Source organism: Sebastes fasciatus, chromosome 8 (genome assembly GCF_043250625.1).
Source record: "Sebastes fasciatus isolate fSebFas1 chromosome 8, fSebFas1.pri, whole genome shotgun sequence".
NCBI lineage: Eukaryota > Metazoa > Chordata > Actinopteri > Perciformes > Sebastidae > Sebastes > Sebastes fasciatus.
The window spans coordinates 21,295,472-21,437,995 of NC_133802.1; the positions used below are offsets into that span (position 1 = coordinate 21,295,472).

General features: G+C 39.7%; 11 protein-coding genes and 1 long non-coding RNA gene across 23 annotated transcripts in view; 5 read left to right on the top strand and 7 right to left on the bottom strand.

The window, feature by feature from the left end:
- Positions 1-4,338: 4,338 nt before the first annotated feature.
- Positions 4,339-9,461, top strand: LOC141772821 (uncharacterized). Of its 2 annotated transcripts, XM_074644245.1 has the most exons (6): positions 4,339-6,641; positions 6,809-6,837; positions 7,603-7,810; positions 7,894-8,012; positions 8,148-8,295; positions 8,466-9,461. In XM_074644245.1, the coding sequence occupies exons 2-6, from the start codon at positions 6,817-6,819 to the stop codon at positions 8,771-8,773; spliced, it is 804 nt and encodes a 267-aa protein (XP_074500346.1). In that variant the 5' UTR covers positions 4,339-6,641; positions 6,809-6,816; the 3' UTR covers positions 8,774-9,461. The 2 variants fall into 2 exon arrangements, with proteins under 2 accessions (XP_074500346.1, XP_074500347.1); XM_074644246.1 differs by having other exon boundaries at positions 4,339-6,837.
- A 1,027-nt stretch (positions 9,462-10,488) lies between these two features.
- Positions 10,489-11,933, top strand: LOC141772820 (adenosine receptor A1). Its single transcript, XM_074644244.1, has 3 exons — positions 10,489-11,008; positions 11,115-11,587; positions 11,713-11,933. The coding sequence occupies exons 1-3, from the start codon at positions 10,671-10,673 to the stop codon at positions 11,922-11,924; spliced, it is 1,023 nt and encodes a 340-aa protein (XP_074500345.1). The 5' UTR covers positions 10,489-10,670; the 3' UTR covers positions 11,925-11,933.
- Positions 11,934-12,261: 328 nt separating this feature from the next.
- Positions 12,262-21,077, bottom strand: LOC141772822 (uncharacterized). Of its 6 annotated transcripts, none has more exons than XR_012594964.1 (4): positions 20,814-21,077; positions 18,790-18,986; positions 18,310-18,466; positions 12,262-12,854 (listed from the first exon to the last, which is right to left on the bottom strand). It is a non-coding gene; the product is annotated as an uncharacterized LOC141772822 (long non-coding RNA). The 6 variants fall into 6 exon arrangements; XR_012594963.1 differs by lacking the exon at positions 20,814-21,077 and adding an exon at positions 20,359-20,617; XR_012594965.1 differs by lacking the exon at positions 20,814-21,077 and adding an exon at positions 19,524-20,296.
- Positions 21,078-30,665: 9,588 nt separating this feature from the next.
- Positions 30,666-51,573, top strand: tead3a (TEA domain family member 3 a). 3 transcript variants are annotated; one of them, XM_074644247.1, is made up of 13 exons: positions 30,666-30,933; positions 37,700-37,948; positions 43,539-43,603; positions 43,826-43,888; positions 45,799-45,810; positions 46,231-46,341; positions 46,456-46,499; positions 47,583-47,644; positions 47,734-47,867; positions 47,969-48,139; positions 48,687-48,827; positions 48,935-49,087; positions 49,201-51,573. In XM_074644247.1, exons 2-13 carry the CDS (start codon positions 37,942-37,944, stop codon positions 49,312-49,314), a joined length of 1,077 nt encoding a protein of 358 aa, XP_074500348.1. In that variant the 5' UTR covers positions 30,666-30,933; positions 37,700-37,941; the 3' UTR covers positions 49,315-51,573. The 3 variants fall into 3 exon arrangements, with proteins under 3 accessions (XP_074500348.1, XP_074500350.1, XP_074500349.1); XM_074644248.1 differs by lacking the exon at positions 30,666-30,933 and adding an exon at positions 31,124-31,356; XM_074644249.1 differs by lacking the exon at positions 45,799-45,810 and having other exon boundaries at positions 30,667-30,933.
- Positions 51,574-57,391: 5,818 nt separating this feature from the next.
- On the top strand, positions 57,392-78,545 carry pkp1a (plakophilin 1a). Its single transcript, XM_074644251.1, has 15 exons — positions 57,392-57,726; positions 63,479-63,600; positions 67,203-67,385; positions 67,541-67,731; positions 68,833-68,974; positions 69,257-69,464; positions 70,089-70,257; positions 70,955-71,072; positions 74,214-74,381; positions 74,491-74,667; positions 75,059-75,212; positions 75,320-75,506; positions 77,189-77,273; positions 77,896-77,996; positions 78,135-78,545. Exons 1-14 carry the CDS (start codon positions 57,537-57,539, stop codon positions 77,968-77,970), a joined length of 2,169 nt encoding a protein of 722 aa, XP_074500352.1. The 5' UTR covers positions 57,392-57,536; the 3' UTR covers positions 77,971-77,996; positions 78,135-78,545.
- Positions 78,546-81,778: 3,233 nt separating this feature from the next.
- On the bottom strand, positions 81,779-93,438 carry tnnt2a (troponin T type 2a (cardiac)). 2 transcript variants are annotated; one of them, XR_012594966.1, is made up of 12 exons: positions 93,424-93,438; positions 90,532-90,588; positions 88,189-88,218; positions 87,863-87,887; positions 85,393-85,456; positions 85,172-85,288; positions 84,994-85,071; positions 84,769-84,879; positions 84,144-84,253; positions 83,922-84,012; positions 82,526-83,829; positions 81,779-82,455 (listed from the first exon to the last, which is right to left on the bottom strand). XR_012594966.1 is itself a non-coding variant. In XM_074644252.1 (12 exons), exons 5-12 carry the CDS (start codon positions 85,447-85,449, stop codon positions 82,023-82,025), a joined length of 639 nt encoding a protein of 212 aa, XP_074500353.1. In that variant the 5' UTR covers positions 85,450-85,456; positions 87,863-87,887; positions 88,189-88,218; positions 90,532-90,588; positions 91,740-91,835; the 3' UTR covers positions 81,779-82,022. The 2 variants fall into 2 exon arrangements, 1 of the variants encoding a protein (XP_074500353.1); XM_074644252.1 differs by lacking the exon at positions 93,424-93,438 and adding an exon at positions 91,740-91,835 and having other exon boundaries at positions 81,779-82,056; positions 83,789-83,829.
- Positions 93,439-95,202: 1,764 nt separating this feature from the next.
- lad1 (ladinin) lies at positions 95,203-104,601 on the bottom strand. Its single transcript, XM_074644253.1, has 14 exons — positions 104,447-104,601; positions 103,548-103,733; positions 102,786-103,077; positions 100,659-100,732; positions 99,844-100,015; positions 98,861-98,947; positions 98,507-98,550; positions 98,374-98,416; positions 98,134-98,171; positions 97,958-98,024; positions 97,713-97,847; positions 97,506-97,595; positions 95,869-95,997; positions 95,203-95,748 (listed from the first exon to the last, which is right to left on the bottom strand). Exons 1-13 carry the CDS (start codon positions 104,482-104,484, stop codon positions 95,905-95,907), a joined length of 1,359 nt encoding a protein of 452 aa, XP_074500354.1. The 5' UTR covers positions 104,485-104,601; the 3' UTR covers positions 95,203-95,748; positions 95,869-95,904.
- A 2,307-nt stretch (positions 104,602-106,908) lies between these two features.
- On the bottom strand, positions 106,909-109,987 carry tnni1a (troponin I type 1a (skeletal, slow)). The gene is made up of 5 exons (XM_074644254.1): positions 109,882-109,987; positions 109,502-109,633; positions 108,410-108,499; positions 108,106-108,282; positions 106,909-107,499 (listed from the first exon to the last, which is right to left on the bottom strand). The coding sequence occupies exons 1-5, from the start codon at positions 109,936-109,938 to the stop codon at positions 107,395-107,397; spliced, it is 561 nt and encodes a 186-aa protein (XP_074500355.1). The 5' UTR covers positions 109,939-109,987; the 3' UTR covers positions 106,909-107,394.
- A 7,109-nt stretch (positions 109,988-117,096) lies between these two features.
- On the bottom strand, positions 117,097-120,169 carry phlda3 (pleckstrin homology-like domain, family A, member 3). Of its 3 annotated transcripts, none has more exons than XM_074644257.1 (2): positions 119,509-120,169; positions 117,097-117,679 (listed from the first exon to the last, which is right to left on the bottom strand). In XM_074644257.1, exon 1 carries the CDS (start codon positions 119,948-119,950, stop codon positions 119,513-119,515), a length of 438 nt encoding a protein of 145 aa, XP_074500358.1. In that variant the 5' UTR covers positions 119,951-120,169; the 3' UTR covers positions 117,097-117,679; positions 119,509-119,512. The 3 variants fall into 3 exon arrangements, with proteins under 3 accessions (XP_074500358.1, XP_074500357.1, XP_074500356.1); XM_074644256.1 differs by having other exon boundaries at positions 117,097-117,670; positions 119,489-120,169; XM_074644255.1 differs by having other exon boundaries at positions 119,499-120,164.
- A 3,206-nt stretch (positions 120,170-123,375) lies between these two features.
- csrp1a (cysteine and glycine-rich protein 1a) lies at positions 123,376-133,240 on the bottom strand. Its single transcript, XM_074644266.1, has 6 exons — positions 132,902-133,240; positions 129,784-129,893; positions 128,444-128,612; positions 128,230-128,362; positions 128,018-128,114; positions 123,376-124,513 (listed from the first exon to the last, which is right to left on the bottom strand). Exons 2-6 carry the CDS (start codon positions 129,890-129,892, stop codon positions 124,437-124,439), a joined length of 585 nt encoding a protein of 194 aa, XP_074500367.1. The 5' UTR covers position 129,893; positions 132,902-133,240; the 3' UTR covers positions 123,376-124,436.
- The window catches only part of nav1a (neuron navigator 1a), a 125,820-nt gene continuing 107,707 nt past the window's right edge, over positions 124,412-142,524 (top strand). Inside the window, exons 1-3 of the mRNA XM_074644259.1 lie at positions 124,412-124,533; positions 125,985-126,058; positions 131,966-132,068. The gene's annotated coding sequence lies outside the window, so the exon portion shown is untranslated. The remainder of the gene's footprint in view (positions 124,534-125,984; positions 126,059-131,965; positions 132,069-142,524) is intronic.
- LOC141772085 (uncharacterized) lies at positions 135,435-141,250 on the bottom strand. Its single transcript, XM_074642744.1, has 9 exons — positions 141,067-141,250; positions 139,583-139,663; positions 139,258-139,455; positions 139,085-139,171; positions 137,997-138,250; positions 137,696-137,818; positions 136,161-136,301; positions 135,849-135,984; positions 135,435-135,756 (listed from the first exon to the last, which is right to left on the bottom strand). The coding sequence occupies exons 2-9, from the start codon at positions 139,638-139,640 to the stop codon at positions 135,539-135,541; spliced, it is 1,215 nt and encodes a 404-aa protein (XP_074498845.1). The 5' UTR covers positions 139,641-139,663; positions 141,067-141,250; the 3' UTR covers positions 135,435-135,538.

Here is a 142,524-nt window from a genome sequence, read left to right on the forward strand (position 1 = left end):
GTAAAAATTAGTTTATGGTCTTAATCGCTAGTTTCACGTCTTCTTCAATACAGCATGATGTTAATTTAGTAAACTATGGTCCCATTTAGAGTCAAATAGACCATAAAGCAGGGTGTGCTTTTTAATCTGAATGGGAAATGTAAAAAAAAAAAAAAAAAACACTTGACACACAAACTTGCACACACACACACACACACACACACAAACGTTCACGCCTTTTTGTCTAGGCGTGAGGGGAATTCCCAGTAACCTGCATGTGCACAGGTGATTTGCGTACGTTCACTAATCTAGGGGGTTTGGCTATAACTGTAAACCCACTACACCTGGACACACACACAAACACACGCACACACACATTGCCCCTTACTCATCAGCAACCGATGACCGTGTTGATAAGCCTTGTACAAACCTTAAATGCTTCACTAATGGTCAACAGTGTTTGTATGTGTTCATGTGTGTGGGTCTACATGTGCATTCACAAGTCAGTTTTCCAATTCACCTGCCATTCTGTGACCGTTAAACATCACAAGGGACTCAGACTCAAATAAACACACACACACACCTCACACACAGGCTCAGCAACATAAGAAATATGTCATTCAAATTGACAGTATTTGCCACAGAATGACAGTGGTCACTTCTTTATGGCCTGTAGACAATCGCAGTCCGATAATGCAATCTGATTTCTGTCAAGAGATGAATATACTGAAATAATGTAATATGTACTATGCAGTGGTTGTTATGTCACTCCAATGATAGTAGTAGTGCTTCATGTATGAAAGAAAGGAAGTGATCTTATGTCTTTTGTTTTGCCCATGGCTGCACATTTCTTGAAATCAAATTACTAAAGACTAAATTCCTTCAGAAGCCTGACTTTATTTTTAGATGCAAACTCTTATTTTTAGCCCGGAATTCCCCGCTCATTCTTAAAAGAAACATGATTGACAACACTTTTAATGCATTTCCAGAAACACAAATCAGATAAGGGCAGTACCCGCGAGTCCTAATAAAGCGACAGTTCTCAGGTTTCACCTGCCTCACGCTGTGTGTTTCTGACTGCAAGGGTCCAATGTCTCTCTGGTCTTATCACCTTGTCTAAGTCCTCCAGGTGCAAGCTGAGTTATAGGAATCCTAACCGTCGCCCTTTTCACTCAGCGCTCAGGGTTTTTCCGAACACGTTTATCAAGTCTTTATATAAAGCTCTTGAGAAGTGTCTTTATGATTTGACTGCAAATAATGTCAACTGCGGCTCCTTCAACTACTACTGTCACTATACTGCAACGTCTATTTCTACTACTAACACCACCACTCCTACAAAGTGTTACTGTAACTACTATTATAGTATACTGATACTGGGGATGAAACTTTGGGAAGTTGCCTATCTTTGTTTATTGGTAACTTCTGCCTCTGACTTCCACTACAACCACTGCTGCCACCGTATTATTACCTCTATGCATTGTTATGGATGCAAATGCGATGCCCTCCCACATTGCTATCATCACATCACACATGCTGTCGATCGAAAGCAAATAAGCATATTCTCCAAAATATCAAACGATTCCTTTAACCACACAAATCCTCACCTAATCTCACTTATTTGTAATCTTAATGTAAACATATGTGTTTTAGCTTCATACCTAAATTTAGCCATGGCAAGTCTTCAATCCAGAATTGTAGACAAAATGCCCGAGCATAACAGGCCTTGTATAGGTGAGTGTCATAGCTCACAAGTTAAAAAGCTGCTCTATACGATATTCAGAGCATTAATAAAGCAGCAGACAACTATTTGCTATGTAAAGATATAGTGGAGTAATGTCTACCTGAGCAGAGGATGAAGTTGCTCTCCCTCTGTGTATGTTTTAATCCGAGCTTCTCTGTGCTTTGTTGACATAGCCGAGCCGGCTGTGCATGCTTTTAGTGCATGTTTGTGCATGCGAGCGTGCCCCACTGGCTAGCTCACGGACGCTGCTTTGCACTGCCCTCACACGGCAGTTACAGCTGATAACGCCGTCTTGACCAGCGGTGTCATCACAGAAGTGTAGCGGTTGACGATGACGGTTTTGATATACTGGATTGGACTTGTATTGTTATAAGCACTGATATTATTTTGCTATAATATGGTCAAGACAAAGACATACAAATTTCAAAATAAAAGATGTTTTGACAAGCATAAAAGTTGCTAAAAATGTTGCCCAAGCTTCGCAGGCAAGTTATTGAATGACAAAAGTATTGGCTTGTATTTTGTGTACATACCTGCATGTCACAACAAGTTACACCTACAACATGTATTTGGCATGATATCAATTTCATACCAAAAAAATCTGTAATGAATGTTGTGTTTGCGTCACTGACAGTGAAGGGTAATAAAAGACAATTATGATGCGTATTGTGGGTGGAGGGTGGTTATATCTAGCTTGATGGGAATTATATTCATAACTTTTGCAGTCTATGCAAACATCAGATGTCTTACCACATCATAAAGATTATGGCCTACTCTGCAGTTTGATTTGTGACTTATGGATGTGCTTTCATCTGTTTTACATATACAGTTAGCATCCTGAGGGTTAAAAAGGGCGGATGACATCACGAGCTTCAGGTACGGGAAACACTCCCGATCTTTCGAGGAAGCTATTTCTCCAACTTGTTGAACAGGTTTCCCGACTGCCTCGACACTGTAAAATCTCATAGACAAACAACTACTGTAAAAGAATCAATACATGATCGGATTTATCAGTCACACCAGAATCAAAATATTTGTGTACAGTGGGTTCTAATTGTTTGTACCTGCACATGAGCAAACCTTGTAAACAAAGCTGTGCTATGTGCATACAAGAAGAACAGTAATATTTAACAGTGCATGGCAGTTTATGCATGAGTGTGTGTGAGAGAGAGAGAGAGAGAGAGAGAGAGAGAGAGAGAGAGAGGTTCATAAAGACTGCAATATTCCAGATGGTCAACCTGTCACTGGTGGGAAATCACTGGCACTATTGGCTCAGCTGCTGCCCTGTTTCAATCAATTTTCTGAGAGTTTTACAAAAAAGCATGTATGATTGATACATGCACATGTACATGTGTATGTGTACACAAGTTTTATAGGTACAGTCCAGAACCATAAAGAAAGAAGTTAGGGCTGTCAGTCGATTAAAATATTTAATCACGATTAATCGCATGATTGTCCATAGTTAATCACAATTAATTGCAAATTAATCGGCACATTTTTATCTGTTCAAAATGTACCTTAAAGGGAGATTTGTCAAGTGTTTAATACTCTTATCAACATGGGATTGGGCAAATATGCTTGCTTCATGTAAATGTATGTATATACTTCATTCATTCATTATCCGTAACCGTTTATCCTATTCAGGGTCGCGGGGGGGCTGGATGCACCACCGTGCAGCCCATATTGGAAATTAATTAACAACACAAAACAATGACAAATATTGTCCAGAAACCCTCACAGGTACTGCATTTAGCATTAAAAATATGCTCAAATCATAATGTAGCTAACTGCAGCCCAACAGGCAACAACAGCTGCCAGTGTGTCAGTGTGCTGACTTGACTATGACTTGCCCAAAACTGTATGTGATTATCATAAAGTGGGCATGTCTGTAAAGGGGAGACTCTTAGTTACCTATATAACCCATTTTCATTCACATATCTTGAGGTCAGATATCAAGGGACCCCTTTGAAAATGGCCATGACAGTTTTTCCTTGCCAAAATGTTATTTACCCTCCTTCGTGACAAGCTAGTATGACATGGTTGGTACCAATAGATTCCTTAAGTTTCCTAGTTTCATATGATGCCAATATACTAACTTTAAAACTGAGCCCACTACAACCTTAAAAATCACAAGTTGCATTAATGCGTTAAAGAAATTAGTGGCATTAAAACAAACGTGTTATTATCACGTTAACTTTGACAGCCCTAAAAGAAATGTAATATTTAAGTGGTTTTTTTGGGAAAATATAATTCCTAAAGTCTTCCTATCCTTTCCAGACGTCCCAAAGTCTGGAAACCAACCAAGTAAGTTCTGATAAACTTTGCCATATTGACCTTCCATGACCCGATGTCGTTTCTTTGTGTACTCTGATTGGTTTACAGTGTCCCCTTCCTGTGGTAATATTTCACTGTGATGAATTTCTCCACAAAACTTGACAAGTCATAAAGTTACTGAGCCGTTCCTGTAAGCACAGTTTGAGTTTTTATCATGTTGAGATGATAACCCAGGAATAAAACACAGGGTGTGAATACCCGCTGCCTCACCCATTACATACGTGTCATATATATATCATCAGTCCAAGGAGGTCGCAGGCTAGCGGCGCTGCATTTGGATTTATTATGACACGGCTTATCAGGCCATAAATACCTGTGTCAAATATATTTTTTTAACTTTTCATTGCTGTTTTGTTTTATTTCCTGAGATTAAATGTATATCGGTCAACATTTACATGCTTCAACCCAGCATGCATTGCAAAAGAAACACCTTAAACGCGACACGAGTCCATCAAAGGGTTAACACATTGATACAGAGAGCACCTGACATAACAATGAACAATTAGAGTTTGCAGTTGACATGATTTACATGTCTTTGGACCAGTGTACAGGAAACTGAAAGGTGTGGCGGTTCAATGGAAATAAATTCTGCCAAAGCTTCGCCTCTGGGCTTTGATTCCAATCCAGTCATATTTTTATGATTGCATCACCATCCTTACTTTGAGCACTGATGCACTGACTTGATGTCTCATTTAACTACAAAACCCCCAGCATATGTTGGTTGTTATACTGTACGTGAGGTTGTCCTCAGGTCCCTCTGTTTGTACAGCAGGCTCTTTGCGTCTATCGGGTGTGTTGTGTTATAGTTGGCGTATGTCTCAGACCCAGAATGTTTTAGGGAAATCCCTCTGCGACACAGACCCTGTGAAAAAAAGATGTTGCAGCGTCAGTAGTGTATACTGGAATCCACGTCTGAACGAATTAGACACGTAGCAAAAACAAAAAGGAACATGCTCGATGAACTATGAATGGCATTTTGTGTTCCTAACATGGGTGTGATGCAATTCCTGTGGCTGTTTGCTTCCCCTCAATGGTTCATTCAGGATAACGTCACTTTTCTGCACAAGCCTTAGCAAGTTCATTTTAAAAAATAGTACCGGTACATGTCAGAGTTGCAGTAATGTTCACAGAAATAAGTTACCGTATCTGACTTTTACTCAGTAACTAATCAGTTAGTTAAACCATTCTCCAAAGCAATATTCTAGATATATTATTTGGAGAATGGTTTTGGATGATCTATGAGTCAGATGAGTATTTGGCCATGGCATGCTGAGCAGAGTTGATGATGAATGAGCATGCCATTATAGCCAGAAAAATGTTACCACTTACTGATGCAGGAGGCTTAAGGGTAACACTTTAGTTTAACCCCCGTATTTAGCAATCATAATCAGCATATGAATGTTTCATAAATGGTTTATAACACACTGTAATGAAGCTGTAAGCAGATATCAGGTTGTGTTAACAATGTTGTTGTCATTAACTCCTTCTGCGAAGCATTCACAACTGGATGATGTTATATAAACAGATAATGAACTTTATTGTATTCGTCTGTACATGCAGGTACATACTGCACTTGAAATTTGACCTCTGCATTTAACCCCTCCTGAGCATTTAGGAGCAGTGGGCTGCTGTGAAGCGCCCGAGGAGCAACTTGCGGTTCACTGTCTCGCTCAAGGACACTTCGACTTGCAGACAGTAGGAGCTGGGGATCGAACCACCAACCTTGTGGTTAAAAGACGACCCGCTTTACCCACTATAAAGAAGTTCATATAGTGCTTATAGATTATAAATATGGGGGGTTAAAGTAAATTGTTACCACCTTGTTGCAAACTTGGTCCTCATTTGGCCTTTTGGACATTTATTTAATAGGGTTGAACCAACATAAATACATTTAGACACAGATATTTTACCATAAAATTGAAAAAAAGCTTGAGAGAACTGTCAACTGGCTACCCTCATAAACATTTCCCATGTGTGGTGTATGTATGGGTAAATACGTTGTACTTTACAATAGATTGTAATGCAAATATGTGAGGAAGTTTGTGGAGTTTTTCAGTATACATCACAGATGTTACATCCATCTTTCTTCAGAACATACGTACGTACATTTGTCCTATAATCTCATGGACTTCCCTCTCTGCTGATCATCCCCACCTCCCAGATTCAATTATCATGACATTGTTCAGCCTTTCTGCAAAGCCAAACATATATTATCTTTTTGTGGTACCTCTGTTGTGAATAGAATGATAAGAACAACCGCAGAATGACCACAGACGCACCACAAATTTTAATTCCATGAAGTAAAACTTCACAAGCTAAAACCACTCACTGAATATCTAGCATCGCCAAACAATCTGCAAGGGGAAAAAAAACTTTTATTTTGTAAACCACTCCCACTTTATCAACACTCAACACGCCAAAGGGGCTTGGCCAAAAGTGTGCAAAGAATATAAGAGAGATGACGTCCAGGTGGAGCATCACACAGGTGAAGCATTCGGATTCTCATGTCTCCACCCTCTACCGCCTGAGGATACTACTAACTTCGCCGTACCAGACGCAGGAGCACACACCTCTGTGCCTCAACAAGGTAAAGATAATCCTCATTGTTGTGCTCATTCATTCAGACTTGATCCATTTGTCTTTTGCTGTCATATGACTGTCTGGTCAGATATGTTAGAGAAGTATGTGTGACTGCTGCTTTCACTTCTCACTTCAATTTTGATTCTGTCTCACATGTGTGTTTTCTCTTTCCAGAGTAAAGTATGCTGGCAGGAATGGAAACGGTGAGTCTGATTTTATTTTATTTTAATTAGTATGTGTTCTGTTTTTTAAGTTAGCCCATGAATGACAAAGATAAATAATTTATATTATACATAAATGGATGTTTCTGTAATAGTGTGCTCTAAAATATCTTGTTAACTGATGTGTGTTGGTTGAGGGTAAAAGGTTATTTGTAAGAATAGCAGCTACTATAGGCCACACATCACTGTTACCTGTGCTGATGAAAGCACAAAAACTTGCATAAATTTGCCAGTCAAACTAAAATACACACGGTCACAGTGTTGTTGCCTGGCTCATTTCCAACACAACAAACACACAGCTCAGGTGAAATACACAATTCACTGCTGCATGTGAATGTCATTAGCGTGTGTCATTTTGTCATTTGTCATTTGTTTTGACAAATCTATGCTAGATGGAGAAAAAAAATATACAATAATACAAGAATGATCACTGAATGTCGAGTAGAAAATGGATGAGTCACATCTCATTTAAAATTGATGAATGAGTGCATCCCCGATCTTCAGATCTCAGAGTAAAATTATTCACTGTGTGATGCACAAAAGTGCATCACAACAATGGGCTTTCATGGAAACAAAAGAAAACAGCAGGTGTGATAATATAACAACACCTCAGGCTACGACTGATGTGAGATAAATGCCACCCGTCATGCAAAGTGTTTTCTCTCCGTCAGCATCACTCGACAAACTCTCTCACGTAAAAGTGTGTATTATTTCTGAACGCCTCTGTTCTGCTGTGTTTCCCATCAGATGGCTTATGTGGCTGAGATCAGGCTGAGCGGAGGTCGGGGGGCCTGGAGCAGAGTGGCTCCCTCCTCCTGCCCAGAGGTTGACCTGGAGGTCATCGAGGAGTACCTGCAGGAGCACTCGCTGGAGGTTCAGCCTGCACACATGCCCGCTTCACCTCCGACCATCATGGGGCAGCAAACACACTCCCACCAGGGCACCAGGATCATAGGTTAGTGTGATGATGACGTGATGATGGAGGTGTCTCTTGTGTATTTCTGTATCTTTTTATCTGACTGTATGTTTTCTCCGTAGAAAATAGCTGGTCAGGTCAGCATCCGTATCAGTGGCACCTCGGCTCTCACACTCCTAACGAGGAATATGAAGAGCAAGCCCTGCCTCCAGCCTGGTTTAGTCCCCATGACAACCAATGGGTGAGTTCAAGGACCTCAGCCTCTTAGTAAATTCAAGTTTTTTCATAGCTAAATGTGAGAAATGAGACTTTTTGATTGACTCTAGTCATGATATATGAGAATGGTTACATTTGTGAATTATTAATATGTTTTCAGGCGTACACCTACATGGCACCGGCATGCATTGACTCAGACTCGCTGTCCAGCAGCTCCCAGTACCAGGAATACCGAGATTCCCCGTCACCATCGTCTGACAGAGGGGACAGGGGGGACAGAGACCCCCTGCCTCTTGTCCCACTTTCAGGTATACACACAAACACATCCCCACATGAGCACTAAAACTCTCAAAACGTCAACATATCTACACACCAAACATTTAGCGTAAAGCCCTCTGTTGGGTTGCTTATTCACACGCATCATGTATGAGTCATTGTCACCTCATATTTGTATTTACATCCCCTTTCTCCTAAACAGGAAAGAGGAAGGAGCGCTTGTTCCAGTTCCTGTTCGAGATGCTCCAGACTCCATCGATGCGGAGCTGCATCTGGTGGGTCCAGTCATCCGCTGGCACGTTCCAGTTCTCCTCCCAAAACAAGGAGCGCCTGGCGCAGCTGTGGGGCCGTCGAAAAGGTAACCGCAAGACCATGACCTACCAGAAGATGGCGCGGGCGCTGAGGAACTACAGAAACACAGGCGAGATAAAGAAGGTGAAGCGGAAGCTCACCTACAGGTTCGATGAGAAGACGCTGAGAGGCCTACAAGGAAACTCTAATACAGTGTAGGAGGCATTATGGAGAGTGTATATAAGCATAGAAATAGACTAAGCACAATGGATATTCAGAGGGTTGTCCCATTAAAGAGTAACTCCAGCCACTGCTCTGATTGGAGGGCGTTAACATTATTTTTAAATAAAGATTTCATGACATAGATAAGTCCCAATTGGTCGACTCTATATCAGCATTGGCCTTGAAAGGTTCAGGGCTGATTTAAAACAATAGATGGCGTTTTTTCCAACCCATGAAATGCCAATTTTTCACAATTTGATAAGTAATGTCAATATTAACACCAGCATTGGTGTATTTCATCACAGTACAGTCATATTACAGCTCAAAAAAGCATTTTTTAAAGTGTGCGGCACCTCTTCAATGTCCTTTCTGTTCATTCTAATTCTATGGCATGTAGAAACAAATGAGTACTGAGTATTTGAGAAGCCAGAAGATGAACCACTGTAGGTGAGACTGGCATTAAAAATAACGTAAATCTAAAAGGTTATCACTTAATATCTACTTTATAAGTAGAACTTAAATCGTTCTTAAAATAAAAAAGTGTGTTTTTCTGTTTTTTTTCGTGATTCTGTATTGCAGATATTCAGCAGATATAAGATCACTTTATAGACTTGTTAGCAAAAATTGTGTAAACATGATCTGTTTGTGTCAAGATGAAATAAATTAAAATATTTTCAGAACACCTGATACATTTTGTCTATCTATCTATCTATCTATCTGAACAAAGACGTAGGCTACTACTGTGTGGTGCACATCAGCCAAGCAAACACAGATGCCCTTATAAAACACAAACACACACCCATAGCCAAAACTGTATGCAAAGTAAGCATGCGTTGAAAAAGCGGCTCTAATAACAGACCAGTTAATCAGTAACATCTACAAAGTCCCCTGACACACTGGCTTTTTTACATGTTCAGCTCTCAGCCCAACACTAGGCTAAGAGTTGACCCAGGGATAATTTAACCCCTTTTCACACACCCATTATTAACCCAGGGTTAACCTAAGCCCAGGGCTATACGATTCACACTGCACTTCTACTATCCCTGGGTCAAACGTCCGTTGGTCGGAACATGCTTTCTTAGCCCCAAGCTTACAGCTCAGTTAGCCTGGGGCGAAGTGCAGTAGCGTGAAAAGCCCTACAGAGTTGCAGGACACACAGACACACATTAGAGATGTCACTTTCTTTGAAGTTGCGATGACACGATGAGGATAAGCGGTTACAGATAATGGATGGATGGATAGTTATTTCTAAGGTTTTTATTCTTGTGTTTGTATTTGTATGGTATCTTAATATGTTTTTATGTGGTGTAGACCCCAGGAAGATTAGCAAATATAGAGTAATTCAGACTGATCAAACAGTTACATTAAAACGCAGTTTATAAATAATATAACACATATCAAAACATGACAATCTGAAACTGGAAACTTTAATATTTTAAGTACATTTTGCTTTACTTGTAGTTCAGTATTTCTATATTGTAGTATTACTACTTTGACGTACATGGTAAAAGATCCGAGTACACACTTGTTGTGTGAAAAATGTGACATGGTTCATTCAGAGGTCCTCTCCTTTTATGGCTACTGAAGCACATTTATCAGAGGATTTTCACTCACTGATGAAATACAGATGGCGTCTCCATGGAGTGCACGCCTCGCCTGTTGTTGTGTGCACACACGGAGGCGCATGCATGTTTGCGTATAAAAAGCATCTGCTCAATGTAATTCTGGTCATTTGAAGCCGAGAGCTGAAAGCAGGAAGGAACACGCTATCTGAACGACAACCACAGGATTATGTTGGACTTCACTTTCCTGTGGAATTCATCCCACCTGTCCACGGCCTTCAAGGACACTTAACAGCTTCTCTAACAGTCCTCCCTGGTCTCCATCTTCAGTGATGGCTGATTGGAGTTGGGTGGCCTACACAGTACTAGAAGTGCTTATCGCTGTGGCCTGTTGCCTTGGCAATGTGTTAGTGGTGTGTGCGGTGTGTATTGGTATCCGGGATTCCCTCCGAGAGCCCACCTTCTGCTTCCTCGTCTCCCTGGCTGTGGCTGACTTCCTGGTGGGCGTGGCAGCCGTTCCCCTGGCTGTACTGTTGGACGGCTGGGTGAGCGTGACCCCTGACCTCTGCCTACTTCTCAGCTGTGTCGTGCTCGTGCTGACCCAGGCTTCTGTGCTGTCACTGCTTGCTATCGCCGTGGACAGATACCTCCGGTTACACATACCACTCAGGTGAGATTATACGCACTCTGAAACACTGCTAGAAAAGCTATACGGATACTTGTTTGTTGATTTGAAGAAATAATCCCCCTCTTTTTGTTTTATCCCTCATTCTCAGATACAAAGCCCTGGCCACACAGAGGCGTACATGTATAGCCGTGTCTGTGTGTTGGACTCTTTCCTGCCTGCTGGGGTTCACCCCTCTGTTTGGCTGGCGCAACCACACCTCCTCCTCTCTATCATCCGATTCCACCAATACATCCTCCTCCTCTTCCTTCATCTCTCCGCCCTGCACCTTCCTCTCAGTTATCTCCCTCCCCTTCATGGTTTACTTCAACTTCCTGGGCTGTGTCATGGCACCCCTGCTGGTCATGACCCTCCTCTACACTCGAATCTTCTGGAGCCTGCAGGGCCGTCTGAAGGAGAGCTGTCCCCAGGCCCAGGCCTCTCTGCTCAGGGAGAAGAGGCTGGCCTGCTCCCTGGCTCTGGTTCTCATTTTGTTTGCCAGCTGCTGGATTCCTCTGCACCTGATGAACTGTCTGCTGCTGTTTCACGGTCCTCAAGCTGTCACGCGGGGGACGCTCTATACAGGCAGGTGACAGTCTTGTACTCGCAGTTTGCAAGATTCGTTTGAAAAGCTCCCCCAGAGGCTTTAAATATCACATATTTACAGATAACTACTTACCAGCAGTAATAAATCCATTTTTTTCCCCCAGGTATTCTGCTGTCTCATGCCAACTCGGCAGTCAACCCTGTGGTCTACGCTTGTCGCATCCCAAAGATCCAACAGGCCTACAGTCAAATATGGAGGCGCTTCATCGTGAGGCTGAACTGTTGCCATGGGGACAAGCAAGCTCGCCGATCGATAAAAGGCAGCCGAGCCAATCACACAGAGACGTGTGGATCAGGAGGGATGACCACGCCTTAACAGTCATTTTAAATCCAGCATGTGTCAGGAGGTTTTTCACTCACTCACACAAGAAAATCTGACAATTACTGCATCCAACAATCATTTATTACACATAACACCAACTGAGGAAATACAAGAATCCAGTGAGCGAATTTGTGTGCAGTGTTTCGTTTGAATGAAACCTTACTCCACCTATACCTTTATCTGCAAACTTTATTTAAGTCACAGCTATCTCCCGAGTCTCCACCGGAGGGTGCTGTCGACTAACAAACTCACTAGCTGCTGTTGTACACAAACCATGAAACCATCAGAGTTGCAGTACGTGACAAACAAACAATTTCAAGATCTCATTCACTGAGTTTTTGAGGCACATATGACTTTATTGAGATGTACATATTTTTTGTCATTTCAGTCAATTCATCCCTTTTCCTTTTGCAGCACATATCTACTCGCTCCTTTCTTTCTGAAATCTACAAATAAACGTGATACCATCATGAGAGTGTGTTGAGCATTGATGAGTGTTCAGTGAGCTCCTCAAGGAAGGCAATAGACTGTATAGTTATCACCTGAGCAGGGTGCAATCCCGTCCACCAAACTATACAACCTACTACCTCACCCTGACAGAACCCAAATCAGACACACCACACCTTCACGTCCTGGTAGACCTAATTAACCTGCTCTAGCAACAAACAAAAAAACAATGCTCGACATAGTGCATTGTGTTGATTGCTGCTTGCAAGCGTACGTTTTGATTGGACGGCATGTCTGCCCATCTGGAGGTGACAGTCGGCGAGTGGCTGACCTGGCTGTCTCCTTGGGAAAGACAGTAGATTGTATAGTTATCTCAAAAAGAGGTTACACAACCCCACAACTATTCAATCTACTACCTCAGCCCCAAGGACAGCATCCATGTTGCTTCCGCTTCAAAGATCCACAAAGGTAACTCTCCTGCAATGGTACAAAGAAAAAGACACAGAGAGGGTTATCTTAATTAACGATTTATGACTATTTCTCTGTTAAATACATGCAAAATAGGGTAGGACTGTCATTTTTTAAGTGTATATTCACGTTTACATTTTCGACTGATGTGTTCAAATCCCAGCACAAAGGAGTGTAATCGCATCTTCAGTTTTATCTTTTTGTTTTTGTTCATGGAAATGGTTCAAAAATCACGACTTGTGGCTGAAAAACTGCGTCATAACAACAAGCCTTAAAACGGACAACATTTGGAGAAACGTCTATCACTTCTTAACAAAAGAAGATTTTGCATATTGGCACATCCTCACCGATCAACACAGCTTCTTTCTTTTTTTTCGATGCGGAGCTGAATGTCTTTTAAGAAATACGCTCCATTAAAATAAATCAAAGACAAATAATTTAACGGTAAGCAGACATCGGAAAGTGAGAGCATTATGTGTGAAAGCCCAACAAACAACTCACTGGCTTCTCTGGCATGTGATCGAAAAGAGAGAGCGAGAGAGAGAGAGAGAGAGAGAGAGAAAAAAAAAAGGAGCTGCTCGACTCTGTGCCAGGAATTCGTTTCCGTTTTTGCCAAAAACTGAGCTCATTCCAGCGGGCTATCCCTGTGTAGGCTGGCTGCTGCTTCTCAGACGGAGGTACACACACAGATGCCTGCAAATATGGCTTCCACCAGCTGCCTCTGATTGAATACAAGGCTGGGATTCTGCCCCCCAAAACACAACGAGGAAGCACAAAATGGCGTCTCGCACATCGGCCATTTTAGGTCTGCTTAAAAACACTATAAGGTCTACCTTTCGGGGTTTTGTCTGCCTCGCGAGGAAGAAAGGGCGGCTGTTCTATCGACAGTGATGGAGAATCAATTTTGTGCCAAGCGCTGAGTTCGAAGCCAACAGACCCAACGACACACTCGCTGTCACGGGGTACAAAGTAAGAGAGCAGCTCGGACAATACTTATCGAGACAGCTGGAAAGTTCACATACGGCATGTTTCTGGTACCGTTAACAGTTCGGCTTCTGGTTCGATCAAAACATTTGGCAAAGAACAAGCAGATTTGATTTCCTAAACTTTGATTAATTTCACTAAAGAAGGACTTGGCTCATCCTCGGGCAGCTAAACTCTTATGGGAGAAAGGTTGGGATGTGCCAGCAGGTTAACATGGCAGCCACTGAAGGGTTAATGAGTGCCAGACTAAATGCCAGACCTGGGCCTCAGATAGACAGAGAAGGGGTTAGGAGGTACACTTCTTGCATAAATTAGCATACAGCCACAACCCCTGAGACTGGGTCCAGACCAGCCCATAGTTAGCATGCAGTAGACCCTGCTAGTCTGATTACAGAAGACCAGACAGACAGAAGGGGGGGGGTGTTGGCATGATGCCCAACTCTGCCACCGTGCCAGTGACAGATCTACGAGCTCTGTTTGGTCGCCGAGAAAACGTCCCCCTGACTGGAGCTGTGTTTGGAAGGCAGACTAATAGTGATATGACACAGTGTACTGGGGGGGGGGGGAACGGGTCAAGTTAATGAAGATTTAACAGGACATCTGAGCATGGACTCGAATTAAAAAAAAAAAAAAGATTTAAATGCTTGTGGGAAATTCTGTGCGTCTGGGTTAATTGCGAAAATTGGTGTCCCATTCCCCGCACAACTCCCGACTGTTTTGGAAACACAGAGGCCAAACCCGGTTAGTCATGTGAGCTCTATTGGGCGCTGTCGTCTGTGATCGTGGACTTTGTCTATGGCACATGAAAGGGGCACGCACGGCTCGGCTGGGGCAAATCATTTTCTCTGTCAACAGCTCCGAAATAAATGAGCCTCCAGCCGGGAGGGTCTTGAAGAAAAGGCGAGCATAGGAAGAAACGTGGCCTCCTGAGTTAATCTCATTTGCCTATCGGACAGTATGTCACAGCAGAATTACAGCTAAATGGTAGTAAATTCTTATTAGCAGTATTTTGTGTAAGCCAAGAAACACAGACTTTGTCCTCACTTGCCCTCTGACAAAGCTGCTCTGCTGTGATCAACCAGGAAATGTTTTTCTGGAAACAATTTCCTGCTTTACTATGTTAATCTTTCTTTGGGTGACAGTTACATGTTTCCTTTGGGTTTTCCAACCAAAAAAACAGTTGAAGCACTGTGAATTTTATCTTTTTCTATAACAAACAGATGTACAGCAACAGCATCTATAAAGCCCACATCTGGCTCTGTTTCAGACATGCAACATCCAATATTTGTTTTAAATGATTTCATTTTATAATCCTGCCACAGCTATAAGATAGGAAAATTAAAAAGAACAAAATCACAATGGCTGCTACACTGAATTACCAGTGTTTATTTTAAAGGTTTTACAAACTTCTATCATCAACCATTCTGTGCTATCAAAACACACGAAAAGCCACCACAACAGCACCATCTTTGACAAATCAAAAGCCAAAATTAAGACAAAATTATCGTCGAAGCAATATGCAGTAGCTTCCTCCCCGACACTGTGAAAGGATGCGGGTTTCGCCAGATTCATTCCTCACCGAGTACAAACAGCGTAAACACACACAAATTAATCAGCGAATCCCCAAACACACACGGCGCGCTCAGTTGCCAACAAAACTCCTCAGAATGGGAGCAGATTTTTCGCAGGAAGCAGAGGCAGGGAAATACCTATTGGATTGCCTGGTCCCTTGGTCCGCGAGATGGGATGAATGCTTGGCAGACACAACGGAGGGGGCACCAGACGATTGGTAGAGGTTCTTGTGTGTTTCTCTCTCTCTCTCTCTCCCTCTCTCTCTCTCTCTCGCTCTCTCTGAGCTTTGTGCCAAGAATGGGCAGTGTCTGTGTGCCAGGCAGAATTTCAATGAGGGAGGAAGGAGGTGGTGATGGTGGGCAAAAGGAGGAGGAGGAGCTGTGGGGAGGGGGGGCTGGAGTTGGCAGAGGAAGTATGCCACACAATAAATGGCAGGACGAAGAATTCCCACAGTTAAAAAGATGCAAGCGGATGTCTTGTCTTACTGGTGTCCAGAGAAAAATAGTGTCCATGCGTACCTGGCAGATACGAGAAAGAGGGCTGATCCTCAATAGGGCGCTATGGGGATTTTATCGTACCTGCTTTTCCATCTTCCCCACTCCCCCTAAGGAATGCCTGATTCCTACATTAAAGGACATAAAGACGGGAGCCTCTTCCGTGCCCGCTTGGCATGGTGCCCGCTCTATATATCCTCATTAACCAAGCGCAAACAACACAAGGCTCACGCTCACGTGTATGCATGTACACAGAAATACGCTGCCATATGCATATACACGCTGGTAGACACAGCACACAGTTGCTTGACCTGTGTACATGAAAGAAGCTCATCCTTATCTGATCCTGGATCGCTAAATGTTAATTAAATGAAAATGCTTCCAGTCCTATGCCATCAACTGGGCTCTGTTTTGCGAGATAGAGGGCTGCACACTCACAACTGTTAGGCTCACAGGCATAAGAGCTAGGTAAACATGTCAGGCATGTGTTTGATGAAAAGATAGTATGACCCAGATAAGGCAGGCAGTATAAGGGAGCCATTGTGTTGACTATCACAGTGTCCAACAACCATTTCAAGCATAGATACACACGCAGAAGTGGAGCTAAGTTGACTGATCAGTGTTTAAAAAGGTGGCGCACTCATTTCACTTTTCTCCTACTTTCAGATTCTCAGGTTAGTTTGTCACAACATTAGAAGTGCATTTTAATATTGGTTTCTTCAATAGAAAGAGTTATTAGCTGATAAATGAAAAATAGGACACTTTCTGAGTTACCGGTGTATTAAAGTATACCCTCCAATTACCCAGATGTGCCCGGATGTCTTTCTTAAACATCTGAACGAAGAAAATGTACATCAAACGTTTCTTTCCTCCTCTTCATATTCTCTCTCTCGATCCCCTCTCCTCTTTTTCCACTTGTCTATGCTCTTGCTAATGTCCTGATGAGATGTGCAGTTACCATGGTTTCAAATGTTTCTGATAGCTCTGCTGCCTGGCCTGGCATGTTGCTACACGCCCACATGTTATAGCATAATGCCACACAGAGCAGGCCACACACACACACACACACACACACACACACACAAACACGCATGCATGCATACATGCATATTTGTGCGCATGTATACAAAGAGAGTATATGCGTGCAAAGTGGTTGTCTGTCAGGACGAAAGCAGCTGCAGCTTCCTGCACGAGAAGAGAAACTTCCTGTTGCCTCGCTGCAAAAACCGTGGCTGGTCAGCCAAGATTATCAACCAATCAGCTATGTTGAGGCTGAATGCAGGAAGTTAGCCTGACTGCCTCTAGGAGGAAAAACTCAGAAACATTATGAGGCAACACGCTAAGTTCATCTGAGGATAAGAGAGGGGCGGGGACAGAGCTCTCCCACTCCTACCTCTCTCTTTCTGTCTCTGTAACCCTTGTTCTCTCTCTGCTTCTACAGCTTCTTCTTTCCTAGCATTTTCCTCTTGTCACTGTCACATGTCGACATACAGTACATAAAGAGAGGTTCTTTTTTTTGTAAATTCAGTTGCTGCTTAATGCCAAAGCTGATCGTTTTTATAAACGACAGAGGCTGACGCAGGGGAATTAGGAGTAGTATACCCACGAATTGTGAAGGGCATGTTGAAAGGGTCTGCTCATATTCACCGTTTCATAAACACGTGGCATGAAGGCGCCATCTTAACCTCAACCTGTATTTAGATCAAGATACATTACTAACAATAAGCAGTCCAAATTGTAAAAACAATAAGCAGATAATTCAATCTGTGTTACATTTCCCCTTCTGAAAGTAGGTTGATCAAATCGGTTGTTGATTAATTTACATATCCTGTTTCTAACTCGGAGAGTGCAACATTGATATTATGCTTTTGTTTCATGGCAGTCTGGCCTCTAATCAAAGTACGCAGTGTAATTTGAATAATATGCTGAGTAAGACACACATCAATCACACTAATGCTACTGTTTACGTTCTTTTTCAACAGGCAAATAAATCAACAGCTTTACTGATACACAATGCGAACCAACTACCAACATTAAAACACTTCTTTACCGCGTCGTCTGTTTGTTTGACCTAACTCGGTTTCATTTCTGCCTCGGTTTCCTCTGAAGTACAAAGTCTCATATACAGTAGCTTTATGACGCAGTGTGTCGAGGCAAAGGGTACAGTTGCCACCTTTTAACAAACTGTCACACCTCTAGACCTCAGAGATAAAAGTCGCGCACAAACATGGTATGTTCCTGTGAAACAACCGCCACATATCTGAATTCTAACAGTGGCAGAAAGTGCAAACAGCGCGTGAAGGGGGAAACAAAGTCAATACTGCCCTGGTACTAGTTATCATAACGGCTCTGGGTGATAAGAGGCCTGCCAAGTGCCTCACTTGCCCTGTGGGTGCAGCTAAACTTGTACTGACCTGAGCACAACAACGGCTCTCTGGCTCGGTCGACCCTTCTGAGGTCAGAAAGTAACCGAAGAGGCCTGTCCTTCCTCCTGCCAGTCTACAAAGAGACACCTGTTCGGTACGGAAAGCCACAGAAAGACTGTTTACCACCCTGTCAGAGCCTGCTGTCCTGGAGCAGAGAGGAGAGAGAGAGGAAGAGGGGGACAGGGACAGGGAGGAAAAAAAGGAGATAATGGAAGCAGGAGAAAGAGGATGGTCAGCAGGGAGTCGAGGAGTCCCCCTGAGCTCTAGAAAAGTTTCTCCTGCTATGTCCATTGAGCCAAAATGGCGGCGAGCGGAGTGCAGCGTGGCAACTGACGACGATAGACACATTTTACAGGAGGAAGACCAAGACGAAGGACAGAGAAGAGGGGCAAGAGGAACTGCAGGAGAAAGATTATAGGGCTGTGAAAGAGATGGGAAGAGGTGTCGCAGGATAAAAAAGAAAAATACCTGGAGCCTGTACGTGAGCGGCGGGCTGGGCCGGAGGACTGGAGGAGAAGAGGGCCGTGATGGCGGGAAGAAGGGAAAAGAGAGGAGTAGAGCACACCCTCTGAGAGCTACACCCCCTTCCCACAATCCCCTCCTACTGGCGTGAGTGCGTCTGTCCGTACACAGGGTGACAGAGGGACGTCTGCTCTCACACAGCCCTATAACACATACACAGAAATCGCACACACAAGCCACAGTATCAAACACACTGAGCACAACAAAAAAATAGACTCACAATAGACTCACGTTACTTGCAGTTGCGTGTGACCGAAAAACCGGAGGCAAACACACAGACGGAGGACACTTTAAAACACAAACACACACATAATCAATTCGCCAGCCTTTGGATCGCCCTCTGCTCTGCCCTGTGCTGTGTTTGCCTCGGTCCGCCTGCCCACTTTGGCACTGCTGCCAAGAGGGAAGGGGAGAAAAAGGAGGGGAGGATGAGGGGGGTGTAGAGACAGAAAGAGGAAGGGAGGGACATGCTGTAGCGAGAGAGAGAGAGAGAGAGAGAGAGAGAGAGAGAGCGAGAGAGGAGGAGTCAGAGAAAAAGAGTTAAGAAAGAGAGTGAGACACAGACAGACAATAAAAAAAAGAAAGAGAAGAAACTGTCGCGCGATGACACAAAACAGCGGGACAGCAGCTGGGAGTACTCCGAGAATTTGTATGTTAATCATCTAAAACACACCTCTCACCTTCGTACTGTACTTATTCTATCCTGCAGCAACAGACAGACGGCGAGAGAGACAAGCACTTCTGCCATACTGTTCCATCTCACCGTATTTCTACAATGAATACCGGGTTGCGATTCGAACTCTAAACCGATTTGTTGTCAAGTTCTCTCGCCTCAAAGAGGAGTATTTTTCGACATCTTTATTCTGCCCGCTTTTCCTCGCGTCCCCCCACCATCCTTGCGCAAATTCGTCCTCTCCTTCCATCGGGGATAATATCTGCCCTCCTCGGTGGGAGGGATTTGAGAGAGTTCAGCTAAATGAATCAATGAGCGAGGACGGTGGATAATTCAGAGAATGTCACTTTTTTTTTTTCTCTCCAGCCGTTGGCATCTTTCCCAGGTCTCCCTTCGCTTTCTCACACCAGCAAGACAGTTGAACACCAGTGCGGATCTTGGATCAGCGAGCTGTCGCCTCTAGATGACCCCAATCATTGGGAGAGAAAACATAAATCCATCTGTTCATAAATGGCCGACCTTCTCTATAGCATGCTTTTAAACCAATCGCCGGCGTTTGAGCGGGTATCCCGAGCCGAGCCAACCAATCGGAGCTCGCTCCTGAGCTGACGTCATTTTTGAAAATGCAGAGTGCAATTCTAAAAAAAAAACACGAGCACTTTTTAAACTACAAACAAACACTCTCTTCTTTTTAAAACTCACTCGAAGACAAAAAAAAAGCAAAGCTTTTGTACTCGAAACAGTTAATTCCGTCGTTGCAGCTGCTGTAATACCTGAGTTATTTAGTCCTCAAACTGACCAAACATTTTTTTGGAGGGCTCTCCCAGTCCTCAAACACTCACCACGGAGACAAAACAGACCACAATAGTCCAGCTTCTCTGCTTAAACTCCACATGAGTCTTTTCTCGAAGATAGGACAATGGACACACGCATGCACACATTCATACTGTACACAGGCGTACACACACACATGTGGTGCGAACAATCCGGTTCTTCCATGGAGGCTCAGATTCAGCCAGCAGGTTGGACAGCCCCTCAACCTGACGTCACGTCTCCTTTGTTGTTTATGCATTTATTTCTCTCCTCAGCTGAACTCTCTGAACCCAAAGTCCCGTCCCCCCCCCTCCCTCCTTCTCCTCCCCTCCCGTCCTGTCCTCCAGCCCTACACTTACCCCCCTGCCAATGGTACAGTATGGCTTTAACAAGGCATAAGAAGAAGAAAAGAGAGAGAGACAGACAGACATAGAGAGGAGAGAGACAGGGAAACGGAGAGAAAAGGAGCTCAGATGTCTCTCACTTTTTCTTTTTCCTCCTTTTCTTCTTCGATCGCTCCCCGCGTCTCTTCCTGCTTGGCTTGTAAAAGTTTCAGCTGCATGGCGGGCCGGCCTCTTTTGGCAAGCGTCCAGCTCTTGACTCTCCTGTCCCCTTGCAAGAGAGAGAAGGAGGGGAGGACAAATATAGTCACACACAGCTAGTACAGCTGTACTGTACAGTTGCAGCAGCAGCAGCAGATGTACTCTGAATGCACAGCCACCATTTTTTATTTCATACAGGAAGAGAGATGTTTGTGACATTCCTTCAGCATTTATATAATAAAAGCAACAGTGAAGCACTACACTGTAGATCTCATGTAAAATACATCAAGCAGAGTTTCCAACGGCCGTGCCACAGTCGTGATGTTAGTCTGCCTTTAACTGAGAATGACAGCTGAGTCTGATAACAGTGTGTGTGTCGGTGCTCACACCCAGTTCACACAGGGACACTCTCACTTTGTTATCTCCCCTGGTATCAGTAGCACAAGCTGCTCAGTTGCTTGTGTGTACAGACAGATTTACGCGAGAACATTTGAAACCCAAAATGTTTACATTATTTTGGAAGATAAAGCTAAGTGGACCCTCTGTTTCAACAGGCGCGCACACACACACACACACGAACATTGTTACTGATTTACTCACCTCAACTTGGTGCACAGCCGTTTTAATACTGTAAAGTTGAAGTAGTTAATCATAAAAAGCAGCCTAATCATTTAATCATTATTTTTCTCTAAACTAAACTGTATTTTTAATTGACTTATAATGCTCTCTTAATTAGACTGATTACGGGACTAATTAAAGCACTAACTTCTGAGTAAATCAATAATTAATTAGGTTTTATTTCACAGTTTCTCATTCTAATAATAATGTGCACAATGTTTCTATTGTTCTTCCAAAATGTACAACTTTTTTTTTCTTATCGTGTTTCCTTAAGATATTCTGACATACAGTAGTTGTTAGGCTATAGGCACCTAATATGCCTACATTTTAGCTCATCACCTAAAATACTGTAAAGGCATATGCATATGTATTTTCAGTGGTTCAATAACTACCGAAATCGGATTTATAATATCCAATAATGAAAATATAAGGCCCAGCCATAGATGTATATGTGCATTAAGATATTGATTAAAATAGTTAAAAAAGTGCACCTTAATAATAGTAATTATTTCTGGGGGAAATAAAGATTGGCACAGATGATCTTGTCTCGCCTGCAGTGAGGGTTTGTTTAGGTACAGTATTGTGTGAAGCATTTAATAAAGAAGAAATTATAATGAAAAAGGTGCTCTTATCTCTGTAGTAGCTGAAGTTATGTAAATACAGTAGATCATGAAGTGGGAGGTCACTGTGTGGGAGGACCAATGTTATTTGTTTTCTAGTGTGTCTCAGAACAAGAATAGCCTACTGATGATCATTTTTGATTAATGAATGCCAAAATGATCCAAAGGCTGGCAAATAAATGTCCCCTGAGGCAAATTTGTGGTTTGTGATATTTGACTATAACCTATATATCAAATGGACTTTAGTTAATTAAAGAGATACAGCTTGTTCATTAAATGATGTTATAGTCCTGAAACAGAATAATCAGACCCACAAAATATATTCTCATAAGGATGCATTCTAGTAGCTAGCTACCAGCTAACAGCTATTGGCTAACACCTACTAGCTGAAAGCTACCAGCTAAAAGCTACCAGCTAACAGCTATTGGCTAAAACCTACTAGCTAAAAGTTACCAGCTAACAGCTACCGGCTAGCAGCTACAAGCTACTGGCTAACAGTTAACAGCTACAAGCTACTGGCTAACAGTTAACAGCTACAAGCTACTGGCTAACAGTTAACAGCTACAAGCTACTGGCTAACAGTTAACAGCTACAAGCTACTGGCTAACAGTTAACAGTTACCAGCTAACAGCTATCAGCTAACAGCTACCGGCTAGCAGCTACAAGCTACTGGCTAACAGTTAACAGTTAACAGTTACCAGCTAACAGCTACCGGCTAACAGCTACAAGCTACCGGCTAACAGTTAACGGCTAACAGCTAACAGTTACCAGCTAACACCTACTAGCTAAAAGTTACCAGCTAAAAGCTACCAGCTAACAGCTATTGGCTAACAGCTACAAGCTACCGGCTAACAGTTAACGGCTAACAGCTACCAGCTAACACCTACTAGCTAAAAGTTACCAGCTTAAAGCTACTAGCTAACAGCTATTGGCTAACAGCTACAAGCTACCGACTAACAGCTACCGGCTAAAAGCTATCGACTAACATCTATAAGCTACCAGCTAACAGCTACCGGCTTAAAGGCTACCAGCTAACAGCTATCGGCTAACAGTTAACGGCTAACAATTAACAGCTACCACCTACTAGCTAAAAGTTACCAGCTGAAAGCTACTGACGTTAGCTTGCCCGATTTGAAGAATTTACTCATCAACTCTAAAATCAAAACTTTAAACAAACCAAGCAAAATAAACTTTTACATTTCCCACATTAGAGCTGAACTGCTACTCACCTGCTTTGCTCTCAGCGTGGAGGAATATCTACCTGATATACTTATATAGCGTTATATACAGTATCCTATTATTTGGATATGTGATATATCCAAATCGCATACTTTTTCTTTTTACTTCTAGTACGTACTGCAGCTGTACTAAAAAGTACATACTGTCGCATGCAGTTTGCAAACAACTGGGACACTACTTCCTCATTGCACCTTGAACTTCGACCCTCTTGCTCATGTATCCCCTGCACAGAGGATTGTGGGTTAGAATAGCCAGAAAAGCATGCTGCCTTGCATACTGCAAAATGCGACCGGATGTAGTAGGACATCCTGGTATTTTTGGCATACTGCATTTGACATATTGGGACATACTAAATCTTTTACTGGCATACTAAATAGTGTGTTAGTATGGGTACTGGAACGCACAGTACGTACTAAAGGCGCAATGTTATGCATACTGCATGCAACACTACGCAGCTGCAGTATGTACTACAAGTAAAAAGAAAAAGTATGCGATTTTGAATGCATCCCTGGTCTCAGTTGCTGTTAACAGGTGGATTGATGCAGTCTTTGCTCTGCTCTGATTGGCTCATGGACAGAAGACAGTAGCCAATAGTAATTGAGTGTGAAATCAAACGTGGCACTAGAGCAGCTGGGCCAACCTGGAAATGGATATTTGTAGCATGATTTAAAGCTTGGCAGGTATTAAACTGAGCACAATAAATGTGTCAACAGTGATATATTATTTTTTTTTATTTTATTTTTTTTGGCTTGATACATAAATGCAACGCCTTTTTCCACAAACAGAGGTTAGTAATAGTCAAATTAAAGTCTTAAAGTAAACATCTTAAGAATGTATCAGAACATCTGCTTATTAAAAAAATCCATGATAGATTATTCCACTGTTACTGGCTCTGGTTAAACTACCATTTTGAGCAGATTTCACTCTAGAAAGATAAAGCGCCCCATCTAATGGCAAACTTGTGTAAATGCATTTTTTTGAGCTGCAAAGAGGAATGCTTGAAGAATAATCCCACTTTCTTTTTTTTTGCACATGCATGTATTCCTCCTTATTTACTCTCACGTGTCTCAATGTCTCTAATATAAGATGTAAACTGTCTCAGCTCTGATTAATGGAACTATTTCACACTAACAAGGATAATTTACCGATAGGTGTGTAGCATTATTTGCCATTATTTCAAGATAGGCTAAATGAGGAAAAAGAAAGAAAAAAAAAGAATACCGGTAGTTCAATTGTATTTATTTTATTTTTTTTATTTTATTTTATTTTATTTTACTTTACTTTACTTTACTTTACTTTACTTTACTTTACTTTACTTTATTTTATTTTATTTTATTTTATTTTATTTTATTTTAAACATTACCCATTAAACAGAGATGATACAAGAAGAAAACAGTTTACCATGCAGAAGGTAGCCTGAATAAGACATAGGAGACATGCCAAGTAAAGATTAAGTGGAAAAAAGAAAGATAGAAGAAACATACAATACAAAACATACACTGCAAACAAGTGCAACTATATGTGTGAGTGAGTTTTTAGGGCTTCGGACTCATCATGATTCTGTTGTATTAGATCAATGTTATACTAAATGATTAAATTGTCAAATATCAATATATAGTCGGGCAAAGGTGATGACAACAACACAGAACAGAAGTGGGAAAGAAAAGGATGTATTAAAAGGGAGGGAGCAGTGCGATGACCATTAAATGTCTTCTTCTTTGTTTCCATTATGAAGAGCAGCCGAACCACTCTGGAGACTGAAATTAATAATCCTGAAGAGTCTGCCCTCCAGCCAGTCTGAGTGAGTGAGTGAGACAGAGGTGGAAAGTATTGAAGGATAAGAGAGATAGATTGAGCCTTACTTCCCATGTACTTATTTGAACAGCACAATAATAAATAAGGAATTAAAATGAATGCCAATGCCAAGATGCATTGTTGTCTGACAGGTTTCGAATTTTAAAATCCCTTTTTTTCTTCTCCTTCACTATTTCTATAAACTGGGAAAGAAAATAACCTGTTCTCCACCGATGCCGCAAACCTCACTGGGGAAGGGAGAAAACTGTGTAGGCAGGTTGAGATATAGACATGTTTGTACATGCATGTATGTCAAAAAGAAACCAAAGAAATCCAACTGATGTTAATCAGTCTGTCATCTACAGTATATTTCACTCGAAGACACCGTCATCATTATCAGCGAATGTATACAGTATACAGTATATTAAAGTTTTGGCTAGGTCACTGGTTCCCAACCTGGGGGGGTCGTAAGACCTTCTTGATTTTAAGGGGTGTAAAACAACTTATAAAAGAGATATACAGTTGGCCTATATCTTGGCATTTCCTTCATTTCTGTGAAGAAAACTAAATGAAATTGTTATTTTTAAAGTCTGGATTATTATTTAAGATGTAAACAGGATAAAGGCACGGTGAAGACAAGTTATATTCACTAAGCCTTCCCTCTCTATTTAACAGCCTCGTCTTGCATTAGAAAAGTATGCAGTTAAAACAACCAAAGAACTAATGAAGAAAACACTGAATTTGTGTCCAAAAAATTATGATTGTTTAAAAAAAAATTAAAAAAATAACAAAGACAGAGAATTGTATTAAGCGTTTCTAAAATTAACAGGAAAACTCATCTTTGATGAAATATTCACAGAAAATAATCTGCTCAAAATTCATCCTAATCACTTGTTTTATACAAATTTAAATCATTATTGCATTCAATATTTGTATTGTACAATTTGTCAGTTGTTCTTTTATGTTATTGTTATGCATTAAATATATAATATGAAATATCCATAAAATATGTTACTTAGTCAGGGGTCGTCAGTTTGCTCAATTATAGAAAAGGGGTCCCTTAAGGAAAAGGTTTGGGAACCACTGCACTAGGTCATTCATCTTAATCCAACCAAAAGATGAAATGGCCCTTTATGTTCGGAGCATCTCTTATAAACTCACAGCAGTGAACCAAAACAAAACACTTACAAAAAAGCTTGCTTAAGTTGTAAATGTCATCTACTTTTTTATCAATCAGTACTTTGTCAGCGAGGCCTAACTAGTCCCCTGAAATACCCATGACTATGGTAATACTGCCCTCCAGTGGCCAAATGCAGGGACATCATCAGTCCAAATAGGACATGTAAGGGGCGAAAAGGGTATTTTTAAGTAGGTGCAGATAGAGCAAGCAAGTCTTAATAATAATGGGGTGATAATGTTGAGAGTTCTGCATCAAACCTCACTGACGAGGACTGATCCGACTCCAACTGTTAATAGGTGTAACTCCTGCAGGATTCCTGCTCGGATGTCAGCCTTTAATCCGTACCATTAAAAAGGAGCTTAATGTCAGCAGTCGAGGGGCATGTTGAGAATAAGTGTGTTTAAGTCTCTTTGTCAGTCTCGTGACATTTCGTCCAGAGGCTATTACGTCACCTCTTTACAATAGAATCACTGTTACGTGCCGGCTGCATAAGCAGGGCCTTTTCCTCTAATTACTCTCACCTTGTCAGTATGGGAGAATAATACTGTAGGTGGTGTAAATCATTAACCAGGGCTGACCCAAGCCTATTTGGATATAACATAATGTGACATTATAAGAGGAGACTTACAACAGACGTTTCTTCTTGTGTGAACAATGTGAATGTATAATTAGTATTTTAATAAATACTTGAGTTATGAAAATTATGGTCCGACGGTGATGAAGTGTGTCAAAGTGTGAACAAAGTTTGTTGAAGATGTTCGGTCAGCCTCCTGCTGTCACCATATGATGTCTCCCTCTACAAAGAAAGCTTTTATATAATGTATATTAGTAAATAACATACAATTTTGAAAAATGTAAGAAAAATTTCAGCTGTGTAGGGTTCATGGACTGATATTGGTCTTATGAAGAGAGAAAGCATGAATGTCTTAATTAATTTACCTGGGCATGCGGATTTAAATCAAATCTTTGACTGCAATATAAATAGCTTTTTGGGATTTGTCATTTTACAGGGAATTATTTCCATAGGCAAGATGTGCTGCATATAGTAACTGGATTAAACACATTAATCTGGGAAAATGCAAAATATGAGCACAAAATTTAAATAATCCAGAATTTTAGATAGATTTTGAATAAAGCAAGACTGAGATCCTTATCGTATCAGGTGATAATGTGTTTGAGTGGTGCACATCATTTCCAAACATATTTTCAGTTAAATTAGCACAAAACTGTTGACACAGAGTTTCTGCGACATAAGATTTGCATATTTTTCATTGAATATAGTTCACAGTTGGTTATAGGTGCTTGATTCACTTGTCTCAATGGTTCTCTTCTTTGGCTTGTGACCCTTTAAAAAAAGTTGTACTATTAAGATAAGAAAGTCATGACTTTACAAGAAAAAAGTCGTAATATTACGAGAAAAGAAGTCTTAATATTAAGATAAGAAAGTCATAACTTTACGAGAAAAAAGTCATACTATTAAGATAAGAAAGTCATGACTTTACAAGAAAAAAGTCGTAATATTACGAGAAAAGAAGTCTTAATATTAAGATAAGAAAGTCATAACTTTACAAGAAAAAAGTCGTAATATTAAGATAGGAAGGTCATAACTTTACGAGAAAAAAAGTAATAATATTATGATAATAAATTCGTAACTTTACCAGAAAAAGTCTTGATATCAAGAGAATAAAGTCATAACTTTACGAAAAAAAAGTTGTAATATTAAGATAATAAAGTCATAACTTTACGAGAAAAAAGTCGTAATATTAAGAGAATAAAGTCATAACTTTACGAGAAAAAGTCGTGATATCAAGAGAATAAAGTCATAACTTTACGAAAAAATAGTTTTAATATTAAGATAATAAAGTCATAACTTTACCAGAAAAAAGTCATGATATTACGAGAATAAAGTCATAATATTACCAGAAAAAAAGTCTTAATATTACGAGAATAGAGTCATAACTTTACGAGGGCAAACAAAATAAAACGTAAAATTATTACTTTTTATTTACTATTTATTCTCATAATATTACGACTTTTTTCTTGTACACTAATAACTTTATTCTCATAATATAACGACTTTTTTCTCGTAAACCTATGACTTTATTCTCGAAATATTATATATTAATACTCTGTCGTACATTAGACCTACAACAATGATAAATAATAATGATTAATAATAATAATAAACTGGAGAGGAGCTAAAGAGGTTGCAGACCCCTGATCCTGATCTATCCTATATTTTGTGTGACAGAGAACAATAAAATCCCCCTGTTCCCTCCTCTCTCTCTCTCCCTCTCCTCCAGCAGGAGTGTCTGGTGTCATGTTGGAGGAGGAGGAGTTTGTTGGTTGGGACACCCAAATATTAAGAGAATAAAGTCATAATATTACGAGAAAAAGTCGTTATGTTACGAGAATATAGTCATAATATTACAAGAAAAAAAATCTTAATATTACGAGAATAAAGTCATAACTTTACAAGAAAAAAGTCGCAATATTAAGAGAATAAAGTCATAATATTACGAGAAAAAAGTCATGATATCAAGAGAATAAAGTCATAACTTTACGAGAAAAAATTTCGTAATATTACGAGAATAGTCATAACTTTACGAGAAAAAACAAAATAAAACGTAAAATTATTACTTTATAATATTATGACTTCATTCCTCATAATATTACGACTTTTTTCTTGTAAACTAATAACATTATCCTCATAATATTACGAAAATAAATCCACAGGGAGCCACTGGAGAAGGGCTAAAGAGCCGCAGGTTGCAGACCCCTGATCCACCCTATATTTAGTGTGAAAAAGAACAATAAAATCTCCATGATGTTCCACCTGTTCCCTTCTCCCTCTCCTCCAGCAGGAGTGTCTGGTGTCATGTTGGAGGAGGAGGAGTTTGTTGGTTGGGACACCCAAAAAACTTTTTGTTGCGTGTTCGCATGTTTTCGTCGCCACGCCTCTGTGTGCGTTTTCCTCCGGCGCGTTGATTTCATACTAAAAAGACAAAGAAAGTCGTAATATTAAGAGAATAAAGTCATAACTTTACGAGAAAAAAAGTTGGATTATTAAGATAATAAGGTCATAACTTTACAAGAAAAAAGTCGTAATATTACGAGAATAAAGTCATAATATTACGAGAAAAAAAGTCGTAATATTACGAGAAAAAAAGTTGTACTATTAAGATAAGAAAGTCATGACTTTACAAGAAAAAAGTCGTAATATTACGAGAATAAAGTCATAATATTAAGATAAGAAAGTCATAACTTTACGAGAAAAAAGTCGTACTATTAAGATAAGAAAGTCATGACTTTACCAGAAAAAGTCTTGATATCAAGAGAATAAAGTCATAACTTTACGAAAAAAAAGTTGTAATATTAAGATAATAAAGTCATAACTTTACGAGAAAAAGTCTTGATATCAAGAGAATAAAGTCATAACTTTACGAAAAAAAAGTTGTAATATTAAGATAATAAAGTCATAACTTTACGAGAAAAAAGTCGTAATATTAAGAGAATAAAGTCATAACTTTACGAGAAAAAGTCGTGATATCAAGAGAATAAAGTCATAACTTTACGAAAAAATAGTTTTAATATTAAGATAATAAAGTCATAACTTTACCAGAAAAAAGTCATGATATTACGAGAATAAAGTCATAATATTACCAGAAAAAAAGTCTTAATATTACGAGAATAGAGTCATAACTTTACGAAAAAAAAGTTGTAATATTAAGATAATAAAGTCATAACTTTACGAGAAAAAAGTCGTAATATTAAGAGAATAAAGTCATAACTTTACGAGAAAAAGTCGTGATATCAAGAGAATAAAGTCATAACTTTACGAAAAAATAGTTTTAATATTAAGATAATAAAGTCATAACTTTACCAGAAAAAAGTCATGATATTACGAGAGTAAAGTCATAATATTACCAGAAAAAAAGTCTTAATATTACGAGAATAGAGTCATAACTTTACGAGGGCAAACAAAATAAAACGTAAAATTATTACTTTTTATTTACTATTTATTCTCATAATATTACGACTTTTTTCTTGTACACTAATAACTTTATTCTCATAATATAACGACTTTTTTCTCGTAAACCTATGACTTTATTCTCGAAATATTATATATTAATACTCCGTCGTACATTAGACCTACAACAATGATAAATAATAATGATTAATAATAATAATAATAAACTGGAGAGGAGCTAAAGAGCAGCAGGTTGAACAGACCCCTGATCCTGATCTATCCTATATTTTGTGTGAAAGAGAACAATAAAATCCCCCTGTTCCCTCCTCTCTCTCTCTCTCTCCCTCTCCTCCAGCAGGAGTGTCTGGTGTCATGTTGGAGGAGGAGGAGTTTGTTGGTTGGGACACCCAAAAAACTTTTTGTTGCGTGTGCGCGTGTTTTCGTCGCCACGCCTCTGTGTGCGTTTTCCTCCGGCGCGTTGATTTCATACCAAAGAAACTCATACTTGGCATTCCGCCTTTTTTTCTGTCAAACACGACTCTTTTTACCAAGGAAATACTCTCGAAACACAAAGCAAAAGAAGCTCTAGAAACCACCGTGTACTCGGGAGTGAGTGAGTGGAAGCAGAGCCTCTTTGGAAGGTGAGTTGCGCTCTCAGATACTTGTTCTTTGTTGTGTAGCTGCTGCTGCAACTTTTCATGCAGCTGCTGCTTCGCTTCGTGTGTGCTTGGAAGTTTTGGGATATTTCACATATTTCGCATTTTCCCGCTGCCGCTTTTTCTGCTGAATCAGAGCCCTCTTGTGTTTAGCAAAGATAGTTCCTCTGTTTTATTTACTCAGTCGCTGTAAACTGCAGTGACTTTCTCTCTCTTTCCCTCTCGGACTTTAGTTAGGAGTTTTGTTGAGGTATTATTAGCTCCGCAAGCTAACTCACAGCTAGCACAGCTTCGAGTGTGTTATCATACAGTTTGTGAAATAACCCACTAAAAGATGGAAAACAACACTTCTTCTTACGCGTCAAAGTCTTCCTAAGGTGTTCGGACAACTCTTAATCCTAGTTACGTGTAAGTTTTTGTACACATTTTGGATTAAAAAGGCAGTTTTTTTGCCAACTCACAGTGGGCTAAAACGGCTTCAGACCGTGGAGTGATTGAAGCTACATGCTAGCTACGAAGCTATGCATTTGTTGTTGTTGTAAAAAAAAGTTTCATCCAACACGTGAGACTGGTCTTACTTGTTCAACAGAAGACAAGAGGAGGAAAAAACACCTTTTGTTAATCCCCAGCACAACTATTGTGACTGATTTATACAACTGGTGTAAGATGTGTCCTTTCATTTCTGACTGATTAGCTATTTAAAACCTACAAGTAGTAGTAGTAGTAGTAGTAGTCATGTAAATCTGAAAGTATTGTGATGAGATCTAGTTGATTAATCATAATGGTTCAATAGAAGTTAGAGGAGGAAAAAACACCTTTTGTTAACTATCCTGACTGAATTATACAACTGGTGTGAGATGTGTCCTTTAGTTTCTGACTGATTATCTATTTAAAACCTACAAAAGTCTGTAGTAGTAGTAGTAGTAGTAATAGTCATGTAAATCTGAAAGTATTGTGATGAGATCTAGTTGATTAATCATAATAGTTCAACAGAAATCAGAGGAGGAAAAAAACACCTTTTGTTAGTCACCAGCATAACGATTCTGACTGATTTATACAACTGGTGTAAGATGTGTCCCTTAGTTTTTATATGTAAAGCCTGACTGATTATCTATTTAAAACCTACAAGTAGTAGTAGTAATAGTCATGTAAATCTGAAAGTATTGTGATGAGATCTAGTTTGATTAATCATAATGGTTCAACAGAAGTCAGAGGAGGAAAAAAACACCTTTTGTTAGTCCCCAGCAAAACTATTCTGACTGATTTATACAACTGGTGTGAGATGTGTCCTTTAGTTTCTGACTGATTAGCTATTTAAAACCTACAAAAGTCTGTTGTAGTAGTATTAGTAGTAATAGTCATGTAAATCTGAAAATATTGTGATGAGATCTAGTTGATTAATCATAATGGTTCAACAGAAGTCAGAGGAGGAAAAAAACACCTTTTGTTAGTCCCCAGCATAACGATTCTGACTGATTTATACAACTGGTGTAAGATGTGTCCCTTAGTTTTATATGTAAAGCCTGACTGATTAGCTATTTAAAACATACAAGTAGTAGTAGTAGTAGTAGTAGTAGTAGTAGTAGTAGTTGTAGTAGTCATGTAAATCTGAAAGTATTGTGATGAGATCTAGCTTGATTAATCATAATGGTTCAACAGAAGTTAGAGGAGGAAAAAACACCTTTTGTTAACTATCCTGACTGAATTATACAACTGGTGTGAGATGTGTCCTTTAGTTTCTGACTGATTAGCTATTTAAAACCTACAAAAGACTGTAGTAGTAGTAGTAGTAATAGTCAATTGAGGTGGTAAATCTGAGAGTATTGTGATGAGATCTAGCTTGATTAATCATAATGTCTTCTGTTCCCATTGGGGCAGAAGGCAGCCAGTAATGTGCATGTGTCTTGTCAGTGTTTGCTGAGCTCATAGCTTTATTTAGCCTCAATGCTCCTCTGGCTCCCTCTCACTGCACTAAACATCTGACCTTTTGGCCACTGGCAGCTATATTGAAACTGGCAGGGGCTACCATATGCCTTCAGTGCAATATCAATGTCCTAACTTTGCATCACCACTTCTTTGGTAAATGACAAAGCTGTGGCCGTGATGCCACTCTTTAGTTCCATGATTTCCCAAATCTTAGCCACTTTGCTCAGCAGTAACAATTACACTCAGTCTTGATATATATATATATATATATATATATATATATATATATATATATATATATATATATGTGTATATATATATATATATATATATATACATATACATATATACTCCCTGGCCACTTTATTAGGTATACATTATAATTCAATCCAAAACAACAGATATGCCACACATATTTATGAAGATGACCAGTTTTTTGTTAAATCAACTTATTACTGATGTCATAGTATACTGGGTTGCGTTATATTGAAATGTGTTTCTAATATTCTTCCCCCGTTATGTTTGGGTTGGGAAGAGAATTAGAAACACCTCAACATAATGCAGTTCATTTCAACACCACTTGAACTCCAACCTCAGTAATAAACATATAGTTAAATGAGCACCTAGTTGACTGTGTCTATCAAAAAAGAACATTGTTATCTTTGTCAAGGTGGTATTTAATGGCTGAACTAGATTTCACAGGTGTATCTAAAGTGGCCACTGAGTACAATACTATACTATTTACTGTCAATATTATCATTGGCATCAACGTTTGAGTTAACTGAAGTGATTTAATCAAAGTTAGGCCTAATAGCTGGATTGATTATCGGTGACAATGGGGTCGATCTATTCAATCCTATCCTTCTATGTTTGTATACAATATATATTATGTCCTGGAATTTAAGTTTTGACCAATTTTTTGCTGCATTTAAAAGGTTTACAATTGAATTGTAATTCCTGTTCATTTCGAAGATTTTTTTTTTACCAAGTTGGAGGTGTACAATTTTATTATTTTAATACAATTCAGTAAAATTTCATCCATGTATTTATTTGTTACATTTTGTTTAGGAAAGAAATCAAGCCTGATCCAGTCACTTCCACACAATGAGGCTCGCAGTTTATTGATTAAACAATGGTATCAGATCGGTACTCTGTATTGGCCGATACCCTAAGCCCAGGTATCGGTATCGAGAGTGAAAAAGCCAGATCGGTGCATTCATAACACCGAACTGATGTATGTGTAAAAAAAAAAAGTATGTATATATTCTCTTTTGCTCTGATTTTATTAAAACTCTATATATGCGGAAAAGTATTTAAGTGGTAACTCTTCCTATTACCACCGACAGAGCTTACATTCTCATTAAGGTGACAGAATATCTAAATTAGCTTACCAAAAAGCATTATTACAACAAATAAGGGTGTATTAAATGTTATGTATTTGTCATAAACAAATTTATATTCTTTTTTTTTGTTGCTAAAAAGCCATTCATATACAATGAAAGAACAGTATGTTCTCCTATAGCAGCGGTTCCCAATGTTTTCAGCTTGTGACCCCCTACAATATAACAATTGTATACCTATTAAGACTCATCATCACAAATTATAACCTTATGCTGCGTTCAAGTCGATGTCGGAGGTTGGAATTTCCCAGTTTAAATGTTCAACTTCCAAGCGTTCCAGGTGCACAACGCCAAACATAAACAAAAAACATGTCTGACTGACAAACTGATGTTTCTTTGGCAATTGAACTCTCAGCAGTGCAGCCTCCTTGCATACATAAACCAAGCAAAGGAAATAAAATGATGCATGACGTAACAGACGCCATTGTTTACCGTAACCAGCTACCTAATAACACTAGCGACATATTTTGACATCAATTTACAGGCAGAACAGGTTTTGCTATATGATAATTGTAGGAAAATGTACTCGACGTTGCCTTTTAGTTGATGGTTTACCATTTACAATGTGTGCTTCCATTGGTGCTGCCATCATTGTGTGATGTCAGACAACTGCTTCTTCATGAAGTCAGGATAGAAGGATTTTCCCCCAGTTTACATGTAGGAACCTGCGGCATTCCATTGTACTTTTTCTGGAGGACGGTCGGAATTCTTCGAATTCCAAGTTGTCTTGAACGCAGCATTAGTGAGGACATGAGCTTTGATTAGTTAAGTGGTATGTTTCCTTCCATCTCAATCTCATATTGTTTCACTACTTTGAAGGCCTTTATAGGCCTGAGTAGTTGGAAATATGTATGTAAGTAGTATTTAAGTAAAATGTAAACGTTATTTAATCATCTTGTGACTGCGCAGATTTACCCCCAGGTTGGAAACCTCTGTTGTATAGTGATGTTGCTTATAGGTGCAATTATACCAAAAGGGCTAACTCAAACTTTTATAAAACTCTGTATAAGCAATTCTAATATAATTCAGAAAAGTGATATAGTAACAAGGTGATAAAACAATGAGTACCAATGTCAAACCGAACATTAAGGTTAATCAGATCCAGTCAGGACAAACAAACATCTTCCCCGTTGCCGACTTTTCACATAGTGAAACGTCCAAGTCCTCTTGAATATCACAGTGTTGTTTCAGGCATTGCTCTTTCCCAACCATCTCACCAGGGCCTGTCTGATCGTTATGGCAACAGCGCCGTCCCATCAGCGGTGATTAAAACTGGGAAGGCCCTGTGCAGAGAGTGTCCAATAAGCCCACCACAGCAGGGGAAGCTCTTACAACCACACTGATCCTCTGTGGTTCTTCTGTGGCAGGGAGCATGTTAGCCACACTCTGGAAAACATTACACCAGGCAGCATTCATGTTGCATATGTGTGCCTGTGTTTGAGGAGCCTTGGAGCATCTTCAACAATAACAAAAGAATGTGTAATTTCCTCATGTGGCCTAAAGTTGCAGCTTCTGGGAAGTTCATATGGCTCAAGTACTGCCTCTTAAAGTAGTTTGTCTAGGACGGGTAGCTAAAGGAAAATGACTATCTGGTCCTGCCATCACTAACTGGTGTAACCTTAATAGCTAGACCAACTGGTCTGGTAATGTCTTCATTGACCTTGGCCAGTGTCTTTGTAAATTTACGAGCTCTTAATGTTTTCCCGTTTTGCTTGTCGGGTCTTTAACGCCCGAATGCCAGGGCTATTAATACACCCTGCGCCCACGCAGCCTGTAAACAACCTTCAGATGAATCTGATCTCGCTCTTGGTGAAGTGTGGAGATATTTGGATTCCGAGAAATCTCTCGCCATTCTCGGCAGCCGCAAAGTTAATCCCGGTCCCGTCAATCCATCTGACGTAAATCCATTTTTGATGTAAATTAGAAAGACAAAGTGCGGGACCACCTGCCTGTTATTGGCCCTCATTCATAAAACTAACAGGCTTTGATTGTATTTTTGCAAGCATGTACAAATTAAGAGCTTCTGTGGGATTCATTTATGTTCTCTTGTTAATGAAAAGTTTGTAGGTAAGAACATTTTTGAGTGGTCAGCACCACTAATAACGATAATAGTAAGGCCCTCTTCAACATAATGCCCATGAAATTAAACCAAAGAAGTGGAGTTTGCCGGTTACGTACTAGGGCTGCAAGTAATGATCTTTTTTTGTATTGATTAATCTGCCAATGGTTTTCTCAATTGATTGTTTTGTCTATAAAATGCCTCAAAACAGTGAAAACTGCCCATTATAATTTCCCCAGAGCCTGAGGTGACATCTTCAAATTCCTTGTTTTATCTGAGAAGAGATAAAATAAAGCAGCAAATCCTCACGTTTGAGAAGCCAGAAATAATTTTTGGGAATTGTTGTTTCTATGCATTGACTAATGGATAAATTGACTAATCGATTAAACAACAAATACAAATTAAACTAATTGTTTAAGCTCTATTCTCTCTCGCTCTGTCCATTGGTACATTAGATATAGACACATGAGAGTCAGGCTCTAATACTTTGCCTTGGTTTTGTACTTGTAATTTTTGTTTTAATCAAACTACATTTTTATAACTTTATCACAAGTGTGGTCCATGCTCTGTGCTGCTTCTCCACGTCACACTCCAAAACAACGTATTTTAAAAGATGTCCATGCGGGAGTTTTAGTTTGAGAACAGACTAACTAGATTTTGATCTATGTTACTTACAAAATACTTGAAATGTCAATTTAAGATCAAGGGGTTTTCATGTGGATAACAGAAAAAAAGTTTTTTTTTAAAGAAACAAAATAGATTTCCAGGCCGCTTTTGTTGTGGGCAGCAGTATGTGCTGGTGAGATCAAGCTCTTTGGTGGGTTGAAGATACAGAAAATTACTGTAACCACAAAAATGTATTTAGTTTATTATACTTGTACACAGACGTGTTTGTATATGTTGCTTTAATAGATGATTTAAAATATCCAGGAGACAGCTGCATTCATTTCTTTGAACCTTGCTGATTGCGATGTATTTTTGTCTAAATTCATCAGCTATCAAAACAAATACCGCCCTCACATTGTGGTAGATATTGTGGTGTAATGCTTTTTTAATGTGGAAGAAACCCTGTCTCGAAACCTGGATTCAGGACAGAGATAGTTAATCAAGATAGTGTTACATTTAACAAACTAAGCAGCCAGACAGGGTTATATAAGAACAAAATAACAATCTGAATGTCTTTTCAGACCAAAACGAATAATTTGCACAACAATTTAAAATTTCAAACCCATCTATCTCTATGAGCCTATAAACACATTTAAAAACCACTATTAATTCTGAGTATTAAATCTTCCACTTTTAGCAGGTAGCAACAGTAACTAAGAGGATGTGAAATCTTACAAATGTCTTGTCCCGTGTGTTCTAGGTGTGTTGTGGTCAGGAGCCGTCATCATTGCGTCGGAGTGGAGTTGCCGTGGCAGCCCTGACGGGGCGCAGGAGGAGGGCGGCGATGCAGATGGAGATACAGCGGCAGACGGGGCTGACCGCGGATTGGATGGCGACCCCGAGGGAGTGTGGAGTCCAGACATTGAGCAGAGCTTTCATGAAGCTCTGGCCATCTACCCTCCCTGCGGCAGGAGGAAGATCATACTTTCAGACGAGGGGAAGATGTATGGTGAGGACCTAACGACAAAATGATTGGCATCCAGCCACCCTATCCACCTTTGTTTATAGTGACTTTAAAATTACAATATATATCAACCAGTGTCATTAGGGAATGGGACTTACAAGGTAATCTACAGCAAGTAAAGCCACTTACCATTACAAACAAATCATGAACCCACTGAACCCCCTTTTTTATTTAGAAAGTGTTCAAAAATTAGACTACAACAGACTACAATGTAAAGAGCTGCATCTTCTCAATATCAGTATCTGTGTGACCCACCTCAGTACATAATCATTACAAAACCAAAACATAAGTCATTCAGCAGTGCATTACAAGTGTGCTGTAATCTACAAAAAACACGTTGAAAATACATTTTGTTGTCATTTACTGTCGCGGTTGTTTCTTTCCTCTCTTTTTTCTGCTCTCCTCTGATCGCTGTGTGTCACTGAGAGCTTTGGACACAGTCTGTGTGAGCCGAGCTGAGAGACGGCACTCAGCAGTCAGCTAGCTTGTTGCTCTCGCTGCCAATATCAGCTGCTCTGATTCAACAATGTTGAAAAAATGTGCATGCAGGCTGAAATTCAACCGTGGTGTTGTTCTGAAGATGCAGTGACTTAATGTTAAACTAGCTATGAGTAAGGAAAAGTAACTTACTAACTAAAGTCTGCTAGCCGCTAGGCTAATTCATGCAGTGTAAACTGCCATAGGCATGCAGGCAGTGCCCGGAGTATCGTAGCAACAGGGACGGCCCACATTTCCCATCATGCCTGTCTAGTCCCGAGTACTGTTTTATGTTCCAAAATGCAACTTTTGTTAGTGTTTGTAATACAATGTGTCGGTTCAAAACATAGTGGCTGATGTTGGTAATTGTCATATTTTTTGCTGGTTTATCATTCAAACCATGAGTGAGGTGACAGCTGTATTTTTCTGGGAATGTTCCGTAATAGGCAGGCATGGAGATGCTTTTGATTTCGATGGTTGAAATCGGAAGCTAATTTTGATAGACTTCCAATATATAATCGAAATCACGACACCCCTACTGATTAGTTAACATAACTATTCATTATAATGGCCAAATTTTTCCAACTGCACACACTCTATATCAGCCTCAACCTTTACAGAATGATATAAAACTGAAACTTTACTCCTGTTATGGTTTGGCTTTCTGAGGAAGCGCAGCAAAGGCCAGTAGTGATCCACTGCCAACACTTTGGAACCCAGACGGTTGTTGACTTCTTGTAAAGACCTCTTGGTTTTTGCCCAGGTGATCTGCCTGCAGGTATTTTGGGAGGAGGCTGTTTAGCTTGAGGTCAAAGGGCATCCAGCACTGACAGGATCAAAGGTTAAAACAGGTTGAATTCAGCTCAGGTTAGGTTTAGCATATGAAGAAGTTGCCTGATCGCTCATTCCCCTGGGAACTAATTGCTTAAAGACTATTTCGTATTGGTCTATGGGACCACATAACCCAGTGTGTGTAGTGTTAGTTTTTATTAAGATCTGTTTAGGACGCTGCCTGCGAGTAGAGCTTTGATGTACTGTGACTGTTTCTTCCTACCTTATTGAAGTCCTTGGCTAGCACCCAACATTCCTAGCATTTTTGTCTTTTTTTTTTTGAGCTGAGGGTTGGCATTCCGGCTCGCAGAAGCGTGTGTCATACATTTGTGTATGTGTGAGTGTGTGTTGTGAGGGAAACGAGATATGTGATCCCATGCGACAGAAAGGGGAAAGTTTGTTCCAACGTTGCAGCAGCATTTTCTCCTTTTGTGGAAGTGTGGGCTCGCTGTGTTGACCACCCCCACTTCCATCTAAATAAACAAGGATAGTCCCACTGGTACACACATTCACACGTTGGAAAGCTACACCGACACTGAACATAATCCCCACGCTCACATTAACCCTCTAATCGCTCACTTTTGAGAAGCTGCCTCTTAAAACCAATACTGTGAGAAACTTTGAATAGCCCTTTTTGTTTTAAAACATTGCATAATTTATGAAATCTTCTAACTAAATACAAAAAAAAAATCAGTTTACTTTACAGGTTATATAATTAAAATGAATGCAGGGTGAAGAAAGGAAACTACTTCTCTTGAAGATGTTACAGAAATAGGCAGATTACCAGTGTGTCTTTTACAGATTAATGAATTGAAGTCCTTTTCAAACGTGAAGTCAACTGCTAAACTTGGCAGAGCATTTATGGATTACAGTTCATGTCTGAAAGTAGCTGAAGTGGATAAATATGGATATCACAGTCAAGCAGCTGGAATCATTTAGTGCTCATTTCTCACAAGTTCAGAAAATTGAATCACTTAGTGCAGCGGTTAAAACCAGGAAATATGACATTTAAACTAATATACCAATTTTATAACATGCAAAATCCTAGACTCTACTTAGTCTTATATCAAAATATCACTTTCACCTCTCAGTCATGTGTAACTACTATGATGTCACCGTGGATTATGGTGTCAAGTATGTATTCCCAAATTAGGATGATCATCAGACGGATCACTTGCTCAGATTGCACTCACAGGCTGTTGCTATGATATTTTAGCATCATGTTGGTGTTAATGTTGTGTCTTCCTTTTTTAAATGGCACAATATAAATTGGAGCCTATATTTATCAAACTAAGAAGTACTCTTAAGAGAGCCAGTTTGGGAGTAAAAAGGTTCTAGTGTGAAGAATAAGACGCATTTATCAAGCAACTTACTGCTACTTTCAGCAAAGAGTGAGAGATACATCTGCCATACTGGTAACTATTTTTAATCATGACATTTTACTTATGTGAAATCCTTAATATCTTCAGTAACAATTGACAGGTGAAATTAACAACAATCTAATAATATGTAAATATAGAAATGGGGATTAAATACCTGGACTTCGATTGTAATGGAAACAAACAAAAGCCATTCTGAATTACTCATATTGCTTCTGCTAAAATATTATTCATCACAAGCAATGATCTTGTGTACAATTCCTCCAAAACATGTCTCTTAAATTTAAGTCCAAAGAAATTTTAATAAATAGTACTGTAGTTTGATGAATACAGGCCCTGGTAAATACTACTACTAAATCAAATCTTTGGTTGAATGGATGTGGTTGAATTTATTTGGGGCGGGTTGCCCATTTACAGATGGGACTAACTCAAGTCGGGTCAAAGACAGTCTCATGCAGTCAAATACATATTTGGCAGAGCCTCTTCACACCCTGCTGTGAAATATGCTTCATATTTGCAAGACGCCTTACAGATTGTGTCATTTTGACAGTCATTTCCTGCTATTGTTAATTGTGTTACTCACTTAAAATGACCAAATCAAATTCAATTCAAGGTTGTTGTTTTTTAGTTTTGGATCCCGTCTCTTTATCTCTTTTTTTTTGATAAAAATATTGTTCTTAATTTCAGCTAGGAAGCATAATGGGTAAAAAAAAAAAAAAAAGCTTGATTTATCAGGCAGATGAAGGGAGAAACAGAGAGACAAATCTACAAGGATTTTTGAACAAGCATTGTTTCAAAGGAACTTAATTTGCCATTGTATTACCATTAATTAAAACAAATGGGACATGAGTTGACTTCTAAAGAAACGTGTCTGGCCTTATGTGGAGTAATGGTAGGCTGCAGGAAAGTGCATGTGTCCTGTTTGGGGAATTGGAGCAGACTGCCGGGTCTGAGTCAGACCCATCTGTTGATTTTGGGGAATTCTGGTAACTCCACGGAGCTGATGTGACTCAGCCTGATGTGACCCAAGTCCCTGCAGCATCGCACCACTTCCCAGAAAGAAGGATGGTGATGTCGATGATGTTAGTGCGAGTGTGATTAAATGATTAAAGCTGTGGAATCGGCCTGCAAGGCTTCATTTGGTCACCTTTTTCTTTAGCCTCTCTCTAATTCTGACATCTGCAGCAGGGTGAATAGTGAGTTGTTCACCGGTTACCATTAGAGAGAAGCAGGTCATCAGGTCTGGGTTGGAGCTGGGGGAGGCAGAGAAAGAAAGAGCTGACCATGCAGTCTGTGGTGACCACTTTTTGGAAGTCTGTTAACTACATGATGACCTCTCCTCTCTTTTTCCCTCCATTCCCACCATCTGCTTTGGAGCTCTGGCATCGAGCAAGGCCAAATCTGACTCTAAATTAACACACGCTGTCCTTAATGAGAATATCATACAGCCACAGTAATTCAAAGCTCGACAGATGCAGTTGCAGATGCAGTAGCGTCACCATCTTCTCACACTGAAAGTGCAGTCGCATTAAACTTTCATTTGCTGGCTTCATTTCAAATGGGATGGAAAAAATGTCCATGTCTTCATCTTCTTTTGCTTCATACAAAAAGATTGATTTCAGTACAACCTGAACATAAATTTGACCATTTCAAATCCTCAATGTCACTGTGACCCCCTAGACTGAAAAACACAAAGGACTCATGGTCTTGACGGGTGTGTTCTGATGGTATTTAGAGGCAGGGTTGGCAATATTGAGAAGCCAGTAAGAGTACACTAGATTTAAAAAAAAAAAAAAAATCCAACTGAAAAACCCCGCCCAGTTTGCCATTTTTAGACACCTTATATTTTGAGTAATTACTTACTATGCAGTTATACGTCCACTTAATAATGAAAATGTGACATAAAAGAATAAAAGCTTTTTTATTATAATAATATAATTCCAGCTCAAAGATGCTGGGATACTTCGCCGACCAAGACTTTTTGTCCTTTTTGTTTTTTGTTCAGGTTCATCTGGTTCTTTGTCAGTTGAATCAATTTGCACATTCATTTGTTGACTGTTCTTGTTGTTGAACTTTTCACAACACAGTCAAACAACTTAAGTTGCTTCACCATTAAAACAGATGCCTGTGCGCACGAAACGCAGCATTGTCACGTGCCAGTTCTGACTGTAATGGCAATATTTAAATATCGCTAATGCAACAAATATTGTTGTATGTAATTATGTATTTACTTTGGGGTGCACGTTTTGGTGTTCGTTGTCCCTATTTTATATGTAAAAAGTGGCCAAAGGCCAAGCATTGGTTGCCAATTTCTCAAAATGGTTGCAGACGGAAACCTGGCAACTGTTACTGTCGAGCCCTGAATAGATAAAGATTGTAAGATACAAATCAAAATAGAGACTGCATTGAGATCAAGTACTGATTAAGTTTGGTTAAAGCACTCGCTCCTGTCATCATTGCAATTTAGTTTCATATTTGTTTCAGGGAAGAAATGAAATTGGTTGCACCCACGGTTAAAGTATTAAAAACATGATTCTGGCCATTTTTAGACCATCATAAATAATTATAGGGCCCTTCATGCCTCAAGACATATAATATAATATAATATAATATAATGGAGAGGTTATTGAGGTCAAATTTGAGTAGCAGCCATTTTTTTTCTTCAGTGAGGAAAACATTGAAACCCTATTGACCCTGTTGACTGTATCAGCTGAAATAAAGCAAACCCTTTCAAATGGATTACACTTCCTTGCCGGTCATACCAGCCCCATCGGTGTCTTACTTTCTGATATCATAACGACACATATTGTATTGTGTGTAACTAAGGTGTTATGATTGCAGAAATATTTTCTGTGTTCTGATTTTATCTTTTACTTTCTCAATTTTAGGTCGAAATGAGCTGATAGCTCGCTATATCAAGCTACGGACAGGAAAGACGCGCACACGCAAACAGGTCTGTACCGATGTTTTTGAAGACTACAGTATTTACATGTGTTTTTATGTAATAAGAATTGCTTGATGCAGCTTACACATCTCCTGATGCTTTTTTTTATTGTAATTTACCCATTCACCTTGTTAAATTGATTTAATAATGAACCATGTCTATTTAACATTGCAAACCCAAATTCACCCTTTGAATGTGTGCTTTTTCATCGGGGTAACCCTGCCTTCATAGGTGTCTAGTCACATTCAGGTTCTGGCACGTAAGAGGGTACGAGAATACCAGACCAGCATCAAGGTGGGTGCCCCCTGAATCAACTCTCCCTTCCCTCTGTAGTCACATCCCCTCTTCTTTTCCTTTCCTTTTTCCTCCCATCCTCTGTCCTTCGTCCTGTCTTTCGTCAGGTCTCTAGTCACCTGCAAGTCTTGGCCAAGAGAAAGTCTCGTGAGATTCAGTCTAAGCTCAAGGTACACACGCTCACTGACTTTATCATGCTAGCTGCTTCGCTCTGCATGTGGCCCAACCTAACATCGAACATTAACATTAAAATCACCACGTCGTTGTCAGAGTTTTATGGCAGATTTATGCTTCTCTGCTGGGGTCTTACTGTATGTACGAGTGGAGGGAAATTTTAAATGAGGAAAGCATGACTTATCCATTTAGTGCTATGGTGATTTCAGGATCCCTTTAGTATATAGGCATCTAAGTCAGGGACCATTGGAACACCTTGATGGAGAAGTATAAATCCAGTTTACAAGTAGGTGCATGATTTGTAGTACTATCATTAGGCAGTGGTGGAAGAAGTACTCAGAGCATTTACTCAAGTAAAAGTAGCAATACCACAGTGTAGAAATACTCTGTTGCAAGTAAAGGTCCTGCATTCAAGACTTTACTCAAGTAAAAGTATAAAAGTATTAGCATCAAAATATAAAAAAAAAGTTAAGAATAGTAAAAGGAAAAACATAAATAAATAAAACATATTTTATTAAAAATTAAAATAATTAAAAAGTAAAAATAATGTATTGGATTTCTGGATTAAAATCTCTAATTTGATAAATTAATGCACATATGATTTTAATGTTGGAGCTGGTAAAGGCATAGCTTAATCTATAATAATAATATTAATAATACATATATATCATATCTTATTTGTTGATAATATTTTGTGTTAATAATTTGAATCTATAAAGTTACTTGTAACTCAATTTATGAAATAAATGTAATGGAGTAAAAAGTACAATATTTCCCTGTGAAATGTGGCGAAGTTGAAGTATAAAGTAACATAAAATGGAAATACTAAAGCAAAGTAAAAGTACCTAAAAATGTCTTAAGTGCAGTACTTGAGTAAATGTACTTAGTTACTTTACACCACTGTCAGTAGGGCACTGAGATAGTGTTAGTCCGTGGCTGTGGGAACGTGGCGTGGCAGGCTCAGGCTTTGCAAACTCGTTTTATCTTCAAACATTGCTTTCTGTCTGTATTTGATGTCAGTGCAAAAACGAGATTTGTTGAATGCATTAGTGTATCATAATATGTGGGAATGAGGTTTTTGTTATAATGCATGGCAGTAATATTGAGCGGTTTACTTCGTTCAAGAGGTTTGTGGCTGCGGACAGATAATTACGTTCGATTCGGTCGCAGGCCCGGTTGACCCAAGCATGTGCATGGCTGTAGTAATGTACATAAATGCTTACATACACACAGACATGCAGGGAGTTTTTAATGTGCACCATATCCATGTGCACATACGACGAATTTCAGTTTTCTCTTTTAAATCATTTCTGATTTCTACGTTCTCACTCTGAGACATTTCCCTCAATATCTTCTCTGTTTAAGCCGTTTTCTTGTGGTTTCACCATGCACTGTAATAAAGGTTCTTTGTGACATAATTTTGCACCAAAGGCATTTGAACTTGCTGCACTATAATACGCATTTTGAGAACTTTTTAAGATTTCCACGTCAATATATTTCCTGGTATAAACGTCAGTACTCTCAGCTGTAACACAGGATGTGGCTTGTCCTGTCAATGTACGATTTTCTTAGCTTAGAGTGAGTGTGTTTGACAAGGTAGCTTAGGGGTGTAGTCATTTCAAAGAGTTCTATGTACTGAGGAAGGTGTTTTTCCTCATTGCCTAATAGTGAATCTGTGTCCTGCTGTTGTTTTGAATGTACTGAAGTTAATTAATAACGTGTCTTCTTTGCCATAGGCCATGAACTTGGTAAGTTTTGATCATACAACTACAATCTTCTGCTTCAGGCTTTGTGCTTTGTGGTTGGCATCACATAACTGCTACCCCACACAATGCAGTTCTACTGCCAGCCTCAAAAAAAAATCCTGCTCATTACTCTTTTTTGTTTTTAGTGGCTTTAGTTAAATACTGGTGATGGTCCAGTTAGCTCTCCTAGCCTGCTAGCTTGGTGCGCCTCCTGCTTTGGCATCCCCCCCCCCCCTATATCTGCTTTGCACTCTGTCCTGTCTTCCCTCATAGTTACCGCATCATGCTGAAGTACTGTATAATGTGTTGGCTGGCTTGCTGTCTAAACTGGCCTTGAAGGTTGGCTGACTTTGGGAACCTAAATTTTACTGGGGTTTTCAAGGTGGAGCGTTATCATTGTGTTATTTTCTCTCTCTCATCCAGGACCAGGTATCCAAAGACAAGGCACTGCAGACAGTAGCCAACCTCTCATCAGCTCAGATTGTGTCTGCTAGTGTAATGAAACCCCAGACTCCGTTCCCTCCACCAGTCAGAGTGAGACACACGCGCACACACACAGACACACACGCACACACACACACACTGCTCTTTTCTACCTTCTGGGTAAAACTCTGAGTAATGCTATCTGTCCCATTTCCCTTTGTGTAGTTTTGGCCCAGCCCTATGCCAGGACAGCCTGGACATTCTCAGGAGTAAGTATCACTGACAGATTAGTTGGTTTTGTTTGTTTGTGCTCGAGGTCGAACCAATAGTGGATTTTAAAGGCAGGTGTAAATGGACTTGCATTTATATAGCGCTTTTCCAGTCTTCCGACCAATCAAAGTGCTTTACACTACATGTCAGCATTCACCCCATTCACACACGCATTCATACAGAGTCTGCTAAATTGCCAGCTTTGCCCATCAGGATCTAATCTAAATACTCATTCACACACCGATGGCTATGCCTTCGGGAGCAATTTTGGGGTTAAGTGTCTTGCTTGAACCACCGACCTTCCCATTGGTGGACGACCTGCTCTACCCTCTGAGCCACAGCCGCCCCGATGTAATAATAATAGTTCGGAGCCGGAAAGAGACAATTAATTGGCCGATATTTTCTTAACTTCTACAGCAGCGTTGTCGACTACTTTTGCATTCGCCGTTTTTAATAAATACATTTTTTGCCACTCTGCATTTAATCATTTGTAAGAGAATATCCTGAAGTGTGATTCGGTGGATTACATTATTGGAAAATGTTCTATTTATTTGGGCAATGGGCAAATATGTTCTGTGGTTTATGACAGGCCAGGATGACTTCTGCTGCGCGTCTTGTTCATTGTTAAATGCCACTCTTACAAACCATTAATGTTCACGCATATTCCCTGGGTGTAAGTGTGCAATTTCATTTCATGAATGGATGGTTATGTGGCTGGATTATTTGGAAGACAGAACGCCAAATTGGTACCGTAAGCAAGTTAAAGTAACAGTGATTTATTGTCCTCCCTGTCTGCCTGTCTCGTATCGTGGACAAAGAGCTGATAGTTTTGCATTATACTGAGAAATAACTTTTCTTCTCCCCCTCTACCGTAACTTTGTGTATGGAGCCTCCGTGCAAAACGGTGATGTACGTCCCCGCGTGACCGGTGGCGGCTGTGCAGCCACCGGCCACTATCGGAGCCCAGTTCCGCCGATAACAATAGTTTGTAAACTGTCCTATCGGCGCCGATTAATCGGTCTACCTCTAGTTTATACAGTACTGTTGCTTATGTTTGGGTTCCTACTCTTTCTCTTTTGCAGCATCAAGCCCTTTGCACAGCCACCATACACTACACTACCACCCCCTGGCCCTCCACCCATCAGTAAGTGGGAACACAATTTCACAGATTTGAGTAATTAGCAACGATTAATGGTATGTTAATTGTGCTTTCCTGGTTTAAATGTTTGGCAGGCTATGAGCCCCTGCCTCCCCCACGCCCTGCAGCTATAGCAGCTCCTGTATGGCAGGACAGAACCATCGCCTCAGCAAAACTACGGCTACTGGAGTACTCTGCCTTTATGGAGATCCAGAGAGAAAGGGAGATGGTACAGACATTTATACAATACAAAAATATATATATATTTTTTTTGCCAAAACAAAGTCTTTTCTCTTTTTCTTATTATCACTTCTCCTTCCTTCCCTACAGTATAAACATCTTTTCGTACTCATTGGCCCATCAAACCCGGGCTACAATGACCCCGTATTGGAGTCCATAGATGTGAGGCAGATTTACGACAAGTTCTCTGAGAAGAAAGGAGGCCTGAAGGAGCTGTATGAAAAAGGGCCACACAACGCGTTCTTCCTCGTCAAGTTCTGGGTCAGTACACAAAACCAGCGTTCTCCCTGATTAGATTTTTTTTATAACCAAGAATTTTGAGAGGCATGCAGCAGAAAAGAAAGTCGGTGAATTTGATAAATTATCACAAGAAGTCAGGAGATCTGACTTCTTGTGATAATTTATCTACTACTTCTTGTTTATCTACTACTTCTTGTGATCATTTATTTATTTACTATGAGGCCTATTGGGGAATTCAATTGTACAACTTTAACACTAACATGCATTTTAGTTAGATTTTATTGCAGTTATTGCATTAGATAGTTGGTTTAAGTTGGTGTTATACTGTACCTTACAATATGAGGTTATAACCTGCTACTCCACAAGGGGGCAGCAAAGCCAATGAGGTGCTGGAGCAGGGGTTTACACAGGAAATTACTTTTTCATTGGTAGTTGCTTTGTTAAGCATTATTTCACTTCAATTTGGTTTTGTAAACCATCCAGATATTTGCCCTTGGTATTGTCTTCCTCTGAGTTTCTCTCTCCTTTGACACTCACTCTCAGTCCATTTTTTTTATGCTTGTTTCAGGCGGACCTGAGCAGCGACATCGAGGAGGGCTCTGGCGTGTTCTACGGCGTGAGCAGCCAGTACAGTGGAACAGAAAACATCACCATCAGTGTCTCAACAAAGGTCTGCTCTTTTGGCAAACAGGTAGTCGAGAAGGTTGAGGTGAGAAGATGACGTTTTTTGTTTTTTTTGTAGTGCGCATAAAGGATTTCACATCTAACCATATTAACTTGTGGTTTAATTGTGATGTGTGGATTTCTCCCATTCAGACGGAATATGCACACATGGAAGGGGGAAAGTATGTGTTCCGCATCCACCGTTCGCCCATGTGTGAATATATGATCAACTTCATCCACAAGCTCAAACACCTGCCAGAGAAATACATGATGAACAGTGTACTGGAGAACTTCACCATCCTACAGGTGTGTGTGTGTGTGTGCACCTCTATTACTTCTTACACTTGTATCTCTGGACTAGTGTTTGTTTGTATTATTAAATCCTGACCTCCACAATGTTTTCCTTTTTCTCTTACTAGGTGGTGTCCAACAGAGAGACTCAGGAGACTCTGCTGTGCATCGCCTTTGTGTTTGAAGTGTCCACTAGTGAACACGGAGCACAGTACCACGTTTATCGACTAGTTAACGACTAGCAGCACGCCGCGTGCATGCAGAGACTCTCCACAGACTTTTTGATACATATAGCATAAACACTATTTCCAGCTCAAACACACAGAATCCCCCACTCCTCTACTCTAAACACACACATGTTTTAACAGACCAACAGTCACACTGTAGTCACACCTGTTGTTGTTTTTTAATCGCTGCAAACTATGCACACATTTCTTAACAACATCCCATGACTTAAACACTAAAGTGAAATTCATTTTTTATAGATTTCGACCAAAACGTCGCGTAATTATGGGTAAGTGTTGTGATGCTATTCACCGTAATTATTCAGTCACATATCTGTCTTTACCCGGTGAAACTGAAAAATATCACGGTTCATTTAGGTGTTTTTTCTTTTTCACTGACATGAAATGATAAATGATAAAAACATTTAAAAAAAAAAAAAAAGAAACCAGCAAAAGGGCTACACTACATTAAATCAAGTTTAATATGTGATATACATTATGGCAATGTAGCTGTGATGCACTAAAAAATGAATATTCTCATTTCCAAGCAAACGTATGCATTTACGTGATAGGTGTGACTGATGTGAGACGAGTTTGAATATAGGTTGTCAATCAAATCATTTAATCAGTGTTAATGTAACTCTTCCACAATGACTATCTCTTCTGTAGTATCTCTGTAAGGTAGGAATGGATTGAGCCTGTAATGGTGTTTCCTCTATCACCGATCAGTGTAGAGAATCATTATATAGGATCATATGACAGAAAGTGCGGGAAAGAGTGTGCCTCTTCCCAGAATGCAATTCACTACATGTAAAGACGTTAAAGTTGTATTTATATTTGAAACATAGAGTCAACATGTAAAAGAGAGCCATCCTTTTAGGTGTATTTGCTGTTGAAAGGTTTTCGAGTTGTACAGCGTGTGGAGGGAAACATTTATTTGGGAGGTGTTTAAAGAGGACCTATTATGCTTCTGTGCTTTTTTCCCTTTACTTTAGTGTGTTTTATAGTTTTTTGTGCATGTAAAAGGACTACAAAGTTACAAAGTCCACACCTAAGGGAGTTACACTCCCCCACAGAAACACTGCTTCTGAGCTGCCTGACACTCCATGCTTGATGTCCTGTCTTTTCTTCCGTAACGTGGTTATGTCACCAAGTAACATATTTTTCATAACACCTGCCTAGCGGCTAGTTTGGCACACCCTCAAACAAAGCTAGATAGAGCGGAGCTGGAGCGGAGTCTGAAGAGTTTAGTTTGGTTGACCAATCAAACAGTAGGCCAGCTGACCAATCAGAGCCAGAGGGTGAAAAGAGGTGCTGCAGCACAGCCGGTATGAGAGAAGTAATGTAAAGCATGTAAACATGTTCTAGTAGAAACCCAAAATACAAGTATGCCCCCTGAAAATAAGCATAATATGTCCTCTTTAAGTTTGGCTCTCTTGTCTCTAGTTCACTACCAGCTTCAGATTCAGTTCACACTTTGGTGTCAGCAGCATTTGAATGAGAGAATTGTATTTTACTTTTCATTTTACACAATACTGTTTTTACTCTGACTGTGTGGGCTCGCTGCAGTATTTCTACCTCCACGTGAGTTGGGATAAGAATGTGCTTTGGTTCATAAAGCCTTAACCTGAGGAGCACTGATGTATAGGATGTGTACACTACACTTGTAATGGTACTGTTTATAAGCCAAAACAAGATGAATAGACTCGTTTTTGTAAAGATGAACTATCTTTTATTTTGTATTTTACCAGCACAGCTAGAAGTGTTACACTAAACATCAGAAACTGTGGGTGTTTTGGTTGTATCTTTTTCGATGTATGCAAAATGATGTATGGTACAGACCACAGTAAGGTCCCCCACAGTGCACTGGGGTAGATTTTTTTGTCTGATAACACTAACAAATTATCTAGCTTACACTTGCTTTCTGTTTTGTTTTGTTTTTATGTAATGTTTTTGGTTTCTGGTACACGTTACTACCAGCATTTTTTATATAGTAGATGTTATTTGACTATTGCGCCCTCTCCTGGCAGGATTATCTTTAACCGTGTGGAAGTTGACAGTGATTTGTCTCTCGATCATGAAAGTAAAAGCCGACTGGTTCAGTTTTAATTAACTATATTCACTGTGTGGTCAGCCAACGTTTTTATTTGTTTTATTCTTCCCATCGGTGTATTCTGGTTGGCTGTGCCTCATCATCACTCCTTTGGTCAAGTCTGCTCAGTGAATTAAATCTGTGCCTTTATGCTGTACCAATAAAATCACACGGTGTTTGCAGAATCATGTCTTCATAGTAACACTCAGCTGCATGGGAGAAGAAATCATCCTTAAAGGAACAGTGTGTAACATTTTGGGGGCTCTATTAGCAGAAATGGAAGAATATAATGAGAACTATGTTTTCATTAGTGTATAATCCACTGAAACTAAGACTTGTTTTGTTAGCTTAGAATGAGCCCTTCATATCTACATAGGGAGCGGGTCCTCTTCATGGAGTTCGCCATGATGCTTCGCCATGTTTCTACAGTAGCCCAGAACAGACAAACCAAACACTGGCTTTAGAGAGAACCATTCACGCCGCCAAATCCTACACACTGTACCTTTTTAAAACGTCTAATATTTTTATCTGTTAAATGCAATTCCGTATGCGTCTCGAGTATCTAACTGTCAAGTAATAAAAGTTGGCATTGAATGCTTGGTCATATTCTAAAGAGTAAGAAAATAAGACATTTTGAAATAAATCCTAACTTTTATTTTAGGCAAAGCTTTTGTAATCAGTGTTAGTACAAGAAGTGGACTTGCATTTATATTGGGCTTTTCTAGTCTTCCGACCACTCAAAGCGCTTTACACTACATGTCAGCATTTACCCACACATTCATACACTGATGGCAGAGGCTGCTAAGGTGCCAACGTTGCCCATCAGGATATAATCTAAATACTCATTCACACACCGATGGCTATGCCTTCGTGAGCAATTTGGGGTTGAGTGTCTTGCTCAAGGACACGTCGACATGTGACCCGGAGCAGCCGGGGATCGAACCACCAACCTTCGGATTGGTGGACAACCTGCTCTACCCTCTGAGCCACAGCCGCCCGAAGTAACATCTGATGCAATGTATGTATTTGCTAAAGGGGTTTTGTTGGAAAACATTTGTTTGTAAAATAAGTTACTGGAAAAAAGGTGTTGGTGTCTGTACCAAAACTTAGGTATTGTTTAGGCACAAGCATCAAAATGTTTCAAATGATATCCAGCCCTAGTCCTAATGGCCCTTTTCCACAGGTGTAAATGAGAAAATGAATGATGGCTGATGTCCATTTAGCTGCTTCAGTTTCAGATTCCTCTCCTGTGTTTTTGTGCTATAACAAGTCAAAATGTATGCTGTGAGATATACCTATTCCTGTATCTAATTTGCCAACTTTGTCTTCAGAATTGGGACTCCAAATTTTTCCTAATGTTTTAGCCATTTGCACAGTCTTAATCACTTTTTGTCATATCTGATTAATCCCTCTCACTTGTCATTCGCTCCAAAATTTCACCCCACATAGGTTGCAATTCTCATTCGGCCTGCTAGATGGTGCTGTCACCTCAATTGTGCAGACTACCAAGTTGTCAGAGTGGTTTGAGGACTTCAGAGCCATGAGCAATGTATGTTTATTTCTGTCATGTTACCATCTCCATACATAATTGGTGTTTGTCTTTATGTGAGTGACAAGTGAAGCGTCTCCCCTTCACAGTTAAATAATGTCATTGGTATCAAGTGGGGACAACACCAATGTGTTTGCACAGATCTTGGCGTGAACTCATAATGCTAATAATAATAATAATGAGTCCTCAAGGTTGAAGAAAAACAAATTAATTATTCCTATCGCCTGCTTGGTGTTTCGCCAATGTGAGGGTATACTTCTTTAATACAATTTGTGCACCATTGAAGGGATAAAGATATTGATATGAAAAATGAAGGGACGTTCAAATGACTTGTAAACTGCTTCTCTAGGGCAAAGGTTGACATTTATCAACAAAGCTTCTGCTATCTCTTCAGTCTAGATCACATCAGAAGCCTTCAGAAATAGTACATATACTGTACAATGTACTGTATGTGTGATCCTTTTTTTTTACTTTTTCAGGAGTTCTCAATTTTGTGTGTAATAAATTGCACATTGTCTATGTGTTGGCAACCTTCAAAGGCATACATAACACTGTAAATGATAAGAGTGCTTCTTTTTACAGTCTGTATCCAAGCTGTAAAGCTGTGACAATGCTCACACAGGGATTCGAGGTGTTTTCAGCACACAGAGAGGACTATTTTTTTTTCTTAACGCGAATGAAAACTTGTCCACACCGACCACTCGAGCATGTTGGAGTTCACACTTTGTGTGTGGCGAAGCTTTAGAGTGACATTTGGCTTTAAAGAGGTGTCCTATGACCGTAACTTTGTCAAGGTCATGACCAACCTGGCTACAACTGTTCACCTCCAGTATTCCTCACACTCGTGTGGTTCATCTGTTGGCAGACATTAGTCAGTGTTATCTGTCTGGGTTAGGGTTAACAGTGACACACACACACAAAGCCCTCAGGCTGGGTGTGGTACGTACCGCATACACCTGCCAACATCGCAGCAGCACAAGAATATAACTATCATAGTTAACAAGCTGCTTGTGCTTGTATTTCACTTTTAATCAGTAAATGATTGAGCCACAGAGGAGCACTATAGAGGTTTGATTTCATGTGGTAGTCTCTTCAAAATGTGGCTTACATGGGATTTATTTGAATTTCATTCAAACAGTACTGCCTTGTCCTGAGCCTTTAATCTCACCTGCTTGGAGGAATTTACACTATCAGCGGATCAAACAAATATTTGACGCATGTTCCTCTCTCTCTCTCTCAGATAAGACTTGGGAATGTGTGTATGCACACACGTTGACTTACATAGTCATAAACTCACACACATATCACAGATGCATTAAACACATAACATTTATTACCTTGGTAGTGCTGAGGCAAAGGGTCCATCCATCCATCTGCAACCGCTTATCCCGTTAGGGGTCGCGGGGGGGCTGGAGCCGATCCCAGCCGACATTGGGCGAAGGCAGGGTACACCCTGGACAGGTCGCCAGTCCATCGCAGGGCTGACACATAGAGACAGACAACCATTCACGCTCACATTCACACCTACGGGCAATTTAGAGTCAACAATTAACCTAACCTGCATGTCTTTGGACTGTGGGAGGAAACCGGAGTACCCGGAGAAAACCCACGCTAACACAGGGAGAACATGCAAACTCCACACAGAAGGGTCCCAAGCCGGATTCGAACCTGCAACCCTCTAGCTGTGAGGCGCCAGTGCTAACCACTGCACCACCGTGCAGCCCTGAGGCAAAGGGTGTGGTGGGAAAATGTCACCTGCAGAAACTCAGCCAAAATAATCCGGTTATGCAGAGAGAGCATGTGCTTGTACTATCTCTATCTTTCTCTCTCTTTCTGTTCTCCCTGGCTTTCCTTCATCTCGTCCATTCTCGTCCACCTCTCTCTGATTCTTCTCTATTTCTGTCCTCTCTTCTCAAGCTGAAAGATGCTCGCTCACACACTGACCTCACCTCTGACCTCAACAATTTTGCCTAAAGGCAAATCCGAGAGTAAAAATTAGTTCACCCTAATTTTAGACCAGAGTGAATACCTTTTTGTATATTTGACAAGATGTAATGTTAAGAATGTATGGAAAACCACAGGTGTAAAATGATCAAATGAATGATGGATTCATTACATTTAGCCTCCGTTTCACTATTCTGTGCATGCTGGCTCACCCTCACACTGTCACGGCTTACTGGGATGAATGGATTGAACATTAAAGGAACAGTGTGTAACATTTTGAGGGATCTATTGGCAGAAATGGACTATAATATTCATAACTATGTTTATATATATATATATATATATATATTAAGGAGCACTTTAACTTCACTCTTATAGTTGGTCGAGGTGGAGTACTGTATCATATTTTATAAGCTCATCATACTTTATGTTTTCTAGCCTATGGAAAATCTTAATTTGTAAAGTAGCCTATACTTAGTCCTAAATAATAACATAAAAAGGACAATATTTCACTTTGAAATGTTGTGATGTAGAAATATAAAGTAGCATAAAATGTAGTACCTCAAATTTGTACTTATGTACAGAAATCAGGTCAGCCGAGTCAGTAAACTCCTTTAAATCCCTTCTTAAAACACTTTTATTGGAGACCCTTTCCTAATTTTATTTGAATTTGAATTTCCTTGAACTTGATTCTTTATTTCTTTTAAATAATGTTTTATTTTATGACACGTCTGTTTTATTTTGCTGCCCCTGTGAAGCACTTTGTGACTTGATTTTTGAAAAGTGCTTTATAAATAAAGATTATTATTATTATTATTAGTATTACTACTTTCTACCACTAGTTGTGAACTTTAAAAATGTGTTATTTCTTTCAGCTTTTGCTATTTCAATATATTGTAGCCTACATTGTCTATCTTTATTAGTCTTTAGTGACAGGTAGGAGGGGCACAGAGAGAAAAAAAAGACATTTCCCTAATAAACTAAATGCTCTTAATGAGGGCTGCAGACAAAAACTGTAATGTTTTTACTCTGAATATCCCCATCATGCAAATATAAAAGTATCCCAGCCAACATGGTTATGTGGGCCCCACATGGGTTATGCTGGGGGTACCTGGGTACAGAGTGGGTATGGGCCCAAAATGGGCATCTTATCTGGGGCCCACTTGGATCAACTAAGTAGGTCCCACATGGACTCCCCATGTGGGCTACCCTAGTGGGTTCTAGTTGGGTCACTAATGGGAAATTAGTGCATGGGCTCAGAACGGGAAACACAAATGGGGTCCACTTTGACCAACAAAGTTGGTCCCAAATGGGCTCCCCATGTGGGCTACTTGTGTGGGTCCTAGTTGGGTCACTACTGGGAAATTAGTTCATGGGGCCAACATGGAAACTGTGGACAAACTCACTTACAACCCATATTTCAGCCCATGGAGTCCCCATGTAGTTCCCACATAGAATTTAAACCTGGGACCAAGATGCGTCTTGGGTATGTTGCCCAATTGGGGCCCACATAACAGTAACACCCAGTGTAATCCTGCATGAAACCCACAAGGGCAATTGACATTGGGTCATTATGGAACCTGCGGACAATCCTATATAGGGCCCATTTTTCAGCCCATTTACTACACTGTAAAAAAAAAGTGTAAAATAACAGAAAAATTTCCGGCAGCAGGGGCGCCAGAAAATGTCTGTTAAAAAATGGAAAAATACTGTCCGTTAATTAACATAAATAAACTGTGAAAAAAACAAACAGTAATTATCTTTATATAATTAGCCTTTATTACTGTAATTTTACAAGAAATATTTTACTTTTAACACATTTATTGTTAGAATAGTCATACACCGTAAATCGAAGACCATTTACATATAAATCACAAATGAAAAATTGAATTTTACGTTGCAAAAGCCCAAATTTACATTAACTCAGAAGTTTTGCAAAAAAAATCTGTATTTTTACAAGAAATATTTTTAGAATTCCATGAAATCCTTTTCTTCTAACATAAATGAATTGTTAAAATAGAGTCATAAACCTCTAAAAAACTGAATAATTATCTTTAAAAATGATCAAGGAAAGCTTAAATACAGATAATTACGATTGTGATTACAAAAAAATACTGTAAATCTAAGACCATTTACATATAAATCACAAATGAAACATGTCATTTTAAACAAAAAAATTCTGTCATTTTGAAATACAGACAACAAATGTAAAATTTCTTGAAAACTGTAAAAAAAAAAAAAAAAAGAATTTTTACAGTGTACCCACATGGGCCCCACATACAAATGTTGGCTGGGAATTTATGTCAGTCTTGAACCTTAGTTGTGCAGATATTGCACAATGCACATTAACTTTTAAAGCATGCATGCGTGTATAATGCCAAGAACCCCTCCCTTCCCTCCCTCCACACCTCTCTGGTGAACTCTCTCCTGGTCCCACCTCGACGGGGCGCGGTCCAGAGGGTGGAGCTCAGCTCACAGCAGCAGCAGCAGCAGCTCTCTGGGAACATTTCTCTCTACACATACTTGGCTCTTGACTTGCTGCACCGCTGAGTCGAGCCATACTTCTTCTCCCACACACCGGGTCTGCACTTGTTTACTTTGGAAACTGGTTTATACCCGAACTTTCACGGTAAAGGGCACCGTGCCGAGAAAAAGATGATGGCTCCGGACCCGCTGCGCTCAGCGATGACTCTCAGGACCGCGGAGGACACGTCGCTGGCGGTACCCTCCGACAACAAGCTGCACTCCGGACCGCAGAGAGTCCTGGATCAGGTTCACACCATCAAGAGGAGCAAGTCCAAACCCGGGAAGACCAACAACGGCTCATCTTCACCCTCACCCACAGGTATGGACAATTATACAAGTCAAGTCAAGTCAAATTTATTTCTATAGCACATTTAAAACAACACGAGCTGACCCAAAGTGCTTTACAGACATAGGCAGAATAAAAACAGGTCAACAGAGCAGACAACACAATCTCACACATATCCACAGACAGAAACCAAGTTAAAATCCATGAGTAAAAGTCTGTTATAATGAGCATTTATAAAAAGCAATTAGTCATCACAGTTCAAGTACATTCAAGAGCCAAAGAAAACATCATAAAGTTAAAGAATAATACCACATAAACAGTCGACACCAGTGGCGGCCGGCCAATAGAGGGCCACGGGGCCTGGCCCCACCCACCTTGAGCCACCAAAAAAAAAAAAAAAAAAAATTATAAAATTATAAATTATAAAAATTATAAAAATTATAAAAATTGTCAATATGTGTGTTTTTGACCTATGGAATATACCCGTAATATTTGTAAAATAGGATAACTGCGCCAAATATCTGCTTTCCTCCTTGAACTCTCTGCTAGTGCACCTCTCAGCTGCTCTGCTGCACGTGCACTTTCTGGGGCCAAATGAATTTGGCCCAAGGAAGGCGGGTCTAATAAGCAGTACAGCCAATCACTGATTAAAGATATATGATTACAAGCATGAATGACATACAATTCATCCAATCAGCGCCGTAAAAAAGACTTCCGGGAGGGCCAAACTGATTTGGCCCATGGTGTGCGCGCGCACGTTCACGTGTGTCTCTCTCTGTTCTCGTCAGGGCTCATGTCAGTTCTCGCGTGATCTTGTCTTCTCGTCTCTCGCTTCTCTCCACTTCTCTTCTCTCACAGCCCATTTTAACGGCATGACAATGGAACAGCCAAGCACTAGTAGCGTTACTCTTGCAAGACTCATCCCTAACTCGATCAAATCTCTCCTCCAAGACCCGTTTGAGAGAAGGACTTTGGCGGAGAAACTCCTGGTGAAACAACTGGGCCCAGATCAACCTCCTGGACTCAGCATAAAACAACAGACCGGCGTTTGTTGAAATTGATTGGCCCTACCCAAAAAAAAATCCACCAGCCGCCACTGGTCAACACATGTTGTAACCTCTTTATTTTGTACGGTGCTGTTGTTGTTGTCCAGATAATATTAATGTTTACTCTTGTTGGCTAATATTTAACGTTAGTTAGCTAATCTTTTTGTGTGTGTTTTTACTGGGATTAATGCGTCACACGACTTCCCCACAAGTTGCATCCTCCCAGCTAATGTGAGGAACCCAGACCAGAACGCCTTATTTGATTTATTTGTAGGCTTAAAGTGGGGATAAACATTTCTGCAGTTTACAGTTAACTAGACAGTTTTTTATTTTTTTTATTGAAGAAAATTAATTTACAAACATTAACTTATAAGAAATAATATAAAAATAACAAAAATAAAAGAGGGGGTAGAAAATAATTAAAGGAACAAAAAAAGACATGCATAAATAAATAAATAAATAATAATAAGACTGCTCTCTTCCATAGTAGCTCTAGGGGGTCATCATCATAATATGTTCAGTTCTTCATAAACTCTGAGGAGACACTTTGCATGTTGTTTCATTCCCAAGCACTGAGATGATTGACCACAAGGTAAATAGGGGTTTCATTTTCCTCCATTTGGATGCATGGATGAAAACATTTGCCAGCAGTATCAGATTGTTCAATACATACACATACGTCACCCACCTATGTCTGTCTAAGGTGCTGCATTTTAAGATTTGTTATGCATAGAAAAATAAAACTATGAACAAATAGGGAGTGATCTTTTCATTACCATACAATCATAGATGTGCAAAAAAATTAAATCTGGCCCTGTAGGGTGTTGCATAGTTACCCCAGTTTTCCCAGTGTGACACAAATAATTCCAATATATGCTTAACATATGCTGTTATCCTCTCCATTTTGCAAATGTCAATTGTAATGTCCATCCATGCATTTAAAGTTGGGCTCCCCTGTGAATAACGACTTCCTTGTAAGAGCATTTTCACCAGCTACCAGCAATATATTTAATAAATATGTGTCTCTTTTCAGACATTCTTGAGGAATAAATCCAAAAGCTAAGGTCTTACTCTCCAGGGGTACATGGCATCTGAAACATATCTTGTAAGGCATTATGAATCCCTCTCCAAAATCCACAATTTTTCCAGCAAGCTGGGGATTTACCATCATAGTGGGATTTCCGAGAGGGTGTAATAAAAAAAAATCAGGCTTGAAAATATTTGTATCTACAAAAGGGGGGACCCTGCAGAAAAGGTTAGGGAACCTGTGTGTTAGTATGAGCTCTGAGGAACTGTCAGACACACATCCTACTTATCCTGAAGGTGCCAAAGCAGTTTCTCTCTGTTAGTTAGGAATGCAGCCCATGGGCTTACACCACACACACGGACATTTAGAAAATTGCACTTTAGTCTCTCAAAACAGCACTGGTATGTGGCTTTTACTGCAAGAGGCATCATAAAGATCCACCAAAAATTGAGAAACAAATTATTTTTGTCTTGTGAAATGAGTGCTTCCTGTTGAGTTGAGATGAAGTGAATCATGGTTGTTAAATGGAAACACAGGTTATATCAGGATTTGTTATCTATAAAGTAGGCCATAGTGCTATGTTTATGCTATTTTACACATTCAAGGCTTCAAGTGATTGTACAGTTTGTGGCACGCATCATAAAATCACCTCTGGCCTGTTTAAAATTGACCTTTCCTAAATAAATTATTGTATTTCCCAGTACAGATAGAAAAATGTAGTCCAAATGAGAGGCATGCAGCCAAACCAAGGAACATTGATTCCAGAAAAGAAAAACATAACTTTAAATTTAAAGGCTGTGCCTGAAGAATAAATGCTACTATGGCTGCAACTCTTGATTATTTTCATTGTCGATTAATCTGTCAATTATTTTTTTTGATTAGTCGAGTAGTTATTTGGTCTGTAAAATGTCAGAAAATTGTGAAAAATGTTGATCGGTGTTTCCCAACATGATATCCTCAGATGTTTTGTTTTGTCCACAACACAAAGATATTCAGTTTACTGTCATAGAGGAGTAAAGAAACCAGAAAATATTCACATTTAAGAAGCTGAAATTAGAGAATTTTGCCTCTTTTTCCTTAAAGGATTACTCAAATTGATTATTCGATTATCAAAATAGTTGCCGATTCATTTTAATAGTTGACAACTAATTGCTTAATCTTTGCAGTTCTAGAAAAATATTAGAGGCATGCAGCCAAACCAGGTAACATTGATCCCAGAAGAGAAAGACTTTTCTTTAAACTTTAAGGCTGTGCCTGAAGAATAAATGCTTTATCATCTATGGTCCACATAATGAAGAGCTTCAAAATTAACTCTTTATTGGTTTGTCCCTTTAAGTCTTTATTTGTCATTCTGTCTTTTGTTCTATAGTCATTATTTAAGAGAAACTCAGTGGTCTAAAAAGGAAGTTAAGTTAAAGCTGACGATATGTAAAGGAATACTTTGCTCAGGGCAAAGTCTACAAAACTTGTCACAACAGTAGTCAAACACTGAATAATAAGAAAAACAGCCACAAGGTTAGTGTTGCGCACACGCCTGAGGCTGCTCTTCATTTTATATTGGGGCCAAAATAAAACAAGTTTAGCATTGTTCAGAAGTATTAAAGTTTATTACTTTCAGTGTTGGAGCGACAAAGATGATAATATCCGATATTAGTTGGACCCTCGCAAATGGGTATTTTCCTGTTAGCAGCCAAGACTAATTCTGTTCCGTCTTGTTTAAAGTAGGGCTGCAACTAACGATTATTTTCATTGTCGATTAATCTGTCGATTCTTGATTAATCGTGTAGTTGTTTGGTCAATAAAATGTCAGGAAATGGTGAAAAATGTCGATCAGTGTTTCCCAAAGCCCAAGTTGACGTCCTGAAATGTCTTGTTTTGTCCCCAACTCAAAGATATTCAGTTTGTTGTCATAGAGTAAAGAAACCAGAAAACATTCACATTTAAGAAGCTGGAATCAGAATTTTTTTTTTTTTCTCAAAGAAATACTCCAAAATAATCAGTTATGAAAATAGTTGCCGACTAATTGATTAATCGATGCAGCTGTACTTCAAATGGGCAGGTGAACCAAATTACAAAAAGGCTTATATTCTCACTTATCCCAAGTGCTATCCAGCCTTGCAGCTAGTTTTGGTTTTTTTGGACACTTCTGCTGCTGCCCCAGCATAATGAAGGTAATTGGATTTTTATTTGTCATGCTCAAAGAATTAAAGGTAGAGGAAAGAAAATGTTGCACTCAACCACCAAGTAGGCCTACAAGAAGAGACTGGTCGTCCAAATCAATGAGACTCTCTTATAGATCTATTCTTTCCGTTGCTATGTTCAACACAAGGGAATAAAATGGACGTGATTTTTCTATGCCTCCTTCAGTGGGCAATACAACTGGAGCTGCTTTCCAGTTGTGGCAACAGAAGTAAAACCTCACCACATAAAATTGAAACAGTCTGCTTGGCTGGATAAGACAGTACTAGGAAAAATGTGTGTGTGATGGTACTAGGAAAAGGCCTTTTATGCGGTGAGATGATGCTTAGTCACCGTCTCTTTTCCTACATGGACTTCACGTACGATAACGATGGTGATGAGTATGCCGTTGTTTTGACAACCATAATCCTATGATGGTGAAGTCACAGACTTTAATTTGGCACAATATGGCATCACGTTCCCATGAATCATTCAACAACACAGACAAATGAAGGTGCTAAAACATGTTGGCTATGAGTAAAGGCTAGATTTCCCTAAGCTTACACTAAGGACAATGGAAAGCATGTGAACTGTGACTGATATTATGTCATGTCTGTCTCTCTGTCTGACTGAATGATTGCCAGTCATGCACATTTATTTTTACACCTGTAATATGTGGGTGTAAAGGTCTGCTAAGCTATTTTGATAACACAATAGTTACTGAGTCATTATTTGCCATTTATTACTTGATAATGAACTGAACAACTACAGAATGATTGATAAAATACTATTTATCTTTATCAAATTAAGGGACTCCTTTGGGCAGATTTACCAACATTTTGCCAAAACAAAACCACCGAATGAAAAATAGAAATAATAACATAGATGGAATAGAAAATAGAGAACCAAATGGTTTATCAAATAGTGTAATTGATTTCCAAGTATTTTAATTTGAATTAATTTAATATTTCTTAATACATAGTTTTTATATCCTATTGATGCAATACTTTAGGGCTGCAACTAACGATTATTTTCATAATTTTCTTGATTAATCGTTTAGTTGTTTGGTCAATAAAATGTCAGAAAATGGTGGAAAAATGTCGAGCAGTGTTTCCCAAAGCCCAAGATGACGTCCTCAAATGTCTTGTTTTGTCCACAACTCAAAGATATTCAGTTTACTGTCATAGAGGAGTAAAGAAACCAGAAAAGATAAACATATAAGAAGCTGGAATCAGAGAGTTTTTACTTTATTTATCTAAAAAAATTACTCTAATCGATTAATTGGTTATCAAAATAGTTGACGATGAATTTACTAGTTTATAGTAATGAATCACGAGTAAAAACACACATTGTGAAACATAAAGATATACATATTTCCACACCCTCCTTATGCGTGTTTGATGCTAATTGGAGGTCTTATCACCATGACAACAATGATCTGTTTAGGTGTGGTTCAGATTTCAGACTGCCTATCATACATTCTTCTTATTCTCTGTTGTTAATTTTGGTTTCCATACATCTCCTCTTTTAACAGGCGTGTCTCCCCAGACTTTGACAACGCACGAGTTTGGAGGGTTCAAGTTTTCTCCATCCAAAGCAAATGGCACCTTCAGAAGCACCAACTCCTCCTCTACGTCAACAGGCTTCAGCAGAGGGGTAATTGTTTCTCGCATGTTCATTGTTTCACAAATAGTCAGAGCACAAACCCTTTTCCCTTCCACAGACTCAACATTAAAGGACCAAATCATGGTTTTACTATAATCACAAATACTTTATGGTACATTACCATTGCTCAGTTTTTTGATTTTTGAATATTTTCTTCTATCTAGCCATTTGTTTCAATTCATTTTTCAGTAATCCATCTCATGGTTATGTTATACCTGCATTCATTTTTGTCCACAAAAAAAGGTCACTTTTGTGTGGTAATGCAGATTAGGCTTCTTAAATGAAACTAAGAACTGCATTACCACTTGAAGATAACAACATAACGTTGACAACAATACAATAATGAATACTATTAATTGCATAGAAGTAAAGAACGATTTAAAGGGATAATTAGATGTTTTTGGTGGCGGTGTTGTTGTTGTCAGCTTACCACAAAGACTGGAAACAGGGGAAAACAGCTAGTCTAACTCTGTCCAAAGGTAACAAAATCTGCCTACCAGCACCTCTAAAGCTCACTTATGAACATGTTATAACTCGTCTGTTAAATCCATACAAAAATGGAAGTACTTTTACGGTTATTTCTTGGCTGGGCATGGTGACTTCAGGCAACCAGCGGAGACTCCATGAAGCCAAGAACTACTCTGGCACATAAACTAGAGGTGCTGGTAGGCAGATGTTGTTATCTTCGGACAGAGCCAGGCTAGCTGTATTCCTTTAAGAAAATACAAAACACTGGATCCTTATTGGCTGCAAAGGATGTGTGCTTTTCTTTTTGTAAATGTTGGCAAAAATCCCTCCCAGCTCACTGTTGATGTTTTGAAACTCAACTCTGAGAAGATTGTTTTTTTGGTTACGAAATTATAAGCAATAACAGAAACCTGATGGCAAATGGGAGGCACCCCTCAGTCACAGGTGATTTACGACATTATGTTGTGAAACATTATTATACCATACTTGAGCTGGTGGAACGCATGATGTAGCCACATTGCTTTGCTGGTTAGGCCATCGTCTTTTGTCAGTGAGTGAGTGTGTGAGGTGCAGTGCCTTATGCACTGTACTGTACTGTACTGTACTGTGAGTATAGGGACCACTTAACAGAACACATTTTTTAATGTAGCATCCAAGCGTGTGTGATTTCCTAATTTTGGAAACGGACGAATACTGTTTTTTTTATACTGTCATTCTCAATTTCAGTCTTGTCACTAAGAGTCAGGCTGAGTTCAACTCATTTGCAATACTGGGCTTATCCAAATTACACAGAGGAGTAATGCTGACTTCATCAGTGTGGTTTTGAGTGTGTGTTGGTGTACAGTATGTGTGCGTGAATTTGTATTTGCTCTGGGTTGGCCTGCCCTGACCTACTGACAGTGAGTTGAGACATGTTGGAGGGTGGTGATGTGTTCTTGCTGTTGAAGGCTCATTAACACTTGATGACATATCTCACTATCACATTGTGTTTTTGCTGTTTTGCTCCGAATCTGTGGATGAGTCAACTGTCTACTGCAAAATAGATACTTAAATTACCTGGTAAAAGATACCTTGCCGGGCTGGTAGCTGTCTTGTCTTGTATATAGCATCTTGAATTACCCCTGTCACATAGCAAAGCATGTATTACCACTGCTGTATTGAATGAAGGCATTAAATAGGTTTTCTAAGTGAAGATGAAAAAATGTATGATTACAAACCGAGCAACCCAAAACTATTAACACGTTAAGTTGTGACAGAGTGCTGTAATGTTAAAGTTAAGTTGAAGCGTTTCTCATATTACTTGATTTTTGACTTTTAAAATAACTAGAAATAATTGAAAAAATAACCTAACTTGGTATAAACAATATGATGTCAACTGTCATCTTGTGGTATATACGTATTCATAATGCTCATCTCCATCAGACACCCCATTAAGCGAGCTGTGAAAGTTTCTGTTTGGAGACGCATCATGTTTCAATCACAACATTTAGTTTGTGGCATCAGAAACGCTCCGCTTGCTTGGTTCAACTTTTTTTCCCACGAGTTCAGTTTTCCAGGCAGAAAATGAGTCATGCTGCTCGAAATACAAACCAAAAGTCAGAAACACAATCTAAGCGGCGAGTGATCCAGCCGTTTTGGGTTGCTGACATTACTTAAAACTTCTTTGTGTTTCTTTATTTAGAGTGAGCTAAAAAAGTCCCACGGTTGATGCCTTGATGATGTTTTTTTTTCCGTAATTATGGCCGCCATGCGGTCAGTGTCCCTCCTTCCTATTGCATCACCATCACTTTAATAATCATCAATCATACTCTCAATTAAGAATTCTACATTAGTGATTGTAGTATTGCTTTTTGCAGTACCAGGTATATTCTGCTCTCATGTATGTATCCTAAATAACAGCAATTACAATAGATACAGTAATATTTGGGTATTTTTCACAAAATTTGTGTTCACAAGTAAGACACATTTTGCTGCTATTCTGTGCTGCTTCTATTTGCTCTGCTGAATTTGCATCCATCTTTCCTGTCCTGCCTGGTGGCTCAGTCAGGCCGTAGCCAAATGAAGGAAGCATGCTACACTTTGAGAGTAAACACGCTGTCAGTTCTTATCATACGTGTTGTTGACAGATCTCTCCATCATCATGCTTTCGTTGCTAAGTAGCAGGGCTGGTTGGTAACTGAGCAACCAGTCCGGTTTGGAACATGAAAGAGAGTCGATACACAGAACCTACAGTGTGTGAATATATACTATGTGTGTGTGTGTGTGTGTGTGTGTGTGTCAACTGCTTCCCCATTAGTCGTTATATCTTCCTGATAACATTCATTGTCTTCAAAGACCGATCGGAATGTTCTCCTGCCAGATTTGTGATTTACTGTACTTTTTCAAATAAGCCAATAGGAGACCGAGTTTTAGTTGGGAGAATGACTCATCGTTAAAGCATTAGCTAGACATGTTCTGTCATTTTGCTCAGGCTATGCCAATTTTCTTTCTTGGTTATTTTTTGGCAAAGCTTGAGTAGCGTGCTTTGTACAGGCACGCAAACAAAGCCAAAAAAAGCAAAGTCAAAATAAATTGATACAGAAACAAGACGTAATTACGTGAGATTAAGGTGTTGAGTGAGGTCGGGATTGTGAGAAAGGTTTAATGGGTGCTGCTGTGTCTGACTTGTACACACAAAGATCCTCCGTGAGAAACTGCTCTACTGTGCCAACAGTCTGTTAACACACAACTGCTTGAGTTGGTCTCCAATGACAGATATCATGTTTCTTTGGTTTGTGTGATCGTTTAGTGGGTTCTGTTGCCTTCAGCTTGGACTGAGGAGGAGAAAAGGTATGCAGGCTTTGTGTCAGCTCAGATTCCTCTGTCTTGGTTTACAGGGGGCTTCTTTGAAAACTGTTCTGCTGGAAAGTGGGTTACTTTTCTTTTTTTGAGACCTAGATTGTTGCTACAGAAAACCATTATGCAGTGATTTAGCAGTGAATGGTATTCCTGTTTGTCACTGCCGGCTAAGCTGCAGTTTTCCATGACTGGCTAGTGCGTACTTCTCATGATGTGTCTTTTTCAATCTAATCTGAATAACATGTTTTATGGAAAAACCTCCTAAGCCATACACTCCTTCTTTTTAGGTAAAGAAGGAATGGCACTCTGTATCCACTAAAACCACGGGAGGAAGAAATGTCAGCACGTCGGGCATGTGGGATCAGCGACGCAACACTTCCACCTGGGGTGCCAACGGGCTGAAATCCGCTCGCAGTGACCCTGCCTTGGTTCGCCAATTTCCTGCTGCTCCTGTACCTGCACCTTCTATGGTGATCAATTATTTTTATGTCAAATTGTAATGTCACTGAAGTACCTGAACATTTTGTTTTTAGGTAACCAATCCTTCAAACAAATATACCACAAAAACTGCAAGTACTCTAGAGTACCGTACTCTATAAGCATTGTAAATTGCTCTTTTTTTTAGATGGCCAAAGGACAGGTCCAGAGCCAGAACAGCCTCGTGGCTCGAGCAAATAGAAACAGCACCATTTCTATGACCAACAGCACTCTGGTGACCCACAATCAGGCGCGCATCATCCAGCCGCCCTCTGCCCAGCTTCGCTCCGAGGGCAGGATGGGCACCATGAAAATATCCAAGACAGAGCAGCATGCAGTGTGAGTTCACCTGTTTTCCTGGCTTTCATTGACATTTTCAGGCAATAAGAAGGGGTTGACATGAGCGACATAAGGCACATAGTATTTTACAGTATTTTACATGTTGACCATTTCGCGGTCGCCGATTCTCACAAGTACGATGCGACAATGCGGTGCGGGAATGCGGAAAATTTGCACGCAGATTTTCCATAAGATGACTATACACTTATTTGCTTTGCCATGTTCGATTTTCATCAGTGAGGCCAAAATGAGTTTCCTAAATAGTGCCCGGGTCCACTCCACACAACAAAAACCTATGCAGACAAAGAATGTCTAAGGGGCTAACGTTAACTACACAATACATCAACTCATCGGACCCCAAATGTGATGCTAACGCTAGCAACATATCAGCTACATTGCCATCTTCATTGTATCCCAGCAGCTGGGCGATCTCAAGCCATATATTGTCCTTTATTTGGTTGTTGAGGTAGTAGTGTTTGTCGTACATTATTGGGTGTTGAGAAGGGGACGGCGTTGTTATTTCGAAACACCTATAATCTGAAAAGCGTCCCATTGTACTGAAAAAAGCCCATTTGTCCGACAGTCCGTTACCCAGAAGTCAAACGCCCATTGGTCCAAGGCCCGTTGCTCTGAAAATACACACTCTCCGTGAACGAAGGAACAATATTGATCAAACATATATTTACGCAAGAGGAAATCTGGTGACGTCGAGGTCCGTCCGAATATTTTTTTCCCCCTTGTTCCATAAGGGTTTGCAAGCATTCATAACAGCCAACAAAATCAGTTTTTATAAATTTTCGTGCAATTTTGTGTGAAACAGCTTTTACAGTCGAGGTCAATTTCTCCATCCAGTTTATGTCATTGACAACTGCAGCCCAGTCCTCCTTCGTTGCAGGGTTTGGTTGCAGCCTTTTCCATGTTCTATGCTTTCTTGCTAGCAGCCAAGAATATTTAAAAAAAGATAATCCTGAGCCACCTGGGATTTTGAGAGATATTATGTGAGAAAAAAACAGCTCATTATCTTTTAAATGCATCGAAAACTATTTCTTAGTATCTAATTTCCAACCATCTCTTTTATTCCTGTGCCTGCCGTGACTGCAGGGAGAGCAACACGGTGAACATGTCAGACATGACCCTGAAAGGGGCTGTAGAGTTCCTGTCTCACCCTGAAGAGAATTACCAGCAGTGTGGAGCCACCTTCATCCACCACACCACCTTCAAAGAGGAGCGCACCAAACAGGAGGTCAGAGCATTCGCAAACATATACCGTACAGACACTCCCTCCAAACATGCACACGTGGAGGTTGTCTGTTTTCACATCATATGTGTATGAGGGTTGTCCTGTAGTGGTGATACAATTGGTACAAGGGCTCTCTGTGTAGACCTTTGTGTAACCTGCCTTGAGGGAAAGGGAGGAGAAAGTATTTATTATGCTGCTGGTTCTGTTTGTAACTTCTAGTGTTGGAAAACCATTGCCACGCCTCACATTTTCAACATGTATTCCCCTCCACATTTCTGCTCACAGGTTTTCCAACTAGGAGGTATCCCCGGTCTTGTGGCCCTGCTGCGGAGCCCCAACCCTGGGGTGAGCCAGGCTTCTGCCGGGGCTCTGAGGAACCTGGTGTTCAAAGACCAGGACAACAAGCTGGAAGTTCAGCACTGTGAAGGTATCGCTAAGTCCCTGCAGCTTCTAAAGGAGACCGATTCTACTGACACCCAGAAACAAATCACTGGTAGGACGTTTTTATTGGAACAAAACCTCACAATATTGGGTTGAAGGGGGGCCTAGTGGGCCTTTACTATAAAAGCTTATCCCTGAATATCACATAGACTGAGCAAAAACATGTGCTTTACAACAGAATGCTTTTTTTTTATCAATTGTTTTTAGTAGAACATAAAGACTGCAAAATAAATACATAGAATAACATTTTAAAAAGAAAATTGGTCTTGTATAAATACCAAGTCTTCGCCTGTCAATTATGCATACAATTCCTGCATTTATTCAGTAGACAAGGAGGACATAAATCAAGTAATAATGATAATAATGTTGTCTTAATACAGACAATATGACATAAGGCTTGGTAAACCACGTGCTGTTATTCCTCCTACTGTATATAAGTAATAACCATTTTGTTCAATACCTCACAAATTTATATTTAAAGTCAATTTCTCCATATTATACATTACTTTTACGATCACTATCCACTCCAATTTTGTCGGAGGTTCTTTGACCATCCATTTCTTCGTAGAACATTATGTTTTTAAGAACAAACTCCACTTCAAAGGACAACAACATGATGCATGGATTAAATAATCATTTTGAATGCTTGTAACTTTACTTTTCTTGCCATACGAAGGCCTGCTATGGAACCTGTCCTCCGCCGATGAGCTGAAGGGAGAACTTATCGCTACAGCTTTGCCCGCCCTGACTGAGAACGTGGTGGTGCCATTCACCTGCTGGTCAGACGACAGCGCCAACAACAACATACACCCTGATGTCTTCTACAGTGCCACAGGGTGCCTGCGGTGAGAACATTTAATTAATCCGTGCCTCTGATGTTTGATTTTTTTATGTTTCATTGGCAGAGATCAGATAGTTTCCAGGAACTTTTATTGTTAAGAGCAACGTTTTGACGTCACAGACATTTTTGTCAAGGCTTTGTAATCTCAATGATTATAGTCAATAAATCAATTCGCCGATAGCCAGATGCCAAACACCTTCAGGCTCCAACTTCTGAAGTTTTATATCATCGTAAACTGAATATTTTGGGTTTTGAACCGTTGGTTGAACAAAACGAGACATATGAAGATGTCACCTAGGACTCTGGGGAGAATGTGATGGACATTTTATAGACAAAACAAATAATGGATTAATCAAAAAATCGTATTTCTTTTTTTTTTTTTTATCCAGCCCCTGTTAAAGTGTTTTACATGATATGCATGCGATACACCTGATTTGACGAAAAAAATAATTTGCATCCTTCCTGAGAACAGACAAGTTGGGAGTTATGTTATGTAAATGTGTATTAAACAATAGATTTCATTGTGTCTACTTACTACTGGCACTGCTTTTGAAACCTCGTGCCTAATCTCCAAGATCAAGTTTGCTAACAGGGTGTGATGGTGCAAGTTTTCCTGTTGAGGCACTCACAGTTCTGTTTATTATCATTATATTCTAGACATGTTAATGTTGGATTGAAATGAATGATTGAAATGTGTGTAGGAACCTGAGCTGCTCCCAACAGCAGGAGAGGAAGGCAATGAGGGAGTGCCGGGGCCTCATTGACTCACTCATGATTTACGTTCAGTCTTGTGTGGCGGAGGAGAACCCCGATGACAAGGTAAACTCTCATTTCTATCAACAGACATTTTCCCAGCCTCCACTAGTAAACACAGAACTTAAAATGTAAACGCTCTGCACACAGAGTGCATCGGAGTTGGTCGGTCATTTTTAACCCAGCACCTTTGCCCATTTTGTCATCCTTTGATCGGCCACTGCAGAGAAAATTTTAAAGTTAGATTTTTCAATATACTGATACGTTAGAAATGATTTTATGTTCTTGACTCTTTAAACTCCCCGACTCTAATCTGCACCACCACTATCATCACTATCAGTAAAACTGATGCTGTCATGTAGAGCTGAAACAATTAATCAACGAATCAAATAGCCAATTGACAGAATTTTATCAGCAGCTACTTGGATTATTGTTTGTCTTTTTTTTTTTTTTATTAGCAAAAAATATTTATTTGATTTATTTATTGACTCCACCTACCGGATTTTCTCTGTTTTATATCTTTGTAAACTGACTATCTTTGGGTTTTGGACTGTTGGTTGGACAAAACAAGCTACTAGCTTTAGGAAATTCTGACAGTTTTCACTATTTTTAGATATTTTATAGAACGATTAATCAATTAATCGAGGAAATAATTGTTGGTTGCAGCCCTGCTGTCAAAGGTTACAGAGAGCAATTGGCATTAATTGCCATATTAATTTAAATCACTACATTGCTCATAGAGAGACTTGAAGTTAAACATTGAAAGTTAAAGCTTTGTTATTTTAACGATTGCTTCCCTGGCATTATAATCAAGGCTTATTTGTCTGTTTATCAGGCCACACATTGTTATTCTGGCTCACAGCATTGTTTTCTTTTTCCACATTGTGAATTGTGGAGGTGTGAGCAGACGAGAACAGCTATGGTTGGATTCATGTCTAGTGACGTATTCTAGTTCATTCATAGTTCCTGTAGAGCGTGTCTCGTGTCCCTCACAGAGAGTGTGTTCAGTCCGGAGACTAAAACTATATCCCGAAGCACATGTACACAAACAATACAAGTACACCTACACAGTCACAGACACATCGGTAAACACACACATGTATAAGTGTATGCTCAAGCAGGTAAATACCGCAGGTGGAGTCAGCATGTGTATATATTTAGAGGGAGCTCATTTGTGTGTGAAGTTTTGGGTGTGGATGTGTGCTGAACTCTGTCTGCACTCTGTTGACACAGACTAGTCTTAATGAAGTAGTGGAGTACGAAAGGTGTTGTCTGTGTGAGAGGCAGAGCTGAGCTCAGTATAAAGTTATCTTCTTGTAGTAACTGTGGTTATGGATGACGACAGTTGCTGCGCTTTATGCATGTTGATGCTATAATGGTTATATTGTATACAGTATATTCAGGTTTATCTCTAGGTTTTCATCATTTAGTTGACTTTTTGATTAAGATAATTCTACTGTTAATCAAGCCACATTAACTAAACCCAACTGAATTTACTGAAACTTGTTTATTTTGGTCAGCAAGTTAATGTTTCTGTTGCGTTTCTAGAAGAATTCATCCGTTTCCTGTTAAATGAACATACAAACTGACACGTGCTTCATGCTGTGTTCACACTACGAGTGACACGAGCCATTTTCAATGGAAGCCTGCATGGAAACTGTCGCTGCGGGACGGGCGTGACACACCTCAAATAAAGTTGAGCTGGTCTCAAGTTGTATTTCAACACTCCAATGACGCACTGAGGCGTCAACCAATCAAATGATGTTCTGTTCCATCTAATACAATGTCGTTAGCCAGTTCCCTGTGCTATTTAATGACATAACTATGTCAACGTGTGGCAGCCGCCCATTCTCTGGGGCTTGCTGTCATTTACCTTTTCCCTGGTGTTTTTTGGTTGAGTTGCTGAGTGATTAGAGGGTTATTCAGTTCACCTGTTGCGCAGGGTGTGGGGACTGGCTCTTAAATGATAGTTGAGAGCAGCTTGGTGAATTCCCCTCTTGGCAAATCAGGGTGTAACGACGCCCTTTCTGTAGGGCTTAAAAGAGGAGGGAAACTGCACACCCAGTGTCATTCTGATCTCTCCTTCACTAAATGCAACATGTGTTATCAGTCAAACCAGAAATCTTGTCTGTTTTAGGCCCTTTTGAGATTCTGTGATCTTTGTGTTTTGTTTATTGAGAGTGTTGACTATCCTAGTTGGGGAAACAAAATAAATACCAATCAATTGGGTTACCTGCACTAGGACGGTTAGGTGCTATTTGTGCAAGAATCTGGCTTGCTTCACGATAGCCTAAAGCCTGCAGGCTGTATTTTGTTATTCTAGTCATTTGTCGATTTTCACTAAAACCCTTTATACCCATTTCTTTTAGTGTATTTTATTTTGGAAACTTTAAAGGAGGGTAAAAGGAAAAGTAAAACCAATATTTCAGTTTCCTTAATTGTTTATTATCGAAGAGGCATTTATTCATTATTATTATTATTAAGGAGGCATTTTATTTTATATTATTATGTGGATGGAACTGTTTTTCCGTCTCCTGCCTGAACAACTAAAGTCTGGGGAAATCAGTACCGCCACAAACGAGCGCTTGAGCAACACTTGAACGACAACTCTGCGACAAGTAGCTGGCCACGCTGGCCGTTTTGCTGCTTTTGTCGCTCATCATGTGAGCATAGCATAAGACCTTGATGGATGTGCTTAATCAATGAAATGTGAACCACAAATAAAATTAAAAAAAAGACAGAAACAAATGAATTGAGTTTCCTTTGTTGGCTGGACAAATGGACATTCCAGTATTTATCAACATGGCTGTTTCTCTTATATTTCTGTCCATTGGTCATGATAACATTTCACTCACTGCCTCCATTGTCAAGATTTGGGATACGCAAAGTTCAGATTTTTTTTTTACTTTAATTTTTTTTTTTTTTTTTTTAAATGCTTGTCTTTGAGTTTGACTGAGAGTAAACCCAGAGAGTAGTTCCCTTGAGATCAAGATGTAGAACAATTAACCACAAATGGGGTCTTCCTTATCATACAGTATGTGGCACTGAATGAGAAGTGAATGGTAAATTGGCAGAGAGAAACTTGCTAACAAGAATCGTATCATAACATTTGCTACAATTTTCTTCAAACACACTGAGTCTGAAAGTAGATCTGCTTTGCTCTGAAGCGCAGTAACCATGTAGTTAATAACCTCTCCTCTCCTCTAGTCTGTGGAGAACTGTGCATGCATCCTCCATAACTTGACCTACCAACTGGAGGAAGAGTCCCCTGAGAGCTTCGGCAAGTTCATACCTCCGCCAGAGGCCCAAACTGGGAGTAAGAAAAGCCCCACCGTTGGATGCTTCAGCCCCAGGAGCAGCAAGGCTCAAAATGAGGTGGGCATCCACCACACCTCCACCTCATGTTCGTTGGCTAAATCATGACGGGGCTTTTAATCCATACAGACTTCCCCTTCTGATCTCTTTCTCGTCCTTTCTATCTCAGTTTTCATTTGACGTAGTTCAGGGAATGCTGGATGATGGAACCCCATCGGGCGCGAAGTGGTTGTGCCATCCCAAAGCTATGCAGACCTACCTTTCTCTGCTGGGCTCGTCCCAGAAAGGCGCCACCCTGGAAGCCTGCTGTGGTGCCCTGCAGAACCTCACTGCCAAAACGGGAAAGGTGAGTACAAAGAAGAGAATTATTAAGCTTACCATTTGTGTGTGGTGTAACGGGCATTCAGGATTACCTCAGATTGACTTAAGAAAGGGGAGAAGCAACTAAGACGGAGAAGTGGTGGGAATAATGACACAACAGCACAACTCACAATAAGAATTGACTGGTTTTGTAGAGAAAGGTTGGAGTTGTGTCTCCGTGGATTCAGAGGGTTTTAGAGAAAGAAAGAAAAACTTAGAAGAAGGGAAAGTGAGATGCATACAAATTTCAAATAATTACAAAATCAGCTGGATTTGTCTGGATTTGTTTGTTTATCACAATGCAAATATGGACTGCTCAAGTGAAGTGGGAGATACAGCTAATGTGTTTTTCTGTATTGCGTTTGCTTCCCTTCCAGGTGTCCAATATCATGAGTCAGATTCTGGTTCAAAAGCTGGGAGCTATGATGCACATACCCGCTCTTTTAAAGTCTCCTAACCGGGGCCTGCAGAAGACCGCCATGTCCCTGCTGGGTAACATGTCTCGGACCCACAGTTTGCAGAGCTCCATGGGTAAGGAAGAGCATGAAATATTTACGTTTCACAGGCAGCACATGCATGAACGCAGTGTTAGTCCACATAAAACTGCTTTACTATGTTTCCTTTGTGTTTCTCTTTAGCAAAGCAGATTCTGCCGGAGCTCGCCGGCCTCGTCACCTCTGGCCCCAAAGAGATGGGAAACTCTGACGAAACTATAGCAACAGCCTGCAACACAGTACGGAGTCTGATGTTGGCAGACACTGATGTCAGCAAGAAGGTCATCAATAATGAGCTGGTGACATCGGTGGCTGACCTTAGCGAGAACGGGTGAGTTTTTAATGTATTCATCTCTGTATGGGAGATTCATCTTCCATAGCTGTGACAAACTTAAATGCATTTGTTTGTGTGTAAAGCACTCTGAACTGCCTCTGTGTTTGAAAGGTGCTACACACCGTCACCTAAATTTAAAAAAACAAATGCAGAGGATACGTTTCTTTTTGATTATTTTGAACAGACAGTGATGCAGTTGTCAAAGACTGACAAAATCCTCATGCTGGGGACTGAGGTAGCATTTTGTCCACTGGCAACTTTAGTAAACTATTTTCATTATAAAAATAAGAATAATTTCAAACACTTCTGTATTACACTGTACAAACACTTTCCCAAAAGGCAACAGGTCACAATATGCTATAAAACTGAAAAGCATCTCTTATGCTATGAAATTAAAACTACAAAATAGATTGAATAATAAAAAATAAAGGCAACGCATAGTTTTGATCTATAAAATGTCAGAAAATCTTTCCCAAAGCTCAAGATGACATCCTCAAATGTCTTGTTTTGTCCACAACTCCAAGATATTCAGTTTACCGTCATAGAGGAGTAAAGAAACCAGAAAACGTTTGCATTTAAAAAGCTCGAATCAAAGAATTTTGATTTCTTATTCAAAAAACACTCAAACCCATTAATCGATTATCAAAAAAGTTGGTGAATACTTTAATAGTTTGCAACTAATCGATTAATCGTCGAAGCCCGACTTGGCTATATATGAACATTCACCCAAACATTTACGTATTACACTGTATTAAAACATCAACAGCAACACCTCTTCTAGAGAAAATCTTTCTGTTACTCTGCCAACAGTTTCCGAAAGAAATCCTGATGAACACCACTGGCAGCATGTTCTGTAGTTATGTAATGTGTAATGTATGGCACGGGAAATATTTGCTGGCATTCTTCCTCTTCTACAGTTAGTGTACATGTCAAGCAGCTACCTACCGTCATGCTGTTGCTATTGCAGCTTATTGACACAAGGTTATTTCAACAGACAAACCGCCACTCTGCTGTCAAAGTATCTCATATTCCAATCGTGCAGATGGTATGTTCAGTGCGTAAGGGCCTAATCAGACAGAGCGGGTTTTGCAGGTGGAAAACGTACCAAACTGCCTTTTTGTTGCCCGATCAGACAGTGTTTTTTTTTGCAGTTTACTGTGTCTTTTTTTATTATTATTATTTAGCACCGAATGAGTGCTAACGTTACCTTAATACAATACTACACTTTAAATGAATGACAAGTACTTACATTCAATCTCAAGTACCACACTAATTTGCCTCCGTCTGTTTTGTGTTCAGATCATAGTAACTACGGTTGGTAAAGTCATAAAGCTCTCAGTATCCAGCAAAAGTCACCACAATGAGAAAAACGGCAGTGACATTGGGCGCTTTACTGGTCTGAGTTGAATTGTTTCTACTCGAGGCGTTCAGGGTGCTCCTGTAAAAAACACAAGGCGTATAGAGCGGATAAACGCGAGGCGCTTAGCAACGCAAAAGCAGTGCACAAAACGCTTCACTGTCATTGAAAACAGTTACAAAAAGCCACCCCAGGCTGCTAAAATGCGTTGTGTGTGTTATCAGGACCTAAATTGATTCTTTTCCTCTCAATTCTTGTGTGTGTTTTGCCTTATTTTTTGTGCTCTTCCTTAATGACCTCTGCCCTTCTTTCTCTGCCCTAGGTCTTTCCCTAAAGGCAGCAAAGCAGCTTCCCTGCTGCTCTACAGCTTATGGAACGAGAAGAATTTCCAAGGTGTTTTTAAAAAGGTAAATCAAAAAGTAATGTGTGACTGACTGTGTGTTTAATTCTCTAAAGCAGACACGTCGTGAACCTATTGTATCCGTGCATCAGCTTAAAGTTTTGGCGCATGCACGCGAGCAGAGGGAGGGCTCAGATGAAACTTGGGTGTTTATTATTACTCCTCTGGCGTGCACAATCACTTTCCCTTCCCTCCTGCCACACCCAGAGGTTCAGTGAATACAGAAACAGTCACTCTGGAATCCAGGCAGACTGGTTTTCAGTGCGCACTATTATGGGAGGAGTAACACATGGAGGAGAGATGAAGAAGAGGTCAAGACAGTAAGAGTCATGGGCGGACAGAATACATGAAAGATATATTGTGTATGAGTATGAGCAAGTGTGCCTACATGTAGGATCTGAACAGTAGCAGCACTTACCATAAATCAAGAAATAAGAGTGGCAGCTTAAAGAGTGAGGGAAAACACTCCTGTTTTCACACTGCCATGATTCGCCGGAGGCTCCTCCAAGTTGCTGACACAGTACAATTCCTAATTAGAGCAAGGGTGTGTTGCATGTGTGTGTGTGTGTGTGTGTGAGATGGCATCTGTTCGACACCCTCAACTGATTTTATAACATTTTGATCCACAGCTGGGGCTGAGCAAATCACTTTTTGTCAATGACAACACCACAGCAGCGCACAGGTCGACTCAAGTCATCGAGTGATGGACGAGTGGAGCGGCGCCTGAGAGGTACAATCTGCTTCTGAATAGCTTGTATATATTGAGAGTTAAAGGCTCAGTGAAAATGAGCAGAATTTGTGACATGAGGATTAAAACTTGTTCTCTGTGTTTCTCTCTTCCTGCACGTACTCGTGTGTGTGCTTGCAGATGGAAACCAGCGTGTTCAGACACTGCTGTGGCCACACCCTTGCAACAGGGAGAGTAAAATTACGTTCTTCACATAACCTTGTTGAAAGAGCCCATCAATTAGGAGTCGATCATACATTGTACAAAAGAGAGCTTTTAATTTTGTGCGTAATCCTACAGCGTTGTATGTATTTAAATTGGATATGTTTCTGTCTGTGTATATAAAGGGGTGAGTGTGTGTTATTGGTAGGTGAAGTGTGCATGTGCTGAAACCCAGTTCTACCGGCCTGAGAGCTGCAACACACCAGACAATGTTATCTGCAGTGAAAGTTACTTAAGGCATGCAGGGATTATGGCATTGTTGTCAAATGTGTCTGTAGTGGCTAAAAGATAAAATAATCCATTGTGGCCTTGAGGACTGAACAGCCAAAACTGAAAGTAATAAGAAAAGTATATGAAAAGCTAAAAAAAAAAAAAAAAAAGACTTTGTGTAAGACTAAGTGTCGCTACCGGATGAATTTTTGTACGTCCAGTAAGAATTTTTTTGTTATTTTGTTCTGTTTCATTCTATGATTCAGAATTTTGTTTTATAAAAAATGAACAGAAACTGCTTTCTAGTGCCTAAATAGTTAAACAAATTGTTCAACATTTTGGGAGATGTGCTTGTTTGCTTTCTTGCCGAGAGTTGATAAGAAGAGCTTAGACTGGAAACGGCTAGCCTGGCTCTTTCCAAATGTAAAAAAATCCACTTACCTGCACCTCCGAAGCTCAATAATTAACACATACTATCTCGTTTGTTTAATCCTTACAAAAAAGTGTTAAAGTGTTAAAACAACACTGTGGTTTTAGATTCACAATCAGTCTTATTTTCTAAGTACGGACATACATGGAATTTGACTCCAGTTTTATGCATCTCTCTCAATGTAGTTACACAGAAATAGAAATAACATCTAGGGACAAGGACAACAAAGCTGGACAAATAAAGGTAAAGAAAAAGTACACAAGTATGTGAAAAAATATATATAATAAGGAATAAAATAAAATGCCTATACAAGTCAAGTGTTCTGTAAATTGTAAACAATACAAATAGTGCAAAGAAATAAATACTGAATGATATACATAGACTGGATGATTAGAGTCGTAGAGTATGTACATGTAAAGATGTATACTGTATGTACAGTGAGTAGGTGACAGATGATGTATACTTTTTTTTTTTAAAGTGCATTAAAGACTAATATTATAATCTATAAAGGCAGCAGTGGATATTGGGTGTTGGAGGGTTATTGACAGTGTATGAGTGATTTAAGTGTTCATCAGAATGACGGCCTGTGGGAAGAAACTGTCCTTGTGTCCGGTTGTTTTTTTAAACAGGGTTTATGGGCAATGTAAAACCACAATGTGTCATTTTTACACTTTGGTTTTTGTGTGGATTATACAAACAAGATGTTAAGAAGTGGAAATGTGTTAGCTTTGGACAGCTGTTTCCCTCAGTCTTCGTGCTAAACTAGACTAACCAGCTGCTGGCAGTAGCTTCATGTTTATCGAACACATATGAGAGCGACATAAATCGTGTCATCTAACTGTTGACGAGAAAGTAAACAAGCATCTTTCCCCAAAATATCAAACCATTCCTTTACAGTGCAGTACTAAAAGTTCTTTTCTGTTGCTTTGTCATAAACTTGCCTATTGAAATTTACAAATTGTATGCTGTATTTTTTTGTGTTTGTTTTTTTTCATTATTGTTTGTTTTCTTGCATGAACTGAGGAATTGGAGACAGAGAAGTATTGGAATATAGCACACAACAACATGTAACACCACCTGTGCCCATTCACTTTGACTAACTATGTATAGAAATTCGGAGCGATATAAACAGTCGGGGTTCCGCTTCTGGCTGCACACTGATGGTTATGATGTAATTCAACCGAAGTCGCTAAGGAGATAATGAAGGGACTGCGCCCTCTAACATATGTCTATTGAATTATGATCATTGTGCAACACCTCAGGCGAGAGGAGCTGCACATTCAAAAATATGCTCACACGTTTTCTTCATTTAAAACTTTTATATGTAGTTTTGCTACTTTACCTATACAGTTTTAAGGGCTCATTACAGGGTATCTGCTCTCATCACCAAACTACAGATTTATTTCCTGAAAACCGGTTTTAAATACTCTTCAAACAAAAACACATCTTGAAGACACATCATCACAAATCACTAAAGCAAAAAGATTGTTGGGGATTCCCCACGGCTACAACAACTGAGACATACAGTATACAGTCATACTGTACATATACAGTCCTGCTGAGGTTCATTTGCCTCGGGGAAGGTTGATGTCAGTATTGCTCAGAATGTATTTTTGGAGAAATGTGTGTGTGTGGCTTATAATAATCCATGTCACTCAGTCTGTACAGAGAATAAATAACAAATATGAAGACAATATTGTAAGTGGTGGTCTTTTCTTCAACAGACAACTTTTAAAGGTTCATACTGTGTGTGTATATATATACAGAGCCGTGTTGGAAGATTCTCTGTTCATCATTTCTTGTACATCTCTTGAACTAATTAAGCTGCAAGTGTTCATTCCAGCAGGTTTTTGTGGTATGTGTGTGCATGCCGTTCTCTAACTAAGAAAACAACTCTTGACAACAAAATGAGGAGCCTTTCAGCACCGTTTTTTTAAATTGGGTGTGAGGGTCTGACTGAAGTAGGTTTGGTGACATTTTTTTTTCACGCGCTGAACATTAATGTAAAAAAATACATTCACTGTTCATTCTAATATTCACGATATATAGAAAAATGATGTATTGTATTCTGCATGATTTAGATTTGGATACCTTTTTCCCCCATTAATTTTCACTAAACTTGACTGCTCCATCAAGATTAGTTCTTCAGTGATAGAATAAATCACTGTCAACTGTTGTGCCTGTGCCCTTTAACTTTGCTGTCGTGAAAGAAAACCGCAGAGGCAGTTTGCTGGCTCACTTATCACCGTCTCCACGGTCCGCTGCAGAATCATAAACCACAATGCAAGATCAAAGAAATCCTCAGTGCTTTGTTCTTTTTTCAAAGAGGTAGCTAATATTCTGTGTATAGTTTGATATATATTATTGTAGGATATATTAGATTAGCAACTTGTGAGTGAACCTGAGTTGTGGAAAATGAGCATCATAACTCCACCCGTAGACCACAGCAAGTAGGTTGTTAACTGAGATGCATTTATTAATATCTGACCACAAATACATAAATCATACTACCTATGAATGGTACGCTGGTTTCATAACAAGTTGTAACGTTTCCTGCATATTTGGTGCCACACCAGTGACTAAGCTGGTATTTAATTTGGCAACTCGGTGTCTGATCAAAACCAAGATTTTTTTTTATTCACTTTGAAGAGAAGTTGGAAAGCAGTTGAAGGATTTTCCCACCTGGATTACAGTTAAATGGAAATGATTCATTCTCTTTCAGCCTTGTGTGTGTGTGTGTGTATTTATATGTGTGTTGGGTGGAGGTCTGGGCGTTAGCCCGAGGAGCATCATGACTGTCTTAGTCATGTCAGAGCCTGTCTCTGAGTAGGAAGATGTGTCTTCCCGTCTTTGCTTCAGGCTCTCTGCATTCATGTCATTCTCACTCATACACCAACGTTCAATAGTCTGAAAGAGCAAGAAGTTTAATTGATTGAACTAAGGTTGTTTTATTTACACCCTTCAAAACAGAGAATCAAATTTAACGGATGGCAATAAAACAACAGAGTGACATGGCACTGGATAACTGGATATAATTGGTACTGTAGGTGATGGCACTGGGGAAACAGGTGGGACTGGGGTGTGGTAGATAAGCTATAGGGCTTGGTTTGAGGTGGTGGCTGCAAGACGGAGCCGATAGTCACGCTGCTCACTTGGCATGTCTGCGATTATTTCCTCAGGCCTCTTTTGCTCCTCTTGGATCTGTTGAAAACAAGGAAGGGTCATATGAAGCAAAAGACGACATGTCTGTCTGTTTGTCCACAAAAAGCATTGAGAATGAACATTTCCAGGAGCTAACATTGTGAGGTTGCAGACTCCTCTACCATCTGTTCCAAAAATAACAAGACAATCAGCACACTGTGTGACTTTCAGGTGCTCCTTCAGTGCATGTGACAGGTGTGACAGCTGACCTGCCTGCCACACCCAGCCATACAGCCAGCTCACCCAGTTTGAGTGAGTAACAGAACCTCAGGGGGCTCTGGAGCTTGTGAAGGCGAAAATGAGAGCTGGGCTGTGCATGCTGTGATAAGTGGGTCAAATTATAGCTTAAATTTGACAACTTAACTGTTGTGTCTGTTACTCTAATATATGGCTACATGACTATTTATGTCTGAAGCAGTTATATAATTGTAGTTATCTAATCCTTTATTCATATTTTTCCTGTCATGACCTTAGAGCCCCACCTGTGTTCTTAGAACTTGAATTACAAAACACAATAATTTATTTCTGTGAACTAAGCATGCAAGTTTTCTTAAAATTTTGAATAACGTATCTCTGCATATTTAAACAATATTGCATCCCCCCCCCTCTCTATGATGGCCAGCCTTTCACTCGGCCATTGAATAACACTTTTCAAAACACTTTTGAATCTAGTTAGTTGGAGTATTACCTGGCCATAACTCTAATGTTAAAGGGGCACTCCACCAATTTTACACATGAAGTTTAGTTTATTCGTCATGGAGAATACTACTCAACTTGTGAAAACAGGAGGTTATGCATATAACCAATGTTCCCCGAGAGAGAGATAAGAGTTATTTTCTTTTCCTCTGAAGCCCTTTCACCCAACGTGTGGAAATAGTGGTTTTGTTAACGAGGCTAAACAATGTTTGACATTTGACCTTTTGACTTCTCAAAACAGGAAAAGCTCAGAGGTAAATAACAACATTAACGATGGCTTCATTCCATTAGGTGTCCCAGTAAGCCACACCAGTGAGTGAGCATGCACAATAACCAGCCAGTTCTCATTATCAGGAGATCAAATACCGACGATTTGTCACGGACGTCGGCGTTCGTAAACGCTTAGAGAAAGTGATGTGATGACGTATTATGAAGAGCGTAAGAGACACACAGGGCAGATGAGAAGAGGGGTGGATGGATCCAACAAACACAAGGCTCATCCAGGAGACCGCTGTTTATGTCCCGTACATTTCACTTTCACTTTACAATCAGCTGTTCGTTCATGTCCCGCGTTCACGACATCCAGTTACATTTGCACTGTAAAAACGTAGTCATTTTAAGCCCAACCATGTTGTTTTTTCCTAAACCTAACTAGGTAGTTTTGTTGCCTCATCTTAAGCAAGTATTTTTGTTTAATTCACAACATTAAACTTGTGTTTACTGCGACTGAAAAGTGATGCTGAGGGGTCTGACAAAGCGTCTACTATGTGACAAGTTGGGTAGAGAACGTGAGGCAGGAACTGGCTCACCTAAATGGAATGCAGTCATCATAAAGGTTATTGCACCTGTGCCTTACCCGCTCAGACAAGGCAAAATGTCTGCCGTGAAAAGGGTCTATTTGCCCTGACATGCACTTTGAAAGAAATTCTTCAGGTTTTGGAACCATGTCTGTGAGCAGACGTACATGAGCGTGGTGTTGTATCTGTGAAAAGTGTGTGTGGCATTAGAGAGAGAGAAAAATGAGATTCATTCTTACATTTTCTGATGGTCACTGACGCGGTTCCTCAGCACATTAATCTGGAACAAAGAAAATGTGCAAATGTGACTCGAATGAGGTCTATTATATCCTGTGCCTACCTCAACAATATGTAGCATACTGTAGCACACACCTCATATTTCTGTGTGGTCAGCTGGTACTGCAGTTCAAACTTCTCTGCCTCCAGCTCTTGCATCCAGTCCCACAGCTCTTTAGCTTTATCCCTGTGAGGCACAGATACAGAAAAATGGGACAGTAAGGTTGTTGTATTTTCATTGTCTCACGTGTATCCGAAATAATGTCCCTCCTTTTTATTTTTCTTGCAGTAAAAATGACACAATATGTCTCCACCTACTTGAGTCTGTCCTGGCTCATGTTCTCGACGTCCAGATATTTGCGTCTGTCGTTCAGGATCTTCTTCTTCTTCTCTCTCTCAGTCTGCCTCTTACCACTCCGTTTTTCCGTCTGTGGGGAAGGTGAAATAAAATGTGGCTCGACATCCTTATCATCTTAAAGGTCTTATTGATAAAATTTTTATGTAGACAAATATTTAAAAAGAATAGTTATTCAGCCACTGAGCTTTTAGAAAGGTGCTGAATAAAAGTATGGCTTTTCCTAAAAAAAATTATGACTGTGAATTAATCATTTAAAAAAATTTGACGGGTCCAAAATGAATGTTTTGTTTATCTCTGTGGAAGATATCTGACGTTTGGTTCCCACTTCTAACAAGGCTTGTGAGCTAATAGTAAACCAACGTTGGTATCACATGATGTCTCTGTGTCGTCAGCGATCAAGTTGCCAGTTAATGTGGAAAAAACTGTCGTGAGTTTGACGTTAAGTGCCTGGCAACCACTTGTTGTGAAGTGAATGCAATGGAACGGGGGAGGGAGAATGCGACATCTAATGGCTGAATGTTATCAATGTTATCAATAGCACCTTTAACGACTTCAACCTCCCACTATGAACCGCCACCTGCTCACCAACTTCTGCATGTATCCTCCGAAGTGGAGGCTGGTGAGGGTTTTCTTCTTCTTGGCGTCGTCGTCTGCTCTCTTCTTGGCCTCCTCCTCCTCCTTACGAGTTCTCTCATCCTACAGAAACATGGATCCAGAGAGAAAGAAGGCCAGGAGTGAAATTTGAGGAGGTGGCTCATTCAGTATGCAGGAAGTATAGATTACATAACGGCAGCTTGAACACGACTATACCTCAAGACGCTTCTGTCGCTCTTTCTCTCTCTCACTGCGGATTCTATGCTGCTCTGCTCGCTCAGAACGGCGCTTCTCCTGCACGAAAGGTCATCATCTTAGCAGATCTTAAAGCAGATCTTTAACCTTATGTGTCTGTGTGAATGTTTAATGATTTGCTATAGTGCAAGGCTCTCACAATCCTGTCCTTGAGATTAATGATATCATCTTCTTCTTTCTTTCTGCTCTCGAAGTGAACCTCGATCAAAGTCTGAAGCTCCATCAGGTCCTTCTCCATCCTTTTACGATGGATATCCTGCAGAAACAGAGCTTCAGTGCTTTTTGGACTTTATGTTTCATTGTTTTTACACTATCAGGCAGAAACCTATGCACAGTGTGTAGTGCAAGTCTGTCACTCACATCAAAATCCACCTTCTCTCCATCTGGGATCTTAGGAGGGATTAGGTTTGGCATCATAAATGGCCTGGAGATTAAAAAAAGAAAAAAAGAACTGAGAGAACAACACAGACAGTTATAGGGTGAAGTAAGGACGAAATGTGGAGAAAAAAATAACATAAACATATCATTTAGTCACTGTGGATGTCAAGTGAGGATACAATTAAATCAGCAAGTACAACATGCCAATCAAATTTACTTTAAAAACTTTTTTAAAACTCTTCATGCATGTCTGTGCATGTCACGAATGTGTCAATATTTTGTTGTACTATTTGCTTTGGAATATACTTCCTTTTTTTTTTATTCCACAGTGTTAGGCCAACGTCATAAACTTTAAATGTAGACGGAGACATTTTGCAAATCAGAAGTCTTACATTTTATATTTCAAGTTAATTAAGTAATTCATATTCTGCTGCATTCTTCACTGTATTTAATGGTATTTTCTAAAACACTGATGATTAGTAGGCTCAGCTAGCATATTGATCATACAGACTAATATGTAAGGTTGGGGATGGGCTTTAGAGCAAGGGTGAGGTTAAACTGATTAAAAACAGGAGATATATTCACATTTTTAATTGTAAATTTCTATTAAAGATTTTTTACTGGTAGTACTTGTTTATTTTAATTTTTTCTTTTCTCTTACTGTGTTTATTGTGACTGTTTTCCACCAAAATACCAAGGCAAATTCCTTGTGGTGTATAAATCTACAAGGAATAATAATATAATAATCAGCAATAAACCTGATTCTGATTAACTGTGAGGTTAGATTTAGATTGAGGTTATTTTTAAATCGATGGGACATTCTGAGGCTCAATAATGTAAAAAATAAATATATATTTATAGTGCAACATTAAAAAAAAAATTTTTTTAAATGTATTTGATCTCTTTTATCCCTATATTTGTCTTACATCTATTTGGTAGGCCTAGATATTCATGCTCTAAGTTTTGGAACTACCACAATGTTGCCCATAATGCTTTGGAGGATGTAAACAGGAAGAATGCTATGGATTGGAAGTTGTGGGGTAACTTTAGCTACAACTTTTGAGCTCTGTTTTTCAGCCTTCATTTATTTACATTTTGGCAAATTAGCACCATTAAAAGTGTGACACAGTAGCAGTTCCGGTTTGCAGTGTACCCATGGATGTACAGACAACTATCACTGAATTACTTTGATGCTCAAGAAACTATAAAAACGTGATAACTCAGTTTTTGGATTAGGCTAATGAGGAGCCTCTTTTTTTCTGTGATTTCTAAGCATCTTTATGGATGGATGGACATTGGACATACTGATATCATCAGGACATGTAAGTCTCACTGAATCTAGAAACACATGTTTCATGTTTGTGTGTTCATATTTGACTGAGATATGACAAAAAGGAGTATTTTTGGTTTGATTTTTGGTACAAATTGTGTCGATCAAAAGTTGTTTAAAGTACCTTAAAGGTCCCATATGATGCTCATTTTCAGGTTCATACTTGTATTTTGTGTTTCTACTAGAACATGTTTACATAATGTAATGTTAAAAAGAAAACTGTATTTTCCTCATACTGTCGGCCTGAACATGCCTGTATTTACCCTCTGTCCTAAATGCTCCGTTTTAGCACCTTTCGACGGAATTGCAACGAAATTGCAACAGAATTGAGTTGCTAAGCAACAGTTTGGGTCCATGTGTACTTCCTGTCAGCTGATGACATTCACATACACTGCAACCAGGAAATAAACTGGGACACATTTTGAATGTTTACGTTTAATTCTGTGTAAAGGGTCTAAATATTGTATATTTGTGACATCACGAATGGACAGAATTCCTGACAGCTTGTTTCAAATGCAGAGTTTCTGAATACGGGCTGTGTGTATTTCCCTGTGGATTGAGTGTTTTGATACTTTCACAGTATTTATATAGGACTTAAGCCTGCTTTATAATATAAAAACATGACAATCACTTTTTTTATAATATGGGACCTTTAATAACTATTGTGAGGCTGTGAAACATGTTGTGCCTCGTTTGTTTAATCCACACAAATAGCAATGTGTAAAAACAAAAAATGTATTTCTTGTCCAAAGGCAGTATATTTGTACAGATTAAACAAACAATATGTAAAATGTTGATTGGTGAGGTTTAGGGGACCTTATAGAAGTATTTTGTTACCTTTGGAGAGAGCCAGGCTAGCTGTTTCCCCCTGCTTCCATTCTTTGTGCTAAACTAAGCTCACCGGCTGCTGGCAGTATGATAAATGACCATACAGATATGAGAGTGGTATCCATCTTCTCATCTAATTCTTTGCAAGAAAGCTAATAAGTGTATTTCCCACAATGTCAAGCTATAACTTTAATCCAAAAGCTTTGCTTATAGGAAGTAGAATTAGCCCAACAATAAGTATTTGGTTTCCATAACAGTGTTGTGTGTTTGTGTACATCAGTGAGTGTTACTCACTTGAATTTGGGTTTGGCCTCCTCCTCTGTTTAGAAAAAAAATAAGAAATGAAAGATAACACACCAAATGAGCTAGTCCAGACCACACAATCTCCCACCAAGAGAACACCAAAACATTACATAAGCCTACCAGGAAACTCCAGCAAATTATAACAAAGGAGCCTGTGTATGTGCTTGCACCAGCATGAGAAACTTGGCTCAGCAGAGAGTTCATCTGAGGCTAACTCGGGTATGATTCAGGTTAAGAAGGACGTCCAAGAAAAACACATCACAATTAGTAAGGCGTGCCAACATTAATTTTGATGTAATTTAGATAAACGGTGTTACCTTCTCCCTCCTCCGCCTCCTCTTCTCCATCTGAAACCAAAATAAGATAGTTGAGAGGCTTGTGTGAGTTTGTGAGTCTGCGTGTCAAATGAGTGGGGGACTGCAAATAGTTGAGTTTTAGGAGTGCTGACAGACACAATTATATGGTGGAGAACATGAAAAGAAGAGAAAAACTAGTTAAAAAAAAAGTAGGCCACTGAGAAAGTCGGGTACTGTTTGTTTATCTGTGTTGGTGGGAGGTGGGTGCTTCAGAAGTAAAGTGTTTCATGAGTCACACATCATAAATAACATTCTGTCAGAGAGGTTATCTAGATAATAGTGAGATCAAAGAATGTATGGCATCTGTAACCTCTCAAAGACACTCAACCAAAGATTTGAAGCAACGGCCATAAATTTAGCAGGGTGAAAGGATAGTTTTGCAGGTATTTGGTCATAAACCAAAGTATTGCGAAAAAATTGAAATGTTGAACTGGTGGTGGCGCTGAATATAAAGTCAGGGGATCACTAAAGTCATTAGGATGAACCGTTTGGGAACCATGAGGGTCTGTTCAAAAGTTTGTGCCGGTCTTGCTAGTAGATGTTGAGATATTTCACTGGATGAGTGAAAATCATAGACTGTACAGTATATAAGAAGTGGACGTAGTCACAGAGACAGCGCCAAGCCCCCAGGAAGAGCACCGGGCTTTGAAGCAAATTTTACATAGTGGCCAAACAGTGGAATTACAACTACCGTGTCCGTCACGTGATGCCATTGGGCCCAATAAGAAATTTTTCCATAGACCTACAATGGGAAACCTTTTTTTTTTTTTGGTAAATCAACTTCCTAGTACGAACACTTATTTAAATCATTAGGTCTCAAAAGTTGTAAAATGCACTAATATCTGAATCCAGAGTTATTATTCCCTTCCTCCGTTCATGTGAATGAGCCCCAGACCGAGGCTGGACCGAGGGCTCGGGGGCGGGGTTAAGGGAAATGGTGTGCCTGCTCTATGGGCCCAATGGATGCAGAAGATCGCTGTATGATCTGGGTAATTTTATACTTGGAAGTTGAGCTTTTTTTTGCCTCATGCTGTTTTGAACCTCGAGGGAGTTTTTTTTGCAACGAGAAGTGACACGAGAGGGTGGAGCTAAGTACAACGAACGCTGAATAAGACATTTTTAGGCGAACAAAAGGTTGTAATTAAAATTAATGAACTGGAAACACACTGTGAAATGGTTAAAGTTGTAGGACGAAAACGCAGACAGCTCCCAGACCATTCAACGCCGTGGTAGCGACCTGTCAATCACAAGGTATCCACACCCTAAAGCATACCCTGCTTTATGGTCTATTTGACTCTAAATGGGACCATAATTTACTACATGAACATCATGCTGTATTGAAGAAAACTTGAACTAGCAATTGAGACCATAAAAACTCATGTTTACAATGTTTACTGAGGTAATAAATCAAGTGAGAAGTAGGCTCATTTTCTCATAGACTTCTATACAATCAGACTTCTTTTGCAACCAGAGGAGTCGCCCCCTGCTGGCTGTTAGAAAGAATGCAAGTTTAAGGCACTTCTGCATTGGTATTTTCAGACCCCGGAGGTTGACCACTGGTGTAAACTTTGACCTTCTGGTGGGGCTAGTAGGATTCATCCTCTGGGCACCATAAGACATACAGTATTTCAGTCTGGACTAAAGTAATGGACTGACAACGCCATCCCTAGCATGGCTAATAAAATCTCCTCTGATGATAAACTGATCAGGCAGGAGAAATGCTGCGTACACAAACTATTTTGGCTTGTCGAAAAGTCCCTTTCTCCTGCCCTGTGTGTCACACATCAGGTGACAGCCCACAGGTGCCTCATAGGGCGTTTGCTGATTTGAAAGCATAGATGGGACGGAAAGATGACTTTGAAACGTCCCTCCCGTTTCGTATGTCTGTCAACAAGAGAGAATAACGCCTAAACATTGCTGATTAAGTATAACAGAAAATACCTAATTCTGACTAATAAGGAAGAGCCTTAGAGCTGGGAGGGCGGGGAGGCCTGAGGATTACTGTCACCCAGTGGCTATGTGTGGTGTGACTAAGTGAGAGAGAGAGAGGAGGAAACATGAAGAATTGACTTATTAAGTCGCTGCAGACTGTCACATACCAAAGTGAAGTGTGACCGAGATAGCAGATCATTTCCCCGTCTGTTTGAGTTGTGGTTACGGACAGAACAAATGAATCATAACTGCTTTGTTGTCAACACTTAACCATCACTACATGTTGTCTTGTAGGGTAACCAATGACACTGAGGCAACACTGACGTCATTTCTGCACTCAAAACAACAACGTTTTCCCCCCCAACCCCTCACCTTGTCCTTCGTTGGCCTCCCCCTCTGCAGCCGGTTCGTCCTCTTCCTGCACGGCCTCTGGCAGAGAAGAAAGTCGTACAGCAAATAGTACCATGTCAGTTAGAAATCTTGACACTCACAGGGTGTGATATTGACTAACTGCTTTATTGGAAACCATCACTCTCCCTCACAGAGAGAGCAAAGTGGCAAAGTCCCAAATATCTGATTTCATCAGGTGAAATATCTCCATTGCTGACGGCAAAGAGTGACCGACTTTGTGGACTCAGACAATGTTTTGTTTGGGCTTTTGGCAGTTTACACTGCTAATCCGGAAAGGTTGGATCACGGACAGTGATAAACTACGGAAGACAAATCATGACAGTGATTTATCATTCATAAATAGATACTGAAATACTGAAATAAATAAATAAATAAATATGCAATTAATAGATAAAATAATAGATGTATAAATAAATAATGCAACAAATACAGAAATATATAATTAAATAAATACATTTATAAATACATTCATTTTGGTAAATTACTTGTGGCTTGAATGGCTAAACTTTTTTAATTTATTTCTTAATATCTGTACATTTACATGTATTTTTTATTTTTATTTCTACGTTTATTATTTCTGTTTGTGTATGTTAATGAGGTAGGTGGTGCTAACCTCACACCAAAGCAGGATTGGTCACAGGAGTGTGATCGATTTGGCACCATGACATCTGCGCGAGTTTGCCAAGCTGACCAGTCCTGCTTTAGAGTGAAGTTAGTACCACCTGCCTTGTTAAAGTACGGACACAGAAATACATTAAGAAATGTAGGAATCCATATATTTCGTTATTTATGAATTACTTTGGTATTTCAGCATTTATTTATATTTTATTTATTGATGAATAAGTCATTTTTCATACTGTATACTACATGCCCGTCTCCTTGCTTGCCAAATGTTAAATTAATATTTTCAGCTCAAGTATTATTTCTCAATAATACTTTTATAATAAAACATTTTATTTAATATTTCAAATTCAATTTTGTGTCATAATGTTTAAGCCCAGATATATGTGCATGTACATCACACTACATGTATGTTTCTGATCGAGAGGTCAAGTTGTTACAGAGAAAAAACTTGGTTCAGACACCGTGTCCACAAAAACAGCCGACATTTACCGACTACGGAGTATCTTTTTAAAAAAGAGGCTTCCAGCTCAAAGCACAAGCAGTACCTTCCTCTGTCTGCTCCTCCTCCTCCTGCTCCTCCACCTCCTCCTCCTCCTCCTCCACCTCCTCCTCTACCCCCTGCTCCCCTGCTGAGCAAAAGCACAGAGCTGTTTAGTGAAGCCAGTCAGCCAGCAAAGCAGCCAGCAACATGCAAACAGAAAGAAAGAAAGAAAGAAACTGTAGGGGTGTCACGATATACTGGTATTGACGATAACCGTGATATGTAAAAAAAAAAAAAAAGTATTGATGTCATGTTAATAATACACATATGATAATATTGTGTAGGCTAAATAATCCAGCGCCTCTTAAATCATTTTATATATATACAGTTATGGTTACAGACTCTCTCTCCACCTCCCTACACTCGTATTTGAGTGTAATTAATTTGCCAAAAAAGAGACAAAATGCACACTAAACAAAGTTAAAGATGAATTTAACTGATAGCATTAATCATAGTGAAAATCTGATAACGTGACAGACCCATAAAAAAGAAGGCGTTCAAAGCGTGAAGAAATCAAGCATGAATGAATCTGATGTAATCATTCATGAATGTCAGTCACAGCCAGTGGTGGAATGTAACTAAATGCTTTTACTCAAGTACTGCACTTAAGTACAAATTTGATGTACTTTTACTTTTGAGTATTTTGTTTTCATGCCACGTTCTACTTTTACTTTACTTTTTACTCTATTTCAATTATGTGTTACTTTGGTTACTAGTTACTATTTTGATAATTATTTTGATAATGTAGTTGCTTGATGCAACAATGCTTCCCAAATGTGAGGATTTGCTGCTTATTTTTATTTAATTTAATGATTTTAATTCATTTTTGATCATTTTAATATTAATCTAATGATATAATATACTGTAATAATATTTTACTTCTACTTTTAATACTACTAAATGCATTTTCCTGATTGTATTTACATACTTTTACTTGGACTTCTACCTGTAATGGAGTATTACAGTGTGTAGTACTACTTTTACTTAAAGGAACAGTGTGTAACATTTTGGGGGATCTATTAGCAGAAATAAAATAAAATATTCATACACTATGTTTTCATCAGTGTATGATCACCTGAAATGATAATAGTTGTGTTTTCGTTAGCTTAGAATGAGCCCTTCATATCTACATAGCGGGTCCTCTTCACGGAGTCCGCCGTGTTGCACCGTCATGTTTCTACAGTAGCCCAGAATGGACAAACCAAACTCTGACTCTACAGAGAGCTTTTTGCGTTTTTACGCTACCTGAAGGCCACCGTAGTTCTCCGACGCGCTTGTGAAACTGCGGTAACGTGAGCCTCAGAGTGCAAAACCGTGGTACCGCCAGTCGCCATCTCACCTCCATTGCTCCTAAAGTAGTGCTATTATGGTAAGGATGGCCTCTAAGCGAGGCGATCGGCGTTACCACTACGGCGGTTTTGCACTCTGCGGCTCATGTTACTGCAGCAGTCTTGGAAAGAGAAGAGTGATTAGAGGGGTACTCAGTTGGTTGCAATCTGAAACCACACCACTAGATGCTGCCATCCTACACACTGTCTCTTTAAGCAAAGGTTCTGAATACTTCCTCCACTACGGATCACAGCTGTGTTATTTTAACCAATCTGACCGTCAATGTTCATCACTCCACTAAAACAGAACCACAAATCATTCATCAGACACCCAAAGTTTCATTTATAAAAGTCCCATACCTTCAGTAGCCTCCTCTTCTGAATCACGCAGCCAGGAAAATACACAAGAGAGGGAATATACAAATGTAATCGCACAATGAGAAAGTACTGCATGTTATACACACTCACAACTACTTTAGCTGTAATGCTTCAACTGATTACAAACAAAATAAGGAACAGGAAGACGAAATCGTTATCAAAAATCCCCGAACAAGTAACTTTTGCATCCTTTGGATTTGCCAAAAAATCAACCTACTGCAATCTTTGGCTCAAAAAGGAAGTCTTTTGGTACAAAAACACTTTGTGCTGCATTACGATAAGCTTCATACATTAGGAAAAAAAATGCCTGTTAATGATATAGTACTGTATATTGCTAATTTTTATTACATATATTTATAGATAGATAGATAGATATATCTATATATATATATGTATATATGTATTTGGCCAAAACTCTATCCCAATATAGGTAATTTCTTATCTCAATTACGGTATACCGTATATCACACTATAGCATGTTTTCTGGTAATTTAATAAATAAATAGTCTATATGAAATAACCACACGGTAAAGCCTATTTGTGTAGACTCCTGTGTGAATTCTTGTCAAATGAAAAGTACTGAGTATTTTCTCATTTTAGGAACTTGAGTGCAAAGTGAAGGAACAGTTTTAAGTGAAATCATAGAGGGAGAAAAAATTAATAAATATAGGCCTAGGCTATATCGCATTTTTATATCATTTTGACAATATATATCTTCATATTGCCCCAGCCCTACTGTACAACAAGACCTACAGTTATGGAAGCTATATGCTGATCAAAACAGGCTGAACATTTACATTTGCTTCATAGATCAATTTGACATTTTCATTCACACAAGGAGACACAACTGTACTTCATGTAGTAGTGGTGTCAAGTTACTATATTAACATGTGTCAAAATACTGATGACAGTTCTTACCTGCAACCTCCCTGTGAATGACAGAAACATATGTACGTTATTATTCTGACAGAAAACGCAAATCATCCATCTTCATGTCTGTCAACAGTACAGTTGTGTAACAAGGTGGACAACAAACATACAATATATTCCATCAGAAATGTGTGAGAGAGTTTTTGTGTGATGCATGAAAAAGAAAAAGAAGCTTACTCCTCACACTCCTCCACCACTTCCTCGTTGTCAGACATGACGGCGAGCGTTCAGGTGTGCAACGGTGGATCTGAACGTTAAACAGAACCTAGAAATCACATTCCTCTACAGCTTCATAACAACATTTTACAGCATAAATACTGCGCTCTGTTTTGCAGGTAATGTTATAATCAGTGAAACTTACCTTCTAAGAGCTGATGGAGGGACTCGATGTGTAGCAGAGGAGAGGTCGCTGCTTTCACTAAAAGGAACGTGAGGTGGGTCTCAGAGGGTGAAGGGACAGACTGTGTAGTGGGGAAGAGGCTTTAGGACCCCTTGTTGTTGTTATTAATAACTTTTTCAGATAGCATGTACTCTCCATTATCATCATTCCCAAAAAAGGCCGCCGTGTGCTTTGTGTGTGTGGTTCGCAGTGCCAGAAGGATCCAGATAAAGCCACAGTTGCTCACAGACAATGATTCACACACACACCACATACACATTTTCTAACCCTTGTATGGCAACCTGCCGCTGACAAAACCCAGGCATCCAACTCTTATCTACATCCTCCCTCCGCTGCTGAGATAAGTGATGTCACAGAGTATATATATTTCAGACTAGAAAGTGTTTCTGTGTTGTGTAAGCGAGCAGTTAAAAAGACATTTACGACAGACATTTGTGGTAATAAAACCTTTTTATTTCTTAGACAGGCAGCGTCTTGCCCACAGAACAAAAAGAATATTTTGGCAGATTAAACAAAAACTTACAATTACAACTTCCCACGACTGTAATTCAGTAAAAACAGGCATCATTAGCCTCAAGACCTTCACCCTTTTTTAAAGTGCTTGAAAAATTACGCAAAGATAAGGCACATAGCTGAAGAGCTTTAAAACAAATATATATATCACTATCCTCCCTGTTTTCTATCACTTTTCTTCTCCTCTCATGTCCGTTTCAATATTGGAAATAAGACATATTAGTACTTCAAGAAGCAATGCAGAAGTGTATGATTAAAGCCTCCTAACTTTAAAAGCAGTATCCTCCTTTTCAGTCCTTTAAAGCTAAAATTCAAGATGCTTTTTTCTCTATTTGGCATAGCTGTTCCTCCTGTGAGCTTTGGCAGAAAAAAAAAAAAAAAAAAAGCTTGAAGAAAGAATCAGTCAGTCATGGCATCCATTAGTCTTCCAGTTCACTTTGTCTCCTCTCACAGTCTGCTATATCCTACAAATAAAGACACAAAAAGGCAAGACATATTAGCTGAAAAAGCACATTTTTATTTCATGTTTATATATATATATATAGGTAGTTATGTTAAAGTGCAATATGGGACAGTCGTCTTACCTGTTGGACGTTATAAATGGACATCCTTCACTGGATTTAGATTTTTCCAAGGCTGGTTTTTGGGACACTGTCCTCCTCTCTGGTCTCAAACAGGCTCCTCTTACTGGTGATGTCCACATTCCTCATCTCCTACAAATAGAAAAATAAAAGATTATCAGACTTATTTCTAGAAGGCAATCAGCCCGTCAATACAACGGACAGAAAGGAGAAACATATACTCTCCCTACATATATATACCTGTATATATACTAGGGGTGGGGGAAAAAATCGATACAGCATAGTTTCGCAATATTTTTCGTGGCAATATTGTATCAATAAGTGAAACAAGGTAAGACACGCACATTCATTGTCCGATAGGATTGGTGCTGGATCAAAGAAATGTAGCAGAATAGCACAGATAGATCTGCACACCAAGGTTGTTATCATGCCGTAATGTTTCGAGCACCAGGCGCTTCCTCAGACTTCTGATAAGTGCAGAGCGTCGCCATCTTAAATACCCAAGATAGCGACTCTGCACTCCAAAGTTATGCAAAATTTTGGCGTGGAAAACTGGCATGGCCTTTTTCAAAGGGGTCCCCTTGACCTCTGACCTCAAGACATATGAATGAAAACTCTGAGTTGAACAGTATCTTATGAGATAAAACAGATGGTGACAAACTGCATAATTTTCAGTTGAAAAAACTTAATAAATTTCAATATATCGCAATATATTTTATCGCAATACTCAGCGTAAGCAATAAAATCATATTGTGACTCAAGTATCGTGATAATATCGTATCGTGGGTTCTCTGGTGATTCCCACCCTTAATATATACTGATATGTGTCGGATACATATCTCTTTAAATCTTATTTTTCCACAGATATAACATAGATGGCAGTGTCCCTTTTAAACATACTTTACTGTTAAAACTAACAGCAACCCGGATATATCAACAAGCCTTTGTTGAACTTCTGTCAACCAGTTAATCCAGTTAAACTCTGAACTAATCGGCACAAGTCAAACACCCCCCACTGTAGAACAGAATAAATAAAGAACGAATGTTGCCTTCAGCATAAAGAATACTGATGTTTGCTATGATATTAAATAATAAATATTTGTAGTTGCTCTAACTAGAGGAGAAAAAAAAATATTTTTAAAAACAATAAGGAGCGATATCTGAATTAGTTTGGCCAAATCTTACTAATCAAAAGTAAGCAGCAGGAAGAAAAAAAATCTATCCTGCTCACTTGAGGCGCCTACAGTACAGCTGAAAGAGAGCTACTGCCCTCTAGCTGCCAGATGCTACACTCGTATACCTTCTTACATGACTAGAGCTGCAACGATTAATCGGTTTGAGTAATTTTTTAAGAAAAAAAAGTCAAAATTATCTGATTCCAGCTTCTTAAATGTGAATATTTTCTGGTTTCTTTACTCCTCTATGACAGTAAACTGAACATCTTTGAGTTGTGGACAAAACAAGACATTTGAAAAAGTCGTCTTGGACTTTGGGAAACACTGATCGACATTTTAAAGACCAAACAATCGATAAATAGTCTATGAATCGAGAAAATGATCAACAGATTAATCAACAATGAAAATAATCATCAGTCACTTGCAGCAGTTTTAGCAGACATGTAACAATGCAAATAGCCTTACAGATGGACTGAGTGAAGACCCAGGGTCGTTGGTCTTCTTGACCCAGCGGTTGATCCGGTCTGACATTCCTGATGTGAAGCTCCTAAATTCCTGTGAATTTCCGACAGATGTGAAATTAATCAGAACCCATACATGCTAATCCTGTCAGTACATGCATTTATGGCACACATATGGATCTGATAAGAGATTGTGGAGTGATGAACGTACCTGTCTGGAAACTCCCGGGCTGGTGGGGCTCGCTGCCTGCTTCTCCTTCTCAAAGAGGCCTCTCTTCCTGGACACCTCGTCCAGCAGGAACAGAGTCCTCTGGGTCACGTCTGGGGATCGCATTATTTCTGACTTCTACACACATATAGGAATATGTCAAGAGAAAGCATCAGCATTGATTATAGAGAACGAAAAAGATTGATGCTTGTACATTTACTTGAGTTGAGAGAGAGAGAGAGTCTGACCTGTGCTGCCTGAGCCAGTCTCTCCATCTTCTCCTGGATGGACCTGGATGAAATCCTCTGCCTAGAGCTGGACAAAATAAGCACGGGTCCAGCTGTTTACACTTACTTTGACTAAAATAACAATAATTCTAACTTTTAGAAAAGGTACAAAAAAATATTTGGCTGTACAAACTCACTTTCTCTGGAAAGATGAAGCTCTGTCTTCATCTTCATCCTGGATAATTAACATTACACACACTGTAAATCTAACTTTAACACAAATATACATTTTAGTTTCAGTGATATTTTGATGCAGTAAGTCAACATCTGTGATCTCTTTACTCAGCCGATATTGAAAGAATACCTTCCTGTCCAAGGTATAAAGTGATGACTGTAAATTTTACTAAGACATTGGATAAGATAACCAAGAATCTTACTGTGTTGGATTCAAACATCTTGTGGGCCACCCTCACACTCGCACTACGACAGAATAAAGCAGTCAGCCATCAAACCGAGGTAGATCGATGCAAAGAGACTCAAAATAAAGACAAGGATTCCTTCCTTCTTTACCTCCTCTGCAGCGGCGCACTCTCCTCTTCCTTCTTCCTCATCATCTGTGGAAAACCAAAGCGTGTGTGAAGGTTAGAAAAACCTCACAGTCGTCCAAATATCAGCAGCTAATGACCGGCAGCACAGTCATCCCGTCTCTTCTGATGAGTTAACAAAGCAACCAGTCAGCAGTAAAAGCTGGTAAATATTGCTTCAGCCCGAAGCTTTGAGTGGCACAAGCAAATTAACCTGAACTGATAGTCGAACAGCTGATGTGAGATTAAATTTTAATAGTCAAATATGCAAAAGTCAACGTTGGCATTTAGCAGGGAGAATGCGTGCATGCATGTGTGTGTGTTGTGTGTGTGTGTTTACCCTGAAAGATATAGTCCTGGAGCTCTGTCTGACGAACGCAGGTTTGGTCGTCTGTTCAAAGTTGCCGTTGGAGGAAGAGTCATTGGTCTGAGTGAAAGTAGAATACAGTTTACTGATACATAGGATCAGATTGAACTATTCCCATTCAGATGAAGATGAGCGTCAGTGAGCATCTCTTCTGTTCTTTACTTTGTGCAAGCTGCAGCTACAACTATGAGGCCATAGTTTGTTCTTATTGGCACTTTTAGTCTTTTGACACTAGAGGATGCTGTTGCTTTATTGGATTGATGAGCAGTGGCGTCAGCACTTTGCTCCATGAGACAAGCAAAAACATGAATTAGGCTGCACAATTAATCCATTATTATCACGATTTTGGCTTCCCACAATGAAATGAACATGATCGCCTGAGATATTGACGTTTGAAATGCGTGTTCTGCTCGTAGAAAACTCTGCTGCATATCAAATCAGGCGCTTCCTAAACTAACAGTGAGCCACCAGCCGGTGATCCAGATGTTTTGGCTTCACTTTTGGGTATAGATATTATCTATACAACCAATATGTCAAATTAAATTGAGAGCATGAAATAGTTTTTGCTAATTTTGCTCTCAAAGTGCACCAGATTGATGTATTTAACTTTAAAATGTAAGGTGAACATTCCTGTATTTTTTCATATTGCAATACATAAAGCAGAAAAAATATATTGCAATGTCAGTTTTTTCCAACATCGTGCAGCCCTAATTTGTACATTAAGCAGGAATGTAGCACAGCATAGACGTGAAAGCAATGCTCTGTTTATTTTAATGTGAAAGTGTAATGAAAATATGTTGTCGCTAAAATCAATGAATAATCGTGATCTCAATATTGATCAAAATAATCGTGATTATCATTTTGGCCATAATCGTGCAGCCCTAACATGAAGCACAGACAGTTATGTTGTGTGTCATCTGACAGTGTGAGTGTGTGTGTGTGTGTGTGTGTGTTACCTCCTGTGTGTGTCCGTTTTGAACAGGGCTCTGAGCTCCCCGAGGAGATGGACTCTGGCAAGGCGACGGCCAGTGTTCTCGAGGCGAGAATTGGGCCGTCGGGGAGCGAGGGCTCATGGGACTCGTGCATCCGCTGGCGGAGGGGCTTTTGTCGAGTGAGATGGAGACAGAGCTGCAACACCAGAAAACACGTGTGAACCGAAAGGTCAGTGGAAGTTGTGCATGAGAAAGCAACCAGTGATCCAACTCACAGTAAAGCTCAGGAGTATTAAAGTATTTACTGCACCCTCTCCACCAGTCTCCTTTTCAAATATTGTTTTCTACGATCTGTGGGACAATAAAGGCTGGTATAATGCTCCAAACCAATAAAATGATGCTATCGGGAACTTGTTTGTATCCAAACAGAAAAAAACACAAGTGCCAGACTGCCTCAATGTTTTGTTATCCAACCTTCATAGCCAATGTTTTCCCTAGCTATCTTGCCAGCTGATCTAGATTAGACAGAAATCTATCCATGTGAGATTACATTAATGTGTCTCTTGAAGACTGGCTTGTAAGCACATATGGATGTCTTCATATGGCTGATTATTTTAACAACAAACTAAGCCATTATAATCAATTTCACTTGGGGAATATCTTGCTTTTGCTTGCTATTTCACTGCTTCTTTTTCCCTGCTGCGTGTTAATTTCCCTGTGTGGAATCAATAACCTTTATCTTATCTTTAATGTGTGTTTGATCTGTATTTGATCCTTCCCGATGACTAACCTACAACAAAAAAAACAACAACAACAGACAGAAAATTGTGTTCATTAACCTGACAAACTTGCGGGCCGGGTTGGACGATGGCTTTGGATCGGGATCTCTGCTCGACGATTCTCCATTTTCGTGCTAACAAAGAAACAAAACAGGAGAGACAATCAACATGAGCGCACAGCATACAAGCTTTTGAACAGAGCCACCTGGGACACGCCTCGCATTACATAACATCGCATGGTTATGACCTAATTTGCAGATACACTGAATTAGAGCCGCCTGCCGGTGTGTCATAGAAGATAAAGTTCATATTATGACCTTAAGCACGCCATATCAAAAGTTTTATGGATGATTTGCATGGTCATTTGATTCCCGGGAAGTCCAGTAATAAGACAGGAGATGATCCATACACTATTGAGTCATATATTCTGATGCTGGTATACTCAAAGAGAATATACCAAAGTTGTTTATATCTAGCAAATGCGTATGTGTGTGACCATCATACTCTCTCTCTCTCTCTCTTAGCTGGCTTTGTTCACCTAAATATTGTTCGTAATGCACTCTGAGTCTTTCCGTCTTTACAGAACATGTAACATTAGTATCGTCCCCTGAGGAGGAATAAAGTTGTTGTTGTTGTAGAATCTAGAAAATGATTAACGTGACTCTCTCTCTGTGTGGGGTAACAGTTAACTGTGAATAACCACAATGCAGGGTGGCACTATTGGTAGCACTGTGTTATGACTGAGTGAAGCATTTGTAGTTCGAAGGTTTGTCTACCTGTCTTGTCAAAGGATTTGTCTGTTAGTGCAGACAGTTTTTTCATTTTTTAGCCACGCTAGCAGTACGACAATATTGGTTGGTCAGTCCACCGCTTTGGTCCAGACTGAATTATCTCAACAACTACAGAGTGGTGCAGGAATGAGTCCTAAAACCCAGAAATGAGTTAGCATTTTAGCACTTCCAGTTCCCTTATCTGGAAGTCAGTGGGTTTTTTTAATAGTTTTTTTTAGTTAGAAGCCTGAAATAAGTTCTGTGGTTAACACAAGCTTAAGATATTTTTACGTTTCATTCTACGATATAAAATATGTCAGTAAATATCCCACTTGTGAACTTTGAACCCTTTATATTTCTTATAAAAGGCGGTTGCTAACAAATGGCTAAATGAGACTACAAAATAGCATCACGCCGACTCGCCCGCCTCTACAGTCTCGTTGTGTATACTCACGCTCATGCGACCGTGGTGTAGTTCATTTATGGCCTAACGTTAGCTTTTTACTTCTAGTTATTGGATTCAAACTTCACAAATCATAAAAGTTAGTTTATTTTCTGCATTAATCCAAAACCCAATGGAAAAATCCCATTGGGTTTTTGTCGAGGGAACCATGGCAGTGCTAACTTCCTGGTTGGCCTAAAAAAATAAAATCATCCCTGCGGCACTCCATTGGATGGATTCTTATGACATTTTGTAGAGATGTTCATGGTCCCCAGAGGATGAATTCTACTGACTTTGGTGATTCTTTGACTTTTCCTTTAGCATCAATATCAGGTCACATTTGTTCACTCATCCCCTGAAATATCTCAACAATCTACTGCCTAGATTAGCACACAATTTTGGTTTACACATTCATGGTTCCCAGACGATGTCTCCTAATCACTTTGGTGATCCAGTGAGTTATCATCTAGCGCTATCATCAGGTCAAAATCTCAGTTTGTTTCAAACTACTGCGAAACTATGACACTTCCATCAGCCTCAGCTGTACAGTACTTTGTGTTTTGTAATAATTAGTAAATGTTAGCATGCTAAACCAAAGTGGTAAATAAGGCAAACATTACACCTGCTTAAAGGGATCGTTTGGGTGTTTTTTTTAAAGTGGGGTTGTATGAGGTACTAACCGATCAAGGCAGTGGTAGACCAGCAACTCCCTTTTCTGTGAGGTAAAATTACAGTTTTTTTTCAATGGAGTCTGGTTGCTTTGGCAAGAGCGTAGATAACGGCTTCAATTCCCCGTCGGAAACATAGACTGTATAGTTGTCTCACCGCAAGGTAAACTGGCAAAATATTCTAAATATAGCGTACACTGACACTGATAATACATATTTTTAGGTGAGTCGAGTTGTCATATAATAACTATGATAACAACATATTTATTTCACTCTGCTGAAAGACACCAAGCGAATCCCGTCTTACTTGTCTGTTTGTGAAGTTAGTGCTGGTATTGCTTCTGCTGCTGATGGTGGGGCTGTAAGAGGCGTTTTTAAGGCTTGTTTGTGGTTTGGTTGTGCCTTCCACAGAGGGCAGCACATCGCCCCGCTCCTCATCCATGTCCCCCAGTATCTCCACCCTGGCTCCTCCACTGCAGGCCTCTGTTCCATCCTCCCCTGCTTCCTTCTGTTGCCTCAGCGTCTCCACGTGCCTCATCCTCCGCTTTTCATCACGGGCACGTAGCATCTCCACGAAGTCTAGCTGTATCTGGTCCACGCTGGAAAGAAACAGTAAACACACACACACACACGTGAATGGCCGTCATGTATGATGGATTGTCTCTAGTGAGGGAAAGGATGTGTCAGTCCTGTGTCTGATCAGGTTTCTCTAATGAAAAGCTCTACAGTTCCTCTCTCTCTCTCTCTCTCTCTCTCTTTGAAGACTGCTCCAGGAGCTCAACTGATGGGGTTTTTGACAGCTTTTCATAGTTTCCACGCTATGGTATCAGGTTTCTGTTTGAAAAGTATACAGATGACACACTCCCATAGGGTAAACGTGTATGAACCCTCCCTCTCTGCCTTTTGAAATCCATCCACTAAAAAGGCGAACCATTAAAGAATGAGAATGACTCAGAAAGACAGAAGAAGAGAGAGATGGTACTGTGTAAATAAGCATAAGTAATAAGCTATAAATCAAGCTTTGACAAGTACAAATGAATAAAGCTCTGTACTAAATTGTGAGAATAACCTGCTGAGGCCCGGGGACATCTCACTTGTGGAGTCTGTCCCAAAGGCGGCGTCACCGGTGGGCGTGTCTCCGCTTGTTTGGCTGAAGTCAGCATCGGGGTCAGCAGTGCTGCTCGAGCTCTTCACCCTCCTCCTCTTCTCCCTTTCCACCTCCTCCTCGTCCTCCATCGTCCACTGGCGCGCCAGTCTGAGGATCAGAGTCATAAAGCACACAGGAGACGCACACAATAATCAGAGAGCATGGAGGTAAAACAGAAAATGAAACAGAATGGTGTCCAAAACCCAACATGAAAGTTTTCATGAAATCTACAGATATTAATCCAATAAGCTGCTTGTTTTGGTTGTTGGAAAAGAGAGATAGCAGTTATAACGGTTAGACATAACCTGCTTTACTTGTTCATCAACTGTTTATGAGTTACAGTTGGTTGCTTGTCTGAACAACCTTAAATAAACCCTTCAGAGTGGTATTATGCAGGATGTGTGTATTAGTCTATTGGTGCAGCAAGTTACAGTGCAGCACATTTATTCAAGGATAAGACGGCTGAAATAAGCCATCTGTGAATTTATAGCATTTTATTCAAACATCACATCAAAGGTAGACGTGCCTGTGATAATAATAATAATGACTCCAAGAGGAGAGAGGAAATAGCTGTGTTTCATAGGACTACTGTGGACTCACTATCCTTCTGACTATACATATTATAAAGTCTCTAAATTAATATTATATGCTCATTTTTTGTTCTGCTTGGCTGCAAGAGTGAGCTACTTTTATGCTATTTCAGTAACTAAAGTTAAACTCCATAACATCTACTGTCAAAAAGCAGCAGCAGCAGCAGCTGGTGCTCTCAACCACAGGTGTCATATTCTCTTTTTAAAAGAAAACTCCACACATGATCTTACCTGGACAAAGCCGACCAGTTCTCCCGACCTTTGAACATATTGGAAGCAAAAAATATAAAAGTTTCCCAGGTGCACTTCACTCACTGACAGGAAAGAGTCGACTGACTGGCTCTCTGTGGGGCGGCAGTCAAATTACAGTCAGAGCGGCACAAAGCAGTCCACCTTTACCCTGGTGCAGCTCACTGAGGCGTCACATGACCACACAGGTAAGCTGGCCTACCCACCAGAAAGAGAGAGAGATGAAAGCTGTGACAGGCTCTCTATTGTTTTCATTACATGCTGCTGGTACAATACAATTAAAGCTATAGCATTAAAGCACAATGTGCAGTAATAACAATTTGCCAATAACCAAGTCAAATTGATGTAATAGGAAGTTGTAATAGTGTAAATCAGCAGTTACTCAGCAATTACTGAACAACCACTCATTAATTACTGAGTAAAATTAAAGCAGGGAAATGTTTTAATTATATAGGGAAAACAGTAGCAAAGCAAATTAACCACAACATATCAAACACAGGATATAAGCAACCAATAATAGAAATCAAATATAGATCAATATATAATATAAGATCAAATAAAATAGCAAAAAATCAGTGGAAATATGTTTTTTTTCATAGAAATGGTAACTTCTTTGGATGGCTTTATAGTGAAAGAAATGTATGCATGTAACTGTTTTATGTCAAACTGTGTTTTGATGCTTTGTTGCGCTGGGCAGTGAGTCTCTTTACTTTACAGTGTGAGTCAGACTGTTTGCTCTGCTGTGCGAGGCCACACCTGTCCTCAGAGCCCAGTGTGTCGGACTCTGACCCAGGATCAGTCCAACACACACCCTCCACCTCACCTGGCTTTATTACCAAACCTCTACCTGTCTTTTTTTTTGTGCAGAATGCCAAAATAAACAGAAGGAGCTACTGTCATAATTACAGATAATGTGTATAGCTCTTGATGCTCATCCATCTCTTTCCTTTTGTGTGTTAGCATGAGGCTGCTTCACCCATATTTGGAGAAGGCATGGCTTCTAGCTTCTACCATTAAGATGCTATCTGATGGAACTACAGTTTGCATGTCATTCCCTGGCGGCCAAAGAAGCAAAGCACGCATCAGTGCTATCATTGTAAAACACTGAAGACTGAATTTTGTGTGTCTGTTTTTAGTGTTGCTGCAGTGCTCCTATGGAGGGAAAAGTTGATTCAGTGACACATATGACTACTGCAGGTCCTTTGCATTCATCCGGGATAAGGCGATAATGATTATAGCACTATCACGGAAGCACTTTGTCAGGGTGTGCTTTATGAGCATGCAAAACAGAGAGCGGCTAAAGCTGTGGACAGCTGGCAGACGCATAAGCATATCAGCAGAAATGTGCTCTCTCGCAGAGGTGTGTTCATATTTGTCCATATGCTCCTTTTACATTCCTCTAATATAAAACAAAGAGTCTACAGCCATGCTAGCGGCTCGCTGGGCTGTACTTTGGCTCAGCCGTGCTTTTAGCTAAACAATCATGTCAGTAAAATGCTATTGATGACATTGCTATCATGCTGATGTTTAGTTCATATAATGCTTACCATGTTCACCATCTTAGTTTAGCATTTTTTCTAATTAGCACCAAACACAAACTACATCTGAGGCTGATGAAGATGTCATGAGTTTTGACCATAAACCAAAGTGTTGGACAAATTGCAATGTTGACCTTATGATGGTGCTATAGATGAAAAGTCGCCAAAGTGATTACAATCAATCCTGAGCATAGACTGTATATAAAGATGGACGACGTGTCTCCATTTCCTCCACTGTACAGAAGTGAAGCCAAAATATCCCGGATACGGGAGCTTCCATCTTGAGATTTTGACGTAATTTGGAGCCAGAGTCTGCGCAGTAGTGATCGCGCGGTGGAGCTGTGGTATCGAGGTCACCTGCCCGAAGCTATCGCGAGCCGAGCACGGCTGCAGCTTGTCAGCGAGCGAGAATCACATCGGTCGATCATGACGTCTCACCCCCTTTTTATAGCATCAACTAACTAATTAAGACCAAACTTATCAGAAAAATGAACACTTGAACATACATCAGTGTGATAAGAACTACCTAAAATGACAGAAACTATATTTGGGAACATTTTATTTGGCGTGTACTTTGACTTTTTAGTTTGGCCCATCTGCTAACATGTAGGGGGCGGGCTTTATGACATATACTGCAGCCAGCCACCAGGGGGCGATCGAGATGTTTTGGCTTCACTTTTGGGGAGCTGTCATGTCGTCCATCTGTATTCACAGTCTATGATCCTGAGTGGGATATTGATATCTTCGCTGTATCTCCAACATATGAAGCTTGCACTACTGCAAAGTGAAGACATCGATAAAGAGGAAACTATCACCTTTGAACGGTGAATATTCCCAAAACTTTTAGTTCATTGAGCAAACATTTACACATAAAAAAAATCACAAAGAAATGAAGATACATTTTTTGTGTTTTATTGTTGTTTTTGTTCTTGTAAATCCAGCTGATGAAGTGCAGACCATTGTTACAGTTCACAAAAACCCCAGGCCATGCTTACAGTTTATCACCAAAGAAAGAATATCAAAGATGCAGTTTAATTTGGTCAGATCATATTATTATTTGCTATAATATCCACAATTGTCTTCTAGAGTTACAAGCTGCCTTTTTTTATTTTTTACTTTGTTGTGCAACTATAAGCCTAAACCTCTGGGGTTCAGGTGCAATATTAGTTATGAGAACAATACAGATAGTAGCACATAGATGAAGTCATTTTAACACTATATTAACAAACAGCAAACAGATCCGTTCTTCAGAAAAGTGGTGAAAACCTTTCAGGAGTGTGGGGGCATGGCAGGAACATACACAACAATGGCAGCATTAAACATCAATGCAGAAACTGCAAGAGACCGTATGTGATGCCGCTCACATGACACCAGCCCAATCGCCTTCTGGGTTCACGGGGCGGGACCCTTAGCAGCATCGAACATCTTCTTCCTTCCCTCCATCCCTGACATGGCCTCCACGTTCTTCCTCCAGTCACTGTCCTCTGCCGTCTTCTTCTGCAGACAGATAACAGCAGAGAGTTAAATGGTATAAAAGAATGAGAACAGTTCTTTTAAAGAGACTGTGAAGGTAGAGCAGGTATTATCATCATTGTGGTGTCTAAGCCTTTGAGGCCCATGTTGTCACCTGGGAATCCCCTATGAGATTACTGTATAACCGTTCTAGTATAACTGGTTTACAGCTCCTAATACACTCACACAGATGCACACCAGCGCTGGCTAATCTGCACATATATACACACACACACACACACACACACACACACACACACACACACACACACACTGACCAGGGCGCTCACAAAAGCTTCTCTTCTCTGTTCAATGGGATCATTGTCTTGTGTACCGTACCTCCTCTCTCGCACACACACACACACACACACACGGTCGCCGCCCTGCACCGACCTACCGCTCCGTATCTCAAACACACCCTTCCAACACACACATGAACACACTTTTCAGGTGTTCCATGGCACTGAAAAGCGCTGATGTCATGTGTGTATCTTGCACGCTTGCCCCTAAGGAAGGCGGCACATCTCGCTTGTACTGGTTCACATGTGCTTTGTGTGTGCTTGCGTCTTTTATTTCCTGCTGCACACACACCTTCTCAGTGTCCTCTTTCTTGACAGACTTGAGGTTGGCCCGGAGGTCCATGGAGACTTTGTGCTTGGAGCCCAGCAGCGAGCGGAGGATGGCGTCAGCAGACACACGAACGCGACGGAGACTAGGTCTCTTGAATTTCCCCCTGAGGTCCAACACCTTGATGTTCAGGTCTTTAATCTGGATCAGGGACAGAGAATTGAAAGGCCATTGCGGGATTTTCTCACGGTGACAGTGTGGCTGCATCTGCTTATATTATCTTTACTTTTCCAGTTTTGAAAATGTGCTGAGGAAGGGATGCATATACCTCACGTGTGTTGAGCGTGACTTTGGCTTCAATGTCATATCGCTCCTCATCCACCACATCTATCTTGGCATGGAGCTCTTTGCAGAGGTCCTGCACATATACACACATTAAACACAAAAGTATGTATTTTATGAAAGTGATCACCTCTCTTATTTAGTTGATTTCCAGAGCAACCTAAAACTTGCCATTTTGAAGCATTGAGTTCGCAATTTTGGCCGTCGCCATCTTGGTTGTTTGCAACCAGTACCAACCAAGTGATATGAGATGGTGGAGCTAAGTACAACCGAATGCTGAATAAGAAATGTTTAGGCGACCAAAAAGGTTCTAATTAACTTTCATGAACTGAAAACACGATGTGAAAGGGTTAAAGTTGCAAGACAAAAACTTGGACAACTCCCAGACAAGAAAACGCTGTGGTAGCAACCTGTCAATCACAAGGTAGCAACGCCCTAAAGCATACCCTGCTTTATGGTCTATTTGACTCTCAATGGGACCATAATTTACTAAATGAACATCATTCTGTATTGAAGAAGACTTGAAACTAACGATTGAGACCATAAACTCATGTTTACAATGTTTACTGAGGTAATAAATCAAGTGAGAAGTAGGCTCGTTTTCTCATAGACTTCTATACAATCAGACTTCTTTTTGCAGCCAGAGGAGTCCCCCCCTGCTGGTTATAAGAAAGAATGCAGGTTTAAGGCACTTCAGCATTGGCTTCTCAGACCCGGAGGTAGCCCACTGCCTAAAATTCGTGCATCTGAAAAAGTTGCAGTTGCAGATCCTCATCGTTTATATCCTCTATATGAGGGAGCTGCAGTGCCCTGAATTCCTTTAATTTGAGAGAATATGCTGAAGTAGAAATCTATATTTAGAGGTGTATTGGTTTTTGATGAGGAGGTGGAGGAAGCAGCAGTGCAAGAGAGTTATGTGGCAGAGTTCTTGAAAAGAGATGAAAAAAAGATGTTTGCAGTCTGGATCGACAACAGTTGCCTATAGTAGGATGGGATATGCAGCTTCTTAAGCTGCTTTTACGGGTTTTAAATTTACTGAGGAGCCAGTGGAGGGAGTGAAGAATGGGAAGGATGTTACCTGTAGCTGTGCAAGGCTCAGACCGCCGGTGTTTAGAGCAGGAGCTCTCTCTGACAGGTAGTTCTGTTTCTCTTCCTCTTTAACCACGACCTCCTGCTCCAATTCCTCCTTGGCCTTTGCCACCATCATACTCTGCACAAATATGAATCAACATAGAATACAATGTAATACAGGATGCTCTCATATTGCTCTGGTAAAGCACATCAAGTTTATGTTAGTTAGTTTTTTTTTTAGAAACGTTCAGGCCTCACAGTACAGACTGGATGTATCAGAGGATACAGTACAGTACATCTACTGAGAACATGACCTCTGCTGCTCTCCTGTGGTCAAACACGTGTATTACATTACAGTTTGGCAGTTAGGTCCCTGATCTCTCTTACCTTGAGCATCAGCTTCCTGGAAGCTGAGATCTTTGGCTTCCTCTGGATGGAGAGCATAGTTCAAGACAGCACAATTAAAATCTTAGTACTTCACTTGCAGCTTAAAATATTATTAACTGAGTATTTTTGAGTATTTTTTAGCATTCAGAAATACTTTAGTGATAAAAATGGTCTTACCTCTTGCCTGTAAAAGGAAAAAAATGGACAAGATTTAAATGAAAGGAAAGACAAAAGATTATTCTTAAACAAAGCTTAGAAATGTTTGTTTAGTGTTTGTGTCTGTGTGTGTGAATGAGTAAATGATCTATAATAAGACCACAAAATCCGATCACTCACACTTGCTCAGGCATCTTGCTGATGAGATCTCTGGAGGAGAGACAGAAGAGATTAGAAACACACACTGAACAGTTGGCAGTGTTTGTTCATCAGACTTTGGAGGGCCTGATCATCTTTCTTCTTTATGAGCGCTCCCTCAGACTGATGAGTCTCTTTCAATGTTTGTAAGCAGTCAGCAGACAAATCATATAAAACTCCACACATTGACCTCTGTTCTGCTTCTTAACGCTCTCTTGACACTTGATTGTCAAACTTCATAGAAGTGTGGCCTCTACTTTTCATGTCTCACAAAACTAATTCCTGCATTTTGTAGAAAAATCATAGTTTTACATGACCAGATTTCTTGTGGAGGTGCATGGAGAGATTGTAGAGAAGCTGAACTAATCTTGAAAAAACAAGCAAACTAGATATTACAATTGAAATTAAAAGAAATATATCCACATATTGAGTCAGCTGTAATACCTGAACACATGTTAAGAGTAAAGTAACTGATATACATTTGAAACCGTTAGCTAAAATCAATGGATGGATAGTTAAAGGTGCAGTGTGTAGGATTTGGTGGCATTTCGCGGTGAGGTTTCAGATTGCAACTAACTGAAACTTCTTCCATGTGCCAACCGTGTAGGAGAACTACGGTGGCAGATGTGAAAACGCAAATGGCCCTATCTAGATCCCGTGTTTGGTTTGTCCATTCTGGGCTACTGTAGAAACATGGTGGCCAACTCTGTATGTCGATATAAACGGCTCATTCTAAGGTAACAAAAACACAACGACTCTTATTTTCAGATGATTATACACTAGAAAACATGCTTATTGATATTATATTCCATTTCTGCCAATAGATTCCCTTAAATGTTACACAGTGTTCCTTTAAAATAGATTGCTAAAAGTAAAAATGCCGGCGGTCTGTCTGATAAAAAGGTTGGGATCCTCTGGTCTTAGCAACCATAAATCCAGTTGTAAGTCTAGTATAATGTTATTGATGTTTTGAGATCTCTGCTGCTGATATCACCTCAATACAATGGAGGTAAATGGCATTTTGTTTGTGGTGCATCAAAAATGTATGTAGAGAAACTCAACAGGAATCAGGAATCAAATGTACCAATTTAAAAAAATAATTCTCAGATCTCACTGTGGACATTTTTGCTTGTCTACCAAATGTGAAATATCATGAAAGGTGTGACAACAAGGCCTAAGGTGAATCTGCCTTGTAAGTCGTCTTGTCAGCTCATCCTTATAGTGTCATCACATCATCTTGCCCCCTCCTCTCCCTCAGTCTTGTGGCCTTCTGGCCTTTATCAAATCAACAAGTGGTTTACAGCACTCAGCCCTTCTCTACCTCACCTCTTCTCACCCTTTCTCTCTTAATATCCCTCTACTGTATTACTTGTTGATTCCAGTTGAGAATGACGGCACCTAAGACCTCCGAGCATGATGCGGTTACAAGCTGCTCCAACGGATTAGGAAAATTCCAGACTGATACCCACCCTTCATCCATCTCTCCCATCTCTCATCCCCATCTTTCTCTGCGGGATTATCTCGCGGGGAGGAATTTAGAGTGGCCTGTCTCCCCAAATAGACCAAGGGACATCTGATAGACAGCTGTGGAGGGTGATTGTGCTCTGGGGTGCCCAGCCTGGATCAGGGATTTACTGGCAGTAACTCATGGATGCTTATGAGCCTCTGTGGTGCGGCCAATTTGGCAATGCAAAAAGAAAACCAGCCCAAGGTGCTTCGGAAAGTTCACGTCAGGCTCGGATTTGAACAGAGCTGCTTTGGTTATAGATTTAAACCAACTAGTTTCAACTGATCATCATGCAGAGTGTTCTGGCTAATGCACGCATTGTTTAAGGTGCAGCCACAGCCCCAAAATGACATCAAAACACTTATACATATATATATAGCGATCTACATCTCTAGTTATATCCCTGTTTACTGGACTGGCATTATATATTGATCTCCCTACTAGACTACATTGTCAATGCATAAACTATAAGATTCAGAATTGTTTGAAGAAGTCAGCAAATTGTCAACGAAAATGGTTGTACCAGACAAATTTATATCCTTTCAAATTGCCATCCATTCAGTTATACATACAGAAGGAAGAAATAGGGCTAACACCACACTTGAAAAGCTTTACAGACCACCCCATGAAGGGACCTTACCGGTGTCCGAAGCAGGAAAGAGATGCAACAACAGCACAGGCAGGAGGGACAGATCAGAGATGAAGCCAACGATTTGGTGTCCCTCTATTTAACTGCACCCTACTCCCTCCCCATTGTCGCTCTCTCTCTTTCTCTTTTGTTAGTTGAGGCTATAATTACTCAACCCCATCTCCCTTACTGTCTAATCTTGCTCTGTCCACTTTGTCTCTCGCAGATTCATCATAAACCAGGGGACAGTAGTTAGTGCCAGGAGATTTGGCCTTTGCACGAGACAGGATGGTGAAGGTAACTCAGATGATGATAGTACTATAGGCAGGAGTTTTTATCTTCATATTGGTCAAAGATTGTCTGGAATTGACACTAAATTAAAAATGGGAGAAAAAAAGCTGACACACAAGTATTTCATATTTTATTTCTCGTTAGAAGTGCTGGAAAAACACCCGATTTGACTTATCAGGCCATTAAATAGGCGTTATCAGTCGCTATAAGCACCATAGATGTGGGTCATTAAGGGCCTACTATTTTGTAAAATTGAAAGCGAAACTTAAATGCAACACATTCTAACATGTTCAGCTGCATGAAACATCACGTTTTGAGCACAAACAAAAAGGCTTGTTTAGGTTTAGGCTACAAAACTACAACTTTTTTAGGTTTAGACAACAAAACCAGTTAGTTAAATTAAGGAGAAAACATTGTGTTTTGTTTCAAAATAACTACGTTTCATATCTGTAAGTGAAACTTCTGCTCCTGTCATAATAACTCATAATTACTACAGTCGCTAGAGGTCGCTGTTGTGTTATTTTATACCTTCTTCTGGTGATCTACCATGTAAATAGATGATAAACCTACTAGTGGGTGTAGTGGGCCCCTGTTTAACGCCTGTTTAATAACCTGACAACAGGGAAGAAAAGGAGAGAGTGACAACACCCGTGCTGTGTAATGATAGGAGTCGTCTATGTTGTTATACAGTATTTTTAGCCCCACTCGCAGCTCTATGGATGGCATCTTCAGTCTGTTGGTCCACCACTTTGGTCCAGACTGAAATATGCTAAATGGACTTGCATGTTATTTACACTACATGTCAGCATCCACACATTCACACACACATTCATACACTGTTGGCAGAGGCTGCCATGCAAGGTGCCAACTTTGCCCATCAGGATCTAATCTAACTACTCATTCACACACCAATGGCTATGTTTGGGGTTAAGTGTCACGTCGACATGTGACCGGAGCAGCCGGGGATCAAACCACCGACCTTCCAATTGGAGGACGACCTGCTCTAATCTCTGAGCCACAGCCGCCCCATATCTCAACAGCTATTTTATAAAATTTTGTACAGACATTTGTGATCCTCCAGAGGATGACTCCCAATGTCTTTGATGGTCTATCTATCTATCTATCTAAATGTATCTATCTAAATGTATGTATCTATCTATCTATCTATCTATCTATCTATCTATCTATCTATCTATTTATCTATCTATGACTTTGTCCAAAACTTCGACTTATGACCAAGTACATGCAAAACTAATGACATTCCAATCAGCTGTTTACTTTGTGTTTAGTGCTAATTAGCAAACGATAACATAGCAAACATTCGACCTGCTAAACATGAGCATGTCAACATGCCATGCGAGCATGTTAGCGTGTGGACATTAGCATTTAGCTCAAAGCCTCACAGAGCCGCTGGCGTGGCTGTAGGCTCTTAGTCTTGTTTACCCACACCTAAACCTCGAAGGGCAGATCAAAATGCTAGGCATGCTTGCAGGGAGGCCCTTGGGAATCTTTTTTGCCTTCCCAGAAACACCCTCTCACAGACAAAATGAAACTTAAGGGCACCGTCTGTAACCCAAATGAAAACAAAATACAATGTTTTAACAAAGATGTGAATATGTTACACCTAATACATTAAGACACTCGCAGATCACATCAGGGTCAATCACATTCCAAGAACCGTATAGAAGAAAACAAAAAGAAGGCGTAGTATGACGCATATCACACAGTGATGTCAGGTTTGTACAGCATGTTGTGAAGTATGTGAGGGTGGATTGAAGAGAATATGAACCAAAAGTATAACGTACACACACACACATACACATATTCAATACACAAGGCAGATATTAATAAAACAAAAAGGAGCCTTCACTACATGAAAACGTTGATGTGCAAATCACAGAGAAGCCTCATAGCCAAACAACAGTGAATAGAGAAGCTCTCTTCATTCAACAGGAGAGAGACAGACCTCTAGTGGTTTAACACTCACACAGCAGCTCCATTTACTAAAGCCTGAGAAGAAGACTGGTTAAGCATTTTGAAGAGTAGTTTTGAGTCCTTGTCAAGGAAGTATGCACACCCACGCTTTCCCTTTCTTTCACTTCATACAAGCACTGATAAACTATTTGCCATAATATCTGTCCTGTTCTCACTAATTTAACTGTAGATTAGCTCATGTTCTAGGATTTGGTTTATGGGAATTTGCAGGTCACTGTCTGTGTGTGTTTATCTGCTGAGAAAACCAGACACCCTGGACAAAGGTTATGATGTTTAGACAGGGCATTCCACTGAGTAGTGTGAGCACACACACACACTGAAGGACTGGACGTATTGCACATAACCACTAACTCACGCTTCTCCAACGATCTCCTTCGCATACAGTATTCTGCAGTGGTGGACTCAGGCTACCTGAGGGGCTGGGGCGAAAAACATAAAAAAGGGCACCAGCTGCACGTGGTGGGGCACCAGCGAGCACAATGTTTTCTAGCATGTAAGGCAGCCTTTATGGCACTGCATCACGTTTTCTCAATTGTAAGACCACCATAGTGGGCAGTGCATCATGTTTTCTTCATTTAAGGGCACCCATAGAGGGCACAGCATCATGTTTTCTTCACTGGAATGACACCCTAGAGGGCACTGCATTACGTTTTCTTCATTTAAGGGCACCCTAGAGGGCACAGCATCATGTTTTCTTCACTGGAATGACACCCTAGAGGGCACTGCATTATGTTTTCTTCACTGGAATGACACCCTAGTGGGCAGTGCATCATGTTTTCTTCACTGGAATGACACCCTAGAGGGCACTGCATTACTTTTTCTTCAATTAAGGGCACCCTAGAGGGCACAGCATCATGTTTTCTTCACTGGAATGACACCCTAGAGGGCACTGCATTACGTTTTCTTCACTGGAATGACAACCCTAGTGGGCACTGCATCATGTTTTCTTCACTGGAATGACACCCTAGAGGGCACTGCATCATGTTTTCTCCACTGGAATGACACCCTAGAGGACACTGCATCATGTTTTCCTCACTGGAATGACATCCTAGAGGGCAGTGCATTATGTTTTCTTCACTGGAATGACACCCTAGAGGGCACTGCATCATGTTTTCTTCACTGGAATGACACCCTAGAGGGCACTGCATTATGTTTTCTTCACTGAAATGACACCCTAGAGGGCATTGCATCATGTTTTCCAAACTGGAATGACACCCTAGAGGGCACTGTATCATGTTTTCTCCACTGGAAGGGCACCCTAGAGGGCACTTTTTCATGATTTCTTCCCTGGAATGACACCCTAGAGGGCGCTTCACCATGTTTTATCCACTGGAAGAGCACCCTAGAGGACACTTTTTCATGTTTTCTCCACTAGAAGAACACCCTAGAGGGCAATTTATCACATTTTCTCCACTGGAAGGGCACCTTAGAGTGCGCTTCATCACGTTTCCTCCACTGGAAGGACACCCTAGAGGGCAATTTATCACATTTTCTCCACTGGAAGGGCACCTTAGAGGGCACTTTATCACGTTTTCTCCACTGGAAGGACACTTTATCATGTTTTATCTACCATAGAGGCATCTAAAAGGGCACTTTTGCTGCAGTTTGTTCAAACATGGGGGCACCGAGGGGGGGCAGTCGCCCCACCCCTGCCTCCCCTTGAGTCCACCAGTGGTATTCTGTGTATTTACACCTGCCCACACACACACACACACACACACACACACACACACACACACAGAGACACACACACACACACACACACACACACACGCACACACTATTTAGACCAATGATCCATCAGTGTAGCCACTCCTTGCAGTGCTCCTGCTGGTCCCTTGCTGACTCATGCGGTGTGGCTCGCTTTGGGGTTTTCCACAGTAACGGGAGAAGTCGCTACACAATCAACCCTTTATTCCTGACCTGCACTGATCCCCACAGCCACACACACAGCTCACGCACACGTACACACACACTGCTATATTCTTGACAAACAAAACATGCTTGAATGAACAATATATAAAGGTTTCGCTAACGAGAGTCTGCTGATGTTGAGACCTTGCTGAATTTCATGCTGGGTGTGCACGTTAGGCTTCTGTAGGTGAGTATGTGTGGGTGGATGTTTGTGTGCACATGCCTCAGGCTCAGTGTGCTTCTCATTAGTCCTCCACACTGCTCAGAACAAAAGGTGTCCTGACTTCAGCACACACGCAAGAGCAGGAGAGCAATGCCACAGTGTGTATGTGTGTGTGTGTGTGTGTCTGGGGATGTGTGTATTTTCCAGAGGCTATAACAGCAAGGTTACACCACAACTGGAAACAGATGAGCTTAGCAATTAATGGGCTGAACCTAAAATAAATAGCAGCTGACTGTTTAGCTCTATTATATGCTGCAGCGTAGAGAACTGAAGCATTGTTCGGAAAATAGAAACACCTCAGAATTACCGACAAAAATGTGTTTAATCTTAAAGTGTGTAATACTGTACATGGTTTCTGCAAATATATAGAATACAATGTGCAATGAATATGAGCGAAAATATTCTCTTCTTCATGTTCAACTTTAGAAAAAGCATGCAGATCTGTTCAGTCAATAGCAAAAGTTGAATTCAAAGCCAGTCGGACAGCGATGCGTTCCCATCAAAAGCAAGACTGAAGAAATAAAGTGACTCCTGTTTCGTTAGAAAACGTGGAAGGAAAATGGAAGATATTTGTTGAAACATCAAGGCACAAAGGTTAAAGAGTGTCCCTGCTCCACAGTCTCTGTCCAAACAACGCCATATTTTCCTTATGAAGCGGCCTCCACGATGACCTCAGAAAAAAACTCTTTTATCCATACAGGATATCAGATTCCTTTGTATGAATAAAGTCATGTAAGACAAGAAGAGCGTCTATGACACTTGTTCTCGGTCCTTTAATCCATATTCGCCGATGGCCGCTCTGTACATCCCATTATCAAGCTGATGGATCTTGCGTCCTCTACCCTTCTCCACTCTGATTGGTTCACTCCCCAAAAAAGTAGAAAGCCTGGAGAAAAAGAGAAAAGCAGCATTTTAAATATTCAATTCTTACTTTATATATTTGACATAGGGCTGCTTTTACGAAGTCCATTTGTATTATGAGTTATGTTACGCTGCTGTTACCACGGCTACTGAGTTAATTTGGGCACTTGACTACTGCAGCTCTCTTAAGGAAGCATCGCTGTGGATTCCTGGACTGTGAGCTCATAGTTCAGACTTACACACGCAGTTCATGAACATTTGAGATTTCAGTGCAGTAAATGACACATTTGTTGTTGTCATGTGATGGCACTGATTGTGTCCCTAAATGTGGAAAAGCTGGAGAAAAAAAAATGTTTTGGGCGCTTAGCTATGGTCACGCCAAATTGTCTTATGTCGGCTAAATACATGAGAGAAGGCTGTGTGTGTGCATGTGTGTGTGTGTGTTTAAAAATACTTGGTGCCTAGTGAGGGAGAGGCAGGCAGATGTTATTTTGGAGGCTCACATTGCATCGTAATTATGTCCTGGAGTGAGAGCGGGTTTGTGTCCTAAGACGACTGTGGTGGTGCAGTTGAGGCCCATGATGACCATAATGAGGAACACGACTTTGACTCCACAGTGTGGAACATCTAAACACTGAGGTGGAACTTGTAAATAAGCTTGAGTGCTTCTCTGCCATGTGCCACCTCATTTCCCGGCAGTCTTGGATGTTTTCATTCCACTACTTCACCTTGTTTCAACAACTAGCACCCCTTCAACCACCACAGGAGAGATGATCAGTGGAGTCAGCGGCTGCTTTGATTGGACACTTTGGGGTTTTTAATGATGAAATGTATATATTTATTTACCCTTGATGTGTTTAAGTGATGCTTTGACTTGGGTTTCCCTGGTATACTGTGAACCTGAGACATTCCAGCTATATATGGGAGTCCCCCAAACCCAAAATAAATACATATGTAAAAGCACTAAATACCATAATAAACCTTCTCAAACCTATTGTTATACCTATTATTATAATTCTTATTCAGCTCGTCAATCATTAGATCTTAATCCTCCTAAATTTCTCACTAGTAGAGGTCAATTTTCAATAAGTGTTAGGGGAACCAAATTATGGAGTAGCTTTTCACATCTATCAATAAACTGTTCACATCTATTATATGTTTGAAAAGATGCTTAAAGGGTCACATTGCTCACATATTTACGGAAAGTTTATCCCCTTTTCTCATTTTATTGTGTCTTTTTTGTCCTGATATTTCAGTGGATTTTTATATTGTTCTTGTGGACTTCTTTTTGCTCGGGTCCTGATCCCAGTAAGCCTTTGAGTACTCTTTGTCATGTTTTTGTTATGTCTGTCTCTTGTCTGTCCTCTACCTTATTGTCAATACGGATGTCATCCTCTATTTTTGCTGCAAAACAAATCTACCTACGGGTACAAATAAAGTCACCTGAACCTGATTTCTTGTCTTTTTTATATATATATATTTATTGTTATTGTTATATATATATCTTGCTATAATTGTTTGTCATCATAATTATGTAGACATATTATTTCTGTATATTAATCGTGTGTTTTCTATAACATTGTGACATTTTAACACTATTGAGATGGAGGCTTCAAATAAGCCTTTTCCTACACTGTATATTATTCATTTTTGTGTTATGTTTGTGTAGTCTTAATTTGTGCAAAATAAATAAATAAATTAATAAATAGATAAATTAATAAATAAATTAATAAATACATGAATAAATTAATAAATAAATAGATACATGAATAAATAAATAGTTGGCTGCATTTTGGGGACAACCCAAGTCTAAATTCACCTCCACCCCAGCGAGGAAGACTTACCTTCACCCACCAGGTCAGAGCTCCTCATCCTCCCCAGTGCTGCCCAGGTGCACCGTGGACAGGTGTACCGTGGACAGGTGTCTGTTCCGTCCCGTCTGCACGGCCTGCAGGTTCTTGTGTCTCACCAGAGCCAAAGCGATCTCTGCGTTCCACGCGGTGCCGTCCTGCGGACACCGGAAGTCAATCTCCTTCCCCGTCGCCATGACCACGGTGAAATACACCAGCCCTCGCTTGTACTCCACGCAGTCCACCGTGGCCATGCGCTCAAAGCGGAGCTCCTTGGCTCTGGAGCCCCACACACCTCCAGCATCACCTCCACCTCCACCTTTGCAGTTGTGCAGCCGGAGTCCTTCCTCTGTGAGCACGCAGCGCTTCTTCTTCCACAGCTGGAGGAGTCCGCTGCTGCGCTTCTCCAGCAGCCCGTCTCTCATCACTTTGGCCGGGTAAGACATGACCACACTGAGCCCAAAAGTTAAGACTAGTCTTCAGCAGTGATGCGTCTCAAGATGTACCCATTAAATACTCATGTCATCGGAAAACGCATCTGCTTGAGCTGACATTAATACAACAGCTCCTCATGTAGTGCGCGTAAATCCAATCCATGCGCAATGACAACACTCCGTGGAGGCTGGTAGTGCTGGTCTGCCTGGATATGTTTGAACATGCCCGGCTTCACTGTGGTCCAACCACGCCTTCTTCATGGTGACGGCACTAGGAGGAGAGAGATCCGGGCTGTTTATATGACATATACCCTGCAGCACTGTGACCATTTAGCAAAAAGGCTGTGGAAGGACTTAAGAATTTCCCAGTAAAATAACAGTAAAGAACTGGCAGCAGGATTGCCTTTATGTTACTGTAAAATTAACATTATTATACTTTCGCTGAAATTTACAGCTTTGTACTGTTAATGAAAAATACTGTTTTTTTGTTTTTTTTTATTAATTTCACAGTATTTTACAGTTAATTTACTGTTTAAAGATACATTATATAGCTGTTTTTCACCTTTATTTTACATTATCTTACTGATAATACACTATTTAGGTTGTATTTTTTACATACATTTTAATAAACATTATTTTTTTGCCTAAATTAATAGACTTAGCAGGTTACAGACATAGGAATAGTCACACTAAATACAATTAAAGGCACTTGTTAGGAAAAAGGCTATAATAGACTTGTTGACACTTTTCCCAAAAATGTCTGTCTATAGCTGGCTACAAGCACAGAATGCAAACCAGAACAACATGTGAATGAAGAACAGAGCTAATTCACTGATTTTCCAATCATGTACAATGTACAAGAAGGTAAGTCTTCCTTGGGTGGAGGTGAATTAGACTGGGGTTGTCCCCAAAATGCAGCCAATTATTTATTGTGCAGATCAGGTCCCAGAATTAAAAAAATACTGCATGAAACTGTTACTGATGATACTTTAGACAGTTGATGTTGTTTTTTAAGAATGCATTATAGTGCAGTTAAAAAACGGCCTATGAGCGTAATTGAACAGGTTTTCTTTTGTATTAACAGTAAAGCACTGTTTTTAGCAATAACAGGTTAATACTGTTGAAATCCTGCTGTAAATTAACAGCAATTGTTTACAGTGTAGATTCATTATTGATAATATTGACCCTGATTTTATTCTATGTCTAGAGAATGTTTTGCTTGGTTTCCATAAAGTTAACAGTAAAATCAAAGAACATTATATTATTAATCTGATTATTCTCTTAGCTAAATTTCATATACATAAATCCAAATTTAGTAAATCTAAACCTTAATTTTTTTGTATGCTGGAAGCATTCACAACATAGCCTATGTTATTCTACTGAGTTTCTTTTTCTTTTTCGTCAGACCACCGTTTTTTGCAACGCTACTCGTTCCACATTTTTCAGCATAGAAACTCCATTCAAACATCAAAACGTGCAGCTCAATTAGGACATGATGGCTATTACTTTTCACATTCATAACTTTCATATTTTCAGAACTATTAACCATAATTCATCAAAAATTCTCCATTGAAATGAATGGACGACATGTTCAGAATTTAATCATTTTCAACACACTTTCACCTAGAAACTCCATTCAAACTGTAAAATGATCCACATCTTCCATAGATTCTGGCTATTATTCAACTTTCATTCATCCCATTTGTACTTTTTTAAATATTTAACTTTGTTTGGAGCTTGGTAAAATTCCCCTTTTTGTATGTTAACAGGAAACTAGAGATTCACCTATTTTTTCAAAATAAAAGCCCCGGAAGGGAACTTTCTCAACAGGGAACTGATTCTGTATCCTTCTTCATAAAGATTAACGCCAGCAATGCAGTTTAGCATCAGCTATTCAAAAACCTTAAAATATTCCACATCTTTTATACACTATTGGTATTATTTCACTTTTCAATGATATTCATGCAAATTAAACCCATTCCCACTTTTCCAACTATTCCTACTACTTCACCTTCTTCTCACAACATTTAAGCCAGCATTACAGCGTAGGGTCAGCTCTTCAGCATCTAGCATTCACACCGCAATTTCTTCAGAAATTGCTTTTTCTAGTTATTGATAATATTGACCCTGATTTTATTCTATGTCTAGAGAATGTTTTGTTTGGTTTTCATAAAGGTAACAGTAAAATCAAAGAACATTCATATACATAAATCCAAATTTAGTAAATCTAAACCTTCATTATTTTTTGTATTTGAACATGAAACCAAACAATACATTAAATTGATTCTCTCCTCCGAAAACAAAAAAAGCTATTAAGACGGTAACTTTATGCACCTCCTTTAATATATTTATCTAAATGTTTATTTTCCCTGGCTTTGTACTTGTAAGCTGTTTATCCCCTGGCATCTGTTATTTTTTCTTGTTGTTCCTTTTACAGTTTTGCACATGTCTTTGTAATTGAACCTGTATGACCAGTTTGTGAAATAAAGGCAATACAAAAAAAAATGACATACCCTGCGCGTGTGTGTGGTGCGCATGCGCGTAAAGACAGTGTGATCTTACAGCACTGTGTTTTGTGTTTTCAACAGAAATACAGGTATGTGGTGGGTTTATAGCCACCTCCCACTGATAGGTCACAGTGTGCCACACACATGTCAGCCAGTAAACTTCAAAATAAGTCATTTAAATCACATTAACCTGCCCTTTTCAAGTTCCTAAAGTGTTTAAGACAAACTGCTTCATTGTGTGTCTCTTTTGAGAGAGCTGGAATGTGAGTGGGTGGATAAATAAGTCAGAGATGTTGTAATATGTGAGTGTGTGAGGTAAGAAATAATGTTTTTAGATAGAAACAAATGACTAATCAGTCAATTACTAATCATTTTTTGTCATTTAGTGTATTTGCAACAGTGTTTTTTAGCAATCCCATCTGTTATATTCTTATATACATTTTATACAATACACCTTATAAAAACATTCACACATCCTAATGTGTGTGAAACCAATGCATGGGAACTGAATGTAGTGATTAGAATCAAATTAAGTGGAGGAACTGGTTACATTTTTAATGACAAACTTCAAAGCCTCGCTGGTTTCACTTCACTGTTCTCATAAAGCTTAATTAAGGCACTTAAAACAAAATGTTTCCATTCTTCAGATGCTTGACTGGTAGCATTGCCCTAATGTGACTTTATGATGGGTGGAGTGAAACTGTAATTCCCCCAAACTTTATAAGATACTGTCTGTAGGCTACTGGACTTATCCCAGCGGTGTGATGTGTCACTGCAATGTTATGAGATGAATGGATGCAATGTGACACGTGACATTTCTTGAAACTTTAACACATAACGTCATCCACCGATACTTTAACGGTACTTCCCTATTCCTTACACACACACACTCACATGTTTAATGCAATTAAGAAAAAAACTGGCACTAAAATCTTTCAACTTTATTTATTATCATGCTGTATGGAAAGCATTACATGTACATTTAAAAAAAAAAAAAAGCAGCATTTACTCTATTACATATAATATTATCATTATGATACTGAGATGTCATTTGCAGAGGGAAAAACTGTGTAAAAGGTGCAAATCATCAATGCAGCGTTAAAAGTAATGTTTCAGTATTAAGCATGGGTTATGTTTATCAATATTTACTGTAACAGCACTTGTTGTAATCATCTTTGGCCTACATGAGGCAGAGGTGGTGTTATAAACTGGGGAAAAAAAGTTCGGAAACTTGTGTTTGGTGGATTATTTCTCTGTTGTTACAATGCTAATTGGCATTGTATTTTACATGGTTGGAAAGCCTGTTTATTTACCTTCACAATGATGTCCAACTTGTAAGGATCATGCATTTGTGGGATGAGCAGCACAGCTGATTATGTGGGTAGCGCCCAAGAAAAATGTGCCAAAATGCTCTGCCAATGGTAAACAGTGTATTCTCATGTTGGAATTGACTCTTGTTTTGAGTTGTTTGGTGGATTGGATGATTGAACTCTCTATCAGTAACAAGGAACAAACAAGACATATTGGCAATTTTACACTTTATTCATTTAATACATATGTGGACTTGTTACTGATAGAGAGTTAAATCATCCAATCCACCAAACAACTCAAAACAAGAGTCAATTCAAACAGGAGAATACACTGTTTACCATTGGCAGAGCATTTTGGCAATTTTTTCTTGGGTGCTACTCACATAATCAGCTGTGCTGCTCATCCCACAAATGCATGATCCTTACAAGTTGGACATCATTGTGAAGGTAAATAAAGCGGCTTTCCAACCATGTAAAATACAATGCCAATTAGCATTGTGACAACAGAGACATAATCGACCAAACAAAAATTTCCAAACTTTGTTTTCCCAGTTGATTTCACACACTGTACAATCTCATGTTGCAGGTGCGTGTTGACTGGCAGCAGTCTGCCCTCTGCAGGATGAAGACAGTAGTGCAGCTGTCTGGAGACCTGCTGCCATTGAAGAGCTCAGTGTGTCTCTACTGAGTGTGTGACAGCGCTCCAGCTCCAATTCCATAACCAAATCCCTTGGGACCAAAGTTTTTGCCATAACAGGCTGTTGGAAAGAAAGAAAAGGTAATCTGTCAATAAACACTCCACGCTATAAGGTGTTAACATCATATCCTTCAGTTATTATTAACCACAGTTGGTGCATCACATGTGTTAGCATTCGAGTCATGTGCTACACACATGCACATTCGCTTATGCACATACATTTCTTGTCTTTTTTTTTTATTGTTATTGTTATATATATCTTGTTATAATTGTTTGTCATCACTAAGACATGTTATTTCTGTATATTAATCGTGTGTTTTCTATAACATTGTGACATTTTAACACTATTGAGGTGGAGGCTTCAAATAAGCCTCTTCCTGCACTGTATATTATTTATTTTTTTGTTATGTTTGTGTTTAGTCTTAATTTGTGCAAAATAAATAAATAAATAATCAGCTGCATTTTGGACTGTTGTACATTACAATTTCAGAAAAACCGGAATAAGTCATTCAGCATGAAAAAAGCATAGAAAAATGACTAATCGACTAAAGAAATCCCAGTCGACTAAGACCAAAATGACCGATTAGTCGACTAATGGGGGGCAGCCCTAAATTACACATATGCTTTTTCTGCCTCCTCCTGTAGTTTCATTGTTTTTCCTGCAAACGTTCACCCAAAGAGAAATAATGTACGACTCCAGTAATGTCACAAAGTCAGAATGGGGCATACTGCCTCTGTAGAAATGCAGGTAATGAGCCCTTTTCACAACAGACACTTTGACATGTCATAGCAGGAAAGTAAAGGCGTGAAGATGGCTCCATGAAGTGACCCAGTGAGCCATATCAGTGAGTGAACATGCACAATACCAGATCCCTGGAACTGGCTCCCCTGAAATGCAGCCATCATCAATGTTTTCCTGCTTTGACATGTCAAAATGTCTGCCATGAAAGTGGTTTATTGACTACCCAGCGATGTGTGATAAAAATGATTACCCAAACTAGGTCTGGCATAACATTTCAAAAGATAAACCAGGTTTGTTTGCAAAAAAAGTGTGTTCAAGTTTGGACAGAAGCTTCGTGTCATGCGCTGTTTGCTTTCTTCCTTATTAGAATAAGTCAATACATGCAATACAAGAACTTGAACTGAATGAACACCCTGCAAAATGCTAAACATAAAAAAAACTGGTATGTGGAGTGCTGAGCCATGTCTCGCAAATCAAAAATACAAAAACATTAAAGGAAGGAGTTTAATAAATTAAATATTTTTTAGCTATTTTTCTTATTCCATACTTGAGGATATCTTTATATATATATATATAAGAGGGCCCTCTGCTGTATTCTTGTGTTTATTTCAACTCAGTCACTCATTCACAGGCCACTAACAAAACATAGCAGATCATTTTCTCTCATTTAAGACTGTGAATTTGAATGTTTCATGCAATCATTTCCCCCCCTAGTTTATGATGTCTCTTTTTAATAGTCACACTGTGTATGTTGTGTTCTCACTGTATCACATGTCATAATCTCTTTCAGACAAATGCAGCCTGAATGGATCAACACGGGTCATCCTGCCTGGCTTCACCACTCTGGACCAGCAACGAAAACAGGTCTGACACAAAATTACTAGTCAGTAAAACCAATATATATATATATATACACTGTCTATATATATATATATAGACAGTGTATATACTGCTTATAATAGATCTTATGGTCTTATTGGACGCAACATCTAGGCCTCTTGGCCATGAATTAAATCTGAGTGAACTTGAACACCATTGTAAGTGTATGTTATTAAGTTTCCATTAAAGGTCACATATTATGCTCATTTCCAGGTTCATAGATGTATTTTAATGTTGCACTAGAACATGTTTACATGCTGCAATGTTCAAAAAACCCTTTATTCTTCTCATACTGCAGCCTGAGTCTGCCTGCCTCAGAGACTAATTCAGCCTCTGTCTGAAAACCACTGATTCACAGCCTGTCTCCTCCCACTCTGCTCTGATTGGTCAGCGTTTTCTGTCAATCAAACTTCCTCAACACCCTCCCCCTCCCTCCCGGAGAAGCTCTCTCTCTCGTCTCTCTCTCTCTCTCTCTCTCTCTCGAGAGAGAGAGAGACGAGTAGAGAGATAGGAGCTAGAATAGAGCTTATAAACCACTTTAAAGTTTATAAACCAGAAACTTCACCCAGCGCACGTTACCGGAGGAATCTGATCAGAAATCGGCGACACATGATGAACATCTGCGGTCCAGATTCCAGGTTCTCCTGACGGTTTCTCTCAGGTAAATAATACTATTTATAGCTCTGTTAGTTAGCTCAGTGTTTACCTCATGCATCAACTCTGTAAACCGTAAACATACACTCTGTTTTACGTCTGTCTTTACAGATCCATCTGTGAGAAATGACCGACAGAATCATCCCAGAGGAGAGCAGACAGCTGTGAGCAGATGGCTCTGTTTACATGGAGATACAAAGCTAACCCGTTAGCATGTAGCTAAATGCTAACGGGTTAGCTACATGCTACCGCTATGACACGGTGTGTAAACACAGCGACCATCAGGGTGGAAAATAGAAGATGTGAAACAGTAGTCAGTTCATTATTTCTGCTAAAAGATAAATGTATGGAAGATCAGAGTAATGGTATATTATTTACAGTAGTAGCTGTCTCTGTGTTACCATGACTACAGACCACCGGAGCTTAGCTTACCATAGTTTACCAGAGCTGAAAGACTTTCTCCTGTACCATGTCACATAACTAACTAACAGGTGAGATGATTACAAATGCTGTGAATAATTAATATTGTCATCTGTCAACTCAAATAAAGTTTGACTGTGAAACAGAAATGTGTTGTGTTGCTTACAAGTCACTATTTACTACCTGTACTCTTCTACATGCATGACATCAAATATATATAATATATAAATATCATCTGTTTAAACAGTGTAATTACATAAAGCCTTTGTGAAAGAACATGTTATATTTAGATGATGGGAGTACATGAAGCCTGTTCTGCTGGTTCTTGCAGACTTTGCTCAAGTTAGGTTGAGGAGGAGAGACAGTGACGCGCTGTGGGGCGGGGTCAGCTACTGAAGGTTCTCTCTGGTTCGACCAGGAAACCCTTATATGGCTTGCATTTCTCTAATGACGTCAGAAGAGAAGGAAAAAAAGCGATTTTTTTTTCTGCACCCATTTCCGGACAAACGGAGGAGGAGAAAAAGAGAGAGGATGGTCTTTTATGATACTATGGTGGCCTGTAGACACACTGGGGACAGATATTGATGTTTAAAAGACATGGAAAAGTGCATTTTGCATAATAGGTGACCTTTAAGAGACCAAAGTAATAAAATAAACCCTATACAATTACAAAACCTTTTTATATTAGGTGTGGTATATTTGAATGGTTTAGTAGTTTAGCAGACGTGTATGGTACCCCCCACCCCTCCCCCCCGAATATCCGAATCCCAAAATTGAAAACCAAATACCTACCCAACGAATGAATAGCTAAATAATCAAGTCCAGCCCTATTCCACTAGCAGTATTTCTGCATAGGAAGTGAAGTCTTACCTTTGCAGTAGATTTCTCCATTGTTATCAGCTAGTGTGGTCGACTCAAGGCTCTTATTACACTCGACACAGGTGAAACATCCAATCTTATGCCATGACTGTAAATAAATACAAATCTAATTAAATATAAAATATAAATATAAATACAATATTCATTTTTAAATGGGTGTATTTTTTGCACGCATGCCCATGTGTGTGTGTGTTTTTTCTTACACTCCCAGCTCCGATCACTTTCTCAGCAGCGTAGACGGCCTTGCCACAGCGAGGGCACTTGTCTGACCCTCCGAACTTCTGAGCCAGCCTGGATGGGTTTGGGTTGCTGCTGCTGGGACGATGAGGAACAGGTCTGACGGAGACAGAGAGAAACCGTGGATAACAGGCCTTTAAAAGAGATAAAGAAGTGTGTGTGTGTTTGTTCGTTACTCACTCTTCATGCTTAATACCCAGAGCCTCTCCCTTGTCCATGCTGAGCGTCCCTGCTCCCTGACCATAACCGTAGCCTTTTGGCCCGTGCTTCTTGCCGTAGCACGCCTTGCAGTAGACTTCCTCCTGATGAACAGCCACAGTTGTGCTGTCCAAGTTCTTCCTACACACCACTGCAAAAACAGACACATTTACATGCACACACACAATAACACACATGCGGTACATGTGTATTATTCTTTTGCATATTATTGCACATGTTTTTGAGCACATTCATGTATTGAGATAGGCTAACATAACAGTTTCCTTTTATGGAATAGCTCTATTGAAGAAGCATGTTCTCATCTAAATGCCATCACAGGAATGTTCAATTATAACGCAGGAACACAAATAACTCAAGAACTCCATGAACCTACATATTTTTCAAGTTGAGGCAGAGGAACACTTTGTTTTTATGATTTATTTCAGTAATTATCTTTTAATGGTATTTCTTTTTGTACAGTTATGATGCATGATTTTTAGATAGGAAAAATATATCCTTAACTGCTGTAAGGTAGGTAGATTAAACTTTTTTTTTTGTTTTAATCAACAATATGTGTCAAGTTTAGGCCTCTGAAAATCAAACAGTCAAGCAGTGGTTCCCAACCTATTTTCCTTCAAGGCCCCCTACTTGTATTTAAGAAAAGCTGAGCCCCCCCGACGTCATCACCAAAAAAATTACAAATCCTCCAACAAAATCCTGTTTGAATAAAGTGATTTAGTACAGATGAGTATTTTTTCTTTATCAAATCATCTTTCTTTGATGAATAGAACTCGTCAGTTTTTGTCAACATAAATAAAGTGATGACGTCTTGACGGATTTGTAAAGACTTAATTAATTTGCTATAATAGTGTAAGAGCCAAAATAAATTTTTGTTATTGTGGTTAAATAAATGTAATTTATGGTGCATCCCTTTCTGTATGTCAAGCGGGAGAGCAAATAAGTTTTTGACTGCAGTGAAAATGATTTTTTTGAAAGGGTAAACCCCAACAAACATGGATTGAAGCAGAATATTACGTTAGATTTTGACACAACAGATTATCATTTTAGTTATACAACCCGGAGCAGACAAATCCTGGCGCATACTCACTAATTTACACCAATATACAAATTTCATAAAGGAGGATATCTATTATGAAGAGGAAATTATACATATTTATGCTTATAAATATTAACACTATCTTGACCCCCCCCCGTTCACATTAGGTTAGTGTTACTCGTGACTGTAAAGGCAAGTGACAAGTGTCACATGTTCAGCGGTTTCCACGGTGACAATGACAGGAAGAAGCAAAGAGTTTACTCACTGCACAGGAAGCAGGACTTGTGGAAGCTCCGCCCATCACAGAGAACCTCTTCTGCAAAGTAAACGGTCTTCTGACAGCAGCCACATTTGTTTCCTCCTCCTAATGGCATCCTTTAGTAATGCATGCAGCATGAACACAGACACACCAAAAAACACTGTGATAACAGTTTTTTTTTTTTTTTTTAACCATATCTTAATTGTCCAGAAGCTGTCCATAAAGACACAGCACCTTAACAAAGACCCAGAGACGGTGATTATTTCAGAGAGGAATAGCTAAAAAGTCTGTCACTGTGGCCAAAATAACTTTAAGTATATTCTTCCAAGGCATACAGTTAACATTTTATTTTCTTGACCTGGTTTAAAAGCCTGTAATTTACGTATGGAACTAGGCCTTAAAGGGTAACTTTGCTCTTCTTCAACATATTTTCCCATGTTTTTGTGTATAACTGACTAATAGGAACAAAAGTTTCTGAAACTGGTCCAGTATTGAGGGAGAACGCTGTAACTGGCGGCTGCTCACAGGCTGCAATAAGGTGCTATTGGGGCAAGCTGGCACCGTCATTTACGTCCACTAAAAGTGCTTGCTTTTGCCGTGACAGGCTTTGATTGTTATTATGCGTGTCTGACATTGTGGACAGAGTCTCACTCAAGGAGACGTCTCGTTCTGAAATCTGGTGAGGTGACGTGTAGCTGGAAGACAGAAAATAGGTTGAAAAATACCGAAATTGCCCTTTAAATAGAAAAATATATGAACAATGAACTAATAAATTCCTTTACACAACCATCAAGCGAACACATTTACAAGAGTTTCTGTTTTACGAAACCTGTTTAAACATTCAGATTTGGTCGCCTGTAATTTTGGCTTTGTAAAGCCAGACCCATGGACTGTAATTTCATTGCTGCCAGTTCTCTGCGGCTTCTGTGAAGAACCAGCAAGCCAGCAGTGAAGTAGAAAATACTAGAAGAATTCCTTCTTTTGTTGTTGTTGTTGTTAATCGGCTAGAGACGATAGTTGCTGTCTCTTGAAAACCTGAAGACCTGTAGTGTGGAAGTAATGTGAAAATGTGACTTTCCGAGGAGTCTGTAAAGTTGATGGAATGTGTAAGACCCTGGCATCGTGCCTGTTTCTACCCAGTGTGTTTCCCAGCATGACCCTCCCAGTCCAATCTCGTGTATCCGTATCCACATTCCTGACCGCGTAAACCCTCCCACCTCCCTGCCCCTGTCTCACTCCATCTACTCCCTGCCTGTCTGTCTCCTTCTGCATCACTTCTACAGACTTCTTAATATGAGCCGTATGGAAGTGTTAGGTCATTTTCCTATCACCCTTGGACACACTTCCTGTGTGTGCCAAATTATCTCTCTCCCTTTCTTTAAAAGTAAATACAACACCCCAAAATTAAACACAACTTCTTTACTGCTGACACCAGCATGGTACTTAATGTGAATATGAGCTCATTGTATAATACTAAATCATAGCTCGGAGTGAAGTAAATGGGTGGAGCGGTTTGTGTCTGGCTGCTGTTGCTGCTGCACTGTGTCTTTCCGTCATTGTGAGCACCAAATCTGTTTGTGGGGGTTATTCAAAGGCCAGACAGCGAAATATTAAATCAGATATGGGAATAATTGAAGAAAAGGTTCTGCTGTTTACAGGGATGTAACTGGAATCGATGGGGAATATCATCCCTGGTGATGTACATTCAGTATACATGTATGTTAATTAGTGTTATAATATATATACAGTATATCATTTATATATTATACAATAATAATAATCAATTTATCAGGATTCTCATGTTTGAAATGATTTTGCACATTGTCTATCACATACTGTACATACCATATAAAAGTTAAACCACAACCTAATTAATTAATAAATAAATAATAAGCCAATAAACAAAATGAGTTAGGTCACAAACTGATAAGCGAAAACACAGAAGTCTGAAATGAGTAAGATTCAGGGACACAAATGGTGAAGCAAAATAGGATGTGAAACATAGACACTAACTGACATTTTTAGAGTTTGCTTTCACTGCCAGTAAATGAAATGTCAGGAATATTTTTTGCACCAGTCATTGGTATCCTTTTTAGAGCTTTCCAGCAGCCCAACTAGGAAAATATGACTAGAAGTGGTAACTCAGAAGTCTCAAATAACTCTCTAACTCTTTCATGTTGTTTAACAGGCAAGACGATCAATGAGGAGCAGAAAAAATAAGGTAGACACTTGGACATGAGATGAGTGTTGTGGTGTGAAGATGACGCCAGGGCGAAGGACGTTAACAGAAGGTGAGAAAAAACAGGTTACCCAAGTCAATGTTTGTTAAGGTTTTCACAGACATGGGCTGCTTCGACATGTTATAACAAGTTATTGACGGTTAGTCAATCTGACCACAGAGGGGAAAGCATAGAGAGGAGACAAGATGATAAGTAATAAAGAGTATCCTCACTTGACACACTAGGAGGTTATTAGAGCCATAGCTCTGTTATACAATTAGGGCTCTTAGCTGGTCTTTCAGAGTTAAACATCAAAGCTTCCCTTCGACATGAATAATCCAGGTCTTTGCTAAATGATTTACGCAGTATTCCCTGGAGATGAATACATGTTGATAATTGTGGCTCTGCAGGCTTAGACATGTGGGGACGCAGACTGTTGTGCAGGAATGTTCAAATAAAGCAGTGAATGAGCGGTAAGAAGTGGACACAAATCAGGAAGTCCGTTTCGTGAAGTAAATGTGACTGCATGTGACATCTGTGTGATTTAGGCTTAGATTATTTGATCAGTAGGAGTTGCCTATACTATATACATGTATACACTTTGTTGCCCACACCAGAGAGCATACAGATCTTTGCATACTGTATTTGTTTTTCTTGTACAGTAGTGTTCCATATTGTGTTACTGTTTAACCACACGCTGTGATACCATTTGACAAACTCTAGTGCATGATAGCTGTTCAAACAAATGAGTCTCGTCTGACCTGACTTGCACGGAAAATACATTTACATTGTGGTAGAGTGTTTTTCCCATAATGCATCGGCACAAAGAGTAGGAAATAAGATACAGTAAGAATCAAGAAGGAAGCAAGAAAGCTTAAGCAGACTAATATATTAACATTGCTCACCTGCAGTTAGTAGTAGGTGCTGTCAGTCAGTGATGATGATGGACAGGTTGATCCCTGGTCGGAGAAATGAAGCACCGGGGTGTGTTCAGGAAACCAGCGGTTCAAAGTTAGGTGGAGGAGTCACACTTTTAGTCTGCAGGAGAAAAGTAGCTTCTCTTACTAACACAAATTCTATGACTTTATCCCGGTGATACAAGTAGACCCAGACAGAGTTGTTGGTTTGTGCATCCCCACGTCTCCACTGTTCCAGATGTGCTGAAAGGGAGGAGCTTCTGTTGTTACTGCTTCAGTCCACAAAGTTGTTGCGTGTTCAGCAACAGGGGAGTTTCTGACTGACTGGCCGAGCGAGAGAGAGAGAGAGAGAGAGAGAGAGAGAGAGAGGTGAATGGGGAGGGAACTTGGATTGAATAGCTGTGGTATTGTCAAGCGCAGTGGAAATATTTTATACCCACTAAGAATTAGAGCCAATAAGAAAGATGAACTATATGCAGAGGAAATATAGCCCAAAGACCAAAGACATTAGTACACTTTATGAGCACAGAAAAAGAAAAGTAGAAGAGTACAAGCTAAAGCATTTCAAATTCCTACATTTTTAAGGCATTTCCTCCTCCCTTTCCTTTTGTTTCGGATTACTGCAGGCCTCATTTAGTAATTTCCTTGCTGGTGTTAAATGGCCAGGATGCTAAAAGTAGGTTCATGCATAAAAATATCTTCGGTTACAGGCTGTGTTTTCCATGAAATCATGCAAAAGGCCTGCTCTTCAGACTATAAGAGAGATGTACAGAGCAATCAACCAGCAGTCAACCCTGCTGAACTGGGTGAACTCCACATTGTTGAAGCTGTTATGATGTTTACATTTTCTGTCTTTGTCTAAAAGCATTATGCCAGTTGTCTGGTGAGGGATAACATACCTGCATTGTGTCATATCCAATCTTGAGAATAGATAATAGGATTGTTAGGGAGGATACGTCCTTCTTGAATTACAAAGGCATGACCTCTACACCTAGATTAAAGCAGCAGTAAGAGTGGTTGAAAGTGAGTGTATACGCTTATGAAAACCATCAAGAATTATCTAGAAAGACTCTCTTATGTTCTCGATGTTTTCAGATTTTGCCCATGGGTGTTTTTTTCTTATGAGCCAGTAAATTCGGCACACTATTTTTTTGTCTAGAGGCTAACCTTTAATAGATAATCAGTTTGAAGTGTCAAATGGTAAATCATCTGTTTTCCCTCTTACCCAATAAATAGGACGCAATCTCAAAGTAATTCAGACTTTGTACTTTACCACCACAACCTTAAATGACCTTTAGGGACTAGCTGGTAAAGGTCACTCTGATATGCTTAATGGATGAGAAAGCATTAGTAGAAATGGATTGAGGAGCTGCTTGCTAATATCGACAGAGAGAGCAGAGTGGATGATGAGCATTCAGCTCTACAATGATTGACCTCTGCTACCATCATGCGGTCGTTGTGGGTACTGAACCTCAGTACAAAAGCTAGAAGGCCTACATACAAACACTGACTCTGTATACTGACTTGTATGTGCATTAACAGTGACAACACTGTTTGTCTGATTGTTTTAAATCTGCTCTATACAATATCCAGAGCATTATTATAGCTGTAAACAATGAATTGCTATGTAAAGATATAGAGGAGTAATGTCTACCTGAGCATAGAGGGATGTCGCTCTCCCTCCGTGTGTTATAATCTGAGCTTCTCCATGATTTGCTGTCATAGCTTGAGAGCCACGTGGAGGCAATAGAAATGCTCCCAATCTCGCATTAAGCACCTTTAAGTATCAATTAATATGCAGATTATTAAATGACAGGAAAAAGGGAATGTCACAGTTTCCCAAAGTCCAAAGTGACATCTTCAAATGTTGTGCTTTTTCTGAAAGACAGATATATTCTGTTATCTAGAAAATCAGCAAATATTGTCCAGCAAATATTAACATTTAAGTTGCTGGAGCCATAGATTTATGTTTACATTTATGTAAAAAAAGATTTTACACATCAAAATCTGTTTACAGGTCTTGGGGAATACTATTGCAAATTATGTGACAAAAGTTGTATAAAGACTCCAGAGGGAACTGCGCAGAATCGGATTAACTGCCTCAAGTGATGTCACTTGTTGTTGCAGAAGACTAAGATTTTGAAAATGAAAAGAATCTGGGTGTGGGGAGTTGCTGGAGGCTATTTTAGCAGCTATTACTTAAATTGTTGACTGAACTGTCACCAATCATGTTGCATTGTGGGTAATGTAGACGGCTGATCTTGAAAAGGAAGATAACGCGTGGATTAAAAAAGACGATACTGTCCGTTGTCCAATGTAATTGATAAAGATATAGGAACACCATGCTAAATCGATGGAGTACTCTTTTAAGTAAGTGATTATCGAAAAGGTTGCCAATGTACTGGCATATTAAATACTTATTTCAGCTCTATTCGAATTAGTCCTTACAAATGTGTTAGGAAGCAAGAATTGCAATAAGAATTGTAAAACGTGAGAAACAAATCCAGGAAAGACAAGTAATCAAAGATGGGTTTATTATACACATTATAACACACACACACACACACACACATACACACATTGGCAGGTTCAATTCAATCTACACACATTTAAAGTGAACACTATTCACTCACTGCCAAAACCGCTGTCACATGTCGACATGCATGCACACAAATCCTGATGAAAAGTTTTGTACGCAGTGTAATGCCTCGGCAACCTCAGCCTCTCAAAACACGTTAAAGCTGTCGGAAGTGTGGCCTCAACTATTTCCACCTTCATCACTGTGGCCGGCACCTCCCATCCTATCCAGAACTTTATGAGGCTCTTTAGCTCAGCTGGAGACACTGTGTTAAAAAAAAACAGATGTATAGTCAACACAGAATCTGCTGAAAACGCTTCATGCTAAAGATATCACAGTAACAGTGGTCGTACATACCGTCTCCAATAAATGTTTTCAAGTAGCCGGATACTCGACATACATCCGTGACATCGGACTCGCCAGTGTCTTGGACTTTGTAGCTCTCAAAGATGACGGTTATAGACGATGGCCATATGATGCAATCCAAGATTATCTGAAATCACACGCAACTCCAGCTGTATTCAAAATAATCTTTAATCCTCTTAGTGTTTGACATTGGTGCAATTTACAGTAAATGAGAACAATAATCTAGAGTCCAAGAAACCTTGTCTGAATAAAGGCCAGTTGTTTTCAGCATCGGCCTACTTAGATGTGCCGTTGCTGCTGTACCTGAGGTGTGACTTGTGCTTCTGATTCCCTGGGAAACAGGAGTCGGATTACATCTCTTCTGTGAATGAGAAGTGGCCACAGTCCCGTCTCTTTTAAGCCTTTTCGGAACTGATTGATTTGATGCCTCGTTCGCTCGACAACCTGCAATACGGCATAATGTACACAAAGTCACTCATCAGTAATCTTCTCTTTGATGCTTTAAAGTGGAAGTTAATGTAGTGAAAGTTTATTAACACTGCCAGATGTTTTGAGTGCATTTTCTGACCTCACCTCAATTGTAGATCTATGTAAGCAATTATTAAAGATGATCTATACCATTGATTCCCAACCTGGGGTCTGGGGCCCCCTTAAGGGCCGCCAAAGATCACAGAGGGTGCGCCAGGATTTGTCTGCTCTGAGGTTATCAAAATTAGATTTGCTCATGTATAACTAAAATCATAATAACACACTTCCTGGATAATTTATACAAAAGTCTGTCTATAAAACTATTTAAAAAGATATATTTTTTTGCAACTTGGTAGCAAAATCTAACAAAATATTCTGCTACAATCCATATTTGTCGGCGTTTAGCCTTTCAAAAACAACATTTTCACTGCAGTCAAAATCCTATTTGCTCTACCGCTTGGCGCACACAAAGCGAGACACACACCCGTATTAACGGGGCGTTCTAGCAGCAGTCTAACAGCACCATAAATGACATTTATTTAACCACAATAAGAAAAAATCTATTTTGGCTCTAACTCTAATATAGTAAATTTATTAAGTTGTTACCAAAAAAAAGATGACATTATATATCTGCATTCGCTCTGTCAGCACTGCTGCCTTTGTTTTCTCTGCACCGTTAGTTGGGAGCCGCCGGCTCAGCCGTCGCCATGTTGGGAGCCGTGCCGAGGCAATAAAAATGCTCCCAATCTGGCGTTTAGCACCTTTAAATATCTTCATATGTACCTTATTTTACGATATCAAAAGTAACTCCTAACCGATTGATGTGGATAGTTTAAAAACAAAAAGACACTCAGGCCTCTCGCTTAGTTGAAAGTTGTTGGAAGTAGTTGGAAGTTAAATTTTGATAACGTGTTGTTGGATTGTGTTGCGGATGCAGAGGGACTTCTGATGGTTGTGGCAATAGAGGGCGGGAATTGTCTTGAACGATAAACTGGAAAACAGACAGTGCCCATTTTGTTGTAGCTGTTCTGCTTATTAATCAGATTTTCTCCGATTTTGCTTGAGTTGACAAGTAAACAGATTTTGATGTCACTTTTTTAGATGTCCACTGTATTTGCGATAAATTGTGGAAATGGCAGGCAGCAAAAAGTGTTTGTTTCTGAGCCATTATCAAGATTGTTTGAAAGACATATGTCTCTATGATTAAAAATATAACAAGATAAGTATGTGGCAATACTCTTTAAGGACATGGTGAAATTTTACTGTATGTTATCTAAGGACAGGGGACTCGGTGTGTTCAGCACTAGTGTGGAGAAATTAGAATTAGCTTAGTAGCTGAAGTAGAGTAAATAGAAACACTTTGACATTACAGCATGCAAGAGCAGCTTCTCAGACAGCCATTTCCTGTTGGTGGCATTTGGTGCTGGCAGCTCCCACGACAGGGAGAGCTGATGGATGGCGTCAAATTCTTTTAATTCGGCATCTCCTTCAAGCTGGAATAAAACATAATGAAAAACATGTTTTATTCATGCAGCATGCATAGCATAAAGAACATTGATTGCAGTTTCATGAAGCAGAGTTCAGTGTGTTAAGTGACAGATAGAGAGAGCCTTTTAGTAGAAAATATAATATGTGTTTTTCATGTTGTGTGTTTATCACAGTTAAACTCACCATTTTCACAGCGTCTCGGATGTCGAGGTCGGGGCAGTCTCGTATTGTCACAGGAATTGTCTCCAGCGAACCTCCGAGGAGAATGTGAATAATGGCCGGGCTAAGACCCGGGAAACTCGGGCCGTGATGCAAGAAGGAATGGCCGATCATCCGGCCCGCGACTGTGAACATGTTATTGCAAAGAAGTTCATCTGAAACTGAGGGGACGAGGTGATCAGGCTCACCTTCGAAGATTTTGGTGATGGCTGCACCTCCTGCAAAAAAAAAGATTGAGGATTAAGAGAATATTTAGAGCACAAGGTTAATGACTAGAATGAAATAAATGAAGAAAAATGACCTTTGAGCCGAGTCAGTAAGTAAAAGTAGATTTTGATATTTTGATACTGAACTCTTAGTGTTTGTTGAATTAGACCCGTAGCTCACCTTTACTGAAATCTGATGAGCTGTGTTAGTGATTGTTACCGTAATCATTATCATAGATTTCACATAAATGGTCCGTCATCTGTTCTTTCAATTATTTAATTAAACCATCAAGATTTATTTTTTTCAGTTTTTCCGAGTGCTAAAAATAGAAAATAGTTTTCTTGTTTACTAGATGATCCAGATTTGACTAGGGCTGTATATTGGCAAGAATCTGGCGATACGATAGGCATCATGATACAGGGGTTACAACTCAATTTATTGTGATATATTGCAATACAGTAAGCAAATTTAATTTTAGGAAAACATAGTATAAAGTAACACACCACCATATACATAAAATCGGAACTGAGGGATCACAGTTGCATTTATCACAGTCCCTCTAACATACAAAATCATAATAATTAAAATAAAAGGGCTTGCAGGATTCTTTAGGTAAACAAATTATGTAAATATAAAAAGTAAAAGGCAGTGAAACATATTGTATATTTTTTTAACTAATAATTAAAAATCAATACAGTGAGATACTTTGAGAATCAATACAGTATCCCAAAGCATAATATCGCGATACTCAAGTGTATAAGCATTTTCTTACACCCCTAGATTTTATAGGCTAAATGAAATAATTGAATGAACAGATGATACTTGTGTGTGTGTGTGTGTCTAACCAAAGTTTATATGGAATCCACTCATGAGCTTGAAAATCACTGTTGACATCATGTGACGGTCGACCCCACTTCCTGTTGCAACGTCACCTGTGACGACACACACATTTTTTTGCGTAAATCACTCAACTGAGCATTGTGATGTTTTTTTTACTAGTTAAAGTAGTATTATTTACCTTGAAGCTTGCATCGAAGTGGCGACGTCCACCGAACGTTGTCTCTCTTGTAAAACGCAACTAAAGTTTGGTCTTGCTCCTCCTTGTCTTGTCTGATGTCCACACTCAGAAATAGGCTCTTTGAACCTCTGCTGCTGTGGAGAAGCTCTTGTGAAAATAGCCAACCAGCTTGTTTTGGATCTGACACTGTTCTCCATTCTGAGACAGCACCAAAAAGAGCAAAACAAGGAAAAAAAACATGAAATATACGCTGTCCACAAATGAAGGGACTCTAATGACTTTATATATAAAAAGATGAAAGAAAAGATGAAAGAAAAACATGTACCGCCTGTGGTACTTGTGATAATTTCCTCCTCCATTTCTGTAGATACTGACCCGATCATGATAGACAGTCCATTCCAACAATCTGAAAGAAAAGGATTTGTAGCGTAATAGGGTAAATGCCAAATGCTGTAAACAGATCCACTGTGCTTCAGATCGGCATCAAAGTGAGCTCAGTACTAGAGGATGTATATAACAGCCCTGTGCGTTTAAACAAGTCTTTACTAGAAACATGTTAAATAAAAGGGCTGCTGTTTTAGAGGTATGCAGCTTTTCTTGTGAGTGACCCTCAGGCAGGAGGGAAAAGAGAGTCATGTTTTACTGCTCCACAGCCTTTGAACTATTTAGATCTGGCCATTGGCTAGCAAAATTTCTATCTACAGTATGTTGCTTTTGACTTTTTCCTACATGTTCAATTCACATTTTATGTATGATTTTGGCATACGGATTGTCTATATTGTGATTTTATTATGTTGGTCTTAGTGCTGTCAGAATAACCACAATATTGCAATACCGCGCTAATGACATGCCAAGGGGATATTGACCGCCACAACCGCTATGTTCACATTTTCTCACAGTGGAGGAGGGGACAAATACCACAAAATCCAACCGTCACTTCATACATGTATGCGTGCTGAACAACAATGACGGAGGAGAAAATGAATGCACATAGACCTAGTCATAGTCCTCTCTCCCTACACGTGTTTCAACCATTCTCCTAATCCTACTCTACCATGTGCCGACATTTTTACTTCTGCAGATATTCTGTATCATAGCAACCAGACACAACCAAAGTGCGAAAAAAAACCGCTGTGCATCACTTGCCTTCTGTGTTCTGCATTTAACAATAAACAAGTATTTAATTTGTTTTAAAACTGTCATCTTTGTCATTTAAAAAACAACAACAATATACATAATAATAGCCTAACAATAAAGCTTCTTTATGTAGCACTAAAATCAGGATAAATAAAGTCATTTGCGAAACTAATACCACTAATACAGCATATTGCGCTCACCGCAGGGGAAATTCCTTTACCGACAGCCTTAGTTGGTCTATTTTGTACACGACATCTATTGCATGTCTGTCCGTCATGGGAGAGGGATCCCTCCTCAGTTGCTCTTCCTGAGGTTTCTTCTATTTTTTCCCCGTTAAAAGGGTTTGTTTGAGGAGTTGATTATATATCAAGCATACTGTTTCAATTTCAATTTATAAAAGTTTTTCTCTGTAAAATTTAGTGTTAAGATAAACTTGTAAGTACAATATAGTTTTTTTAGCAGGGTTAACTGAAAAATACTTTTAAATAGTCACGAATAAAAATGTGATTCTGATTCCCAGTTAATTATAGTTAATAAAGTTGATTACATTTTAGTCTTATGTTAGACGAAGAGAGAAATCAATCAGTAAGACAGATTCATGCAGGACCTGGAGAGTAACATGGAAAAAGAAAGAACAAGTAATGGTCAAAAGGAGGTTGCAGCTGTGCTTACCTGTGAAGATCTGTGACAGTGTCCCCTCCTTCTCCTGTGTCTTCTGTCAGTGCTGTCATTGGGTCTGGGTGGCAATTTCAACAGGCAGTAGTCTAAGCTGGTTTAACTTGTCAGTACAGGTATTGTAAACGCAGAAAGAGTCTATCTTAGCCTAAGGCGGCGACGTTTTTAAAGGCGACAGTCAACAGGCTCTGCTCGTAAAACAGGTCACAACTAGGACTGGGTCAAATGGTTGAAAACAATATTACAATATGAATTAGAATATGCCACCAGAAAGACACAAATAACAGCCATATGAAATGTGCAATTTCCCCACAATCCACAATATGTATGTATGTAATCCACAGATAAATATAGTCATGGTATACTGCAGTAGTTAGGAAAGGCAAGGTAGCTTTATTTATATAGCATATTTCAAACACAGAGGCAGTTCAATGCTTTACATAGGCAAAGAAAAGCATTAGAATGACATTTAAAAACAATAAATCCATTCAAGATATATGTAATCGTTGTCAGTTGCCTTTTGTAAACACGTAGCATTCAGTGGTGGCCCCTCCTCCTCGGCTCAACAAGGGAGAGAGCAGCGATGGTTGAGCGAGCAATAGAGTGAATGCAAAGAGGGAGTGGCGTTGGTGAGAACAAAAGTAGTGAATCAGAGAAACAAAACATTATTTTCTGATTGTTTCACGGCGGTTACGTTCTAAAGCACAAAGAAACACGACCACACCTGTGCACAACTCTGCGGGAAGTTGCCAGATTTTGAATTAAAGCCGGTTTCATCCTGTCTGCTGTGGCTCAGCGCTGCTCTCGGTCAAGGGGGTGGGGGGCACTGTCTGGAGCACATAAGAACACACAACCGGTTCTCATCCGTAAAATATACCCGCTTTGTATCTGACAGAGCTAAAGGGGGACTTGTGCCCATCGATGTATAATGCTTCGGTATCAAACGCCGAGGGGCATGACAAAGCGTCAGTCTTTGACGGCCTGCACACCTCGAGCGCTGTTATTGGCTGTTAGAGGCTGTTTGCTGAAGCCCAGAAACATCCTGAACACAGTTAAATAAGAAGGAAAGACAAAATACAGGCAGAAGGCAGCTCTCTAGATAAACACACCACCACACACTTCTAATGGGTGAGAAGTGATGATTGAGAGGGATTCTTTTTGTATCAGTCGATACATTGTTTTTTAGGACATTCTTGCATATTATACCTTTAAGGTAAAATAAAATATGAAATATGAGATAAAATTAAATAAAAAACAAATGGAATAGACCAGAAATACAGTTACAGCCACAGCACAGTTACAGTGGAGTAATAGTTGGTTAGTTCCATCTGTGTGCAACGTACTGTAGTAGCTAAAAGCAGCTTTGTTCTGACTCGAGGTACCACCCGTTGACCCTACTGGATTTATATTCTTCATGGAGATCAGAAATGTATTTTGGCGCAGGATTATTAAGTG

Bases quoted from the DNA above. Each gene is read 5' to 3' on its own strand.
- lad1 (XM_074644253.1), bottom strand. From the start codon at position 104,484: ATGTTCAAAGGTCGGGAGAACTGGTCGGCTTTGTCCAG. The intron at 97,596-97,712 runs GTACGTTCATCA...GGAAATTCACAG, and splicing joins GCCCGGGAGTTTCCAGACAG to GAATTTAGGAGCTTCACATC. The intron at 95,998-97,505 runs GTAAGGCTATTT...TTCTATTTGTAG, and splicing joins GGTCTTCACTCAGTCCATCT to GAGATGAGGAATGTGGACAT.
- tnnt2a (XM_074644252.1), bottom strand. From the start codon at position 85,449: ATGATGCCAAACCTAATCCCTCCTAAGATCCCAGATGGAGAGAAGGTG. The intron at 84,880-84,993 runs GTATAGTCGTGT...ATGTTTCTGTAG, and splicing joins AGCGACAGAAGCGTCTTGAG to GATGAGAGAACTCGTAAGGA. The intron at 82,057-83,788 runs GTAAGAATGAAT...TGTTTTCAACAG, and splicing joins GTCAGTGACCATCAGAAAAT to ATCCAAGAGGAGCAAAAGAG.
- phlda3 (XM_074644257.1), bottom strand. From the start codon at position 119,950: ATGTCTTACCCGGCCAAAGTGATGAGAGACGGGCTGCTGGAGAAGCGC.
- LOC141772821 (XM_074644246.1), top strand. From the start codon at position 6,817: ATGCTGGCAGGAATGGAAACG. The intron at 7,811-7,893 runs GTTAGTGTGATG...TTTTCTCCGTAG, and splicing joins CCAGGGCACCAGGATCATAG to AAAATAGCTGGTCAGGTCAG. The intron at 8,296-8,465 runs GTATACACACAA...TCTCCTAAACAG, and splicing joins GCCTCTTGTCCCACTTTCAG to GAAAGAGGAAGGAGCGCTTG.
- pkp1a (XM_074644251.1), top strand. From the start codon at position 57,537: ATGATGGCTCCGGACCCGCTGCGCTCAGCGATGACTCTCAGGACCGCG. The intron at 67,386-67,540 runs GTGATCAATTAT...TCTTTTTTTTAG, and splicing joins CTGTACCTGCACCTTCTATG to ATGGCCAAAGGACAGGTCCA. The intron at 75,507-77,188 runs GTGAGTTTTTAA...TCTCTGCCCTAG, and splicing joins GCTGACCTTAGCGAGAACGG to GTCTTTCCCTAAAGGCAGCA.
- tead3a (XM_074644247.1), top strand. The intron at 46,342-46,455 runs GTGAGACACACG...CCCTTTGTGTAG, and splicing joins CGTTCCCTCCACCAGTCAGA to TTTTGGCCCAGCCCTATGCC. The intron at 46,500-47,582 runs GTAAGTATCACT...TCTCTTTTGCAG, and splicing joins CAGCCTGGACATTCTCAGGA to CATCAAGCCCTTTGCACAGC.
- tnni1a (XM_074644254.1), bottom strand. From the start codon at position 109,938: ATGCTCTCCATCCAGAGGAAGCCAAAGATCTCAGCTTCCAGGAAGCTG. The intron at 108,283-108,409 runs GTATATGCATCC...TCCCTGATCCAG, and splicing joins TCACGCTCAACACACGTGAG to ATTAAAGACCTGAACATCAA. The intron at 107,500-108,105 runs GTGTGTGTGCAG...ATCTGTCTGCAG, and splicing joins AGAAAGAGGACACTGAGAAG to AAGAAGACGGCAGAGGACAG.
- csrp1a (XM_074644266.1), bottom strand. From the start codon at position 129,892: ATGCCATTAGGAGGAGGAAACAAATGTGGCTGCTGTCAGAAGACCGTT. The intron at 128,613-129,783 runs GTGAGTAAACTC...CTGTTTTTGCAG, and splicing joins CAAGTCCTGCTTCCTGTGCA to TGGTGTGTAGGAAGAACTTG. The intron at 128,115-128,229 runs GTAAGAAAAAAC...ATTTATTTACAG, and splicing joins AAGTGATCGGAGCTGGGAGT to TCATGGCATAAGATTGGATG.
- LOC141772085 (XM_074642744.1), bottom strand. From the start codon at position 139,640: ATGATCGGGTCAGTATCTACAGAAATGGAGGAGGAAATTATCACAAGT. The intron at 139,456-139,582 runs GTACATGTTTTT...GTGCTGTCTCAG, and splicing joins TATCACAAGTACCACAGGCG to AATGGAGAACAGTGTCAGAT. The intron at 137,819-137,996 runs GTGAGTTTAACT...GTTTTATTCCAG, and splicing joins TCCGAGACGCTGTGAAAATG to CTTGAAGGAGATGCCGAATT.
- LOC141772820 (XM_074644244.1), top strand. From the start codon at position 10,671: ATGGCTGATTGGAGTTGGGTGGCCTACACAGTACTAGAAGTGCTTATC. The intron at 11,009-11,114 runs GTGAGATTATAC...CCTCATTCTCAG, and splicing joins CGGTTACACATACCACTCAG to ATACAAAGCCCTGGCCACAC. The intron at 11,588-11,712 runs GCAGGTGACAGT...TTTTTCCCCCAG, and splicing joins GCGGGGGACGCTCTATACAG to GTATTCTGCTGTCTCATGCC.